At 36.0% G+C, this 144179-nt stretch overlaps 1 protein-coding gene and 1 pseudogene across 8 annotated transcripts; both read left to right on the top strand.

Moving 5' to 3' along the window:
- Positions 1-15340: 15340 nt before the first annotated feature.
- LOC129892913 (putative late blight resistance protein homolog R1A-10) lies at positions 15341-28623 on the top strand (annotated as a pseudogene).
- A 16571-nt stretch (positions 28624-45194) lies between these two features.
- LOC129880594 (uncharacterized) lies at positions 45195-99689 on the top strand. 8 transcript variants are annotated; one of them, XM_055955111.1, is made up of 4 exons: positions 45195-45308; positions 45538-45764; positions 47302-47421; positions 99605-99689. In XM_055955111.1, exons 2-3 carry the CDS (start codon positions 45540-45542, stop codon positions 47413-47415), a joined length of 339 nt encoding a protein of 112 aa, XP_055811086.1. In that variant the 5' UTR covers positions 45195-45308; positions 45538-45539; the 3' UTR covers positions 47416-47421; positions 99605-99689. The 8 variants fall into 8 exon arrangements, with proteins under 8 accessions (XP_055811086.1, XP_055811170.1, XP_055811246.1 ...); XM_055955195.1 differs by lacking the exon at positions 99605-99689 and adding an exon at positions 94446-94464; XM_055955271.1 differs by lacking the exon at positions 99605-99689 and adding an exon at positions 76424-76442.
- The last annotated feature ends 44490 nt before the right edge of the window (positions 99690-144179 follow it).

A 144179-nucleotide genomic window follows, 5' to 3' on the forward strand; every position in this document is an offset into this window, starting at 1 on the left:
AATAATGATAAAAAGTAATAAATTATATAAATAATTATATATAACTATATATATCATTCAAAAATTATAAAATGACGAAGTTATTTTAAAGTATTTAAAATATTTTTTTGGATTTTTAAAAGATTAATTATTTCAAATTGTTTAAAATTGGAGAAGCTCGATGATTAATTTGCATTGTGGAGGATCGATGTCAACATGGATAAGAATCCTATTATTTACGAAACTAAGAATGTTTATTCATAAATTATTAAAAAAAATGAGAAAACAAATTCATGAAAATGCTAAAAATAAGGATAATTATAAATAAAAAAATAAAACTAAAAAAATGTGTAAAATAAAATATTATATTTTGTGTTCTTTAACGATCAAGTAGCCTAAAGACGTTAATTTTGAATACAGAGAGCCAAAATTGGGTGTCAACATCTCCTCCTTATAGTGTACCTTCTCCTTCTGTTGTACCTCCTCCTTATAGTGTACCTTCTCCTTTTACTGTGCCTCTTCCTTCTATAATGCCTCCTTTGTTTTACCGATCCAAGTGATGATGAACTAGAAGATGTTTCAGAATCAGAAAAGGATACTTATGAAGATAGTGAGGTTGACAGTGATGTCCATCAAAAGTATGTTCATGTAAGGAAAAGTAAGAGGCATTTCAAAATATCACAAAGGAGAAGTAGAGGTACTACTTCAGAACAGATTCATGTTAATGAAAAGGGTCCAGATATAGAATATGATGAGACAAATATTGATATTAAGTAAAGCTTAGTTGGTAAGCTAGGAGATGATGAACCTTACTATCTAAGTGATGAAGTTCCTAGCTTTGAAATAGATGATAAAACAGGTTGGGGAGATGGTAAAAAGGTTGATCAAGTAGTGCATAAACCTGTTAGAAGGAAGAAAACCCCAAATAGAGTTGTGTTTGATGAAACATCTAAAACTATTGTTTGGGAATTAGGCCTAGTTTGTGGAAGTGTTGAAAAATTTAGGTTGGCACTAACAAAATATGCAGTCTAAGAAATGATCCAAATTGAAAAATATGTGAATGAGCTTGGCAGAGTTAGAGTGAGATATTGCAAAAAGACTTGTCCTTGGTTGTTGTGTGCAAGTAAGGATAAAAAGAGTGGAGATTTCATAGTTAAAAGATACAACCCTGTCCATAGATGTTTGACATCAATTTTTAACTATCTTTGCAACTCAAAATTTCTAGCCACTAAATATAAAGAGAGAATAACTCAACAACCAAACATTAGCATTGTGATGTTGCAGGAAATTATTAGAAAAGAGTTGGATATCCATGTTGGTAGGAAAACAGTGAGAAAAGCTGGGGCCAGAGTGTTACAAGAGATCATAGGTGATCACATTGTGGAGTATGGTAGAATTTTTTATTTCAAAGATGAGATTTTGAGGAGTAATCTAGGTAGTATTTGTATTGTGAAGGTTGGAGAAGAAGATGAATTTGGAAATAAAATATTTCAAGGATTTTATATTTGTTTTCATGCTTTAAAGAAAGCATTCTTTGGAGGTGCTAGGAGGTTGATTGGTTTGGATGGGTGTTTCCTCAAAGGTGTGTGCAAAGGCCAGTTGTTAGTGGCAGTTTGCAGAGATGGAAACAACTAAATATTGCCTTTTGATTGGGCAGTTGTTAAGATTGAGAATTAGTATACATGAACATGGTTTCTTGAACTAGTGAGGAGTGATCTTTATCTTGGAGAAGGGTATCAACTTATCATCATTACTGATATGCAAAAAATATTATCATATTTATTGTTTGATCTCTTACTATTTTATTATCTTTTTAAAAAAATTATTTTATATTTTAGTTATTATTTCTTCTATATTGCTTTGTTAGGGATTAAAAATTGTTGTTCAAGAGGTGTTGTCAATGGTTGAACACAGAAAATATTCAAGACATGTTCTTGTAAATTGGTGTAAAACTGAAATGGAGTAGAAAGAAGAAAATTGTTTTGGAGGATTGCTAAATCCACATTTGAAGCTGAGTTGAAGGACAATATACAGGAAATGAAGAAGTTGGGAAAGGCATGTTTGGATGATCTTTTATTGTACAACTTAGATACATGGTGTAAGAGATATTTTCAAGACCATAGCAAATGTAATGTTGTGGACAACAATATAGAAGAAATTTTTAATGCATGGATACTGCCTGCAAGATATAAAATAATCATTATAAAGCTTGAGGAGATTAGAGCGAAGATGATGAAAAGAATTGGTGATTTGAGACAGCTCTCTAACACTTGGATCACTGATATATCTCCTATGTCTTTGAAGATTTTGGAAGAAAATATTGACAAGTCTATGCAGTGCAGCTTGTCTTGGAATGGAGAAAGAGGTTTGGAGATTAAGCATTTTGATTTTACACATACAGTGGACATTGTTAGTAGGAGTTGTAGTTGCAGATCTTGGTAACTTAGGGGCATTCCTTGTCCTCATGGTGTAGCTACCCTGCATTATAAGAAATTGGAACCAATCAATTATGTGGATAGTTGTTATAGCAAGGACACCTACCTCAGCACATATACCCATTTTATTCAGCCAATGAATAACATAAAAATGTGGCCAACATCAAATAATCTAAGTGTAAAGCCAACAAAGATCAAAAAGCTGTCTGAAAGACCAAGTAAGGTTAGAAGAAAGGAGGCAAATGAAAGCAGAAAAACTGGAAAGCTTAGCAAATGTGGTGCTGTTATAATTTGCACCAAATGTGGCACACAAGGACATAATAAAAGAGGATGTCCTACAATAGACCAAGTTGGTCCAAGTCAATCAGCTGAATCTTCTTCTCAAACACAAGTACTTTTATTTGAGTGGTTCAAATGTAAGCTATATGCACATGTATCTCATTAATATGTGAACATACAAGGAAGAGGAAGAGCAAAAGGCAGACCAACAGGCAGTGGTCCAAGTCAACCAATTGAAACATCTTCTCCGACTCAAGTATTTTTTTATTTGTCTTTATTTGCTACTTTCAAATGTAAGCTAATGCACATGCACTGATATATATGTATGATATTGATAAAGCAAGAGGTAATGGTTTAACCCAGCCACCTGGAGCTTTTTCACAGGTAATATATTGATTTGTAAAATAAATAATTACAATATTAGTATTAATATACGTAAAATCAGGCCACCACAATCAATGAAAGTGGTAGAGGAAGATGTAGAGGAAGAGGTACTGTTTCAAGTCCTGCAGATGTTACAACTCAATCTGTAGTTGCTGCTACTACACACACAAAGGTAATACATATAATTATTCTATCATTTATAAAGAATATATATATACACACTTTAATATTAGAATGTTAATAAACAACATGAAACTGATAGAGGCAGAGGAATAGGTAGAGGAAGAGGTTGTTCAACTCTTGCAGTTATTACAACTCAGTCACAGGGAATTGCTACACACACAGAGGTAATACATATAATTATTATAATATTTATTTATAATATATATATATATACACACATATTCTAATATTTGAATTTTAATAAATAGCATGTAAGTGGTAGAGTGTCACGATCCAAGCCTAGGGCCTAGACATGACACGACGAATGAGGAACTCGAAAGTACCTCAAACAAGCCTCTTAGCATCCATTTAGCCTTTTATAGGTAATGATCAAAAAACAAGAGAAACCATAATAGTAAATCTTGAACTTACATATGTCTAACAATACCTCTAACCTTTAGATTTAACGGGACTAAGACAAGTCCCTAGTTCACCCTCAATCATAATAGAAAAAAATATCATAATAAGTGTCTAAAGATCTCAACATATCATGCACTAGAAAGTTAAATGAGTATTGTTCCCATAACATAGGAACTCACCAAAATTAGCCTTCAAATGAAATCTCAACTAGCCATGTGGAGGAGAATGAGGAGGAGCAATGATCCCTACATGGCGATATCATGTCGGCAAAAGAGTATGCGTTAGTACTTTGAATGCACTAAGTATGTAGGCATGCATGAACATTGAGGAAACATTAAAACATTTATGTAATATCAAATATAATGCAATGCATGCATAATCAATCGTATAGATATCCTTTAAAATATTTATTTTATGGGAAGATGACCATAACCGACATTTAAGACCATGCGAGTTATTACATAAAATCCAACATAACCCCCTACATTGGTCGGAGAGACTACTTGTCGGGTAGAACTCCGTCAACTTCATTCATTTATTTAACTTTAACTTTAAGGGCTATTTGTGGATCCATTAGCCTAAGCTTACAAGAGCTCCTATGTTGGCACATAGTTAATGAGAAAAAGGGTTGCTACTAGGATTCCCTTACCAAATCCCACCTCAATGACCCATTTGGTGCTAATTCAATCCCACAGAATAGTTTAATACTTCAAAATAGTTATAACATATAGCTTGAGAATTCAAAACATCATATTCGGTAGAATAGCTCATTAAAATCTCTAGTGATTCAAATATGCAAGAATTTTCCTTATTGTATAAAGAATCCATAATTCATATCATCTCATCATTCTTTTATTTCATAAGACTCCCTTTTAATAATAGACATTGCTTTCATAAATATTTATTTGGAGTCAAAGCTTTCAAGTCAAACTTCATTGAATAATAGTAAAACTAAGTGGGTTCAAATCTCTTTAACTTTCAAACATGTATGTAAATAAAATTATGCATAAATACTTTGAAGTTCATCAATAAAAATCATGCTTTAAACAACCCACCATAAATTTCAAGAACTTTTAAAGAGCTAAGTAGAGAAAATACTTGCAAACCATCAATTCATACATATAAAATTATTTTGCATCAAAATAGACCAATAATCATTATTTTAACCATGATTCATTTTACTAAGTAGAAATAAGAGTTACCTATAAGAAAATCTTATTTGAAATCAAGAGATTTAGTTGAAAGAATTTTGGACTCCATGGGTGGAAGAACCCATGGATAAACACCATATACCTTAGAGTAAAACTTAAAGAAAATAAATATAATTTATTATATAACCAAAATAATTTAGGCATGAGAGAACATATTTTATCATATAATCAAACTACTTTAGGCATGAGAGAATACAATTTATCATATAATTAAAATACTTTTAGGCATTAGAGTAATGGAATGCACCAATTTAAAACATACTTGAAATAACCCACCAATTCACTTTAAAACATTTTCATGCCTTCATATAAGGACCTTTGATAAATAAATAATTCAATACATTTAAGAGCCAACATAAGTTAATATAAGATAGGTAATTAAACTCCAAATACTTAATAATCTATGCATTTGGAATCATGATATGAAAACCCATAAAGTTTCATACTTGAATTATATAGAAGACTTTGATAATTTATTTAGGCTTCTATAAATCAATACCCACATACCTTAGATCCGAACCTTTACTCAGAATCAACGGACTTAATGAACACTCTTGAATCCTAGCCTTTTTACCTCACTGAAGTATTTTGTGTACTACCCGGAGTAGATGAATCACCGGAATAGTATTTCTACACTACTAAAAGTTAAAACTATATTTTGAGAATGAGTAAAGAAGTGTATAGAGAGAAGAGTTGCTTGAGAAAGCTTGATTAACAAAATGATGAAATAAGGTGGGTGATGTCAAATGAAAGACTATTGATGTCATGATTGAAGTCAAATGGATCTAGATCATCCATGGTTGGTGAGATGAATTTTCTTTTTTAGGAAATATCCTTTTACGGAACTCTGTTTGGATAAGATAATTCCTAATTAGGATTTGGTGTCTCATATGAATTGTAGCTCTAGAAATCTCCTTTCATGTCGATTAAGAATCAACTAATTTGGAGTAACCTATAGTGATATATGATTTTTCTTCTATAAATACTCCATTTCCTCACAGCACCAGGTCTTGCATAGATTAATTTATTTGACCTACCTAGCCTCCTAATATTAAGATATGATCTTCATAAAAGTTGTAGGTAATGATGTTGGAGTTATTTAAAAATTTGAATCACCATCTTATGAAAAGTTATGCCTAAAATACAAAAGCAGTATCATTTTTGTCGAGAATTGAAATACCATATACAACGTTTTTAGGGGGTGTACATAGAGGAAGAGGAATATGTCAAGAAAGAAATGTGAATGAAGGCATAGGTAGAGGAAGAAAAATGCCTCAACATAATCAAAATAGTTTCTAACGACTCGAGTGGAGGACAAACAAGACCTTTTAAAAGGACAAGGATAGTAGGGGTTGGAATATACAAGCTGAAGATGGCTTTACAACTCTTAATGTAAATAGTGACCTTATATATGCATAATTTAGATTTTATATGCAGCTTGAATGTCATCTTATTTAAATATCCTCTTTCTTACTTGACTATGCGGCCTGGTTTGTCAAGTAGAAGAGTAATCAATACTGGTACAAGAGTGACAAAGAGGACTGATGTTGTTACTAGTGATATTGACTACACACCAAGATGCGGCTTCAAAGAGAAAGGGAAGACAACTATTACTAGTAGCAATCTAGAAAGAATGAGGGCTAAAAAAGTTATCCAAACAGGTCTACAGCTGCTGCTACTAATCAAAGCCAAATCAGTTCAACTAGGAAGACCCATGTGCCATGGAAATAGGGCATTCTTATGTTCTGTTGTTAGTATTGACAAACAAATATTAATAGTGTATATTTTGGTGTTGTTTTTTTGTTGGAATTGCTTTTGTTAGGTACCAATCAAACACTAATTTTGTTAGGTACCTTTAGGTATCAAATTCTATTTTTGTTAGGTACCAAACAAACAAGATCAAGTTATTGGTTATAGTCCAAATTGAAACATTGGTTATGTTGGAATGAAGTCTTCATTTTGTACAATTGGTACAATAGTTTTGTTACTTTTAGTTATACGAACATCTTTATAAATTTGCTCAAATGGATACCCCAATAAGATAGAAAGAAAACATAGAAGGATTGGCCTATTTGAAAGTGATACAAATGTTGATTTTATAAAGCCTTGCACAACCAAATACACTTGCAACTTGTTCAAGTCGTAACTATTCCGACAACATAAAGCAAAAAAAATATAACCAAACTAAAGATGTAGGGTAAAACTATGGTAATTTCGATTGCGTACAACTACATCTTCCATCCTTCACATTCTTAGTAAGGCTAAGAAATAGAAAAAATACGACGACAATAACGATTATTAGCTTCCAGTTACAACATTTGCTCTTCTTCTTCTCCTTCATCAACCATTACTGTCAACATGACTTTCATAAAAGAGTAACGCTTCTTCCAATTCCTTAATTCTCTTCGCCAATTTCGGAAAAACGAACTTGGATCTATATCAACATCTTCACGATCCCTCCATCTAAAGAAGTTGCGCAAATTCTCCTAAAATAAATAAACAAATTAAACAAAAATAAAAACAACAAGAAACAAGATATCTCCAGAAATAGAGTATTTATTTACAAAACATACATGATAGCGTGGACAGGACCAAAATCTTCGAGCTGAATTATCGTCTGACCACGAAATTTGCATTGAAAGTAAGTCTCCATGTTTTCATCGAATTTTTATATGCAGCATTGGATCGTTCTTATCATTACATATACGATTCAAGATTGAATTTGACATTATAAGAAAATTTTCCTTCAATACCTAAACACAAAATATATCTTGATTTCTCAAAATTAAAAGAAATTAAGAAGAAATTATACCTTTTTAGACAATAAATTAAATTTTCAGACAATAAATTAAACCAAATTCTTACCTTTTGAGCTGATTTCATAAGAGAGTACAAAAATGGCCTCAACGGCTCTTTTTAGAATTTGGGGAAGAAGAAGGTGTAGTTAATAGAGAAAGGGATGAATATATGGCGATTTTTTATTTGTTTTGGGAAGAAAAAAAAGAACTTCACGCACACCAAGTGCATATTTACAGATGTCGGGCCAAAATGGTCCATTTACAAAGGTATTAAATAGTTTCGTGGGGTAATAGGACACATTCAAAGTTAAGATATCTTTTTGAAAAAATGGAACAACTTCAGTGGTGTGTTTATGTCCTTTCTATAAATTAAAATAACTAATTTTAATATGGGAGCCAAGTAATTTATAATTAGTCATCATGTCTGTTGGATAATTGATTTCATAAATTGGACAAGCTGTTGTCCACTAATATTCTAAAAAATAATTTTTTTATTACTTGTAACATTTAATAAATCAAGAAAAGAGAATTATCTTATTTTATGTTTTACTTTTAGTATTAATTACTTACTCTCTAATCATTTTTAATATAATACTAAATATCAATTAATATATATATTTGAGAAAAGGCCTTGATATACCCCTCAATTTTGTCATTTAGAATTGATATACCCCTCGTTATGAAAGTGACTTATATATACTATTACACAAATGACTCACATATATCCCCCACCATTACAAAAGTGGTTCACATATACCCTTTTATCTTAAGGAAGTGAAAAAAATTATTATTTTTTATTTTTAATTTTAAAAAAATTCATGTAGGTGTATTTATTTTTTGAGAAAGTGAAAAAATAAAATTAAAAAATATACACATACATGAATTTTTTTTCTAGCAAGTTTGGGGTATATTGAATCTTTTTCACACATGAATTATTTTTAACTTTTATAATTATTATTATTTGAGTTTCTTATTCTTATTTTATTTTTTTATTTTTTTGATGTAAAAATACAAAAAATAAAAAGAAAAAAGCATGAATGGGAAAAGGGAAAAGTAAGAAACAACTTAAAACTATTTTTTACAGTCATATTGTAATTTAAAACTATTTTTTTGCTGCTATATTGTAATTTAGTTTTTGTATGTATAATATACAATAATTTGGGGCATGTATATTAAAGTTTACAAGAAAAGTAGTGTGAAAAATAAATTAGCTGTTGAACAAAAAAATCAAAAAAATATTGTTTAAAAGGATCAAATATACCCCTATATGAATTACTTTTTTTTGAATAAAAAACTCTTAAAAATAAACTTAAAATTAATTTTTTTCACTTTCATTAGAAAAAAAAGATATAGGTGAGTCATTTGTGTATCTAAAGAGGTATATATGAGACCATTTTATAATAAGGGACTATATCAATTGTAAATAACAAAATTGAGGATATATCATATCCTTTTTACTAGATATTAGATAGAGTGAATTACCTATATCAATCATTATAAACAAGTAAATGTGATTGATGGGAGTAACTAGTATAAAGTCAAATACAATGGTTGTTGCACCAAACATGTTTTTTTTAAAAAAAAATATATTGTATTCTGGTGGTGTGCCCCAATGGTTGTCGTTTTAGTAAATTCAGTAAATTGGGGCCAGGTAATGTATTCTTCAATTAAAATAGTTCCTCAGTGTTGAGTATGTCATGTCAAAAGTTAGAATTAAAGAATTATCAAAAAAAGAATATATTATTCAGTGAATTAAAAAATAAAATAATATAAATAAATTAAAATGGAGCGTGGAGTTGATAAATAGCTTTCCCCAAATGCAACCACAGTCAAGTCTTTCATTCTTTACTTGGTAAGTAGATTGTTGTTAGATATCATTCAGCCAATTAATTAGAGGTATGCTATTTTCCTCTGCTACTTTCTAGTTTCTGTACCCTCCTATATCCCCCCCCCCTTTTCAAGTCTGCCTTGTCACTGGTAGCCTTTTAGATAATATATCCTTGCACAAGGGAGATTCAGATTTTAAAACAACTCAACCATAATAATAACCATATGCTTCTGAAGAAGGTTGATCTAATTTGTTATATCTCCTTGACCAATCTAAATTTAGGACACATCCAAACTTTGAGAGGATTCGATTGGAGATGTCCTAATAAGTAATATGAAGTTGTTGATAGGTAATAAAATGGAGAAACAATGGACATCCATTTGAGACATAATTAGTTGTTTGTTTTTCATATTTACCCTTAATCATAAATATGGAGAGATATTAAAAGAAAAAAAATATTCAATTAAGTGGAATAGTAAATAAGGATAATTTAGTCAAAATGTCCTCTACTTAATGCTTTTTTTGGGAGGTGTGCAAAGAAAAAAATATGACAAGTATTTAAGAACGGAGGGAGTACCAATCTAACTTTCAGACTTATCCAAACTTTAGGAAATGATAAAAGGAGATACTACAAGTTATATGATGTTAATAAAATGGAGAAACAATGGACTTCCTAACTAAGATTAGTTGTGGGATCTTGGAAGGATATTGGAACCGTTGGAGGACTAAAAGTGTCACCTAAAATTAATAATGCAAAATTTGTGATTGGTTCAACGAATTGAACACGGTCTTTTTTCATATGACCAAAGAAACGAACTCAAAAATAAAGAACAACAAATTTAACGATAAAAATCAGCTTTCAAATCGAAGATAAAAATCACGCGATTACAAAAATCAAAATAGCTCCATCATAACATAAGAGGGTTACAAAATTATCCAAAAGGCTACACAACAAATGTCAAACATGGAGAAGCAATAGCTACACCAACAAACTAAATTGAGAAAAATCACCTGAAACTATGATCTGCCATTGAAAGGTTAGTTTCACTTAATTACTCTGTCATTTGATTAAAGTTTTAGAGCAAAACAACACTTTAGTTGCTTATCGAAGTATAACTTAGCTCCTTGCCACCGATTGCGGGTTGGATCCTCCAAAAGTGTTGCATTTTTTAAGAATCTGACATGAATGTGACGATATTTTTAAAGAGTCTCAACAATATAGATATATAGTACAAGTCTATATTTATCAGTAGGTCCAAACATCATCCTAAGAAAACATTACCTAAATAAGCAACACAGAGCAATGATGTTAAGTGTATGGGTTTTGAACCACAATCTTTCTTGCTTAATGGGTTCTGCCGAACCATTAGCTTTAAGTAAGTTAGGACCATTTAGCGTTGGTTCGCCGCTGCAGACTGCAGTGCAACTTGTTGGGCTGCCCCAATATTTGCAAGTTGGTCAGCAATTAAGTTAGCCTCTCTGTGAAAATGATTAACAAGAATATTGCCTTACATGCTCATTTGTTGTACCTCTGTGATGTCTTCTTATATCTGCTAAAATTCTAATTCCCTTCTTGATCATTTATGTAATCAAAAGTGAATCAGATTTTACTGTGATAAAGAAATGGATCTTACATGAGGATTGCCTAAGACCATATAGACCAATTCTCCTTAACCCACCGATGTTGGATTCAACACACCGTTACCCTGTGATAACCATGATTAAGACTGCTAATAAATTACATGATCTTATATAATTTATTAAAGGAAGTGAATTACTTGCTTAATTTCATTGAACTTGGTCAATATATACAAATTACAAGATATGCTAAATACAAAGATTGATACTAATAGTTAAAACTAAGAAACCTAAATATATGCTTGCTATAAATACAAAAGTACAATATTAATTAGAATATATTCAAAATATATTATTAAAGGCATAATATATTTTAACATATTCTAACATATGCTTGCTATAAATACAAAAGTACAATATTAATTAGAATATATTTAAAATATATTATTAAAGGCATAATATATTTTAACATATTCTAACACACCTCCTAGTCGAAGAGGGAGGTTCTCATATGCTTAGACTGTCCCGGAAATCATTAAATAAAATGTGCGAAAGTTCTTTTGTGAAAATATCAGTAATTCGATAACAGGACGGTACATGTAGCACACGTACTTCGCCAAGAGCCACTTTCTCACGAATGAAGTGAATATCCATCTCAATGTGTTTAGTGCGTTGATGTTGAACTGGGTTGCCGGATAAGTATATCGCACTCACATTATCACAATAAACTAGGGTAGCCTTTTGAATGGGACAATGCAACTCTAGTAGTAGGTTTCGGATCTAGCATGAATCAGAAACAACATTAGCAACACCCTTGCACTCCGCCTCTGCACTACTACGGGAGAGAGTAGGTTGTCGTTTGGAAGACCAAGAGACCAGATTTTCCCCAAAAAAAAATACAATACCCAGAAGTGAAACGATGGGTGTCAGGACACCCACCCCAATCAGCATCTGTATAAGAGATAAGTCGATTAACTGAGAATTTGTACAAATGCAAATTGTGGGTTAAAGTACCCTGAAGATAGCGTATAATACGCTTGAGGGTACGCATGTGCTCATTAGTCAGAGCGTGCATATGAAGACATACCTGCTGCACGACATATGAAATGTCTAGCCGAGTGAATGTGAGATACTGAAGAGCACCTGCAAGACTATGATACTTAGTCGGATCATCATACGAAGTATCTGCGGTTGCACTAAGTTTGGACTTAGTATCAACAGGAGTAGGACAGGGACTGCAGTTAGACATTCTGGCACATTCAATAATTTTTATAGCATATTGTGTCTGAAATAAGAAGACACCGTGGGTGTTATGGGTGACAGCAATACCCAAAAATAAACTCAGATGACTAAGATCTTTCATAGCAAATTCAGAAGACAAGAGAGCCATAATATGCTTATGAAGATGGTCAGAAGAAGCTGTAAGAATAATGTCATCCACATATAATAGAATATAAGCAATAGCAGAACCATTTTTATAAACGAATAAAAAGTGATCTGACTTACTATGAGAGAACCCAATGGTAGCCACAAAATTAGCAAATTTTTTGTACCAAGTTCGAGGAGCTTGTTTTAACCCGTACAAAGACTTTTTCAGAAGGCAAACATAGTCTGGAAATTATTTGCTATGGAAACCTATGGGTTGATGCATATAAATTATTTCACTGAGATGACCATGTAAAAAAGCATTCTTGACATCCATTTGATGAATGGGCCAAGATTTAGAGAGAGCAATGCTGAGAACTGCTCTAATGGTAGCCGGTTTAACCACGGGGCTAAATGTTTCATCACAATCAATGCCCTGCTGTTGTGTATTTCCGTTACCAACAAGATGAGCTTTGTAATGCTCAAAAGAACCGTCAAAATTATGTTTATGAAGAAAAATCCATATAGACCGAATAACATTCACATTAGGTGCCCTAGGCACTAATTTCCAAGTCTTATTTTCAATTAAAGCATTAAATTCATCTAACATTACACTTTTCCAATTATGATCATGAAGTGCACTAACAGGATTTTTTGGAATAGGAGAAATATCAATAGTGATCGTAGTGTGGTAGTTGGAAGAGTATTTGGAGTTGGGCTTAAAAATGTCGTTAGATGCACGAGTGATCATACGGTGTGAAATAGGGTTAATAGTCCTAGAAGTGGTGTGAGGAGGGGCCAAGATAGCTGGGATGGGTGTAGGAGAAGTAGCATGAGGTGAGGTATGATCTGGGCCCGTGTGAGACTATGACCCAGATTGAGGAAGAGAGGCCGAATTTGTTTTGGGTTGCATAGGTTAGTCCGATTGATTAGGTGGGTTAGTTTGCAATGTAGGTTGAGTGGAATTTTGTGACAAATGATATATTAAATGGGAATTAATAGTGTCACTAAAAATATCATAATCCGAATATTTTATTTTATGAAGCTTGGAGAAAGGAAATTCAGTTTCAACAAAACAAACATGACAACAGATTATGATTTTACCACTCAACATGTCATAGCATTTTGAACCACGATGATTAGGAGCCGGACCTAAATAAGCACAAGGAGTGGACCTTTCTTGTAATTTATGAATAGTAGATGAGGGGAATAATGGGAAATATAAGCAACCAAAAATACGCAAACTCGAATTATCCGAATCACTTTGATATAAGATTTAAGCGGGTGATTGGTTATTCAATACCTTAGAAGGAAGGATGTTGAGAAGATATGTGGCCATGGAGAGTGCATGATGCCAAAAGGATAGTGGCATGGATGCATGAGCAAGAAGAGTTTGGATGATATTATTGATGGATTTTATGTGTCTTTCGGCCTAGCTGTTTTGAGGAGATGTATGAGGGCATGAAAGACGGAAAAGCATGCCATGTTTCTCAAAAAATTCCATAAAAGCTCCATTGATGTATTCCTTACCATTGTCACACTGAAACATCTTAATATTACATTCAAATTTAATTTTGACTAAAGCATGAAAAACTAAGAAAAGGTGTTTGACTTGAGATTTCTTGGAAATAGGAAATGTCCAAAGAAACTTACTATAGTCATCAAGAAAAATAACATAATAACAATGGCCGGAAGTACTAACAATGGGAGAAGTCCAAAGATCACTATGGCAGCGCTATCGGCCCAACTTCCGTACATACTATTTTTACGAACTTGGTGAGACTTTATGGTACGCTCAACCATTTTCAACCTGGAACGACAACTTTCAAAGAGGGGAAATGGCTCTTGATTTTGTATAAAATCCACCGTACCACTATACGCCTCCGATAAGGAGCCGACAAGACATAAAACCAAGCGACTATTAGTCACCGGAGCATCAACATTAGCCAACCTGTCCGCCAGAGATTGTGAATAATTACAATAACTGTCAATTGAGGTGAAACCTTCGAAAACAGCATTCATAAAGTCCTCCTCGAGATGGGTGGCTCGGGAGGCTTTGTTGTCTTGAAAAAGAGATTCAAGATGGTTCCACGCGCCCTCGATCGTGTCATTGCATTTGAGGATAGCTAGAAGAAGATCAGGAGCAATGGTAGTGTAAATCTATTGCAATATAACAGCGTCCAAACCCTTCTAAAGAGTCGAATCAGCCGACTTGGTCGTAGAGTAGGCAGCCAGAGCCAACGCTTTCATGGGTGGAACCAAATGATCGTAAAGATCATAAACCCTAGCAAGATTGATGAACAGAGTAGCCCAAGAATGATACAAGCCTTGCTCATTGTCTAATATTATGGGTACGAGAGACTTAATATTAGTGACGGTGAGAGCGGGATAAAATTTGGGCGAATCTTCCATGAGAAGAGATAAAAGGAGATAGAAAGAAGAAGAGATGAGGCTAGGATTAGTAGATCGTACTACTCTGATACCACGAAGGAAGTTAATTGCTTGCTTAATTTCATTGAACTTGGTCAATATATATAAATTACAAGATATGCTAAATACAAAGATTGATACTAATAGTTAAAACTAAGGAAACTAAATATATGTCTGCTATAAATACAAAAGTACAATATTAATTAGAATATATTCAAAATATATTATTAAATACATAATATATTTTAACATATTCTAACATATGTTTGCTATAAATACAATAGTACAATATTAATTAGAATATATTCAAAATATATTATTAAAGGCAAAATATATTTTAGCATATTCTAACATTTATGCCTCCTTTTTTTGCAACTTTGCAAATCATGTTATCTCTAATGCCATTGACCTCTTGCAACCTACAGCTTTCAGGTCATGATCACAAAGGACAAAAATCAAAATACAGTAGATATGGCTCATGCAAGTGTGGCTTCTCTTATGAGAACAATAGAATCTCTCTTGATATCCAATTTTCCAATGCAATCTCTAATCTGTGATCACAGAGAAGAGTTTTGCACTCTTCATGAAAACGTTAGTTTTGTGGAAGTATTTCTCAAGAACTTTGGGAAAAATAATGTTTCTGGGGAAATAACTAATTTGGAAGTACAGATAAAAGAAGTTGTAAATATTGTTGAACACACAATTCAACTAAGAGTGACTGAAGTTGTATTGGCAAATGATGAAAATCTGAGAGAAAAGGCACATGAGAGGCTTTCTGATATCCTGGAACAAGTAGCATAGGACATTGATCGTATCTGGAAAGAGTCGACAAAGATTCAAGATAAAGGCAAACAAGCATCGAAGGAATCATTGTTTCAGGATTTTTTGTCAAGATACGAGAGGGTACCCTAGGCGTGCCCAGCACTCAAAAACCATCTCTAGTCTCCGAGATAACCACTTGGTCTCACCACTCATCTCTTCATCAGTGGATACTTATGTGGCTCTCCATCATCAACATCAAAGGAAAGAAATAATCCTTAGAAGAAGTAGTTTCAATGGAAAACAACTCCAATTACATCATCAAACTCTGTCTATGAAGCTTTTAACACTATCAGGCGGTGCTAATGACATGTTCATTGCTATCTCAAAAGAAACATAATTCTCAATAATAAGGAAAGGATAAAGAGTTCCTCCGAATACAAGAAGGACTCACCAAATAGCTAGAAAGTAATGATCTTCAACGATGTGCCTGTTGAGGATCTCTAACACCTGTATTTGCATCATAAAATGATGCAAGCCGAATAACGTCAGTATATGAAATGTACGAGTATGTAAAATGGAAGGAAAGTAAGGACAGATATCAAGATACTTCTCTCAAGAAGACTCAGCTCAGAACTCAACATCATCTCAACATTAATATGCAATGCAAGTTTTTAAAAAAAAATAAGAAATGCTTACTCAGTTGAGAGCTTTTCTAACCGACAATCATCACTTATGAGCTAGTGATGATACAATGAAGAAATGTTGTTGCCACATCCATCCAATACCTTGCCAGGATAAAGGATATCATCATCTTGGATACATTCATCAAAGTCCTCTTTTTTGGGAATTAAGAGGCATAGCCTTAATCCTATGCTGGCTATATAGTTTGGGGGTTTGAGTCAATTAAACTTTTACCCAACTCGATGATCAATATTACTCCCAAAACATGTTCTCATATTAACCTCATCATCTAGTCTCATTGTACTTTAATTTAAAATACCAAACTCATCTCAATGCATCATCATCATTACACTTCAAAACATCACTTACATTTCATCAAAACATATTGCTCAAAGCATCATTTAACCCAAAGAACCAAGTTAATTTAAACTCAAGGCTTTTACTCTTTTAAATCTCAATAATATATATATATATATATATATATATATATATATATATTATTAATTCAAGCCACTCTTTTTGTTAATGTATTTTAAAAGTCAATATCTTTACTCAAAACATGCATAAAAATAATCATGAGCATTAAATCAATTGGGGTTCATGGAAAAATAGCCACTAACAACAATTTTAATAATATGAGAGATAAAAATAATAATAATCTTGATGCATAAATATATCTGACTCAATAGAAAAAAGATTAACTCATTTATAATTCAAGAATTAAGGTAAAACTCAACTATAACTCAATTACGATGAATTTAAATATTGGGCGTATAGACAACCTCAATCCAATGCTATGAATACCCTTACATACCTGGAATACGAAGCTTTACTCATAATCGAAGAACTCAATGAACACTCTTGAACCCTAGCCTTTTCTCCTCGCCAGAGCATTTTTTGTACTACCCGCAGTATTTGAATCATCAGAATAGTATTTCCACACTATTAAAAATAAAAACTATATTTAAGAATGAGTAAAGAAATGCACAAAAAGAAGAGTTACTCGAGAAAGTTTGATGAACAAAATGAAGAAATAAGGTCGGTATTTATAGTTGTGAAGGAGGGACCTAACAATAAATAAAATAATTATAAAGAATGATCTTAAAAATTCAGTAGAGGATTGTGATGTCATGGGTGATGTCAAATAAATCTAGATCTTCCATGGTGGGTGAGATGAATTTTCTTTTGAAGAAATACTCTTTTTGGAGCTACGTTTGAACAAGATAATTTCCTAATTAGGATTTGGTGTCTTCATATGGATTGTAACTCTAGAAGTCTCCTTTCATATCATTTAAGAATTAACAAATTGGATCATCCTATAGTGAGATATGATTTTTCTTCTACAAACACTTCATTTCATCACAGAATCAGGTCTTATAAAAATTAATTTATTTGACATACTTAGCCTCCAAATCTTAAAATATGGTCTCATGAAAATTGTAGAGAATGATGTTTGGGTTCTTTACAACTTGAATCACCTAATTTGGACCATCCTATGAAGAGTTATGCCCAAATTACCAAAGTAATATTATTTTCATCGAGAATTGGAACACCACATATAATATTTTAAGAGATATTATAATATCTCTCCCTTGGAATCATTCATCCCCGAATGAAGATGAAACTAGGAGACATCAAGCACAAATACCATCAAGACATCAATTACTCAGAATCTCTGTTACTCAAATGCTCAAACAACACATACTCAAATAGTCAATGACTAAAACTCAAGAATACACATCGACTTAAAAGTAGAAGTAAGGAATATTACCTTGAACATCATCATCGAAAGGCACGAGTAGATGGGGATCTTCTTCAGCTTCCCATGTGGCTTATTCAACCAACTGATTTCTCCATAAGACTTTAACTAATGTAACCTCTTTGGTTCTAAGCTTGCGAACCTGACGATCAAGAATTTAGACAGGAATCTCCTCATAGGACAAACTATCCTTTTCTCCAATACTCTTAATAGGGAAAACCAATGAAGGATCTCCCAAACACTTCTTAAGCATTGAAATGTAAAATACAGGATGAATAGCCGCTAACTCTGGTGGTAGCTCTAACTCATACATTATATTACCTACTCTCTTCACGATCTGATAAAGACCAATATATTGAGGACTTAACTTCCCCTTCTTTCCAAATCTCATCATACCCTTCATGGGTGAAACCTTCAAATATACCCAATCATTCACCTCAAATTCCAAATCTCTTCTTCTAATATCGGTGTAGGATTTCTGGCGATTCTGAGCAGTCCTTAACCCTTATTGGATGATTTCACTTTCTCCATGGCTTAGTGAAATAAGTTTGGTCCAATCAACTTAGCTTCACTTCAAACCAACCAATTGGTGAGCTACATCTCCTTCCATAAAGGGCCCCATAAGGAGTCATCTGAATACTCTAATAAAAATTGTTATTGTAAGAAAACTCAATAAGGGGTAAGTGATCATCCCAATTATCTTTGAAATCAATGACACATGCTCTCAGCATGTCCTTTAAAGTTTGAATAGTGCACTTTGTCTAGCCATCAGTTTGAGGATGGAATGCGGTGCTAAGGTTCACTCTTGAACCCAACCCTTTTTAAAAGGACTTCCAAAACTAAGCAGTGAACTGAGCTCCTCTATCTGAGATGATGGATATAGGGACTCCATGAAGTCTGACAATCTCTTGAATATACAGTCAGGCATAGTCCTTTGCGATGTCAGTAGTCTTAACAGGTAAGAAATGGGCTGATTTGGTCATCCTATCCACAATCACCCAAATCAAATCATGTTTTCTGTGAGACCTTGGTAAGCCTGTAACAAAGTCCATATTGATCATCTCCCACTTCCATTCTAGAAATTATATATTCTGAGCTACACCACATGGCCTTTGGTGCTCACCTTGACTTGTTGGCAATTTGCACATTTGGAGACATAGAGCCTATTTGGATGGACTTATTTTAAGTAATTTATAAGTTGAAAACTGCTTATAAGTTAAAAAAATAAGTAGGTGCAGCCCAACTTATTTTTTTTGACTTATAAGTTGTTTTCAACTTATAAATTGCTTTGAATAAGTCCATCCAAGCAAACTCAATTATTTATTGAAGTTTATTTTAAACACAAAATGACTTTAAGTTGGTTAGCCAAACACTCAAAAAAAATTAAAAATAACTTATAAACAGCTTATAAGTCAATCCAAACGGGCTCATAGTCTACAATGTCCCTCTTCATACCACTCCACCAGTAGACTTTCCTTAAATTATGAAACACTTTAGTAGACCCTAGATGGATAGAATACCTGGAGCTATGAGCCTCTACCATGATTCTATTTCGGATACCATCAACACTCGGAACACACAATCTGCCTTGGTACCTCAACACACAATCTCCCCATTTGGCGAAGACCATAACCTTCTGTTTATGTACATCTTCCTTTAACTGACATAAAATAGGATCTTGATCTTGTTTTTCCTTCACCTTCGCTACCAGAGATGACGTAGACCCATTCTGAACCATGACTCCACCTTCACTAGAATCAACAAGTTGAACTCCCAATAGCACAAGTTTATGCGTTTCCTTTGCCAACTCCTTCATTTCCTCTTCCACATGGGTCCTAATCCCCATGAATAACCTACTAAGAGCATTGCCAACTACGTTTGCTTTACCTGGGTGGTAAAGAATTCTTATGTCATAATCCTTGAGCAACTCTAGTCATATCCTCTTCCTCAAGTTCAGATCCTTCTAACTGAATACATACTGCAATCTCTTGTGGTCTGTGAATACATCCATATGTACACCATAAAGCTAGTGACGCCAGATCATAAGAGAAAATACCACAACTGCCAACTCACGGTCATGAGTGAGGTAGTTTCTCTCATGGGTCTTAAGCTATCTGGAGGCATAGGCAATGACCTTACCTTTCTGTATCAATACACATCCCAACCCAACTTTAGAAGCATCGCAATATATTACAAAGCCATTGGTTCCCATGGGTAGGGACACTACTGGAGCAGTAGTCAATGGTGAGGATATGGATGAAAATCCTTCAACAAACCTCTTGTAGTAACCAGCCAAACCTAAGAAACTCCTTATGTTAGTTAGAGAGATGGTTCTGGCCAGTTCTTAACCGCCTTGATCTTTAGAGTATCAACTCGAATACCATCACCAGATATAATATGGCCTAGGAACACTACAGACGCAAGACAAAACTCACATTTATAAAAACTTAGCATATAACTCTCTTTCCTTGATAGTTTGAAGGACAATCCTAAGGTGATTAGAATGCTCACCCTTACTTCTAGAGTAGACCAAAATATCGTCGATGAAGACAACCAAAAACATATCATGGTATAGCTTGAATACTCGGTTTATAAGATTCATGAAACCTGCAGGAGTGTTAGTCAATCCAAAGGATAAAATAAGAAACTTAAATTGACCATAACGGGTTCAAAAAGCCGTATTTTGGATGTCACATTCTCTCACTTTCAACTGGTGATAGCCTGATCTGAGGTCTATCTTAGAGAAACATGTGGCACCCTGGAGTTGATCAAACAAATCATATATCCTGGGGAGAGCATACTTGTTCTTTATGGTGACCTTGTTCATTTGTAGGTAATCAATGCACATTCTAAGGGACCCATTTTTCTTTCACACGAATAGGATAGAAGCGTCCCAAGGTGAAACATTTGGCCTAATAAATCTCTTATCTAGGAGATCTTTCAGCTGTTCTTTCAACTCAACGGGAGTTATCCTATAAGGAGAAATGGAGATAGGTTGTGTATCAGGAAGGACATCAATCCTAAAGTCTATCTCTCTATCAGGAGGGACTCCGGGTAGATCCTCGGGAAAGACTTCAGAAAACTCATTCACAACTGGAACTAACTCAAGAGATAGAGCCTCATTATTAACATTTTGACTCATACTATATGATAGATACATCCCTTGGAGATTTACTTTTTGGCCTTAAGGTAGGAAATAAATTTACCCCTAGGTACTACAGAACTCCCTTCCACTCTAAGATAAGATCAATCAAAAATTAAAACTTGATAATCCGAGTTCTACAATCATTGAGGCATAACAAGCATAAAGCCAGTCCATGCCAAGAATCACATCAAAATCAATCATGTCCAACTCAACTAAATCCTCCATGATATCCCTGTGATAGATTGACACAGTATAATCTCTATAGACCCTCTCAGCTAAAATTGACTCACCAACAGGAGTAGACACATCAAAAGTCTCAAGAAGATACTCAGGAAGGATATCAAACTTATTGGCCAAGTAAGGAGTCACAAAAAATAATGTCTCACTCGAATCTAATAATGCATATACATCCAATAAAAGGACTCGGAGCATACCAGTAACAACATCAGGTGCATTTTCTTGGTCTTGGCTATTACCCATAGCATACAGATGGTTTTTCCCTCCGCCTGCTCCTGAAGCGGCACCTCTTTGATTACCTCTATTTGATGGTGCTGTAGAAGAAGACTGAGCTCTACTACCTCCATCTCCCTATCTCCTAAAAGGACAGTTATTCTGAAAGCGGCTTGTCCATGCACATCGACAGCAACATCGGTGCCCTCGTGATACTCACCCAAATAGAGTTTTCCATATCTGGCACATGGTGGCTTTCCTCTAGAATTCTGAGCCACACTTTCTTAGGACTCAAAGCCTTGAGCTGGGAAGTTTTGGTGACTCTATGACTTTTGATCATACCTGGTAGTAGGTGAAGGTACACTCATTGTTGAAGGTGCATAATTAGAAGACTTCTTCTGAAAGAAGGACTTGTTACCCTTCCCTTGCTTCTTTTTATTCTCACGTCCATCAGACTTAGCCTTCTTGCTTAAGTGCTCCTCTCAGTACTTTTTTTGTAACCCTCAACCTGCTGAGCATACACCATCATTTTAGAAAAATCCATATAAAAAATCATTAGCATTGTGTAAGACCTTGGAAGTCAAAAAGTTGGAACCAAGGAGAAAAATTCTCAAAATTTTGAACTGACTCATGTTTACGAGTCACACTACAATCGTAGAGCTTTCTACGACTCATAAAAGTGAGTCATAGAGTGACCCCTTGAGCATTGTACAGTGTTACCCTCATGAGAGGTTCTATAATTCAACATAATGAGTCATAAGAACCACTCGTTCCAAAATATCTAAGGCCATGGATCAGAGGTTCCTCAAGGTCGAGTCTATGACTTGACAAGATGATTCATAGGAATTATTACGAGTCGTAGACACAACTCATAACCAAAGTCCATAGGACCTTAAGTTTGCAGGTTTTGAGACCTACAGGACGAGTACACTTTATGATTCGTCGTCATCATTTCTATGACTCATAGAGTCGGTTCATAGGGGCAGATTCAAAATTTTAATGCGGGGTATTTGTCATTTTTCAAGTTTGATTCAATGAACTTAGACACAATTATGGCTAAGTTCAACCCTATATCTACCAAATTCTTTAAAATTTCCCTAATTCTAAATCACTCTCCCAAATTATCTAAGGCGAGAACTAAATTCTCTCAAGCTAGGGTTTCAGATTTCACCAAAGTTTCTTCTTCAATTTTGAGTAATATCAACCAAGGTATGTGGATATTGATTCATGATTTTCTTTCACCCATGGAGTCCTGAATATTTCTCAAGTTTTCTTCAATTTTCAATTGATTTATGAATCTTAATTTTGATGAATTGCATTGGGCTGTTTCAATTTTATTTTGAATTGTTATCAATAATTATTATAAGCATGTTTCTACATAAAGTACATGATTTTAAGTTGAATTATGAATTCTCATGCATAAATCTATTTCCAAGTTATGATTATGAAGTTAAAGAAGATTCTCATGAGTTAATTATGAGTTCAATGATTTTCAAAGAAAGTTTTCATGATTAAAGTTGAGATTATGATTTTAATGATGAAGTTATGATGATGATCAAGCTATGATAAAAGATAGTTATTATGGCACACAATCATGTTTAAAGATAGTGATAAAGACAATTTTCACCGAAGTTATGGATTCTTATGAACCACTAAAGTTAATGAGTTACTCTTAATATGTTTTATAAAGATGGATTGATAGGTAGTTACTATCTTTTCCTATTATATCATGATCATATTTTATGAGTTTTCGTTGGGATATTGACTAAGAACTAAGAACTTTTAGGTGGGGTTCTGTCCGGTAACTCAGTTAGTTATCCTAGGGAATTCTAGTAGCAACTTAAATTCCTAAACTACGTTGCCCGTGTTGGATTTGCCTTCATGGCCTAACTAGTAGATCCACATATAGCACAGTTGAGTTGAGTACCATGAAAGAGTATACCCTGGTAAGGTATCCTCCCCCTTCTCGATGAGGGTTCCATCAATTTCACGTTATAGCTCACATGGTCTTAAGATGTCGGTTAAAGGTCTTATCCCACACAAGTTGAAAGTTCTATGATGAGTTTTATGATATGCATTGATCATGAGTTTTTATATGTATTCAAATACTTTTAAGCCTTACCCATGTTCATTATGATTAGTCATGCATCTTATGGAATATTGTTCACGTTCATTTACTTGTTCATGCATATCTTATATATTTAGTACCTCTCATGTACTAATCCATATTTTTCCTACATTAGCTCATAATGTAGGGAGGACGATACTCACGACCATCCTCTTCATAGCTAGATTTGCTTTAGATATCAGGGAGTTAGTGAGTCCTCATTCTATTGAGGACAACACTTTCATTCTCATTATTTACATAACTTTTCTTCTATTGTTTCGGGTGATCTATGAGCTTGTCCTAAGCCCCCACCAAAGACTATACTAGAGGCATGTTTAGATGATGATTGAAGTAGTCCACTCAAATGTCAAATTGAGTATGTCTATCCCTTATACCCATTCCCTTGAGCTTTTACTTCCACTTATATTATTATGTTTCATTATCTTATGTATGTGATGTACGCTAAGATGGCTTGATTTGGATCCCTCGCATCCCGAACATCGTATCACGACTTGGACCTAGTTTGAGTTGTGAAAAACTTGGTATCAGAGCACAAGGTTTATAAGAGTCCTAGGGAGTCTAACATCCATGTTATGTAGAGTTTTATTCATTAGTGAGAAGTGAGACACATCCATGAATAGGATCTCTGGTCTATGAGAGAACCACTTAGTCTCATCACTCATCTGTTCATCAGCAGAAGATTTAAGTGAAAATAAGTATACCTATGTGGGCTCTCCATCATCAACATCAAAGAAAAGAAATAATTACTCTAATTACATCATCAAACTCTGTCTATGAAGCCTTTAACACTATCAGACGATGAAAATGACATGTCAATGGCTACCTCAAAAGAAATAAAATCTCAACAATAAAGAAAGGATAAAGAGTTCCTCCGAATACAAAAAGGACTCACCAAATAGTTGGAAAGTAATGATCTTCAACAATGTGCCTGTTGAGGATCTCTAACACCTATATCTGCATCATAAAATGATATAGGTCGAATGACGTTAGTACATGAAATATACGAGTATGTAAAATAGTAGGAAAGTAAGGACATATATCAACATACTCCTCTTAGGAAGACTCAGCTCAGAACTCAACATCATCTCAACATCAATATGCAATGCAAGTTTTAAAAAAATAAGAAGAAGAAATGCTTACTCAGTTGGAAGTTATTCTAACTGACAACCATCACTTATGAGCTAGTGATGATACAACAAATCAATATCGTTGCACATCCATCCAATACCTTGCTAGGGTAAAAGACATCACTATCTTCGATATATTCATCAAAATCCTCTTTTTGGGAATTAAGAGGCATAGCCTTCATCCTACACTAGCTACGTAGTTCTTGGGTTTGAGTCAATTAAACTTTTATACAACTCGGTGCTCAATACTACTCCTAAAACATGTGCTCATATTAACCTCATCATCTAGTATCATTGGATTTTAATTTAAAATATCAAACTCATCTCAACGCATCATCATCATTACATTTCAAAATATTATTTACATCTCATCAAAACATGTTGCTCAAAACATCATTTAACTCAAAGAACCAAGTTCATTTAAACTTATTGCTTTTTCTCTTTCAAAATTCAATAAAATACATATATAGTATTAATTCAAATCACTATTTTTATCAATGCATATTAAAAACCAATATCTTTACTCAAAACACGCACAAAAAATAATCATAAACATCAAATCAATTGGGGTTCATAAAAAAGTAGCCACGAACAACAATTCCAATAATATGAGAGAAAAAAATAATAATAATCTCAATGCATAAATATATCTAACTCAATAGAAGAAGGATTAACTCATTTAGAATTCAAAAATTAGGGTAAAACTCAACTATAACTCAATTACGATGAATTTAAATATTGGGCGCGTAGACGAACTCAATCCAATGCTATGAATGATCTTACATACCTGAAATATGAAGCTTTAGGCAAAATCGAAGAACTCAATGAACACTCTTGAACCCTAACCTTTTCTCCTTATCGAAGCGTTTTGTGTACTACTCGGAGTATATGAATCACTGTAATAGTATTTCTACACTACTAAAAACTAAAACTATATTTGAGAATGAGTAAAAAAGTGCACAGAGAGAAGAGTTGCTTGAGAAAGCTTGATGAACAAAATGAGGAAATAAGGTAGGTATTTATAGGTGTGAAGGAGGGACCTAACAATAAATAAAATAATTATAAAGAATGATCTTGAAAATTCAATGAAGGATTGTGATGTCATGGGTGATGTCAAATGGATATAGATCTTCCATGGTTGGTAAGATGAATCTTCTTTTAACGGAATACCTTTTTTGGAGCTACGTTTGAACAACATACTTCCTAATTAGGATTTGATGTCTCATATGAATTGTAGTTCTAGAAGTCTCCTTTCATGTCGTTCAAGAATTAACTGAATTGGATCATCCTACAGTGAGATATATGATTTTTGTTCTACAAACACTCCATTTTATCACAACACCAGGTCTTGCAAAAATTAATTTATTTGACCTGCTTAACCTCCGAACTTAAGCTATGGTCTCATGAAAGCTGTAGAGAATGATGTCTGGGTTCTTCAGCAACTTGAATCGCCTAATATGGACCATCCTATGAAGAGTTATATCCAAAATACAGAAGCAGTATCATTTTTGTCGAGAATTGAAACATCACATACAACGTTTTAGGGAGTGTTATATTTCTCAAGTTCAACAAACGATATTCTGAATGTTAAGAACAATATTGTTGGACTTGACTATCAAAGGGAACGATTGGTATATCTGACTAGAAGCTACTCAGGTGAACCCAAAGTCATCCCGATTGTAGGGATGAGAGGCATAGGTAAAACAACCTTAGCTAATGAAGTTTACAGTGATGTGTCAATTCCTTCTCATTATGATGTTCGTGCCTGGGCTACTGTATCTCAGCAGCACAATGTAAAGGAAATCTTGTTGAGCCTTCTGCGTTGTATAAAGGATGGCACATTTGGCATGACCGATGAGGCAGAGCTAGCAGACATGCTGCAGAAAAGTTTAAAGGGCAAGAGGTACTTAATGGTCATGGATGACTTCTGGAGTAGTAAATGCTTTCCAAGTGAGAACAATGGGAGTCAAATACTGATGACTACACGTAACAATGAAGTGGCTTGCTATGCTGATACAGAGAATCTTTCTTTGCAGATGGACTTCATGGATCAAGATGAGAGTAGGATCCTTTTTAAAAGTGCAGCATATGCCAATGAAACATTACCATCTGATTTTGAGACTATTGGGAAACAAATTACAGAGAAATGTCACGGGTTACCACTAATTATTGTCGTGGTTGCAGGTCTTCTCAAATCTAAAAGGACAATAGAATTTTGGGAAAATGTTGCTAAAGATGTCAAATCATTTGTCACAAATGATCCTGATGAGCAATGTTCAGATGTGCTTGGGTTGAGTTACAATCACTTGACGAGCGATCTAAAAACATGTCTTCTGTATTTCGGAATATTTCCAGAAGACACTGAGATTCTAGCGAAGAATTTGATGAGATTATTAATGGCTGAGGGGTTCCTGAATTTGGATAATGACTTGGAAGGCAAGGCTGAAAAGTGTTTTCAAGATCTTATCAACAGGTGTGTTGTTCTCGTCAGCAAGAAAAGTGTAGATGAAACAAAGATTAGATCATGTAAGGTTCATGATCTAGTATATGACCCGTGCTTGAGAGAAATTCAAAGGGGAAACGTTTTCATTGCGAAGGACATTGTGTTTGAAATAACAGATGTAGTAAAGCGTCAATTTCTCAGTAGGAGTAAAATGCATCCCTTTAAGGGCTGGACTGTTGATGAAATTTATGACTTTCCGTATGGTCTTCTTACCCCTTCACAACATCAGTTGACAGATGATGACAAGAACCATCTTTTGAAACGAACTCGTTCTGTTTTCTTTTCGGGTAGTTTTGTTTCAGCTTTTATTCTCAAATCAGACCTTATTCATTTCAAATTCCTCAAAATCCTGGACTTGAGTCACGTAAGGGTTGATATTTTCCCTCTACAGATACTAAGCCTTATCTGGTTGAGGTACCTATCATTGTGCGTCTCTGAGTATTTTGACATACCTCCAGAACCATGCAGGTTATGGAATCTACAGACATTCATTATTGTTGAAGGGTATAATCGATCAGTTATAACTTTTCCTGAGCAAATTTGGGGACTAACGCAATTAAGGCATCTCAAACTGGCCAGATTTATTTTCCCAAATCCCCCAAGTGTATCTGTTGACAATGCTTTTCCAAATATACAAACTATTTCTTACTTGTCTCCAAGTTGTTGTAAGAAGGAGGTTATTTCGGGGATTCAGAATGTTAAGAAGTTAGGAATCAAAGGATGTTATCGAGGTTATGAATTTCTTAACAATCTGCATAAACTTGAAAGGTTGAGTTTAAAAGGATTTTGTCCAAGTGCAAAAGCTTTTACGGCAACGCTCAACAAGTTGAAGTTGGAAGAAACTTATATAAGTTGGTCCTACTTGGACATCATAGCTGAGTTGCCTAACCTTGAGGTGCTAAAGCTCATGTTTGGAGCTTGTTGTGGCAAAGAATGGTATCCAATTGTTACGGGATTTACTCGATTAAAGTTTTTGCTAATTAATGGTAATGATCTCAAATACTGGAAAGCTACAAATGACAATTTTCCTGTCCTTAAGCGCCTCGTGCTTACAGGTTGCTCTCATTTGAAAGAGATACCCATTGAGTTTGCAGATATATATCTACACACTTCATCTCATTGAGTTAAGAGGGTTTCAACAAGAACAACAAGACCTCGGAAACGAACCCGTCAATGTTCGTCTCATAAAATCACCCTGATGCGTATAACATTATATTCAACAATTGCTTATAACACTTAAGGTTATACTTTTCAATTCACACAACGTTTTGGATGACAGAATGCTTCATCTTGCTTGTGTAAACAAAACATACTGCAGATTAGTTAATAAAATCTAAGTTGCTCCCCTCCTATGCGGCTGTGGATCTACCGGTCGGATCCTTCATGATCTAAATTTTAAGATTCAGCTAAAAATACAGTTGTCTGAAGTATGAGATATTATTTGGAAAACTTACAAGGTATTCCGATGAGAAAATATTGAAATCCCAAAAGGAGATAAAAGAAAAAGACATAATACATAAATATGACTCTTAACTTGGTTTCTGCTGACAATTATGACCTCTAACTTTTCTAGTGCACAAGTAGACAGTTTAACTATCCAAAACTTGAACAAATAGACACATTCGTCCTACATGACATCGTACGTGGCAATTTTGTGCCCTACGTGGCGTCCGTAGGGCACGTGTATTGTGTCACATAGGACACGTGTTTCTACTTGTTCAATTTTATACAAGTTTAAGTGTTTATTTATGCACACCCAAAGTTGAAGGGAATAGATGTGGAATGAGGCCAAGTTAAATGGCATATTTATGTATTATGCCAAAGGAAAATCGCTAACTTAGAAGTTTTTGTATACAAGCTATATCCCATTTTCTTCAATTCCACCTTAACTTTTGTTTTGATTATAGAGGTCATAGGTATTTGTCCCAAATTTATCTGTTGTTTTAGTAAAAGTTGTAACACCCCTCAAAAATTTTCCTAAGATTCGGGCCTTCTTTGTACACGTGTGGGGCCCATCATATTTATTTCGAAGTACGTGCTTGAGTTAAGATGAGTCTCTGAGGAGTTTAAGAGCGTTGGAGGTGATGTGAAGTCATTGAGGACCCCTAGAACCGAGTTAAGTCCAAAAGATCCGTCGTGGCTAAGTTTAGGACGAGTTCACGTAAGGGTCGACTTTCAATGACCCTATCGTTTGAAAGACGTCAATCCGGGTGGCCCACGACCTATCAAATTAGAGGTCGTCGAGTCTTCTTTCCAACGCCACCAAGAACGTAGATTTTGGAGTTCGGGGCCAAAAGATATGGCGATCCAAAGATGAACTAGCACGACAGGGATTTCATTTTGGCCTGGGTTACCACTGCTGGGGAAATGGCCCTGGCGCTGTAAGGGCGCGACGCGCCACTATCGTGCCAGAAACATGCCTCAGTAGTTTGGTCCCTGGCGCGACGCGCCACTAAAAGTTGTGCAGGGTTTAGGCGTAATTGGCCTTGGCGCTGTAAGGGCGCGACGCGCCACTATCGCGCCAAGAGCATTTTTGCCTAATTTTCAGAATTTGGAGGAAGGGCAATTTGGGAAATTTCCCAAATTATATATACACAAACCTTGTACATTTTGGGACCATTTTTCTTCAGCCCCATTCTCTCTCTAGAAAAAGCCCTAGCTCCTCTCCCTTCTCTCTTCTCTCCTTCTCCATTTCCAACCAAAAAGGAGTCCAAGAGCTTCAAGACCTCAAGCTCCCATTGAAGACCCAACATTAAGGTTTCTTCAAAGTCTTCACTAAGGTATGTAAGGCTAACCAAAACATGGGTTGAGTCCACCCATGTGCCCTATTCTTGTGTTGAGGTTAGATATCCATGAAAAATGGAGTTTCTTGGTATGGTACATGTTTGAATGAGTTTTGTTTCCATCTTATTTAAGTATTTATGTGCCAATGTTGTTGAGCTAAGAGATTCCTAAAATGAGCCCTTATGTAAGTATGAGATGAGGAGGAGATGAGTTGCTAAATATGTTTTGTTGGTCTTGTTAATTATATAGATTCTATAAAGTATACTATTTTCTTAAAAATGTTGCCTATTATAAGAATGTCGATTTGAAGTCTTGGAGATGTGATGAGTCACAAAGATTTTTCTCAACTAGATGGAGGTAATGATTGATTTTATATCTAGATGATGTTATATATGTGCATTTAAAGCTTCCTTGAAGATATGATTGAGATTGAGCATTGAGATTGATATTTGATTGTGATAGAGTTGATGAGTCGACAAGGTTGTAATGAGACTTGTTGATATGAGTTGATTGAGTTGAGTTGATGGAGTTTTATGAGCATTGAGTCTTGGAAGGAGTATCAAGCACCGAATTGGGCAAGAGTATAGTCCATACTCGAACCCAATACCTGTGTTGCCAAACGTAGGGGGGATTGAACCGTTAAAGTCGGATGCTTCCCCGAGAGTTTTTGTCCTGACATTATAGGACCTGGTTGGATTGGATCCATGAGTGTTCGTCGTTCATGCCCTGGCAAGGTATGAACGGGCGTGGCAACGACGTCGTTTCGTTGTACCTTCACTGACTCATAAGTGTTGGTTGTCGGTTAAGAGAAACTCCCAAATAAGTTTTGATAGCACTCTGAGTCAGATTGAGTTGAATTATATATGATTGGTCCAGTCTAAATCATACTCTTGTTTAGACTTAGGACATTTGATTGAGTTGTCATTCATTTTGAGTTGAGCTCCCGAGTTGGTTGATTTATTCTTCCTTGATGTTCGTTGTATTCGGCCATTTTACATACTCGTACATTCCATGTACTGACGCCATTTGGCCTGCATCGTTTCATGATGCAGAGACAGGTACTAGAGATCATCAACCGGCGCTCCGTTGAAGATCCACTTACACTTCCAGCCAGTCGGTGAGTCCTCCTAGTTCCCGGAGGATATTGGGCCTTCCTGTACAGTTTTTGATTGTCTTTTCTTTATTTAGATTGTCGGTAGCCATGGGCTTGTCATTGGCACCTTTTAGACTTGAATAGAGGCTTCATAGACTGAGATGTGAGGAGGTCGAGCGGTCATCTTAAGGATTCCTATTTTGATTATCGTTCCGGTTGTAAATGTTTGGCCTTCGGCCCTTATGATATGAGAAGTATTTCTTAAATTGAGTTTTCTGCTAATAGAATGTGCTTGAATGAGTGAGTGGCTGTACCAAGTGGTTCGCTCGGAGGTCAGAGATGGCCTTCGGGTGCCGGTTACGTCTAGGGTACCCTCCCGGGGCGTGACAAAAGTACCCAAATCGGTTGACCAAATATGGTACAGATCCCACACTCACACTCAGGTTGTGTCGACATGGATGCGGCGTCTGAGAAACTCAAAATAAAGAGTTATCAAGTCGTAGTTGTACAAGAAGCTTTTTCGTTTTAAATGACCAAATGACAAATTTATTTAGTGAAATTGAGAATTAAATAAATAATGTTATATTTTGTGAATTGTCTTATATATTTTGAGTGGTTGCCTTATTTTGATTTGTAGGTGATGTGTTTTTCATTGAAGCATTGTGGCCTCAACAACAACATATTCAGTATAATCTCACAAGTTGGCTAGGTCTCTTGCAAAAGCATTTATTAAAATGTCTGGACATACCAAAATTTATAGATGCAAGGAAGTGATTATTGCACAAAGGCTTCTTTTTGTAGTCAAATACTTCATTATTAACGTTTTGGAGGCTTCCATTCTTGTTTTAAATAACTTAAGTAGTTCATGAATATTTTTTTTGTCACAAATACATTTATTTTCAAGATCCAAAGTTAAAAATTGTGTTTGGTACGAAGGAAAATGTTATTATGAAAAATAAGTTGGTTTCTTACTTATTTTCCCATGTTTAATAACTGAAGTTATTGATCAAAGTTACACCACCATCATGCAATAAAAAAAAAACAATTTCAAAAGTTTTATCATGAAGTGTATTTGAGTTGGTTGCAATTTTAAAGTAAGAAGAATAACCTAAAATGATTTGGAAAATTTAAACAATAACTTTTCGGTCAAGAACAAAGAATATTAATAATTGGTAGCGATCTTCTAGACATGAAAAGGAAAACTTATTCAATCATATCCTATGGAGGAATTGTTCAAGGACATTTCACAATCCAAAGTCAACTATATCAAATTATCTTTTGGAACTGAACATTGGTGGAAGATGACGACTTCGAAGTATTGCGTGAGAAGAAAAAATAAAAACTTCGAGTTTTACTTTCTTAATTCATAAGCATATATGTATTTCTATTTTAGGTGGTATAAATAATATTATAGACATTAATATATATGCCTTTGTATTCCACGTTTTTTATTTTTTCTAATGCATCTAACTTCATTTACGTTCTCTGTGTAGTACTATATGTATCTAAGATATTTCGCAATGTTTTAATATTTTACAGAGATGTATTGTCTGACTTCGAACATAGTTTATAGTATATCCTTGACAAGTTCATATTCTTTGGTGTTTTAATTTCATATATATGATTTTATATTGCATGTTGAAGCAACCAATTTGTTTTTGTAATTTAAATATGCCAATATATTCTTATGTACTGATTCTCTCCCAGCCTTCTTACGTCCACCCACGTTCCATATGCAAGATGAATCTCTTTATATGTTATTGATTTAAATAAAGTCAAAATAAGTAAAATAAAATTATGCTTCTAATCACATTTTGATTATTCATCTTAGTATGTTTAAAGGTTATCCAATCAGACTTACAAAGCAAACAAAAATATCATTTATAAAAACTATTAGGTGAGATACGTTGTATTAAAGAGTGTACGTAATTAGGTGAGATACATCATTACATTTGTACCAAATAAAATTAAACCAAGAAAAATAATTGAATGTATCTAATTCAATTTTGGTTATTCATGTTATTCATTAATAAATAAATTGTGCTACACCACTAGACATTCATTTGCAACACAAGTACCATAAAACTAGTTGTCTTAAAAGTGTCAAGTGGCCTAAGAATAGACTTCCACTTAACTTAAGGAGGAGGCTTTTCATGTTATTCATTAATAAATAAATTGTTCTACACCACTAGACATTCATTTGCAGCGCATGTACCATAAAACTAGTTGTCTTAAAAGTGTCAAGTGGCCTAAGAATAGACTTCCACTTAACTTAAGAGGAGGCTTTTTCCTCTCCTATTTAGGGATGTGCAAAAATCAAACTTATCAATAAATCAAATTGAAAAAATATTATTTATTTATTGCTATTGGGTTAACGTATTTTTAATGGTTTTATAATAAAATTTTATCGGTTTATTGGTTCGATTTTAATTTTTTAATATTGGATTGTCGGGTAGACCAATAACTCATTAATATTGTAGTAATTTACTACTTTACTCCTATATAAATATTAAATATTAATATCAGTATTTTATTGGTTACTATATTTGTCCTTTAGCCTTTAATTCATACTTCACAGTGACTTTGAGTTCACAAGAAACGAACTCTTTTATTTTGTTACATTTGTATAGTTCTTTTCATGTTAGTTACTATTGTTTCCATTTTATGAGCATTCTATAAAGTTACATTATTGTCATATCGCGCGAAATTGTTGGAGAAGTCATATATTTGTCTAATAAGCATTTTCTTATTGGTTAAATCAAAAATCGAATTGTTAAAAGCCTAAAATCAATAAACCGAAAATCAACAAAAAAAAATCTTATTGTTTTGGTTATTGGCTTAGTATATTTAAAAATCAAAAATCGATAAACTAATTAAATCAATAATACATAAAACCAAATCGATGCTCTCCTACTCCAATTAATTAATTATATATAGACATAGATGTGTAAAATTTTAACTCGTATTCGTCCAACATCTTTTTCTAGTTTTTTTTCCTTTTCACGTAACTCCTCTCTTTCTCTTTTTCTTTTTCTTTATCTTCATCTCAACAATTAGGGGGTGTTCAAGGGTTGATTTTGACCAATTATTAATCAAAATCAAAATAGAAATAGAAATCAAATCAATTTATGGATTTTAAAATTATTAAAATAAAATCAAGTCAAATATATATCGATTTTATTGTTATCGATTTTAATTCAGTTGTTCAGTTGTTAATCATACACGAAAATAAAATCAAAAAATAAGACGACGAATGATGACTCTACCATGGGATGATGAGGATGATTATCGACCTCCATATGTGAATAACATTGTTGATGCTTCTAAAGCAGTATGGGAACCCTTAGGTGTTCTAGAAGGTGATTGCAAAGACATTACATGCCTACATGCATGGTCTAATGCTTAGTGCATCATTGTAAGGTTATGGTATCATTCGAATATGATGATGGTGAGCATATGCAAATTATATGTAATATGTGGTGTCGATGCTGGTAAATCTTCACGTATATTATTGTAAAATTACAGTTAATGAAATTCTATTCATATATATAGACCTTTGACGTGGTAGTAATGTGAAACTCCAAGCCTATGAAAGAGACATGATTAACGAAATCTGTAACTAAAAACTTGGTTCAATGGCTAATCAAAACCTAAAATAGTTCAACCAAAAATCAATCAAAACTAAAAACTTATTTTAGGCTTTTTTTCTTTCATAAATAAATATTTTGATGAAAACATATACAAGATATTTAAAACTTTTCATAAAAAATATTATACCATTGTATATATAATTATAAAAAAATATGGATATAATTTGTCTGTTCAATTCGATTTGTTCTTCAGAGTTTTTGAACAAAACTAAACCAAATCAAATATTATCAATTTTTATAAATGTACACTCAAACCAAACCAAATCCAAATAAAATTAGTTTATTTAATTTTTGAATCAAATCGATTAAATAAACTAATTTTATTTGGATATGGTTTGGTTTGATTGTACATTTATAAAAATCGATAATATTTGATTTGGTTTAGTTTTGTTCAAAAATTCTGAAGAGTTTGGTTTGAATCAAATCGATTAAATAAACTAATTTTATTTAGATTTGGTTTGGTTTGAGTGTACATTTATAAAAATCGATAAAAATAGTTTTGAATCAAATCGATTTGATTCAATATTTCAATTTGAATTGCTTTTTATCCAAATCATAAACATCCTTTCTAACTTTTTTTGTCATTCTTCTCCAACACCACAACTCTCCTTTTTTGCCCAAACATGTAGGTGTCTGTTCTTCTATTTTCTCATCCGTATTTGATGAGTTTTCGTATTGAACATTACAACAATAACATATAGTAAAATCTCATACAGTGAAGATAGAGTGTACGCAAATCTTATTTTTATTTATTAGAGGTAGATAGATTGTTTTCGAATACCAACAGCTTCAGTGAAGCAAATCAAAATAATAATGAAAAGAAAAAAAATGATAATGAAAAAACATAATAATTAATATAAAAAAAAAAAAGCAGTGCAAAGCATATGCAAGAAGCCGTAGATTAACGTTGGGGTCAAAAAAAGTGAATCTAAAAGATCTTTTTCTAGCCTATAAGTTTTGATTCTCCATTCAATCTACTTTCGAATTATTATTAGTTATTTGAATATTTTATTATATTTTTAAGAATGTAGATTAAGCCTTGAAAATTCCACAAAAATGAAACACAAAAATCACATACGCCGAAAAATTAATCTTCCGATGGGTATGTGTGATAATTGCTTACTTTTAAATTTTACTTTTAGTCAAATAAATACAAACTCAATTTTTTTTTAAAAAAACTTATCCAACCTGATCATACTAAAACTCATATGCAAAAATTAAATATTAAAAGCGTGAATAAATTTGAAAAAAACATCACAAAATTATTAGGCCCATTTACTTAAATAATATAGTATATAACATTAATTATAAATTTTAGTACATATTTTACCATTACTAAAAATAGCAGTAGTTTTCTTACTCGAAAGCAAAAAAATAAAATATCTTTCTCTTTCTTTTTTACTCCACTACTATTCTCTCTCTCTTCTGTTTGTTTCCATTTCTTTTTCTCTTTCTCTTTTCTCTCTCTACTTCTTCTCTTCTTTTTTTGTCCATTTTTCCTTTTTTTTAAGTAATACATTTTGAATTCAATATACTATACTTATTATAGGCATGTTTCAATGCACATAGTGGATATGTAATTAAAATATTTTAAATATAAATGTATTATAAGTATTATGTGTAAATTTCAAACATTCTATCACTATTCAAATTAGTTTACGTTGTTAGAAATATATTATCTTTGTTGAAATAACAACAATTGAATTCATAACAATGTATAATATTGAATTCTAATTGAAATACATTTTGAATTTAATATATTATACTTATTATAGAGATGTTTCAATGCACGTGGTGAATATATAACTAAAATATTTTTAATACAACAATATATTCCGTTAATAAGAAAAAAATAAAAAATAATTATAATAGATTTTGAATTCAATATATTATAGGCATGTTTCAATGCACGTGGTGAGTATATAATTAAAATATTTTTAATACAATAATATATTTCGTTAATAAGAGAAAAAATAAAAAAATATTATAATAGATTTTGAATTCAATATATTATAGGCATGTTTCAATGTACGTGGTAAATATATAACTAAAATCTTTATAATACAATAATATATTTTAGCATCATTAATAAGAGAAAAAATAAATAATAATTAAAATACATTTTGAAATTAATTTATGATACATATTATAGGCATCTTTCAATAAATGTGGTGCAATAGAGTGATTTTAGTTATTAATAAAGATAAATATGTTATAAATTGTGATTAAAAAATACCTAAAAAAAGAGTAATTATTAATTTAAAATAGAAAAATTGTAAATTATTACTTCATGCAACTAGTAGTAACTATTAGCCCATTAAAGTTGAGTGACAGTTTGCCCTTCAAACATACAACTTCAAAATATGTCTTAAAATTAATTTATTAACTATTATAACTTCAACCTTTCGGATTTCTTATTGTAAATCAAATTATATATGCATGAACTGATTTTATATTTTTATTCCCGATTAAATACTTACATTAAAGTAAATAATAATTTAAAGAAGGGATATGAACTGCGATGGCTCGATCAAAGGGAACTTTGAAATCTCTAATTGAAAACAATAATAATATATCTTTATTCTTTTCAAATAAAGAGAGAATACAATTTTAATTTTTACTGACAAATATAATTGATATGGCAGATGATATGCTCCGTATATAGCAAAACTCTAAATAAGAAAGAGAGTATTTTAATTTTTGCATATGGATTTTGGTCGGATTGAATTGGATTAGTTCTTTTTAATTGAATTTGTTCAACCAAAAGTAGAAAATAAAAAAGAGTAAAAGATTATTTTCCAACAAATTTGGGTTTTGGATTGGATCAGCTATGATTAGTATTTTTTAATTGAATTTGTATTATAAAGATAAAAAATAAAACATATTTAAAAAGGGATTACCCACAAGAAGTTAGATTTTCCGACAAATGTGATCTTTGTTTTTGTAAGGACAATATTTTGTGATATTTATCTTTTAAAAAAATAGTTAAGTGAAAAGCTCAAAGTTAGATGACCATCTAATGAAATTTACCTGATGAAAACAGACAAACTAGAAATCTTGTTTGGTTGAAAAGACAATATGTGTAATAACTATGACACTTCCCCTGTTAACAATTTTAGCAGACTAGTTGCAATGCCACTCTTTTGTAATGATGTATATGAACCTGTTTGACTATAAAAATTGTGAAATTTGAAAATAGGAATTTTATTTTCAAAGTAAAAACTGATATTTGGAAATTGAAGTTGTGATTACTAAATTCTATTAATTTACTATTTTTTAAAAGAAGAAGAAGAAGAAGAAGAAGGAGGAGGAGGAGGAGGAGAAGAAGAAGTTGGCACATCGCTTTCGCTTTAAAAAAGAGCAGGCAGAGGTCCAGGATTCGAGTCTTACCGCCACTTATTAACAGTGGAGGTAGCTAATTCGCTGCCCTAGTCTTTTTCCCTGAAGTTGATAAATACGCTCGAACGAAGTGAGAGGGCTGAAAAGGAAGTTCGACCTACAGGGAGGAGGAGGAGGAGGAGGAGGAGGAGGAGGAGAAGGAGAAGAAGTAGAATGAGGAGGAGGAGGAGGGGGAGGAGGAGAAGAAGAAGAAGGAGAGGAGCATGATAACTAAATTGTGAAGAGGGAGTATATCTTTTTCACTTTCGAGTTTTAACAATCATGTTTAATTTTGGGTTTCGTCAATACTTATTGTTAGTTTTAGCATTTTAATATCAATATTGAGTGATATTAATTTGCATAAGTGGCATATGTTATAATTCTCTCTTTAGTGCATAAAAATGTCTTTCATTATCATCTTTAGTTAGTGCAATATTATTCATTTCATTATGTATTTTAACCTAATTATAACTAATAAGTGGTGCACTAAATCATAATGGTGCATTAAATGATAATGATGACATTCCATTATTTTTTTCATCTTTGAATGATTTCCTCTCTTATAAATAGAGAGGTCTTCTTTGTTTTGAATAAAAAGATAAGATAAGATTAAGTGCATTAAGTTTGTTAAAAAAAAGAGTTCTTATAAGTTGAAGGGATGTGTTCTTATTTGTGGAGCTTTAAACTTAACTCTTGTCCAGAGTTTGTTGAGTTACATTTTGTGATAAGGCTATTGTATCCTGGAGGGGACAAGTCAAAAGGACTGCTGCTGGACCGGTAAAAAGATTTATTGCAGTGGGCTTAAATCTCCTTAAAGAGAGCGAGATATCCGCGCCTCAGCCAAGAAGTGAATTTATTTTCTTCATTTTATTTTTTTAATTATAATTTGTAATCTTGTAATATCAACAACAATTTTAAGGAGATTCAATATGGCTACAATTGAAAAATCCGCGGACATCAAGATGGGAGATCTAAACAAGCCATTTCGGTTCAATGGTAATCATTTCAAGATATGGAAGGATAAAGTACTTTTCTACTTAAGTCTTCTCAATGTTTCATATATGTTAACTTAGAAAAATCCTAATAAAGTTGACATCCTCTCTATGGATAATGATGAACTTATTTCTTATCAAGAGAAAGTGGAAAAGTACAATAATGATTCCTACAAGTGTCGATATTATATTCTTAATTGTCTATTTAATAATTTTTATGATTATTATGATAGAACTTACTCTAGTGCAAAGAAAATATGGAAAGTATTGCAGAGTAAATATGATACCGAAGAAGCTGGAGCAAAAAAATATGTTGCTAGCTGATTTTTTCGTTTCCAAATGGTGGATGACAAATTAGTGATAGACCAAGCTCAAGATTTTATAATGATCGTTGGAGATCTCAGGTCCGAGGAAGTCAAAATTGGAGACAACCTTATTGTTTGTGGCATAATAGACAAACTTCCACCTTCATTGAAGGAGTTTCAAAAACCTATGCGCTACAAACAAAAGGAAACCTCTCTTGAAACTTTGATAATGAAAATTCGCATGTAAGAGGAGGCAAGGGGCCAAGATGCACTTTTACAAAATGAATAGAGCAATATCACAATGAAGGTAAATTTAGTTACTTCAAAAAATGCTACTTCTAAATCTAACAAAAATACCTCTTTGAAGCCTAAGAAGAAAAAGTTTAAGAAAAATAATGGTAGACTTCCCAAGAAAAATAATTGTGAAAATAGACAAGAACAAAATAAACAAGTTTATGACAAAGGACCGTGCTTTGTGGGCATATTGCTCGATTTTGCAGATACCAAAAACGTGGTCCTACACCTCAGGCAAACGTTACCGAAGAGCCTTTTGTGGTAAATGATTACAGACATAAACATAGTTGAAAATGTTGATAGATGGTGGGCTAATTCTGGTGCAAACCGTCATGTCTGTTATGACAAAGATTGGTTTAAAAATATACTCCTTTTGAAGAGCCCAAAATCATCATGCTCGGTGATTCTCATACTACTCAAGTGCTTGGAACGGGAGATGTCGAATTGTGTTTTACCTCTCGAAGGATATTAACTTTGAAAGATGTACTTTATACTCCTTTCATGAGAAAAAACTTGATGTCTAGTTTTCTTCTTAACAAAGCAGGTTTTAAACAGATTATTAAATCTGATCAATATTTAATTGTGAAAAAGGGTATTTTTGTGGGAAAGGGGTATACTTGTGATGGGATGTTTAAACTGAATGTTAAAATGAATAAAGTTTCTACTTCTGTTTACATGTTTCTTCTACTAATTTTTGGCATGCTCGTTTATGTCATATTAATGATCGTTATGTTGGAATCATGAGTAGTTTAGGATTAATCCAGTGATTAAAAATAATTTTGAAAAGTGTGAAGCTTGTAGTAAAGCCAAAATTACTAAAAGGTCTCATTTTCAAGTTGAAAGAAAAATGAATTTATTAGAATTAGTTCACATTGATATTTGTGAACTTGGAGGAATTTTAACTCGTGGAGAAAATAGATATTTTATCACTTTTATTGATGATTTTTCTAAGTTTACATATGTTTACTTGATGAAAAATAATGATGTTTTTGAAAATTTTAAATGTTTTCTCCATGAGGTTGAAAATCAGTTTGGAAAGAAAATAAAAAGAATTAGAAGTGATAGAGGCCGTGAATATGAGTCAAATGAGTTTAATTTTTTTGTTAGATCATTGAGAATAATTCATGAAAATACTCCTCCTTATTCTCCTTCATCTAATGGTGTAGCGGGAAAAAATAGAACTTTGGTTGAATTGACTAATGCCATGCTTATTGAGTCAAATGCACCTTTAAATTTTTGGGGTGAAGCTATTTTGACTGCGTGTTATGTGTTAAATCGAGTATCTCATAAAAAGACTAAACTAACACCTTTTGAATTGTGGAAATGCCACAAGCCAAGTTTGGGATATCTAAGAGTTTGGATTTGTCTAGTCTTTGTGAGGCTAATGGATCCCAATGTTACAAAATTGGGTAAGAAAGTTACTACTTGTGCTTTTCTTGGTTATGCTTCAAATAGTACAACCTACAGATTTTTTAATCTTGAAGATAATATTGTAATAGAATCAGGTGATGCTATTTTCCATGAAAATAAATTTCCTTTTGATTCTAAAAATAGTGGAGGTCAAAAGATTGAACAAAATATTTTATCACTACCTAGTTCTTCTTTTTCCATTTTAAAAAATAAAGAAATTGATGATTTTGAGTTAAGAAGAAGTAAAAGAGCTAGAGTAGAAAAAGATTTTGATCTTGATTTTTATGTTTTTAATGTTGGAGATGATCCTTTCACTTTACAAGAAGTTTTATCTTCACATGATTCTATTTTTTGGAAAGGGGCTGTAAATGATGAAATTGAATCATTAATTTCTAATAAAACTTGGAAGTTAGTTGATTTACCACTAGGTTGTAAAATAATTGGTTGCAAATGGGTCTTACGAAAAAAGTTAAAACCGGATGGATCTATCGATAAATATAAGGCTAGACTAGTTGCTAAAGGATTTAAGCAACTAGAAGGCCTAGAGTTTTTTGATACTTTTTTTCCGGATACTAAAATTACATCAATTAGACTTTTAATTGCTATGACTGCAATTTTTGATTTGCATATTCATCGAATGAATGTAAAAACTTATTTTTTAAATGGAGACCTTAATAAAGAAATTTATATGGAACAATCTGAGGGTTTTGTTGAAGCAGGCCAAAAAAATAAAGTATATAAACTTACTAAATCCCTATATGGCTTGAAACAGGCACCAAAGCAGTAGCATGAAAAGTTTAATTCCTGCATGATTGAAAATAATTTTAAAACAAATGAGTGTGATAAGTGCATATATCATAAGTCTTGGAATAATACACATGTTATTATTTGCCTATATATTAATGATTTATTGATATTTGGGTCGAATATGAATGTTATTGATGATACTAAGAACATTTTTAGAAGCCATTTTGATATGAAAGATCTTGGTGAGGCAAATGTTACTCTTGAAATAAAAATTACTAGAACATGTGATGGAATTTTCCTTGATCAGTCACATTATGTTGAGAAAAATTTGAAAAAATATAACTTTCTTGATTGCAAACATGTTTTAACTCATTTTGATTCAAGTGTACACTTATTTTCTGTTCAAAGTGAAAATGATGTAATAAATCAAAAGGAGTTGCTAGCTTAATTGGAAGTTTGAGATATGTGACTGATTGTACTAGGTCTGATATTGCATATGCAGTAGAAATACTTAGCAGGTTTACAAGCAAGCCAGGCAATGAACATTGGCATGCTATACCAAGAGTTATACGATATTTAATTGGAACAAAAACTTGTGGTCTGTTCTATAAAAAATATCCTACTATACTTGAAGGCTTTTCTGATGCAGATTGGAACACTCTAGTAGGTGATTCCTGTTCTATCACTAGTTACATTTTTACATTGGGTGGTGGTGCTGTTTGTTGGAAATAAAAAAAATAAACTATAATTGCTAACTCTACCATGGAAGCTGAATTAATTGCTTTAGCTTCAGCTAGTGTGGAAGCGAATTGGTTAAGAGATTTATTATTTCAAATACCTTATTTTGAAAAAATTAATTTCTCCAATTTTAATTCATTGTGATAGCACTGCAGCAATTGGTAGAGTTCAAAATCGTTATTACAACGGTAAATCCAGATCTATAAGGAGGAAACACAGTAATGTAAGATCGTATTTGACAAGTGGTACCATTAATGTTAATTATGTCAAATCTTGTGAAAATCTTGTAGATCCTCTTACTAAGGCCTTAACAAGAGAAAAGGTCTGGAACACATCGAGGGGGATGAGATTGAAGCCTATAAATTCATGAGTCATATATGAGAAAACCCAACCTGGAGACTAGATATCCTATAACCAGGTTCAATGAAAAAATGAATTATATGATGACTTATTGTGAAAAAAATGCACTATTTTTTATTTCCTCCCTATGATGTGAGTGCATTGTTTCCTGTAATAAATTGTGGAGGTTGAGTTTAAAAAACTCTTAATGAAAATCTGTAGCCCATATGGGTGGAATGTTAAATTTATAGGAGCACTCTCGACAAATTTCACTTATGTGAGTGTAGAAGTAGGCCGCTTCCTATGAGAATTGGGCTTATTCTCAAAAGCACTCATAAGACCGGGATAACACAAGGCCGTAATGTGCTGGCTTATAAAGCTCGTGACAACACCTTGGTTACTATGTGTGAGCAGTAATATTTTATATCCGTTAAGCAGTCGTAGTTCAAGTCTGAGACCACTACGACTTTGGTGTAAATGTTATTGTTTCTATAAGTGGAGGTTCAATGCAGAACACACCTTTATTATGTATAGTAGTCTTCCTTCAGCTGATAAACTCTCTTATATAATATTAAAATGAGTGGGGGATTGTTAGTTTTAACATTTTAATATCAATATTGAGTGATATTAATTTGCATAAGTGGCATATGTTATAATTCTCTCCTTAGTGCATAAAATGTCTTTCATTATCATCTTTAGTTAGTGCAATATTATTCATTTCATTATGTATTTTAACCTAATTATCACTAATAAGTGGTGCACTAAATCATAATGGTGCACTAAATGATAATGATGACATTCCATTATTTTTTTCATCTTTGAATGATTTTCTCTCTTATAAATAGAGAGGTCTTATTTGTTTTAAATAAAAAGATAAGATAAGATTAAGTGCATTAAGTTTGTTAAAAAAAGAGTTCTTATAAGTTGAAGGGAGGTGTTCTTATTTGTGGAGCTTTAAACTCAACTCTTGTCCAGAGTTTGTTGAGTTACATTTTGTGATAAGGCTATTGTATCCTAGAGGGGACAAGTCAAGAGGACTAATGCTGGACCGGTGAAAAGATTTCTTGCAGTGGGCTTAAATCTCCTTAAAGAGAGCGAGATATCCGCGCCTCAGCCAAAAAATGAATTTATTTTCTTCATTTTATATTTTTAATTATAATTTGTAATCTTGTAATATCAACAACACTTATTCACACTTCTCCATCAGGCAAAGCATCCAACAAGTCAAATGTAAGTTTTTCTCTTTTTGAATTCAATCTAAATTATCATATTTATAAAAAATTGGGTTAACAACTTGAGGTGGTTTAAATATGTGAAAAGAAAAGCACGGATGTTCTAGTGTAGAACTGTGAGAGATTGGCTATAGATGATTTCAGAAGGAATAGAAGTATGTCGAAGAGGTGTTGGGGAAGGATGATTAAATACGACATGACATAGCACAACTTACCAAAAACATGACTTTTGATAGAAGGTTGTGGAGACACGAATTAAGGTACAAAGTTAATAGGTAGCACAATATTTTTGTGCTTATCCTTCCTTATGTAGTGGTAATATTTCTCCTATAGTGCTTGCCCTTATATTTCTAGCAGTATCTACTATCTCTTTTACTTCGATTATCGAACTATATGTTATAGCTACTATTCTTTGTTCAAAATGCTTTTTTCTAGTATCTGTTTTGATATGCTCTTATTTAAGTCAGTGGTCTATTAGAAACAAGCTCTCTATCTCTCAAAGTAGAGATAAGGTCTGTATACATTCTACTCTTCTCAGATTCTATTTGTATAATTACACTAGGTATATTATTATTAATGTTGTTTGGCAATAAATATAAATTGGAGTTATTTTTGAATTTTTGTGCGTAATTTGGATGAAAAAATTAAAACAACTTTTTGGTGTGTTAAATTCCATTTTTTATGGCCAAATATGATTTATGATTTTTGAAATTTACGAATAAAAATAAAAAATATTCATGACTAAACATACACAGTTAATTTATTTAATAAAAAAAAAGTAGAGGAGAGGAACAAGATAACTAAAATGTGAAGAGGGAGTGAATATTTTTCACTTTCGAGTTTTAGCAATCTTGTTTAATTTTGGGTTTCGTCAATACTTTTTCACACTGCTTCGTCTGGCAAAACATCTAATGAGTCAAAGGTAAGTTTTTCTCTTTTCGAATTCGATCTGAATTATCATATTTATCAAAAATGGGGCTAACAATCTTCTAAATTCTTTTGTGCTAAAAATCATTGAAAACTATCCAAAAAATTCAATGTTTTTTTTCTTCCTTTTTTGGACCAATATTCTATATCGCAATGTTTGGATTTTTATTTTTTGAGTGCTGGTCAAATTTCTAAGCTAAGATGATTATTTGGGGATTTTGCAGAAATGGGTTCTTTTGAAGGTTTAAGAATGGTGTATAGAAATCTACTAAAAGCAGTGGAAAAGCATATAGGGAAGGAAGAACAGAAGGTTCATTTCACTGACTTTATAAGGGAAGAATTCAGGAAGAACAGAAATCTTGAATACCCAAAAGACTCTTGTTTTGTCCAGCAAAGAATTAAGCTTGCTCAAAATTATACTTACCTTCTCAGCAGTGTCCACCATCATAAGGTTAGCTTCACCTCTGTAGATATTTACAATTTTCATTGCTTTGTGTTTTTTGCGTTGTACTAGCCACTTTTTGTTATGTCAGATTATAGTCACCCTAAGCTGTGTGAAGCAAGGGTGTAGGATTAAATTGTTTACATGTCTTATGCTTTATATGGGTAAAGAATGTATCAAAAAAGTTCAGACATAGCAGCACACAAAGGTGTGGCCTAGAGGTTAATGAAGTGGTTGAGAGCCGTGAGGTCGAGACAAAAAATACTAGGTGATTCTTTCTATCTGTCCTAGCCTTCTTGGTGGATACAATTACCTGATACTACCTGTTGCTGGTGGGAGGTGGCAAGTATCTCGTGGAATTAGTCGAGGTGCGCGAAAGTTGGCTCGGACACCACGGTTATCATAAAAAAAAAGTTCGGACATAGCATTGTCCATTTCATTGCTAACTATGTTATTCCACAACAATCAAAAGCTTCTTATATGAAGGTGATGTAATATGAACTCTTCATCAATGTAAGTGTTGTTAAGGAGGTGCTCATGAGTTTTCTATTGTGGCATGATATTGATACCATCAGAAAAGCATTAATAGGGTCAACTCTGTCAATATATCAGTAGAGTATAAAATATTATTTTGTTTACAGTAAAAGAGATTAACTGAAAAGTAATGATATTACTATTTGTGAAACTTCTTTTAATATAGGGGGATTACATGATAAACTCTGTTGGGGGTAAACAAAAATCCTTAATTGGATCAAAATGTAGAGGTGTTTACTGTTTTAAGTGATAAAAAATAGAAGGGACAAGAAAAAGATTTTATTATGTTTTTCTTCCTTTTTCCCCCAAAAAAATAGGCCTTTCTTGCTTAAGCTTGATTTTAAGACATAGCAATCCAGCTGGGTCATTTTGTCAGACAACCATCTTACAAAGTCAATACCTTATCAACACGGATAGAGTTTTCAATGCATCAGAAATACAGATCTTTTTTTTCTCATCTTCCTTTTCTATATTCTCCAATTCTGAATGACACTCCTATGGTATTCATATTCCACTCATGGGCATAATCCTAACGCTTATCACTTACCAAATGTTTTGGCTTTGAATTTGAAATGAATTGTATTATCTGATTAATGCTGCATATTCATTCACATCACTGAAGTTTTGTTTTTCTAATAGAGCCTATGTATATCATGTGGTTTTATTCTTTATTAAATATTAGTTCACCATAAAGTTGAAACGAAATAAAGGGAGTCATAGGGATATTGAGTGGCGGATCCAGAATTTCACTAAGGGGGTTCGAAAATAAAAATGTAGTGCTTGGAATTTGTATTTGGAACCTCAAAGTAAATTTTAAACCTCCAAAACCACTGACTCAACCTATAGTCTTGTGTTCAGAGGATTCAAAATCTGTATATACACACTAAAAATAAAAGAAACACCTTGAATATACGGTGTAATTTTTTGCTGAGGGAGTTCGGGTGAACGCCCTCGCCCCTGGGGATATTACTATTGCAGTTTACGAATCACGTGTCTTTCTTTGTTTCTACAGGACCTATTATTTTCTTACAACATTGCAGTGGATAGATCCAATGAGATGACGAAAGTACTGGGTAAATCTGCTGCAAGTGTGGGTCTCCGCCTTCCTGATGTTTATCAGTCTTGAAAGTTGGTAAGTTTTCACTCTTTCCTTTTCCATTTACTTGTCTGTGAAAGTGGGGTAAATGATGGATTTATGCTATGAAGTTTGCATATTCCTTTCTAAAGCATATCTGTGCATGTGCTTCTGGTCTATGTTGAGGTTCATCCCTTGCTTTTTCTTTCTTAGAAATGAAAGGGTGGGGGGATCTAGGATAACAAATCCAATACCTGTTCAAGACTGAATTTGAGTCGGCATTATGCATGTTATATTGTATTAAAGAAAGGTGTTGTTGAAATCAAGGTCTATAGGCCTATTAGCATACTTAATGTTTATAAAATCATTGATAAGCTATTGACTGAAAGATTAAAGGTGATCAGCAAACTTGTATCAGGAAATCAAAATAAATTTATTAAGGGAAGAATTTTGGGGACAAGTAGATCAGGTGGATCACTACTTGCATTTCTACAGTTAGCTTCTCAGTGGTGATAAATGGGATTCTAGAAGTAGAAGGATTCTTCAAATCACAAAGGGGATCTAGGCAAGGAGATCCTTTAACTCCATGTTTATTTGTTATGGTGATTGAAATTTAATATGATGCTCAAAAGAGCAGAAATATTGGGGTGGATCAGTGGTTTTGAGATTGAAGGAAATGGTGACAAAAAGGTGGTTGTCTCTCATATTTTATATGTTGATGACACATTGTTATTGTGTGAGGCAAAGAAGGAGCAATTTCTTCATCTTAGAGGGATTTTATTAGCCTCTGAAGCTGTCACAGACCTGAAAAATAACCTTTCTAAGAGCAGCCTATTCAGTGTTAATGTTGATAGCAATGTTGAAGAGTTGGCTAATTTTATGGGATGTAAGGTTAAATAATTCCCTACTATATATTTGGGACTATAGGTGGAAAATGGGCAGGTTAGATGGGTAAAAATGGACCGAGTTAATAAATGAGTGGGTTATTGACCCGTCCAAAAGTAACTTTGGCTTAAATGTGCTAAAATGCGGGTCATAACCTAACCAGCCCAACTTTTACTAAATCTTAATTGCTTTATTTGCTCTTTTATAATTGTTTAGTACTTTATAAAATTTTTATTTCTCTTTATTATGATTATATATAACATATCTAATAAAATAAAATGTCTTTTTGAAAACATTATAAGCAAATTTCTCATGGATCAATTTGGGATAGATACCCAAACTTTGATGGGGTGAAATAGGCTCAGTCCATTTCAGCCCAACCCATTTTTGGAGTTGACTTGACTCAAGAAATGGGTTGGGCTGAAATGGATGCAGCTAATAAATGAGTGGGTTATGATTTCATAGGATGATTTTACCACCTCTATTTGGGACTTCCTTTGGGTGCTAAAAAGAATGATCAAATGATATGGTAGGGAGTGTTAGGCAGATGTGCCAAGAAATTGATCCCCCGGAAAAAAGCAGTACTTATCTTCAGATTGAATCCCCACATACTTGATGTCCCTCTTCCCCGTACCTGCAAATGTTGAAATAAAGATAATACTATGAGAAGTAGTTTTCTCTTGGGAAGGTAATGCAGAAAGAATGAAGATGCATTTATGAAAGATAAAAAGGTGGTGGATTGGGTGTAAAGAACCTAAAGTTGCACAATGAAAGTTTACTGTTTAAATGACTATGGAGGTTCAATAAGAGTGGAGATGAGCTTTGGAAAGATATCACTACTGCTAGATATTGGAGGAATGGATTTTGGAGCCCTTGCACAGTTACCATGCCCAAAAAAGTGGGTGTATAGAAACATATATTCAAATTATGGCCGGAATATCAACAATATGTAAAACTGGTGGTTGGGAATGGCAGAAAAATTAAGTTTTGGACTGATGTATTGCTGGAGGATGGTAAATTGATGGAGAAATTTCCCTTTCTGTATAGTTTTTCAATAAGCAAACAATGTACTGTAGCTGAACCTTATACTGGACATGGTTGACAGTTTAATTTCAGGAGGAATTTAATGATTGGGTGTTAGATGAAGCTGGTCAGTTATTACATTCTTTGGAGCATGTAAGTCTAGATGTCAACAGGGAGCGCACTCAGTTCTGGTCAGCAGGTATTGATGGAAAATTTGCAGTTAAAAGCTGTTATACTCTCTTGCGGAAGCAAAATGGAAGCTGGGATTTGATATGGACATGGAAAACTTTGTGGAAAACAAGAGAACCTACAAAGGTAGCTTGTTTTGGTTGGATTGCAATAAGGGAGACTGCTTAACTCAAGATATGTTACAAAAGAGAGGCTTCTGTCTTTGCAGCAGATGTTTCTTATGTCAAGACTCTCCAGAATCTGTAAATCACCTTTTTTTGCACTGCAGACAAACAAAGCAAATTTGAGAGTTATTTCTAAGCATTTGCAGGGTGTGCACTGGGTAATGCCACAAAATATCAAAGGTGTGATGGAATGCTGGCAGACTCAAAAAGTCAATGAAAGATGGAAAGGGATCAGGAATACAATTCCTCTTTGTATTATTTGGACTAGTTAGTTGGAGAGGAATAAGAGATGCTTTGAAGATCAAAAGCAACATACTTCTTTTGTAAAGAATAGTTGCCTACATAAATTATACTTTTGGTGCAGGAGTACGATGGTAGAGAATGTCTTCAGTATTTTTACTTAACTTTTTGGGAGTACGATTGGAACTTGTAATGTTGTAATCCTTTCTTTTTGAGGTACCTTCCTGGTACTCTATTAATGCAATTTATCCTACCTTATCAGAAAAAATGTTCTATGTATTCTTGACACACCTGAGAATGATAGTTGAAGGTCTTTTCTTCTTTGTTTCAACTCATCCTTTGTTGGTCTCTCTTGCCCTCTTTTTGCTGCAAAAATCCCAGATCTTGCAGTAAGTTGAGGGCAACTGATGTTCAGTTGAAAAATACTTTCTTCATGAAGCACATGTATTCTGGTATACTAAGAAAATCAGTTGTGGGTTTTGCTTATCTCATATTCATACTTGTACCAGATTACTCACTTAATCAACCAATATCTCAATCATCGGCACTAGCCCTTCATTTTTGAAACTGTCCTTCTAACTTAATTTGTGGATTTAGTTTCTAGTTGAAGTTCTATAACTCTTTCAAGTGGACATTTATGGTGCTGATAGTAAACTGTTGTACTAGAAAACAATACAGTTATTTCCTAAAGCAAAAAAAGAAGATTGTTTTCATTCTGTTTCCAACACACAATAAGACATGTTTGCTCCATTATTGTAGTTTTGAATATGTGGTGGTATATAAGTGTGGGATATTACTTTTGCTGAGCATCAGCCTAATGCACTATAGAACAGGTCACTGATATTCTTCTAGAGATTAAAAGTTGAAGTTCAGGATCTAATGCTGTATGGTTATGCCTCATTTAGAAATATAATATTATTGCTCTGCCAACAGCCATATTATACTACTTGGACCACCTATCCGTGCCAAATATTTTGTTGAGCAGCTTGATAAACACATTTGAACAGAAGATCTTCTAGAAATTTTAAGAAATTAAGGTCTTTGTGCCTTCTATCTGGCATTTTACCATCCTGTAGCCATGCCTTTATCTTTAAACATATAGGTTAACTTACTGCATTTCCGCCAGTTCTGTATTCTGGTATTGATGCTTCAATTGACTGTGTTTAGCTTCAAAACCACACGAAGGAGATTGCTTCCTCTCTAAGTAATAAAACATAAACGATGACTTGGATATTTCATTACAGTCATTCTTAACTGCCATATACAGGAATTGGTATTATATTGTTGGAACCAAAAAAATGAATTTTGCTGATTGAGTTAATGCCTAATTTAACACTTGATTTTTTTTGGGGGGGTGGGGTGGGGTGGGGGTGGGACAGCAGTTTCAAACCCAAGATTTTAGACAAGTGAGTTTAACATGTATTGGGTTACAGTGGCTCCCTAATTTTCCTTGTGGTTTGTCTAAAAGGACATTGTTTACTGTCAATTTTAATAGCTTGGAGACAAGCTGCTGCTGCTATTGTTTTTTATTAACAAAATTGTGAGAAATATAATAGAAAAATATTGTTGAATTGTGTATCTACATTATTACACATAGACCCTATTTATAGACACTACATTAGACTCCTTTTCCAACTAGAACACTACAATACAATCCTTTACCAAGTAAGATACTATTTACTATTTCTATTTCTAGTACCTCTTTATATTCCTATTCTATGTAGGATTGTATATGCCTATTCCTATTCTAACACTCCCCTCAAGTTAGTGCATACAAGTCATATGTATCTAGCTTGTTACAAATGTAATTAATACGAGGACCGCTAAGAGGCTTGGTGAGACATCTGCAAGTTGATCACTCGACTTCACAAAATTGATAGTCAATCTCAATTTGCTCAGTCTTCTCATTAAATACTGGATTTGATGCATAATGCCAGTCAATCTCAAGGTGCTTGATCTCCTCATGAAATACTAGATTTGATGCATAATGTGGATAAAACATAGAGTGATAAATTCCTGAATTGCAGTGTTGAACTTCCCAAACCAAGTTTCAGAAGACTGTTTCAGACCATAGAGTAACTTACGCAATCGACACAAGGCTACTAGACTCCCCCTGAGCAATAAAACTAGGTGGTTGCTCCATGTAAACTTCTTCACGGTGCAGTGGTCTCCAGAGAGTGCTCAAAATTTGGTATAAAATATATGGATCGTCTTGGAATCAATAGACGAGTCGACATTAAATATGAAAGTCATAGAAAAACTGATCGGAATATACTCATGCGTTGGAGTATTAGATTTGATGGCTGAAAGTGGTCACAATCTAGGAAATTAAATTATATGGATAGGATCGGAATGATTGCATGAACCTACACAAACAAGAAAGTAGTCACCGGAAAGATGACACAGTGCTACGCAAATTGGATATGAGAAAGTAGTCACAGGAAAGATGGCAAGGTGCTACATAAATAAAATATGAGAAAGTTGTCACAGGTAAGATGCACGGTGCTACGCAAATTGAATATAAGAAAGTAGTCACTAGAAAGATGGCATGGTGCTACACAAACACTGACGGATATGGGGTTGATGCAAAACAACCCTAGAAAGTCATCGAAAATTGACACACAATCACCTATTTGACTGAGTTTTCTTCCCTTGAATATGAGATTCTTACATATATCACTGAACCTATGGCCAGACGGGCGGCATATATGGGTAATAGCCGCCCGCCGACAACGGACGCTCTTTGATTCTCTACCAAGATCGTAGAGGCTCTGATCATGTGAGAAATATAAGAGAAAAATATTATTGAATTGTGTATTTACATTATTATGCAGAGACCCTATTTATAGACACTACATTAGACTCCTTTTACAACTAGGACACTACAATAAAATCCTTTACCAAGTAAGATACTATTTACTATTTTTATTTCTATTACTATTTATATTCCTATTCTATGTAGGATTGTATATACCTATTCCTATTCTAACAAAAATAATTTACATGCATATCCATCCTGTTTTATTTTTAATAAGCTATAGCCAAAAATTTAACTTTGAAATGGTTTCATTTGGTTGTTATTCTTCTTCTCTTACTCTTCATTTGATTATACCGTGATAGCATCTGTTGACTAAGGCAATGTTTCTTCTGTTGAGATTGTCCTGGGTCAGAGCTATTTCATTTAAAGCAATCCAGGTGAAGCAAGTGACCTTTGGAGGTGTTTTGATTTTCCAGACATACTTCCAAGGCCACTTGTCAAGCATACAATTTTGAGAGCACATGAGACTGTAGCTGTCCTTGACTCTGAACTTCCCATCTTTGGAATCCCCCCATACCATTTTGTCTTGTTGCTGCATTTCATTTGTGTGGTGTTCCAGAGTGGATAACAAAGTGAGGAGGTCATGGAGTTCCCAATCAAAAAGGTTCCTTCTGAATAGAGGGGTCCAAGAGTTATTGTCTCTGTATTGTTCGATAGATGACTCTTAGTTGTTTTCTATTAGGAATAGTCCAGTATATAAGGCTTTAAAAGCATTGTTGCCAAGCCATTTATCCTTCTAGAATTTAACTTGAAATCCATTGCCAACATTATAGGAGATATTCTCAAAGAAGTTTTCTTGGTGGCTACTAATGTGCTTCCAAATGCCAACTCCATGAGTTCATGAGCCTGGTTTAGAACACCATGTATGCGGGTTATAAAATTGGCATCAATTTCTGTCCTCCATAGTGCTATCTCCATAACCATTTCATTAGCATGCTTTTGTTGTATAGTCTCAAATTTCTGATTCCAAGGCCCCCTGGTGATTTTGGCTGAGTGACTTTGACCCACTTTACCAATTAGAACTTGTGAGTCTGACTATTACCCTCCCATAAGAAATTCCTCCTTAATTTATCTAGTTGCTTCAACACTGAACTAGGCATAGGGTACACTGATTTGAAGTATGTGGGCAGCTATCAAGGACACTGTTGATTAGTGTGAGCTCGCCACCCATATAAAGATACAATAAGTGCCAAGTTGCCAACTCGTTTCATCCTTTTATGTGATACCATTCCAAACTCTAGGGGATTTGAATTTTGTACCCTAAGGAAGACCAAGATAGCTAGTAGGGAATGAACAAGTTTTGCAACATAAAATCACTGCCATATCTTCAAGGTTCTGAATCTCATTTACTGGGTTAATGATGCTTTTTAGCATGGTGATGTTTAGTCCTGACAAGGCTTAAAAAATCAGTATAGTGAGGCTGAGGTGAGTGACTTGAGGCCTCCCTGCATTACAGAATATTAATGTATTATCTGCATAAAGCAGATGTATGGTGGTGGTAGAACTAGTGGGTTTCCTTCCAACCTGAAAACCTTGCATCTATTGTAGTTCTTTAGCCCTATCCATCTGCTGGGTAAGGCCCTCCCATAGCCCATATGATAGGAAAGGGAGATGGGATCACCCTACCTGAGGCCTTTTTGTGGTGAAACGAAGCAACAAGGTTTCTATTGATCAAGATTTAATATTCGACTGTTGAGATGCAGAATGGACCACCTTAGCCATCTATCTATCTCCAAAATCCATCTTCCTTATCATGTTAATTAGAAAGGACCAGTTCAACTGATCAAATGCTTTCTCAATATCAAGTTTGTACAGAATGCTTGTTTCTCCACTTTTGATTTTCTAACCTAGAACCTCATTGACTATTAGAGAGGTATCAATGGTCTGTCTGCCCTTTATGAATGCACTTTGTTGATCAGAAACCCGTTTGTTAATGACCCTCTTTAATATTTCTGCTAACACCTTAGCTGCTATATTGTAAACACTTCTTATTAGGCTGGTAGGTCTGTAGTCCCTTAGCTCTATTGCACCCTTCTTTTTTTGGGGTGCGTGCAATGAAAAAGGCATTGCAATATCTTACCATGCCATGTCGATGAAAATAACGTAAGGCTACCATAATGTCTGACTTAGGGAACTCCCAGGATTTTTGAAAGAAAGCTAGTCGCATCCAGGCCAAGGGCTTTATTAGCGGCACCAGAGTTTAATATGGCAACAACTTCTGTTTTCTGAAAAGGGGATTCAAGCACCTCCCTTTGCTCTGGATTGAGTGACTTCAGCCTCTCAAAATTTGCAGTGGGTCCCCAGGCTTCTCTTTCATGGTTAAGATACTGTAGTAATTTAGGATTTCATGTTCAATTTGTTCCTTGTCATTAGTCAAATTACCCCCACCTTATGTCTGTCTATGCAATTTTTTCTTTTGCGAGCATTGGCAATTCTGTGAATTTACTTTGTGATCTCCTTCCTTCAATCATAGACACCTAGACTTTTGCCTTCAAGATATCTCTTCTACTAAAGAAATCTGCTTTAATTCAAGTTGCAAATCAAAAGATTTTATCTTTTCTTCTGAGGTGGGTGTCCTCTGATCTGCAGCTCGATCAAGTTTAGCTAGTTCATTAAGTGCCATGCTCCTCTTGGTCTTAGTCTTGTGATAGACTTCATTGTTCCACTCTGTGATGTCTTTTTGAGTAGTCTTAGTTTCTGGATGAGAATAAAGCTACGGGTGCCTCTAACTGTGTAAGATTGCCACCAATGCTTGACCAACTCCAAGAAGACTTTTGATTGAAGCCACATGTTTTCAAACTTGAAAGCCTCCCAATTCCCACTTGCCAGTATAACGGGCTTATGATCTGAAACTACTCTGGCCAGTGCATATTGATTTACATCCTTGAAAATATCACTCCATTCAGGTGAGATCAAGTATCTATCAATTCTTGAGGCTTGAAATTATCCTCTTGACTGTGTGTTGGGCACCCTGGAGTGGAAAGGTCTATCAGATCAGGTCTAGGATTATGTCTGAGAAGTCCTTTCTCGCCTTGGATCTATCTTGTGCATAGGAGTCTCTCACTCTCATATCTATAAACATTAAAATCACCGCCAATCACTTGTCACGACCCGATTTATCAGGTCATGATGACACCTACTCCAACCCACCAGTAGGTAAGCCTAACCTATAGCGCGGAACCAGAGGCAATGGGCTATCAAGAGGAAGATAGTTAAAAGAAGCAAACGAGCAAAAGAAATGACAAGAAAGAGAAAGCAACAGAAATATTTATACAAGAACCGTCCCCAAGACCTGACATCAATCAGTAATTGAGCGTCTAATAGGAGTACAAAGCTTTTAAAAATACAAATATAAGTACAGGCTGTCTCGAAAAAAAAGTAAAGACTAGTCCTAGCCCAAAGTAGATGGAAATCGACAACTTTGAATGCCAAGAGCTCACCAAATCTCCAAATCAAAAGCTGTTTCGCACAAGTCCAAATCAACGGCGATAACTCGTACTATGATCTGCAAGGGGCCGAAGTGTAGTATGAGTACCAAACGAATGGTACTCTATAGACATAGGCCAATTGAGTTCCATAGATAAAACAAGTATAAATAACATATAAATAAGGTAAGAGCAGTACAAGTAACTAAATAGGAACTAACACAAGGTAAAGTAGGAAATAAGAGTGAAGAGCTAAAATACATGGAGAAAGGAAACAGAGTCAAAGAACGCACCTTTAGCCAACAACCTATTTACAAAAAGAGAGTACTATAAGAGTCGACTTGTTAGGGACATAACACCGACAACATCGCTAAGAAACATAAAAGCGTAGAACTAATCCAACTCAGCCTAGCAGGGCATGCCAACAACAAATCCAGACTAAGACCCCTTATTGATCAGCTACGAATACAACATAAGATAAGTACAATTATAATCAAACACTAACTGACCGGATGCCCATACCTTCGGAAGGTACAAACAATGACAAACATACCCACAACCCCCATAAAATCGGGGGACCACACCACAAACAAGTATATTGGTGATAAGCTATGCGAATGAATGCAAGTTTGAAGTAAAAACCAATAACATCATCGGTGGCTCTCAGAGATCATCAATAACCAAATGTATAGACCCACTTGGCCCTCGGTCTGCCAGGTGGGACCCATGTAGATCCCTCATCCGGTTTAGTGATGCACCGGCCAAAGGGGCCCATAGGGGACGCGGGAAGTCTGTATACACTGCTTGGGATTGAATCGGATCTTATACATAACACATAATATCCCTGTAGTGGTACCAGAGAGTGAGTAGCCAAGCCGATGAAGAAAAGGGCCACGCCGCACCGGATAGTCAAGTAAAGGCTAAGTGCATCCCGGATGCAGCCAATATACAAAAAGGGCGACGCCATGCCGAATGTCAATAAAAGAAGAGAGCATCCTCGATGCCTCTGATATTGCTAGTAGAAATGGAGTACGTCCTTGACGCATCATAAGTGTCAAAATCAGTTTATCAAAGTAGTTTAGGTGGTACGACTCCTGTTAAAACCAGTTTAGAATATAGTAAAAGTGTGAGAATATCCTCTTAAAATAGTAGTGATAATCCAATGAATGTACTGGGATCGTACCACAAAACATGTAAAAGTGCTCAATCAATGCAAGCATACCATCACCAGCATCTAAACAAGGTACACACAATTAGAAATGAATACCAAATCTTACCACACTACCAAGGCAAAGGAAATTGACCTGGGATCTAAACGCTCCTCGAACACAGCCTCGGGTCCAAAAATATAACACTAGTCAACAGGGCATCACAAGCCTACCGCTAATCATAAAGCAAAGTAATCGAGAAATGGCTCAAGATCAAATAGGGGGAGAAATATCTCTAGGATCGATGCCTTTACCCCAAATATGCCACCCTAGCTTGCAACTGAGCACCACTAAGCCAAACCTATGGCTACGACGAGCCACTAGGGTCTCAAGCTCTAGCACAAAGGCATGCCAATCGAAATAAGCCCTACCGGAGGCTATGCCTAGCTGTAAGGGCAATAAGGCACACGCTAAAACATCTAAGGCTCAAACCTAGCCTAAGGCCATCAACATCAATCCTAAGAAGGGTAACTTCACCAATCCACACCACAAGTAAGGAACAAGCCTAAACTAAGGATTTCAAGAGACTATGCTAGTCTAACGCTCATCCGAAGTTGAGAAAATGAGAATAGAAGGAGGTAAACCCTAAACTCGGCAAATACCAACCTATATCACATGTAATTTATACTAAACCACATCTAGTAAAGCTTAGTCAAAGTGGGAGACCGTAGCCTACCTCGAAGCCGAACATGTGCATTTTGAATCCACTGTACAAGAGATATTCGCTTCCAAAACACCTCCAAATGCTGCCACGCTAACAAAATATTGATCACGACGTCAATACAGATGTTTCGACACCAAAATCGCAATAATCAGAGCTGGACCCAATATTGGATCTAAAATGGGATTGTGGGACCTGCTCGGAAATTCCAAAATCGACTCCGCGAAAAGGTTCAATTGACTAAACTTGTGTCCCAAAATGGGACACAATTCAAGCTCGAAAACAGCCCCAACCACGATATGCCAGAAAAACTCCATTAAAGCTTACAAAGGAAAGTTGGGAAGCCCTTTTTGGAGCTAACATTACCTCGAATGACGAACTTCCAACACTCCGAGAAACTCCAATGAGTTGCCATAACTTTTCTTAACACACCGAACTTTGAATCACCCAGAATGAAGTTCTAAAACTAGAGTTATGGAGGTTTGAAGTTGGAGATGGGGGCTAAAATACGGGCCTGGTTTAATTTAAAAGACCAGAAAAAATACCCTTTGCGAACGCGGATCTTTTACCGCGAATGCAAGGGTCAACAGGGTCAGGTCAACCCTAAACCTTCTTCGCGAATGCGGAGACCCTCCTATGAACACGAAGGGTCAAGGCCACAACCCTTTGCGAACGCAGAGCCCGATCCGCGATCGCGATGACCAAGGAGGCTGGTCTCCGCGAACGCGGCTCCTAGCCCACGAATGCGAAGGACAAGACTTCAGGCCTCCACGAACGCGATGCCTAGGGCGCGAACGTGAAGGACAATGGTGCTTGCACCAGCTCAAACTTGAGCTTTGAAAAAGCTCTAATGGGGTGCTCGGGATTCGTTCGGAATCCCGTGCATGCAAACGAACTATGATACCCCACTAAATTTGACGTTTTAGAATCAACGACGAGTCAAAATTTTCAATTGAGGTCGTCTTGACAAAAAGTGAGTACCACACCCAAGCGCCATTTGTTAGCCAATCCCCAAGGGGGCTCGGAATGAGACCGTAAGCCTCAGAAATCGCACGAAAAGTCGTCCTAAATCAAAATCAACATTCTAGAGCTAACCACATTGATGGAATTTTTATCCAAGCACGTTTACCAAGAATGTTGATAAAGGTCAAACTTAGGCCAATTCGTAAAGGCTAAAACACCAATTGGTTCAAACTTGCACCAAAAGGCTTGGGACTCGAGCCGACCATACTACTAGCCTAAAATGACCATTCTGGAGCTGATGGAATCGTCAGAATTTCAGTCTGAGGCTATTTACCTGATGTTTGACCAAAGTCAACTATTCAAGTTTCAAAAGCTTCAAAACACAGAAACAGACATAAAACCCAAACGAACGACCAGTCGATCGAACTGTCAGTACCAGCAAATCATAGATGACTTGGGGTCACTATAGGAAAGCTCTAACCGCTGAAAAGATCGAAAAACGGAGGAAATGACCTGGAGGGTCATTACAATTACCCAATGACCAGACCGTAAACCCCTAATAGCAGCCAATTCATTCCATATGTCAGACCTTTTTGGATTAGTATGGGAGCCATAAACACTTGTGAATACCCATTTGAAGTCACCAAAAAGACTTTCAGATCTACATGAAATTGAAAAGGATCCAGTTTGGTTGTCCACACACTGCCAAGATCTTTTATCTCACATGGTAATGATACCCCCTCTACTGCCACAAGCTTTTGGGTCAACAAAAGAAATCCATCTCTTCCCCCAAATCTTTCTTATCCATGGAATGCACCAGTCTTCAATTTTGGTCTCTTGGAGACATAGAAATTAGAATATCCACCTTTATAAGCAAGAGAGATTCTAAAGTGCTTCTCTTATTCTTGTCATTTAACCTCTGTACATTCCAGTTTAAAATTTCTACTTTCATTTGGATCGCGCTCTGTGGTGCCTGTCCCTTTTTCTCTGGTTACTACCTTGTTATAGTCCCCATGATAACTTCTACAGTTCCAATTCCCCTTTGGACTTCTCGCTCCTCGAGCTCGGGGTGATTTTCCCTGCGGCTGCATCTTTGATTTCCTTCTCTCCTCCATTCTTAAAATAATTCCCAGAATATTGTGTTCAGAATAACGTTTATGTGGCTTTCCTCTTCTCTTTTCATTTATTATTTTCCTTTTTCTCTTTTTTTTTGGTTTTCTTGTTTCTGGTCCAAATTCATATGATGGAACTCTCTGCATGTATTCCTTTATGTCTAAAGTTATAAGCTCTAGCCATCGCAATTTGATTTTGTTCATAAGAATTAAAATTATAGATTGTCAAAAAGTTCCCTTCTCATAACAGGTGAAGCTTAGAAAGTCCATATGTGCACGGAACTAAGAATCCAGGAAATTAATCTTCACACTTGTTAATGTAAAGAGACATCATTTGACCACAGAAACTAGAGATATCATTTGACCACAGAAACTATGTCATACTTTCTTTCATTTTCTTGCACTAGGCCGTTATTTATCTAATGTCTAGCTTAGAGTTGGCCAAAATGATACAACTTCTCCACAACTGTCACCAACAGGTCCAAGATCAGTAGATAACAGTTAATTGTTGAGAATTCCATTTTCTGATTTATACTCAGTCTTCTTAATTTTGCAGTGATTCCAAATTCCTATTGGATGTCTCTTTTCCAGCAATGTGGTTGGGATCTGAAAATACTTTCCTTCTAAACCTCTAAGGAATAGTTCAACCCAGTACTACTATGGCAAATTGAGTTTAAGAGCACAGATTGCTAGTTGGCTCATTTAGATAGAATTTAATGTTTTGGAATCTGCAATGCTTGTAATCTTCTATTTCTACGACTCACATGCTTTTGTTTATACTTGGGTGGTTGTATTGGATGGTGAAGTGAAATTGAGTAATCCGGGTGGTTCATGGGGGTTTGGATCTATGATGTTACTGGACATTGTAATGGTTCTTGTTCTGCAAAGAGCTCGATGTATCTTGGTTTGAATGTGGACCTTTCTCTGATAATTAACCCTTGTGAAGTGTGAATAGTTTTCTTGAATGAGCTATGATCTTAGACACAAATGATGTAGTTACCTCTGTTAAGCATCACTGCTTTACTAATAGCAGTGGATCATTGGAAATGAAAGTGATCCTAACTCTGTCAACTTATGTACTCCAATTACTGTGCAAATTTTAGGGGCCAGTTGCGTTGGAGAAATTGTGTAAAAATTAACCTTCCATATTAATTCATTTGTCACTATTATTTCTATATCAGTCTCTATATACTTTGACATCTAATGGTCCTTGAAAAAAAAGAAAAAAAGAAAAGAAATTCAATCAGGTCAGTATTCAGTAATAATATAGAACAAGCTTTTAAATCCCTCTATGATACACATTTTCTCACATTCTTGGTAGCAACTTTTGTATCACGTCGTTTCCATCTATGTTACACAATTTCTCAAACTCTTTTTTGGTTTGCAGCACAGGTATCACGTCGAAGGTGGTTTCAGATAATTCTAAGAGGCTGAAAATAGAAATTAGTCCTATAGCCTAAGACAATAGCACCGACTTGAAAGAACCTCCTTCCCATATAGGGCTGAAATACTTGGCAAAAACATATGAATTGTGCGGTTTCGTTGGGAATTCTGATGTTACAGGGTTTAACTTTTGTTTTAAACTATAGTCTGGGGAAAAATAAACTTTTCCTAATGCTCTGAGTGGCTTATTTTGTTCCAATTGCACATGGCTCGACAAACTTACTTTTATAATCTCTTTAGCTTGTGCAAAAATTCATCCTGCAGCATATACTTTCATATATCAGTCCCATTCTATTTGTGGGAAGTAAAGGATACAATCACTTCCACATGGTGGTGTCTCATATGAACCTCAATTATTTCACTGGGTATTTGATACCTTGATGGTCAGTTCGGATTTTTGGTTTGTTCATTTTTTTAACCAAAATCGAACCATACTAATTTGGGTCATTCACACTAATGCCTCTATTTTGGAGTGATCTTTTGGGGGAGGGGGGGTTATTTTATTTTTGTCCTTCAATACTTTAAGCCAAAAAAAAGTGGATGAAAATATCCTTGATACTGAAATAGCAATTTACTTTTTTGCTTGGCATTAATTTATATTTTGTATCATAATATTTCACAAGTTAGACCGTAAGCCAAAACTAAACTCAGCATTTTAGATTATACAAAGAAAAATAAAGAAGAAGAAGATGATAAGTTGTGTAGTATATTTAGAATTTGTTTTAGTGTTGATGCTTTTTGAGCATATGTCTGCCTTTATCATCTTTTTTAGAGGGGAAAAAACATGAATTATTATAGGAACGTACAAATTGCCCTCAAGTCGTTTTTTTTTAAAAATACTTTTTCTCTTTTAGCAATTCTATTTATACCCAGTTGGATATAAGTCTTTAGAAATTGAAGTCACATGGGCATAACTTCAAAAATTTGTGGAAAAAAAAGGATGAAAAGACATGAATTGTGTAGTATTTTTAGAATTTATTGTAGTGCTTAGAAACTAAAGTTATGCTTTTTTGGGCACATGTTTTTTGAAAAGGTTATTGTGTTTTATCACAAATTTATACAATATTGGAATGTGTATGTAAGTGGGTTAAAGGTGCGGCTAGACTGAGAGTAGGTTCCTGGAACATTGGGACGTTAACGGGAAAATCATAGAGCTAGTTAAGATCCTAAAGAAGAGGAAGATTAATATAGCTTGTGTCCAAGAGATCAAATGAGTAGGTTCTAAAGCTAAGGAGGTAGAAGGGCATAAGCTCTGGTTCTCTGGTAGATCCAAGTATAGGAATGGGGTAGGCATTTTAGTAGACAGTGATTTAAGGGATCAGGTGGTGGAAGTTAGGAGAGTCATTGATAGGTTGATGTCGATTAAAGTGGTTGTTGAAGGGATTACATTGAATATTATTAGTGCTTATGCGCTTAAGCGAGGAGGATAAGAGGCGCTTTTGGGAGGATTTGTACGAGTTAGTGAGAGGCATACCCCCTACTAAGAAGCTTTTTGTGGGAGGGGGTTTCAATGGGCACATCAAGGCTATTTCAGGAGGGTATGATGATGTGCATGGAGACTTTGGCTTCGAGGACAGAAATGGAGGAGGAGTTTCACTTTTGGATTTCGCAAGAGCCTATGAGTTGGTGATAGCCAATTCGAGTTTTCCAAAGAAAGAGGACCACTTGGTAACCTTCTGTAGTTCGGTGGCTAAGACTTAGATAGATTTTCTAATCCTTAGGAAGGATGATAAAGGTCTGTGCAAAGATTTTAAGGTCATTCCGATTGACAATCTTACAACCCGACATAAGCTCTTGGTGATGGATTTAGGGATCAAGATGACTAGGAAGAAAAGGTTCGGGGATGACCGACCTAGAATCAGATGGGGGAGTTTGACCACGGCTAGTGCTCTGGAGATGGGAGAGAAATTGAAGGATATGGGATCCTGGGATAGTAGTGGGGATGCGAACAATATGTGGGATAGGACGGCTAGTTGTATTAGGGTTGTAGCAAGGGAAGTGTTGGGAGTCTCGACAGGTAGTTGTAGTCGGTATCGAGGGGACTGGTGGTGGAATGGAGAAGTGCAAGGGAAGGTGGAAGCAAAGAAGATGACGCATGCAAAGTTTATAGAAAGCAAGGATGAGGTGGAGAAGTGGACGAATAGGGAACTTTATAAGATAGCGAGGAAAGAGGCGAAGTCGGCAGTTTTGACGGCAAAAACGGCAACTTTTGAACGCTTTTATGCTGATCTAGAAGAGAAGGGCAGGGATAGGAAATTGTTCAAGCTAGCTAGGGCACAAGAGAGAAGGGCACGCGATGTGGACCGAGTGAAATGCATTAAGGACGAGAATGGAAAAGTATTGGTAGAGGAGAACCTCATTAAACAGAGATGGGAGTCATACTTCCATAAATTCTTGAATGAAGAAGGGGATAGAGAGATTGTGTTGGGAGATTTGGAACATATAGGGAGGCGTCACGATTTTGGGTGTTTCAAGAGTATTAAGGTCGAGGAGGTTAAGGGTGTTGTTCATCGGATGCGCTGGAGAAGAGCAACCAGACCTGACGAGATTCTTAAGGATTTTTTGAAGAGCGTGAGTTCGGTAGGTTTGAGTGACTGACTAGGTTATTCAATGTCATCTTTAAGATGGCAAAAATGCCCGAAGAATGGAGGTCGAACGTAATGATCCCCCTATACAAAAACAAGGGGGATATCCAGAGCTGCAATAACTATAGAGGTATCCAGATTTTAAGCCATACTATAAAAGTGTGGGAAAGAGTGGTGGAGATGAGGGTGAGGAGAGGCGTGTCTACTTTAGAGAACCAGTTCGGATTTATGCCAGGTCGCTCAACTATAGAAGCCATCCATCTTATGAGGAGACTGGTGGAGCAGTATAGGGAGAGGAAGAGGGACTTGCATATGGTATTCATTGACCTTGAAAAGGCTTACAATAAAGTTTTGTGAGAGATACTATGGAGATGTATGGAGGCTAAATGTGTACCTTTGGCATACATTAGGTTGATCAAGGACATGTACGAGGGTGACAAAACCAGGGTAAGGACAATAGGAGGGGACTCAAACCACTTTCCAGTTGTGATGGAGTTGCATCAAGGATCAACTCTCAGTCCATTTTTATTTTCCTTGGTGATGGATGGATTGACGCGACAAATTCAAGGTGAGGTGCCATGGTGTATTCTTTTCGCGGATGACATAGTCCTGATCGACGAGACTTGTAGTGGAGTTAACGCTACACTAGAGGTTTGGAGACATACCTTAGAGTCTAAAGGGTTTAAGTTGAGTAGGACCAAGACAGAGTACTTAGAGTGCAAGTTTAGTGAGACACCTCAGGAGGTTGGCGCGGAAGTTAGGCTTGGTGACCAAGCCATCCAAAAGAAAAGTAGTTTCAAGTTCCTTAGGTCTATCATGCAAGGCAGCGAGGAGATTGACGATGATGTCACATACTGTATTGGGGCAGGGTGGATGAAATAGAGGCTCGCTTCCGGTATGCTATGTGACAAGAAGGTGCCACCACAACTTAAGTGCAAGTTCTACAAAGTGGTGGTTAGACCGGCTATGTTATATGGGGCAGAGTGTTGGGCAGCTAAGGTCTCTCACGTTCAAAAGATGAAAGTTGCCGAGATGAGAATGTTGAGATGGATGTGTGGGCATATCAGGAGCGACAAGATTAGAAACGAGGCTATTCGGAACAAGGTAGGAGTGTCCTCGGTGGAAGACAAGATGCGGGAAATGCGACTGAAATGGTTTGGGCATGTGAAGAGGAGAGACACAGATGCCCAGTGCGGAGGTGTGAGAGGTTGTCCATGGATGGTTTTAGAAGAGGTAGGGGTAGGCGGAAGAAATATTGGGGAGAGGTGATTAGACAGGACATGGCGCAGTTACAGCTTACCTAGGACATGACCTTAGATAGGAGGGTGTGGATGACCCACATTAGGGTAGAAGGCTTATACATAGTCTCGTTATTCTTTTATTAGTAGGCGCATTAGCGCACTATAATTTCTTGTGCTCTGATTTCTCTTGTTATCTATTACTTTCTGTACTTTGATTACTCTATATGCGTCGCTCTCGTTATTTGCTTTCCCATATCGCTTTGAACTTCTTAGCCTTATCTAACTTCCTTTTATGCTTTTTTGAGCCGAGGGTCTTTCGAAAACAGCCGTCCTAACTTGGTAGGAGTAAGGTCTGCGTACAGTTTACCCTCCCCAGACCCCACGTTGTAGGATTTCACTGGGTTGTTGTTGTTGGAATGTGTATGTGGTGGAATAAGAATTTATGTTGCATTGCCATATCCACTTTCACGTACCGCGATATTATGTAATATCTGAATGCATACGTAATGGAATAAGGATTTATGTGTCATCGCCACCTCAATTCCATGTGAAAATGAAGATGAATAACAATTCCTAAAATTTATTTTTACTTCAATTTTTTCCCCTTAGCATACTACTTTTTTTCAATATATATATGTAGTAGGTATGATTAATGTATGTCGGCCAATATTTTTTCTAGTATATACGTATAGCAGCTCAATATATGATTAATTTTCATTCATTTTTTTCTCATGAAAAAAAAGCTACAAATATTTCTTACAATATGCTGCTATATATATTCTCATTCACGTTAAAGAGGATTTTTGTGAGGAAAATCAGCGAACGTGATATTTGATCATCGAATTTTTTTTATGATCTACATCATGTTGTTAAGTTTGAATTCAAGTTATATTAAGACTATTCTTTTTTTTTTGCATGGTTTCTTAAGATTTTGTGATTTTGAATCTAGCGTGCTATTGAAGAGTCATTTGGGTGACATCGATTCTGTGTCAAGATGGGACATATGAGATGGTTGTATATAATGTTATGATTATCGAATACTTGTGATGATCGGATTGATCGTGATATTATGATTGTGGTGCGTAGGAGATACGATTATATACGGGTTACTTGTGGAGTTGCTATTTTGCATACTTACATGTTCATGCTTTACTTGCTTAGATATCATGGTGATCTTGTCGGTCCAAATCAATTTACGTTCTTTTGAATATCACGGTGGTTGTGTCGATCGGCATAACAATTTATGTGTTTTGAATATCATGATAGTCTTGTTGGCTTGCATATCAATTTATGTATTTTAAGACATAATGATGGTCTTTTCGGTCCGTATAACAATTGACCTATTTCTATATAGAACTAGTGGATTAGCTGAGATTGTTGTTGTGACATGATTTGTTTATTGTTTGCTGACATACATACAGATGGTGCATATGCATTGCATTTCATCTTCTTGAGGTTGAAATTGAGATATTCTTCTACACCTTATGCATTTTATGTCTTTGAGTCCAGGGATCGGGGTGTTCCCCTACCCCACATGCATTTTATTTTTTGAGGCTAGAAATTGATGTGTTAGCCTACATCACATGCATCCCATTGCATTTCATATGATTGTGTATTGTGGTTTTGAATTGTTGTTATCAATTGTATGTGGATCCTCTGGGATAAGTGTGGTATTGGTATTATAGTGATAAAATGAATCGAGAGCAGATAAATTTGGTTGTGAATTGTCAGTAATAGGTTATTTATGTTGTAGTTTCTAAGGTTGAGGGATCTAAGGTAGAGACAAGTATGAGTGTCTTAAATTGGTTGTCTGTTCTGATTGTGTTGCATTTCATTGCATTCATTATCATGTGATTGTGGTTGACATCTGTCAAGCTTATTAGGGCCCGAATAGATTGTTGTTTGATGGTCAAACTTCTTATTATTTGTGTAATTTGCATCAGGGAAATAAGAAGTGGATATAAGCTGCACATGTGTTGTGGCTTGATGTGAAGTGAATATATGTCACTATCGACGCTCAAAAAACAAAGAATTATAGTGAGTTTCGGGCATATTTTTGTAAATATGATGTGTTTTTGTGTTAATGTACAGAAAATTAAGTCGCGACACTTGGAGAATAAGAGTTGAAGAACTGGACCCAAGTGGTAGCCGACGAGGCCTTATACATGCCGTTAAAATCTATACGGCCCGTGGACCTGCTCTTCTGAAGAATACTGAGAAGCTAAAGAAAAAAACTAAGGCAAGTGTCACGAGTCCCAATACGGATCGTGAAAGTTTTGACAACTCGTGATCTTTTTCGTGAAAGAGAGTGAAGTAAACAAGAAGGAGACCTATACGAGACCCTCCATGGGCCGTGAAGATCTATATGGTGCGTAAAGGTGCCCGTGGAAGGGAGAAGCCAAAGTCAAGTTTAAAGCCAAGTCAAAGTTCACGGGCACCTATATGGGCCGTGAAACTCAGTACGGTCCTTGATAGTCAAACGTGAATTAGTGTTGACTTAAGTTTTTCTATTTTGTTTAGGACTTGTTTTATGTTTATAAATAGTCCACGTTAGGGTTTTCTTTTTTACACATTCTGAACGACGACTGAGAGCATAGTGAACAATATTTTCAAGACTTTAACGTAATTAAGATTTTTGCTCTCTTCTTGATTCATTGTTTGTGCATTACATTCGAGATTGGTTGGTTTATTATCATAAGTATTCATTGCATGAATTCTACACAAATTCATGATATTATTCTTGCAAACCTGAGCAGCTAAACTCTACAACTACAATTATAAGAACCATGATGGAATAACGTCTTAAACTAAGTATACGTGATTCTCGATTAATGTATTAACATGCATTGGTGTTATCTTCGTCGTGATTGATTTTCAATGAGTGCATGCGTTAGAACTCACCTGAATTCAAGACTTGTTCGGGAGAGGGGTAGTGGTTAGGAAAATATAACTTCAATAGAGATTCGAAGGTACAAACCTCATGTAAGGACTTGAACCCAAAAGGGGATAATCTTTTGAGGTCAAAAGCAAGGGTTGGTTGGTTATACACACTGTGACTGAGAGGTGAAGAGTGAAATTCATATAATAGGGTCAGAAGATGTTTAGGTGTCATTAACTTGCTAGATTTTGCATGTTATGCATTGAGAAAGGGTTACAGATACAATATGCCAACTAGTTACATGTCATGAGGAACACAATCCTAGCTAATTCCACATATTGTTTACAACTCTAAGTCTGTTTCACTTTGCTATTGCGAACATTGTTACTAATTACTTAATTAAACCAAAACTCTCAGTTTACTTTATTCATTTTTACTTACGGAAAATACAGACTACAACTGAACATAAGTACTAGTAGACTTATTTCCTCCGTATTTTCTATGGGATCGACTGAACCACTACATGATTCTTGGTTAAAATTTAGGCAAAAGTTAAAGCAGTGACCGAGTCACAATCTAACAGATGACCATTTGATGGAGCTTTCCTATGGATCATGTAACTCTATGACCAAGCTTATTATTGATAAAGTACGTGGAGGATCTTTCATGTCTAAGACTTTTTCAGAAGCTGCGGCGATATTAGACATGGTTTCAAAGAATAACATGGCCTGGCATACTAGAGATTCTGAGGTTGGAGGTCTTGGTTATACATTTGAGATGTCAGTGGAGCAACAAAAGAGAGAAAAAGACATTAAGACTTAGATGGATTTTCTCACCAAGAACTTGCTAGTTGGAGGTGCTGAAAAGATAAATGTAGTTGGGGATGCGAGTCGCTATGATGGTTTGAACTTCGACTACAATGAAGAGGCAAAATATCTAAACAACTAGGGAGTTTTTCAGACTTGTAATTTCGGAAACTAAGGTTAGAACTGTCAGAAGGATGTATACTATGATAGGATAGTAAACCCCGATCAAGGGAATTGGCAAAGTAAGGACAACTTTAAGAATGATCGAAGTGGAGTGTATGTGCCTCATTGGAATAGAAATCGAGTTGGAAATGCGTTAGGTAGCTCAAGAATAGAAGAGATGCTGGCTAAGGTGCTACAGATGGTGGAATCTATTGAGGCTGGTATCAAAGATCTTAAAGATGACATGTCCAACATGAGTAAGTTGGTGGATTCACACTCCACTTCCATCAAATAGTTGGAGCATCAGATGGGACAATTATCAATGACTTTGAATTAGAGAAAGAACGACACACTTCCTAGTGGCACTGTGCAGAACCCAAGGAAGGATAAGTAATGTATGGCGATGATGACTAGGAGTGGAAAATGCTTTTGGGACCAGTCCTTGCAAGTATTGAACACGAAAAGGATGTCGAGTCTAAAATTGATGAGCATGCAAATAGTGGAGTCATGACGAGGTTCTTGTTGATAACAACGAGCCTAAGGAAGTAGAAGTGAACACACAAGTTGCTGACAAGGTAAAGAACAAAGGAAAGTCTAAAGCAGAGGTTTCGCAGCCATAACCACTAGTTCCCAAACCACCTCCTCCATTCCTTTATAGGCTGAAAAAGAAACCTGAGGATGGTAAGTTCTTGAAGTTCATAGTTATGCTTAAGGAACTTTCTGTGAATATTAAGTTTGTAGAAGCATTGTAGCAGATGCCAGGTGTCACGACCCGACTTAGGGCCTAGTAGTGACACGACGATTAGAATCTTAGAAGACTCGAACCAAGCCTCTTAGCATACCATACATGAACATAGATAAGGTATATGAAATAAATAAACAAGAATCAATGATATGAAAACATAGTCTCAATAGATCATAAGTCTCAAGAAGTACGGAAAAGAGACAACATAGACTCCAATGAACATCTAACATGCCTCTACTAGTCTAGATGGGGGCATAAGACAATCTTTGAGCTCCCCTAATATAAAAGATAAATAACTCAAAAATTTATAAGAACAATGTCTCATCCTCGGAATGTGAGGACTCACCAATAGTATGCAAGTACTAATTCTAGACACGAGTGGGAGGAGGATGAACTTGATCGACAGATCCTACATTATGATATAATATAGGTAAAAAATATGTGTTAGTACATAAAATGCACTAAGTATGTGATAATATGACTGAAAAATAAACATAGGACATAGGCAATATGAGTCATGGATGCAAGACCAAGATTATTAAAACATGAGTAAAGTCGTGAAAATATTAAAATATTTATCTCATTGGTCAATGCATCAAAACATCATAATCATCATAAGAACTTACATGTGTTGGATATAATCATAACCGGCATTAAGACCATGCGAGCTATTATATAGAATTCGATGATCCCCATATCGAGAAGGGGGGAGGCTACTTGCCAAGGTAGGCTCCGTCCAATTATTATCATCATGTGATATATGTGGATCTGCTAGCTAAGTCATATTGGAAAACCTACGGTGGCAACGTAGTTTAAGAGACTAGAGGTTGCTACTAGGGCTTTGGTCGACCCCCCACATCAAAGTCTTCTCGGTGCTAAGTAAATCATCCCACGAAATACATATCATGTCATAATCATAAATCATACTTGTAATAATCATAAGCCTTTCATAATCAAAATTCATAAACTTATTCATAGGAATAGCTCATTATCATGTGGTTCATGCAATGTGGGTGTAGATGTTCCATCATTATGAATTCCTTTTATAAAAACAATTATCATTAGAGTCTTAAGTCACCTTGTTCATCAAGGATCTTAAGTCACTCTTTCATTAGAGTCTTGAGTCACCTTCAAGGATCTCAAGTCACCCTTTCTCATAAACTTGCTTGAAACATCATTAAAATATTATTCATAATCTTTCATAAGGCATTCATAAACATCTTTGCATAAAGCATCTTTAATCTCATAAATAAAGCTTTTCATTGAAATAACCTGAAAATCATGATCATAGTTCATAAATCATATTTAAAACTAGCATATAACATGAGTCAATAAAATTCAACTTGAAATCATGCAATATGATGTGAATTATGCATAATTAGACTATAACATAGATACATATCATAATTAAGAAGACCCAATGCAAATCATGAAATTAGGGCTTTTAATTGAAGAAAACATAATATGAATTAAGAAGAAATCTTTGGGATTCCATGAGTGAAAGGTTCCCATGGATGAAGTCCCACATACCTTAACCTTAATTAGCCCTAAATTGTAGAGATTGAAAGCATGATCTTGAAGAACCCTTTTAAATTGCTTAAGGGAGAAGAAGACCTTGAGAGAAAACTTGGGAGAGAGGGTTTTGGATTTTGGGAGTTATATTTTGAGAATGAGAGGGTTAGAAGGCTTTAGGATAGTTAATAGTTAGGAATTTATTGCCTAAAACCATCCACATTCATTAATGAGATATAGGGAAAGAATGAAATAACCCTCATTAAAACTGAATCCGAAACTTAGGATGGACCATCACCTTAACTATCCGTGTTCCCCTTCGTGGTGAGGGAATTGAGATTTTTTTGAAAGGGTTTTGGGAAGGCTGCCCACCACGAGACCTACCACGACCCATTATGGGCACCATAGTTCGTGGTGGTCCTCCGTTGTGGTTGACTTGGTCTTCAAATTATAGGGTTTGCAGGGATTGTTATAGGACCTCCTCTACAGAGACCTTTACAGTCTGTGGATGTCAATACAGTCCGTTAACATGGGTCGTAAAAGTGACCCTGACAGGAGGCCTACAGAGGTGTCCACCATAGGAGCCATAACTATTTGTGGTTCGCACCATGGCTCGTGGTCCTCACCTCTAAAACCCAATTGACAGGGCATGGACCACGATGGCTCTTAACGGCCCATGGTGCTCTTCACGGCTTGTAGTGGGTCCTTTAAATACCACCTAGTGCCAAAAGTTGCATTTTTTTGGGAATTCATTTTTTTCATCATTTTCCAACTTTATAACTTTTGAGATCTTATACCAAGTTATGCCAAGTTAATAAGGACCTAGTTACAAAGAAGAGAATAGTCAATTTTGAGCTAATGAATAACTTACATCATTCTAGCAATATTGCTACAAGATCATTAGTGGAGAAAAAGGAAGACCCAGGTGCATTCACCATTCCAATGAACAATTGGTGCATTTGAATTTATGAGGGATTGTATCATCTGGGAGCTAGTATCAATCTCATGCCATTATCTATCTACAAGCAGTTGCACTTGGGAGCCCCTAAACATACTACGATGAGGTTGTTGATGGCTGACCAATCAGTAAAGAGGCCCTGTGGGAATTCTCTAGGATGTGTTGGTAAGAGTTGTTTATTTTATATTCTATGTTGACTTTGTCATCTTGGACTGTGAGGTATATTTTGAGGTTCCCATAATTTTGGGAAGACCATTTTTGGCCACATGCAGAGCACTAGTAGAAATGGAAAGTGGCGAGCTCACTTTCAAACTGAATAACGAAGAGGTCAAGTTTAATGTTTGCAAATCAATGAAGCAATCTAGAGACATGAATATGATGTCCGTGATCGACATAGCTGATGAAGGGGTTATTGAGGTGTCCTTCAAAGAAAGGTTTGCTGTTGAGACATAAGTTTTTGTGATTATAAATTTTGATGGGGTTGTCATAGAAGAGTATGATGAGATTGTAAATGCTTTACATGACATGGGTTCATATCCTTACACCCCTAAAAATATACCTTGATTTGAAGAATAGGCCAACTCCTCCTACTAAGACATCCATTGAAGAGCTTCCTGTGCTAGAGTTGAAAGAGTTGCCTTGTTAGTATGTGTTCTTAGGTGAAGATAACTTTTTACTAGTTATTGTGGTTGTAGATTTGAATGTGGAGCAGGTTAAAGCACTTGTGGAGGTATTGCAGAGGTTCAAGAAAGCAATCTAATGGACTATTGCTGACATTATAGGCATACCCCCTGGTATTTAAACTCATAAAATCTAGTTTGAAGAAGATTATATTCCAAGCATAGAGCAAATGGAAGCTGAAACCACCTATGTAAGAGCTGGTAAAAAAGGAAATCATCAAGTGGCTGGACGCATGTGTTGTATACCCAATCTCATACATCAATTGGGTCAGCCTAATATGTCCCTAAAAAGGGAGGTATGATAGTGGTGGTGAATGATAAGAATGAGTTGGTAACCCTCAGGCTAGTCACAGGCTGGCAAGTGTGCATGGATTACAAAATGCTAAACAAGTGGACCTTGAAAGACCATTTTCCAATGCCTTTCATGGACCAGATGCTAGACAGACTAGCGGGTAGAGGTTGGTATTATTTTATGGATAGGTATTCTGGATACAACTAGATTTCTATTGCTCCAAATAATCAAGAAAAAAATGACTTTTACATGTCCCTATGGAACCTTTGCGTTTAAGCGCATGCCATTCGCATTATGTAATGCACATGTCACATTCCAGAGATGTATGATGTCTATCTTCTCAGACATGGTTGAGGATACACTGGAGGTATTTATGGATGACTTCTTTGTAGTAGGTGATACTTTTGATGAATGTTTGTTAAATCTTAGCAGGGCATTACATAGATGTGAAGAAACCAACCTAGTTCTTAAATGGGAGAAGTGCCACTTCATGGTCAAAAAAAGTATAATGCTGGGCCACAAGATTTCTGAGAGAGGCATGAAGGTGGAAAAGTCAAAGATTGAGGTTATTGATAAGCTTCCCCTCCTATCTCTAGTTGCTGAGAAGCTTCCCCCTCCTATCTCTATGAAGGGTATTCAAAGCTTCTTGGAGTATGTATGATTTTATAAGTGATTTATCAAGGACTTCTCTAAAATTTCATATCCTTTGTGCAAATTATTAGAGAAGGAGGTAAAGTTCTACTTTGATGAGGCATGTATGGAGGTATTCGAGTGTTTGAAGAAGGAGCTAATTTCAGCTCCAGTTATCATTGCTCTAGACTGGTCTGAACTGTTTAAGGTGATGTATGATGCTAGTTGTGTTGCTTTGGGGGTTGTTCTAGGGAAAAAACATAACAAGATTTTTCATCCCATATACTATACAACTAAATTGTTGAATGCGACCCAGAATAACTATACTTTCACGAAGAAAGAACTGTTAGTTGTCGTGTATGCCTTTAAAAATTTCAGAGCATACCTTTTGGGTAAAAAAGTAATCATGCACACTGACAATGTAGCCTTGAGGTACTTAATGACAAAGAAATATGCAAGATTGAGATTGATCAAAAGGATTTTCTTGCTATAGAAATTTGGCTTTGAAGCCAAGGACAGGAAGGGGTGTGGAAACCAAGTAGCAGATCACTTATCGAGGTTAGAGGCATAGAAAAGAGATGGAGCTGAGCTTAAGATTGATGACACATTTATGGATGACCAGGTATTAGCCTGTACTCTTGACCTTATTCCTTGCTATGCTGACTTTACCAATAATCTTGGTAGTGATATGATGGCCGAGGACTTGAAATCCCAACAAAGTAAGAAGTTTTTGCATGATGTCAAAAAATACTTCTGGGATGAGCCATAATTGTTTAGGTTGTGTGCTAACAATTTGGTTAGGCGATTTGCCGGAAGCCGAAATGCTCTGTATATCAGAAGTTTGTCACTCTTCGCTAGTTGGTGGACATCATAGTGGGGATTTTACTAATCAAAAGGTACTTCAATGTGGTTACTAATGGCCTACCATTTATTGTGCTTATGATCCGGAAAAGAGTTGTGACAAGTGCCAAAGGCAAAGTGCAATATCAAGGCACTAGAAGTTTCCTATGACTCCAATCTTGGAGGTGGAGCTCTTTGATGTTTGGAGGATTGAATTCATGGGACCTTTCGTGATTTCTTATGGGAAGAAGTATATCGTGATGGCAGTCGACTACCTCTCCAAAAGGTTACCGTGGCTGATAATGAGGTTAAAGGTATTGCTGGATTTCTGAAGAAGAACATTTTCTCTAGGTTTGACACACCTAAAACAGTTATCATTGATGGGGAATCATATTTTTTCAATATGATATTCAAGAATTTCCTGGAAAAATACTACGTGAAGCAACATAAGGTGGCCACCCTATACCATCTTCAGTCTAGTGGGCAAGTTGAAATATCCAACAGGGAAATCAAGGAGATATTGGCAAAGTCTGTAAATGTCAACAGAAATGAGTGGTCAAGGAAGCTCAACGATGCATTATGGGCATACATACAACTTTCAAAAGACACATTAGTATTTCTCCATATCAATTAGTTTTTGAAAAGACATGTCATTTGCTTGTAGAGTTACAACAAATAACACTATGGACACTCAGAAAGTTGAATCTGAGTTGGAGTGATGCCGCAAACATAAGGTTAGATAAAATTAATGAGATGGATGAATTCTGGTTGAGGGTATATGAGAGAGCTGCTCTATACAAAGAAATAATGAAGCTGTATCATGATCGACGAATTCAAAAGAGAGAATTTAGCCAGAAGACAAAGTGTTGCTGCTCAACTCTAGACTCAGGTTGTTTTTGAGAAAGTTGAAGTCAAAATGGTTCAGACCCTTCACTATAGCAAGAGTATTTACACATGGTGCAAACGTGCTCAAAGAAAAAGTTGGTCATAAGTTCAAGGTGTACGAAGTTATACTTAGGAGCCCAAGAAGAGGTAAAGATAGCTGAAGAGATCCAGCTTGATGAAGTCTGAGTAATTAAGTAACATTCGTCGTGCCGCAATATTAAATCAGGAGCTACTTAGGAGGCAATTCATGGATTGTAAATGTAATAGGTAGTTTAAAATTTTTCTTTTCAGAATTTATAGTGTCAAGGTTTGTTTAATGATTGTAGGAATCAACAAGGTGAAAATAATGAAAACTGGGAGTAGTCAAGCAACCACGGGACCCTATAAGGGTAGTATAAGTATTCACAGTCTGTGGTAGGATCACGATACCTTTCACAGACCGTGAATGATACGTGAACCCATACTTAGGCAATATTTCAATATACCTATTCACTACACCTTTCATGGACCGTACAAAAAAAATATGAAAATAGAAAAAAGTTCAAAAAGATTTTTTCAAGTTTCTAGTTTAAGTGTGGGTTCCCAATGATATATTGAGTAGCGATATTCTTAGGGGAAATTGTCACTTTTATACTATATCACACCGGGGAAATCTGAGTACCTGTCTGTGTTGTCGCTTAATAATGTTTTCAATTCTAACTATCTCCTCCATAGGTACAATGGCTCCAAAGAGTAAATCAACACCACCCCGTGTTTCTCCAAAGTTCCGACTTCACGAATCTCCCTCCAACAATATAGGTGAAAAATATAATGATGATTCGGGAAGCGGATAAGAGGTACAGTGCACCACTGCCGTGCCTCCACACTTACCCCGCACCACTAGATCCAAAGCCGTAGTTGCAGCTTCTACCACTCTCTCCCAGTTTGAAGAATAGACAAATGGTTTGGGTGATGAGAAAGGTTCCAAAGATGATAAAGCAGAGTCCGGGTATCGTAACGGAGATGAGTATGGGGAGAAGTAGAAATTTTTGGGTAGTGATGATGAGGCAAAAAGCGGGGATAACATTGAGAAATTTTCTGCCGCAAAGGAAAGTGATTCGATTGCTCGTCGATAGTTGATTAATTTTATCTTATTTTTAGTAAGTTTATTTTAAAAGATTTAAAAATTTCAAAAATAGAGTCATATTTTATAGTAAGTTTTGTTTTTCAATTTACTTCAAAAGAAACGAAAATTTACAAAAATAATTATGTTTTGTTTTTAAGTTAAGAGTTTTATAAATAAACTAGTGTTTCTTAAGTATATTTTTAGATTAACTATTTTAATTTTCTTTTCTTTTATTAATTTCCTAATATTGCTATCATTATATTTTATTTTTATTTTTCTTTCAAAACAAAACCAGATAAAAAATAATTAATCTTTACTCCTTTCCATTAATCCTCACCTCACCTCATTACCCTTATATACACTCCACAATCATCCACTCTCACCCTCACATGCTCTGCCACTCCTACACCTATATACTTCAAACACACCCACACACAAAAAAAGGAAGACTCACAATCTGAAAAGAAGAAGAGAAAAAAGAGAACACAACACACAAAAAAAGAGAAAAGAAAGTAGAGAGAAAAAGAAAAATACTTTCGTAACTTTTCTTCTTTTCTCATCACTTTCATATAAACACAATACATATACCACTACATACAACCAACAAAAGATTTTGTGGGTGTGCTAATCGAGCTTCGGTCAAGATTTCGCGGTACTTAGTTTCTTCATTTGAGGTTCAACTTTGTCTTATCTCTTTAAATTATTTATGGAGTTTGATAAAATTATATGATAAGTTTTATTTTATTCTTAATTTGATTGAAATGAATATTGGGTTAAGTTTTATATTTCTATTTAATTAATTAAGATTGCTTTAATGGGTGATTATTTTTATTTATTTATTTTTACTCGTTAATTAGTTGTTATCTCTTAAAAATGAACGAATCATGGAGGCGTTCTTATTTTGATTTAGATGCCAATAATGATAAGTAGGGATTATTAGGTTCAAAGAAATTATTGTTATTTTTATTTTATCAAACAAAAATGAGACTTATTTTAGCAATTCGTCATTATTTTTTTGGGTTAGAAAAACATTGCGTGTATGCTTATTTTTGACTTAACCTTAAGAGTAATAAAAAATAAAAAGATATGGAAATGATCTAAATTTTATATTTTATCCTAGAGGTTTAGATTTATTTTACTTTATTTATAAAAAAAATATTTTCTTTTAACGTTAGAAGAACTTTTAGGCACATTAAAAATAATTTAATTTCGATAAAGAATGTGGTTGTACATTTTTTTGAGACATCTAAAAAGATTCAAGGATGCGGTGACGCACTTTGACCAAATGAGTTAAATAATTAACCCTTTTTTTTAAAAATAATTAATTAATTAAAATTTATAGACAGAGAATATAATATTAGGTGATGCATTAGAGAGAAAAAAGTAGTTATACTTCTAAGTTATTGTATGTCAAAACCAACAATGCAGTTATGCATCTGGGTTGAGACTAATAAAATTCAATAATATAATATGAGCAAGTCCGTAACCTATAAATAATACCAAAATAATTTAAGCTGAGTATAGATTAATAAAAGTGACCGTGCTAGAACCATGGGACTCGAGGGTTGCCTAATACCTTTTCTTCGGTCAAAAAATTCTTTACCTAGATTTCTAGTTTGTAGTCCAAAGAAAATAAAGAGTCAACTTTTATTTGATTAGGGATTTAAATAAGGTGACTTGGAATACCATAACTCAATTCCAAGTGGTGACTCTGAAATAAAAAAATCCCTTTTTAATACTGTCACTTAAATTGGAAAAACTCGATCGCAAAAAAGGGGTTTGAAAAGGGGTATTATGGTGAGCAACTCACCTAAGAGTTCTACACCGCGTATACTATGAAATTGTAAAACGCAATCAAGAGAGAGTCTCGTAGGAAGAAAAACAAAGAATTAGCAATGAAGTTGCCACCATTTGTTGTTAATTTTAACGATCTTTGAGGGGGCCAGGGGCTGAGCAACACCCCAGGCCTTAACATAGATATAAAAAAAATAAAAGTAAAAAGAGAGGGACATAAAGCTTACCTCCGATCCAATGGTGGTTCATAAGTCGGCCAACCTAGTAAGGTCGGCCAATTCATCCCCAATACTAAAAAAGAAAACCTACATACTAAACACCTTAAAAAAGAGGACTCTTCTCAAATAAATAGTATCTAGGAAATGTGTAAATGAGGGAGACTCTCCCCTTACATAGTAAGAAAAGAAAAAACTCCTAACCTAAGCCTATTCAAAATAGCTATATAAAAAGAGAAAATAGCCAAGTTGAAAAGTTTAAGATGAGCAAAACAGGATACAAATAACATCTATATCATACAAAATTATAAAACACCTAAAAATCAAGGTGGTTTCTTAATTCTTTTTAACCTTTTTCTTCTGAAATTTGCCATGCCAATTCTTTCCGAACTGTAGATTCCTTTTGCTACTGCTGGTAGTTGATGTTGAGTATAAAAATCCTGGATAATATCAACTCAATGGATCCACTTTGACAGATAATCAACACTACCATTAGCCTCCCTGTAGGTGTGTTTACATTGAAAGAATTCCAGCTCTCTGATATGTTGGTGTAGTTGCTGCATATATTGATGGACTTTGTAGGGTGGTGTAGCTTTGGGACTTAACCACTTAGTGAGTAAATATGAATCTACTTCCAAGATGATCTATTTGTATCCATGTTGAATGCACCAATATAAACCATAAACTGCTTCTTGAATCTCTGCCTGATTGTTGGTTCCAAATCCAAAAGGAATGGTGAAAGCATGGACCAGTTGACCTTGATAATCCCTCAATATCCACCTCCAACCCTTCCAGGGTTTTGAAAAGAACTTTCATCAGTGTTTAGTTTGTATTTACCGGTGGGGGTCTAGTCCATGTGACCATGATGATCCTCACTTCATGTTGGCACCTTTCAATTATGATGATTAGATCTCTCCATCTATTCGGCCATTCTAGGTAAAGAAAAAATGTTGAGGAGTTGAGTGGTGTTTCTAAGGATAAACAATTTGACTCTTGATACACTGGACTGCTTGTTACCATACGTTGCTGAGCACCTATTCTTCCAAAGATTCCAAAAAATGAGGATTGGAAGAGCATGATAGATGAGCTTTTGTATTTCATTTTTGAACTGCATACTCCACCGGAGTACTTTATGAGGGTATTTCTTAGGGGGATCTAGTCATGATCAATGCCTAGACATGCAGAGTAGAGTTTCCAAATATAAGTAGCTAAGTTTCCATTAACAAAAACATGTTCTATATTATCCAAACCAGTTTTTTACAACATGAACAAGAAATAGGATCCTTACCAAAGTTAATGATCTTGTCATTGGTTGGAATTTTTCATCTTAAAGTTCTCCACAAAAGAAAAGACATTTTGAATGGAATATGTTTGTGCCAAGTATAAGTGTTGATCAAGTCCCTTTCATGTTTCTTTTTGATGATATTCCAAGCTGAAGAACATGTGAAACTACCATCATCATTAGGTTTCTGTAATGCTTCATCAGGAGTCCCTTCTTGGTACTGAAATCTAGTGCTTAGACTCTTAGGAACCAATAGAGGAGGAGTATGCAATATCACCATAGTTTTATTCCATAAGTCATTAACTTGGAACTGAGAAACTCTTATAATATTTGGCATAGTATTGTCAGTTGTGTAATTGGCCAAAGCACCCATGTCCAACCAATCATCCCACCAAAAATGACAACTCCCAGAATAAAGTTTCCAGGTAATATGAGTTTCAATGTTGTGTTTATTCTTCATCATGTATTTCTACACAAGAGATTGGCTAGTATGCAATTTCTTAGCCACTAGTTAGCCCATGCCATTTCTTATACACTGGATTGGTCCTTTGGCAGTATTTGGCTCTTAGGAATTGACCCCAAAGAGAAGTTTAGGACCTAAAATTCCACCATTGCTTGTGTTGAAATGAAGTGCATACATCAGTTAGGTCTCTTACCCCAATACCTCCCTCTTCATAGGGATAACTAAGAGTTTCCCATGATGCCTAGTGATATTGCTTCTGTCTTTATCCCAACCCCAAAAGAAATCAGCTATCAATTTCTTAATATACTTGATACTGTTTTAGGAGGTGATATAGCTGAAAGGGTATGAATGGGAATGGACTAAAATACATGTTTTATTAGGGTAGCCCTACCCATAACTGAGCATCCTTGATTGCCATCCACTAATCCTTTTCACCACTTTTGCCACCAACTCAGAATAGTAAATGATCCTCTATCTTGCAATGTATAGGGGGCATCCCAGGTATGTGATTGGACTTTCTTTCTGAGTACAACCAGTCACTTCCCTAATCAGGTTAGCAATATCAGTAGATGTTTTAGGGGGATCATAAAATGGTTTTTCTCCTTATTGATAAGCTGATTAGAAACTGCTTCATAGGTTGACAAAATCTTCATAACCAATTGGAGGGAAGTTTTCATACTAGAAGTGAAGATAATAATGTCATCAACAAAGCTAAGGTGATTTATCTGTGGCCCTCTAGTCTCCTTGTGAAAACCTTAATAAAGATTGTTCTGATAAAGGTTGTTTAACATTCTAGCTAGAACTTCTGCTCCCAGAATAAACAAAGATGGAGATAAAGGATCTCCTTATTTGAGCCCTCTAGTGGAATGAAAGAAACTATGCCTTGTCCCATTGATTATAATTGAGTACCAGTTATTGCTTATGATTCTCAACACCATGTCTATGAACATTTCACCAAACCCCATTTTTCTTAAACGATGCAAGTGTATGACCAAGACACTCTATTATATGCCTTGTCATATCCAATTTAATCACAACATTATCACCTTCCTTTAGCTTTTTAATACCATGAGTTATTTCCTGAGCTAACATAATATTCTTAGAAATACTCACGCCTTTTACAAAACCAGACCGATTGTCTGAAATAAGACTTGGAAGGATGGGCGCCAACCTCAGACATAAAAGCTTGGTAATAACTTTATTTGTGAAATTACTAAGATCTATTGGTCTGAAATCAGTAAGCTTAGTAAGGTGATAGACTTTAGGGAGTAGGACCAAATATACATGTGACATGAATCTTGGCATGATGTGACAACAAAAGAAATCCTGACAGCAGCATAAAGGTCTACTTTGATAATGTCCCAACAAGTTTGTAAATATTGACCACTCATACCATCTGGACCAGCTGCTGAATTAGGATTCATTGACAACACCACCTGTCTTACTTCCTCTAAGGTAGGCATTCTTTGAAGTATCTGATTCTGCTCTTGAGTAACTATTTTGGGAATGTATTTTAGAATTCCCTCATTGATAGTGTTTTCATGACCTGTAAAGATTTGTTTAAAGTGATCACAAGCAACTCTAGCTATATTCTCATCCCCTTGAATGAAGTTGTCACCATTGGAGCATGTACTGTTGTGGGAGTTCATATTGATATTTTTGAGGCCAACATCCTTCAATTTTTATATGGATAGGACTATACTGCACCTTCGATTGGGTTGTATGAGCATTGACAATTTCTGGTCACAAACAAGGAGCTTATAGAGATCCTAGCTCCCAGTTAGATATTTTGAGATGGATAACACATATTATTGTTATTGAGGGAGATGACGTGCCATGGGTGATGAACCCAAGATAGCTAATCACTAAGGAATTCCTGACATTTGCAGTCAAATATTTTTGGGCCATTGTTCATGCTCATTTGAGGCCAAAGATAAATGGCAACACTCTCCACCATTCACAAGCATCACTAGTTACATGTATTATGTCCAGGTATGCACTTAATGTGGGTTGGTTGCTTGCGACCGAAATTAGGGACTGAGTACTTAATGAAAAGCAGAGCTCCTCTTTTCTTGCTTGATCTAGAGGTTATTTGAGCATGTTGGAGTCCCAATCAACCATTTTTTGATCACCGAACCACCATCACCAAGTCCACAAATATTGTTTTAATCAAATATATCGATAACCTATTATACAAAGTTAAGAAATATCGGTCTATAGTTCTAGTGACTATTACTCTGGGTTCACCGCCTACTATTATATCTTTGGAAGGGGATTTTATTACTCTACCAATAGATGAGGCTCCTGAGTAGCCCAAGGGAGAGAGCAGGTCACATCAATCGACATCTGCTGCCACAAGTATGTTGGTCATTGTGCCCGATGAGTTCCTCTAAAAGATGGTGACCAATCATCGTCAAAACCTTTTCATGTGCACATAAGCCGACAAGGCTGCCCTGACATAAAAAATTTTACAACGCATCGTATAGGCGTAATTGCAACAGACTTATAAATAATTCACATGCATATGTCTACAGAACTCTAAGAGTATTAAATATATCACATGGCGGGATAGAGCCCCCGCCATACCCCTGAATAAACAAATATATACACTCGAAAGGTAGTACCAAAAACTAAGCTCCGATACAATAGAGCTTTTCCCCAAAACCGCTGAGTGGAGTCCTAGACTGGTGGATCTCCAAAGTGCGCATCTATACCACGGGCATAAAAGGCAGCCCCCCCGAAAAGAGAGGTTCAGTACGACATATGTACTAAGTATGTAAAGTACAAAACATCATAAGGAGATCATAACTGATATAGGGATGCAGGGGGAAAGTATAACATCTAATAAAGTATTGTACCTGCATCTTACAAAATAAATTCATGTATACCATTGTCACATACCACACCTGGCCCGCTCGAGGACTCGATATTACAAATGCATCACTTTATCATCATAGGCATATGTATACTATTAGCGCTGTGGAATGTACAGCCCCGATCCATGCATATAGTAAGTTAGTGCCGAGGAACGTCTGGCCCGATCCCTATACACAAAACATGTTAGTGCCGAGGAACGTCCGGCCTGATCCTTATACATATAACACGTTAGTGATGAGGAACTTCCGACTCGATCCTTATACATATAACACGTTAGTGTCGAGGAATGTTCGGCCTGATCTTTATATAATATTATAATGCATATACCTGCACGTAAAACTTGGTAACATATCAAACATCCCTCAACACATTATCATAAATTATGTCCAAGCGCCTCTAGGTCTAGGAGCTTACACATCCAATCATTATTCAGTGTGCAGAAGGCTCGAGGATCGTAGTTCAACTACTTTAAGACCTTTACCATTCAAAGGTGAGTACAAGCCATGAGTTATGCCCGGAACCACAAAGGGAATTACCTCTAACTCATATCATATATCTCTTCACTTACATTAAACCATTTTAAGAGAGGGAAGGGATAGGCTTCACGCGCACTACTTTTCATCATGTCGACGACTTATAAGGCCATAACTCAACTATCACAAGAGTTCGAACATCAAGAAGTGAATAAGATTTATGAACCATACTCAGATTTCTATGAGTGGAATTATTCCCACATTACATATACAATCCACTTAAGACTAAGACATGCCAAAAGAAAAGAGAGACAGGCTTTACATACCTCTTATCGATTGCTTTTAACACGGCTTGTCTCGTCGTCCTATGGACCTATTTAACACGAAGGTAATACTAATATTAATAACCTTTAACTTTCCAGATTGTAGATTCACAACTAATCACCCATAGAAATCAATTCCTTATTCGCCTTTCTTGACTAGTCTCGACTAGTCTATTAGTTAGTTAGAAGTTAATGGAATTCGGCAGCATCTCCTCTATAACTTGCCCTATCCGAACTTCCCATTACACTTTCAATTAGTAAATCCAACCAAAAACAACAACCAGCATCCAATACACAATTATACCACCTCAACATCACACCAAACAAGTCCCAAACAGCCCGCTCAAAACTATGACTCCAAAATACGGTTTTCAATCTTTATTTCGTAAAATCTTAACCACACAAAATGGGGTGTCATGTGGATGAAACCAGAATAAATTATACCCATATTTAGACATGTTTTCATCCCTTCAACACCAAAAAACAATTCCCAATACGACACTACAATAACAACGACACTAGTTACATTTTAAGCCACTAGAATACGTCAAAATAGTCTCTACACGACCTGCAACGTCTTTCACCCATAACATCCATATATTCATGTTTCCTACTCATATTTATACACCCATAACATGCTTAAACACTTTCCCAAACGTGGTAAGAGAGAATCAAACCTTACCTTGCTGACAATTTCCCTTTGAAATCTCCTTAACGCGCTGAAAACTGATGGGCTGTTCGTCGCCCTATCTTGCTGCCCCAAAAATTTAATTTATGCTATTAAAAACTTTTATGTAACCGTAGGATACCTTAAATAATTAAATAACGGAACAAAATTGGAGGGCTTACCTTCTTTCTCCCTTGGCCGCCACTACTTTCTCTAGTTCCTAGGGTTTTCTTTTCTTTTCTCTTAAGTTTAAGATGCTGAAAAGTTATGTTGATAAGCAATACACATGTATATATATGTGTCTTTAAGAGGGGACATGTGGAATCCCCTAGGTGTGACATGTGGAATCCCCCTAGGGCATTACCTCATCCATGCACCCACTCACATGCTGCCACATGGGATCCACCCCAAGCAGGTGAGTCACCTACTTAGCCTAAGTAGGTGCGTCACCTACTTGTCACCTACTTGCCACCTGCTTGCTTCATTTTTGTGGGTTCGTAATCTCATCTTACTTTAAGAGCCTATGTATTCCTTGCTACTTAAACTCAACGTGTACTCAAGTAGCTTAATTACATAGGACATCCAAGTTGATAGCTTAAGAAAGTAAGTCGAGTCCTACGACTCATTTCTTGGCCTCCAACTCCTTTCTAATTCTTACAACCCTACTTCCAATCTTCCTTATTATAGGGTATCTCATTCTCCTTTCCTTAGAGTCATTTGGTAGCGTTGTATCTAATTTGGGTCACGTAGCAACTTTTAAGAAGTTTAAGAAGGCTTTCCAACTTACAAAAGTATGGGGCATAACATCCTTCCCCCCTTTAGAATATTCATCCTCGAATGTTAACTAGTGTCATAAGATCTTGCGAGGACTTTAGGAATTCTTCATAATAGTTGTCATCCATAGTCCTTTTATTCATCAACTCAACTAATCTAGGAGTTTAGACTTCCTGTGGATAGAGGGAACACGTATGTATATCTCTTCTCTATCTCCCTTTTGGCTTACCAGGTCATCTTTTCTTTATTCTTATTTTGTCACAAGACTTTGAAGGAAGCCACGTCCCTAGTTTGCAACCTTCTAATCTGTCGATCCATGATGGCGATAGGTTGATCCTCATAGGGTAACTCCTAGTTACGTGGATCTCCTCCATAGGAATTATTTTGGAAGGGTCACTTATACCTTTGCGAACCCTTGACATATGAGAGACTGGGTGTACCACTTCCAAATCTGATGGTAGGTCCAACTCATAGGCAGCTCTGCCTATCCTACAAATGATCTGATAGGGACCCACACATCCCGGGCCAAGTTTTCCTTTCTTGTCAATTTTGTTTACACCTATCTACCATAACCCATATGAACTCATTACACCTATCTACCATAACCCATATGAACTCATAATTTCATAGAATGCGAGGTCAGTTTGTACTATAATTCATATTAACTGCTTTCCATTTCCCAGTCGGGATTTCCATCTCCTATAATAGGCTATCAAGCTTCTATCCGTCCATTGCTGGCTTTTAGATCTTGCTGACTCATTCCAGCATGGGTTCTCACTTATCATTTAAGTGTTGACATTAACACATTGTAGTGCCAGTTGATTTCACCTCACACTTATATTTCTCATATCCACTTCCCCCCTTTAGGGCGTACCCATGTCATTGTCTATTTAGTTTCAACCTTTCAAATGCCTATGATTCTTTTCCAACACATTTGGTACACTACATCATATCCCTATCTTCCTTTAGATCATCTATACCTTAGATTATCCATGTACAAAACCTTAACACAATCGTGAGGTGCCTAGAATCCTCGGTATACAGTACCAAATCTAGTCTGAACACTGGTACTTGAGTAGTATCCTTAAGGTAGCAATGCATTCAAGCCACATCTTATTCATCCCAATCAGTAATTAGCCAGTGCTTATAATTTTCTCAAATTCCCCATTCAGGAGCATTTATACTCTGATGACCCGTGTTTCGATCTTTGTCATAACACTAGCCTTATGCCAATGGATACCACTTGTCCCCCTAATAAATTCGCAACATATCAGTTATTTTGTAAATCTACATCCCTTATCCTCAAGGGATCTCACTATTTTCCAAGGTGGATTCACATGTACATAATACTTCTTCATGCCTCATGAGCTTTCATCCTTATCGTGTACCTGATGCCAACTTCTAATTTTACTCAGAATCATACAACTTTATTTTAATAGCGGCCTTGTCCTATCCACTTTTCGTCATACCATACCTTCAGTTCATAGCTATCTATTTTCCTTTTTGTCTGATACTCATACTTAATTAATCATGTCTATTTTGAGTGCCTCCTGTAATAGTCCTTTTATTTCTTAGGAAAATTTGGGCAGAGTTTCCTCTGTATTTTTTACTATCTCAACACCTGCATGCAGAAAATGCCAACAATGCCTCATAGGGCTAACACATATATTCATATCATATCATATTGTATCCACACAGGGCATTCAGTATCAATAGTATGAAAATGGACTTACCTCGTATGTCCATTCGAACTGCACCTGTTACACTTTCCTATTTACTTTTCCTTTCAATTTCAACTTTACATGTCAATCATATTTCCACACCTTACCTGACATATCTCCTTCGTGCCTTTGCTTACCTGCGTACTCTGTAACTTCCAATATTGTCAGTTACTTTCTCCTATCGCTGTTTTCCTTCTGCTGATAGCACAGGTTAGTATGAGGAATTTCATTCCCTATGACTCAGCTCTATCGCACGATCTTAGATAAGAAAGAAAGGTAACATCCTGAATATCTTGTAGCCTCATGTTTATAGATGTGGTGCACAACACACCGATAAACAAAACTCTACTAGACATGGTCTGTAGATATTGCAAGGATGAACTGCTCTGATACCACTTCTTTCACGATCCAACCCTGTAGGTTGTGACTGGGTTTCGACTTAGACCCCCATATATATATCTATCAGCTATAGTTAAGTTGAAATCTGTATAATGTGATACTACACGTAAAAACCCCAATGGGTCAAAACCTTTTCATGTATATATAGCCTCTTTCCTTCGTATCATATCATGGAAGGGCACGCAAGCCAAAAAGGCTACCCTGACATAAAAATATTTACAATGCATCGCATAGGCATAATTGCAACAAACTTATAAATAATCCACATGCACATGTCTATAGACCTCTAAGAGTATTAACTGTATCACATGGCAGGATATGGCCTCCGCCATACCTCTGAATAAACAAATATATACACTGGAAGAGTAGTACCAAAAACTAAGCTTCGATACAATGGAGCTTTTCCCCAAAACCGTTGAGTAGAGTCCTAGGCTGGCAGATCCCCAAAGTATAACATCTAACAAAGTACTGTACCTGCATCTTACAAAATAAAGTCATGTATACCATTGTCACATACCACACCCGGCCCGCTTGAGGACTCGATGTTATAAATGCATCACTTTATCATCATAGGCATATGTATACTATTAGCGCTGTGGAATGTACAGCCCGATCTATGCATATAGTAAGTTAGTTTCGAGGAACATCTGGCCCAATCCCTATACATATAACACGTTATTGCCGAGGAACGTCCGACTTGATCCCTATATTATAACACGTTAGTGCCGAGGAACGTCCAGCCCAATCCCTATACATATAACATGTTAGTATCGAGGAATGTTCGGCCCGATCCCTATATAATATAATAATACATATACGTGCACATAAAACTTGGTAACATATCAAACATCCCTCAACACATTATCCTAAAGTTTGTCCAAGAGCCTCTAGGTCTAGAAGCTTACACATCCAATCATTATTCAGTGTGTAGAAGGCTCAAGGGTCGTAGTTCAACTACTTTAAGACCCTTACCATTCAAAGGTAACTACAAGTCATGAGTTATGCCCAAAACCTACAAAGGGAATTACCTATAACTCATATCATATATCGCTTTACTTACATTAAACCATTTCAAGAGAGGGAAAGGATAGGCTTCACGTGTACTACTTTTTGTCATATCGATGACTTACAAGGCCATAACTTAACTATCGCAGGAATTTGAACATCGAGAAGTGAATAAGATTTATGAACCATACTCGGGGTTCGATGAGTGGAATTATTCCCATATTACATATACAATCCACTTAAGACTAAGACATGCCAAAAGAAAAGAGAGACAGGCTTTACATACATCTTATTGATTGCTTTTAACCCGGCTTGTCTCGTCGTCCTCTGGACCTATTTAACATGAAAGTAATACTAATATTAATAACCTTTCACTTTCCAACTTCTAAATCCACAACTAAGCACCCATAGAAATCAATTCCTTATTCGCCTTTCTTGACTAGTCTCGACTAGTCTATTAGTTAGTTAGAAGTTAATGGAATTCGGCAGCATCTCCTCTATAACTTGCCCTATCCGAACTTCCCATTACACTTTCAATTAGTAAATCCAACCAAAAACAACAACCAGCATCCAATACACAATTATACCACCTCAACATCACACCAAACAAGTCCCAAACAGCCCGCTCAAAACTATGACTCCAAAATACGGTTTTCAATCTTTATTTCGTAAAATCTTAACCACACAAAATGGGGTGTCATGTGGATGAAACCAGAATAAATTATACCCATATTTAGACATGTTTTCATCCCTTCAACACCAAAAAACAATTCCCAATACGACACTACAATAACAACGACACTAGTTACATTTTAAGCCACTAGAATACGTCAAAATAGTCTCTACACGACCTGCAACATCTTTCACCCATAACGTCCATATATTCATGTTTCCTACTCATATTTATACACCCATAACATGCTTAAACACTTTCCCAAACGTGGTAAGAGAGAATCAAACCTTACCTTGCTGACAATTTCCCTTTGAAATCTCCTTAACGCGCTGAAAACTGATGGGCTGTTCGTCGCCCTATCTTGCTGCCCCAAAAATTTAATTTATGCTATTAAAAACTTTTATGTAACCATAGGATACCTTAAATAATTAAATAACGGAACAAAATTGGAGGGCTTACCTTCTTTCTCCCTTGGCCGCCACTACTTTCTCTAGTTCCTAGGGTTTTCTTTTCTTTTCTCTTAAGTTTAAGATGCTGAAAAGTTATGTTGATAAGCAATACACATGTATATATATGTGTCTTTAAGAGGGGACATGTGGAATCCCCTAGGTGTGACATGTGGAATCCCCCTAGGGCATTACCTCATCCATGCACCCACTCACATGTTGCCACATGGGATCCACCCCAAGCAGGTGAGTCACCTACTTAGCCTAAGCAGGTGAGTCACCTACTTAGCCTAAGTAGGTGCGTCACCTACTTGTCACCTACTTGCCACCTGCTTGCTTCATTTTTGTGGGTTCATAATCTCGTCTTACATTAAGAGCCTATGTATTCCTTGCTACTTAAAATCGACGTGTACTCAAGTAGCTTAATTACGTAGGACATCCAAGTTGATAGCTTAAGAAAGTAAGTCGAGTCCTATGACTCATTTCTTGGCCTCCAACTCCTTTCAGATTCTTACAACCCTACTTTCCATCTTCCTTATTATGGGGTATCTCATTCTCCTTTCCTTAGAGTCATTTGGTAGCGTTGTAGCTAATCTGGGTCACGTAGTAACTTTTAAGAAGTTTAAGAAGGCTTTCCGAAGTACAAAAGTATGGGGCATAATAGAAGGAAACAAAAAAGAGACCTATATGAGACCCTTCATGGGCGATGAAGATCTATACAATGCATGAAGGTGCCCGTGGAGGGGAGAAGCCAAAGTCTAGTTTGAATCCATGGCAAAGTTCATGGGCACCTATACGAGCCGTGAAAGTTTAACGTGAACCAATGCTAACTTAATTTTTCCTATTCTTTTAGACTTATTTTATATCTATAAATAGTCCACGTTAGCGTTTATTTTTTATACGTGATCTGAATGGCGACTGTGAGCATTGTGAACAATATTTCAAGACTTGAACGTAATTAAGATTTTTGATCTCTTCTTGATTCATTGTTTGTGCATTACATTTGAGATTGGCTGGTTGATTATCATAATTATTCATTGCATGAATTCTACACAAATTCATGATATTATTCTTGCAAAAATGAGAAGCTAAACTTCATAACCAGGGTTGTGGAAACCATGACAAATGCGAATGTGGGGAACATGTCTGTAAATGCGAAGGGAATACTTTCTCCTTCTCCTCGAACGCAAGGACCAGGTTCGCGAATGCGGAAGGAAAGCTTCCACTTCTCCTTGAACACGGGGACCTAGTCCACAAACGTGGAGACTAACCTAGCTGCACCAGTTAAACTTTGAGATTTGGAAAAGCTCTAACGGGGTTCTCAGAATTCATTCAAAAACTTGTGGGCACAAATCAACTATGCTACCCCACCAAATTTGGAATGTTGGACTCAATGGTGATGTCAAAATTTTCTACTGATGTCATTTCAAAGAAAAGTCGGGATGTCTAAGTATATTTTAAAGCCAAATTCCACAAGAGGGTTTGGAATGAGACAGAAAGCCTCAAAACCCACAGGAAAGGTTGTCCTAGACCAAATTTGATGTTTTAGAGATAATCACACTGACGAAATTCTCATTTGTGCATGTTTACCAAGAATATTAACTAGGGTCAAACTCATGCTAAAGGTTAAAAGCTAAAATGCCCAATAGCATAAACTCGTATCGAAAGCCTAAGAAAGCAAGGCGATCATACCACTAGCCTAAAATGACACTTCCGGAGCTAATGGATCCATCAGAATGCCTTTCTAAGGCCATTTTCTTAGAGTTTTTATTGAAGTCAACCATTCTAACTTTAAGAGCTCATAAAAAGGAGCATAAAACCCAAACAAATGAATAGGCGACCGAACTGTTAGTCCTGGAAAGTCATAAATAACTTGGGGTTGCTACAGGAAAACTTTAAATATTGAAAAGATCGGAAAATAGAGAACATGACCTAAAGGGTCATTACAACATCCATTACTAAAAAGAAATTTTATCCACAAAAGTGGAAGGACAGTTACAGATGAAGGTACAAAAAGATGGGGTTATTGGGCCGTATACTCCGCCAGACCCACAGAATACTCATGGAGTGAACAATGCCAACATAGATCATGGGCTAAGAGGTAAATTCTCAAGTCCACCCACAACATTTGCAAGGTATAATAGGAGAACATACTTTCCAAATCCTAACTAGCCATAGTCAGCACCAACACCATAAAAAAAAAGATTCATGGAGACCAAATGAGAAAATCATAACAAACGCCAAGTTTTCCATGAAGAGATGAAACAGATAGACTGAACGAGCGAACCACCACTACGCAACCTTAGGAGCTGAGAGTATACTGAAGGCAAGAGAGGGAAACAATAAATCCCATCAACCATGAAACCATAGAAGGCTATCTACCATTCTCAAATCTCTAATAACCATAAACTCCAAACCACTCATCCAAAAGGATGACATGAAACTAAAGCAACCTTCTAAGCTGACTTGGTTTATTTGCACCACAACTTTTAGAATAGAATAAGCTAGTCTAGCCACATATTTAACAATAATACACATCACAACAAAAACACAAAGTAAGGGAGACAAAAGGGAAAGCTAACCATCCCGGCCACAAACTCCTAACATAGCCACCAAGCCAAATGTACGGGGAGTTACTCAACCACCACTTCTTAACATAGAAACCCAACCTAGTTAATCAACTATTAAAATAAATCAACCATGAAGCTAAACACATATACATAAGTCCAAATAAATCTACCATGACATTTATGAGATAGAAAAACAAGTCAAATAGACATGTGTAAGGAATTGGAAAAAGTAGGAAAATTGAGTCCAAATGAAGTTTTTTCAAAACCTTTCAGCTTTTTGGCACAGGTGAACTTCACGGAGCCCTTCATGGGCTGTGAAGTGGACCATAGGACATAAAGAGATCACGTGGTCCAAAATTTCAAGTGGGCACTTAGGGGTGGAGGAAAACAAGATAGTTCATGGACCGTGGGATGCACCACGAGTCGTGGTAATGTCCTGTGGTCTTACCCTCTCAAGAGTACTGAGAAGTCCACATCATGTGTGATGACCACGACCCGTAGAGATCCCCTACGGACCATGGTGTTATCCACGGGGGAACCTATACTAACCCAACTAACCAAGAGTTCAAGTCCATCTCCATGATACCACCAAGGGCAGTGGTGTGATTCACGGACCGTAGTGGGTCCTCCGTCCAAGTGAAGTAGTAGTTAAGTTCAAGGGTGTTTTGGTCTTTTACCTAAGATGTCATTAATAAATGTAGATGGTTTTGGGGGTTTGTACTAACCTATTAACTACCCTAATCCCTTATAACCCTTTTACTCTCATCCAAATACTTAAAATACAAAATTCTCTCTCTAAAGTGTTCTCTCAAGAGTTTTCTTCTTCCTCAAGCAATTCAAAGGGAAATTCAAGTCAAGTCTCTAATAAAGAGTAGAGTTAGGGCTTCCTAGATCAAGGGTATGTGGGAATTCATCCATTGTCCCTTTCACCCTTGGAGTCCCAAGGTTCTTCTCAAATTCTCTTTATGATTTTGTATGAATTCTTCTAGTAAAGCCTTAATTTTAAGATTTTGCATTGGATCTTCTTACTCATGATATATATTATGATTATTGGTCAAATTATGCATAATTCACATCACATTGCATGATTTTAAGATAAATTTCAATGACCCATACTACATGTTAGTTTCAAGTATGTTTTAATGAATCGTGAATCTCAAAGAATTTCAATGAATATTTTAAGAATTCTTATCAAAGCTTATGAATGACTCATGAAATATTTGTAATGATCTTTAAAAAATGATTCAAGCAAGATTTTATGGTGTGATAAGTTAGTTCCTACAAAATCATGTTAATGAGGTGATAAGGTAGTTCTCACCAACTCGTGGATTCTTATGAATCAATCATGTTAATGAGATATTTCTGTGATTTTTTTATGATGAGGATTGATATATATTATTGTCTTTCCTAATGATATTAATGACTATATTTTTATGAAGTTCCGTTTGGATAATGACTAAGCAACACGATGACTTTAAGGTGCTGTTCAGTCCGCTAGACATTGTAGATACCCAAGGAAATCGTAGTAGCAACCTTTAGTCCATAACTACTTTGCTCGAGTAGGTTTATGATACCAATATGGCATAGCTAGTGGATTTATATATAGCATAGAGTTAGAAAAAGTACCATCACAAAGTCTACCCTGACAAGGTAGCATTCCCCTTCTCCATGTGGGGCACCTCAGATTCCATGTTATAGCTTGCATGGTCTTCTATGTCGGTTAAAGGTCCTATCCCACATCAAGGTTTATGAAAAGGTATGAAGTTATCATGATGATGTTTTGATGCATTGACCACATGATGATATGTTTTGAAGGTTTTCATGGTTTTACTCATGTTTTAAGTATTGTTCATGCATCTCATGGTTCATATTGATTTTTTCCTATATTCATTGTTCATGCATGTTTCTCACATACTTAGTGGATTCCATGTACTAACGCATTCTTTTAGATACATTATATCATAATATAGGGTGGGATGATCTTAGAGGACCTCCCATTCATGGCTAGAGTCGAGCTTTACTTTTCCCTTATTGGTGAGTCCTCATGCTTCGAGGATAAGACTTTTATCTTTTCATCATTTTTATAACTTTTTTATGTTGTCATGGATGAGCTAGGAGCTTGTATTATGCCCCCATCTAATTAGTAAAGGCATGTTAGATGATTCTATGCTGTCTTTCATTCAATTTAAAATTTATTCTCCTTTATCGAGACTTTAATGATGAGACATTACTTTTGCATATTTGTTGTTGCTTATTTTTGTTATTTACCTTATGTATGCTCATGAATGATATTCTAAGAGGCTTGGTTGAGATCCTTGAGTATTTTGATCATCGTGTTGCACCTAGGGTCTAGCTTGGTTGTGATAGTATGAAACCACAAAACCATATAATATAATCAACGAAGGACAAAACAAGGAAATCATACAAATATAATCGATACCTGAAGCCCCATTCTCTAGCTGGCCTATAGAAGTATTGGAGGGATCATGTCCAACCTTGAACTAAACACCTAAAACATCACCAGCAATATTTTGAGCACCATCTTCGACTGGATGTGATACAAACGCAAGACACTGACTACCTGAACAAACTACCTGGTGGTCCCATGCTGGGGATACTAGCTAGATCGATGGCCAAGCTCTCCACAAATGCGATAAGGTCCAACAACTCTGGCATGGATAGTAGAAGAAGTACACAATGTCTGGAAGATCAACTCCCACCTGGGGCACTCCCTTGACCAATGGTTGAACTCTTCACAATCATAGCAACCTCCAAGGGCTGAAGCCCGACATAAAGAATGCGATGAACTTTCCTGGCTCCCTCTGACAAACTGTGGATCACCTAACACCTTAGGGATCACCCCTGACTACATGTACTGGTCCCATGACCTGGACGTCTAAAATGCAAACCCTAAGAACCCAAACCTGAACTCTATCCACTTTGGGCACCATAACCTACCTCATGACCACCTAGAACCTGGGATGCTACCACCATAGGCCTGTCAGGTCAAGAAGGAAGATGACTCTCACTGAAATGATACCCATCTTGAGGTGGAAGGCTATCACTATTATACTAATAATGAGGCCTATCACTGCTATCTCTGTATGTCTCAAGCCATGCCACTCAACCAAACTCTGTCTCGAGAAGTATCTGCTCCACCAAAAACCACACTTGCCAGTGGAGTATCCTCAAAGGAGCTCGGGCCTCCTAACACTGAACCTCGAGGAGATAAGGTAGCCCATGACTCTGTCGGATTCTGAGATGCCCCCAGATTCTCTATCTATTAAAGTACATCATTGACCATAGGGTCTAGGATTAATAGAGGCCCTTTAGGTTGACTAAGTGCTGAGTCTCCAGTAAAATATGCTGATACTGTGACCACGTCCACCCGAAAACCTCGTGCTATCCATCTAAGAGAGAATGGATTCCAAATGGTCAGTTTTAAAGGTTAATTAAATAAAAATACATGAAAAGGAGTCAAGAAAATAATTTTCTATGGATATGGACGTCTACGCACTGATCCACATGACTCTACTAGGAATTTTCTCTTATACCAATAATGCCAATTAACCTAAAGCTGTAATAACAATTTATCACAACTCAATTTCTCAGGTCATAATGGAACCTACCACAACCCACTAGTAGGTTAGCCTAATCCATAGCTCAAAACCATAGGCAACATACTATCAATCGGAATATAACCAAAAGGAAGAAAAAGATCAACAATAATAAGAAGAAAGAGAGAGCAGGTAGAAATATATACAAGAACCATCTCCCTAGACCTAGCATCAGTTAGTATTCGAGCATCTAATCCAAATAACAGTAAAAAATTTTACAAATACAAATATAAGAGTAAGTACAAACTATTTAGAAACCAAAGTAAATACTAGTCCTAGTGAAAATTAGATGGAAATTGGCAACTCTAAATGCCAGGAGCTCAACAAATCTCCGAATTAAATGCTGATCCATAAAAGTCCAAATCAACAGTGGTGACCTATACTATGATCTGTAGGGTGCATAAGTGTATTATGAGTACCAAAAAATGGTACTCAGTAGGTATAGGCTGACTGAGCTCTAATGAAAAAGCAAGTATAAGCAATATGTAAATAAGGTAAGTACAACACAAGTAACCACACCTGAGATACAACTGATAGACAAGAAATATGAGTGAAGTAACAAAATACATGGAGTAAAGTGAAAGAGCAAAGGGGTACCAAACAACACCAATTATACTGGTGATAGGCGATGCATGTGAATGAATATTTGCAGTAAAACTATAGTATCAGGTGTAGCCATTAGTAACTAATGCCATTAATAACTGTGATCAGGGCCTTTAACCTAAAGCATATACACCCATTTTGGCCTGTGCCATGCCAGGTATGACCCATGTAGCTTTCTCATTTGGTATAGTGAGGGGATGATAGGGGATGCAGGAAGTCTTTATACACTGCATGGGCCCAAACTATATTTTACAACAAGCTATCTTCATCATAGTACCAGCGGAGTGAGTAGCCAAATCAAGTAAGAAAGAGCGATGATGTGTTGTCTAGTCAAGTAAAAATTTAGTACATCCTAGATGCCCCAAATATCTCAAGTAGAAAGGAGCAAGTCCTCAATGCCTCAAATATTTTAAAAATAAGCTTATCAAATGGTTCAGGTTGTACAACTCTCATGAAAATCATATTTTAATAGTAAAAAGAGTAAAATAGTCTTTGTCAAAAATTATGCTGAAAGTCCAATGCATGTTCTGGGATCATACCACAAAACACTTGAACATGCTCAAAAAATGTAGTACATGCCATCACCAGCATCCAAACAAGGCACACGAAGACAGTAATATCATACTAATCCTACCACGTTACTAAGGCGGAGGGACTATTCTAGGATCCAACTTCTCCATGACCTCGACCTTGGGCCCAACAATATAATAATAGCTCAATAGAGTACTGAAGGCCTACGGTTAAACATAAAGTGAAGAAAATAAGATGCAGCTCAAAATCAACAAAGGAGAAAACTCAAAGGATGACGCCTTACCCCAACATGTCACTCCAACTCTGAACCGAGCATAGCTAATCCAAAACTATGTCTACGATGAGTCACTAAGGTCTCAGGCACTAGAACAAGGTATACCATCCAAAATAAGCCTTACCGGAAAGAATGCCTAGCTATAAGGAAAATAAAGCACATGCTAAAGCATCTAAGGCTCAAACATAGTTGATGCTAAAAAGGATAATAATGCTAAGTCAATACCAAAAACATAGCCCAAAGCCTAAACTAAGGATATCACGAGACTGCTCTAGTCTAAGGCTCAACCTAGAAACAAGAAAATAGAATTGAATGGAGAAAACCTAATAATCGTCTATTACCAACCTATATCACATGTAATTCATACTTAAACATTAACTAATAAATCCCAATCAAGGAAAAAGACCGTAGCCTACCTCGAAATTGATCACGCACGCTTCAAATCCACTGCACAAGAGCTATCCATTTCCTAAACACCTCCAAATTTTGCCATGCTAACAAAATATCAATTACCATGTCAATATGGATTTTTTATCCCAAAATTGCATTTAATTGAAGATGAACCCAAAATTGGATCTAAAATAAAATTTTGGGACCCACATCGGGAATCTCAAAGTAGACTCCATAAAAAGGTTCATTTGAGCTTACTAAATTTGTGTCCCAAAATAAGACACAATTCAAGTTCAAAAATAGCCCCAACGTCAACATGCAAGAAACCCACTATTATAACATTAAAACCAAGCTTGGGCTGCCCCTTCAGGGTTGAAATTACCTCAAATGAGCAGTCTTCGATGATCTTTGAACACTTCAATGCATAGACACAACAAACACAAATGCACAACCCTTAAAATCAATCAATTTGGAGCTTCCTAGCTCCCAAAATTGCAAAATGACCAAAGGAGGTAGGGCTGAAATGGCTACTGGTCTTAATTAAAAGACTAGTCAGGAGACCTACATGAATGTGGGGCCAGATCCACGAACACGAAGGGAAAATATCACACTTCTCTACAAATGCAGGGACCAGGTCTGTAAACACGGAGACCAACCCAAGCTACACCAGTTGAACTTTGAGATATGAAAAAGCTCCAGCGAAATGCTCAAGATTTGTTCATAACACCATGTAGACTAAAAAACTATGCAACCCCATGACATTTTTGACTTAAAAGAAAATTTGAAATTTCAAACTGAGGTCGTCTCACTAAAAAGTCGATCCCACGTCCAAGCGTCGTTTTAAGCCAAATTTTATAAAAGGACTTGGAATGAGATCGAAAGCCTCAGGACCTACACGAAAGGTCATTCTAGACCAAACTTGACAATCCAGAGCAAACCACGCTGAATTTTTTTTAATTTAAGCATGTTTACCATGAATGTTGACCAGAGTCAAACTTAGGCTAAAGCTTAAAAGGTAAAACGCCTAATGGCATAAACTCATACGAAAAGCCTTAGAAAGTAAGCCGTCTTTGCCACTAGCCTAAAATGACCCTTCCAAAGTTGATGAAACTGTTAAAATTCCATTCTGAGGCCGATTCTACTAGAATTTTGACCGAAGTTAACCGTTTAAAACTTCAAGAGCTCCAAAACACAAAAACAAGCATAAACCCAAATGAACGATCAGATGACCAAGCTGTTAATCCTAGCAAGTCATAAATGATTTTCACTAGATAAAAGCTCTATACAGTGAAAATATTAAAAAATGGAGAAAATGACCTGACAGGTTCCATGGTGGTATTCATTGAAGAAAACGTAATTGAATGACATGGAGAATTTTTTTTCAAAATATGATATAGTAGTGTGATGGCATTAATGTGGCATGAGTGTAATACTCATGCCATTGTGAGAGTGGTGTTATACATTTCAAAAGGTAAGTAAATTCACTTTTGAGTAGTAAAAGTGTGTAATGAGTCGCCATGATCGTTCAAGCTTGTAACTGAATATTTGGGATAAGTTTAGGGGTGAATTTTATGCCTTTTATCTACTTCATTTGATATACTTGATATAATTAATGTATATCAGTTAATATTTTTCCTAATATTTAAATTTATATCATCTTAGCATATGATTCTTACATTAATTTTTATTTCAGGGAAAGCAAGCTGCAAATCTTTCTTACAATATGCTGCTATATATATTTTCATTCACTTTAAGAGGATTTTTGTAGAAATATTTATGGAAGGTAAAATATGATGAACGAAACAATTTAATTTTCTACATTAAGTTGTTTAAGCTCAAATTCAAGGTATGTAAAGGTTATTCTTTCGTTTTTTTGGCATGACTACTTGTTTTGTAATTTTTAAATCTAGCATTTTATTGAAGAGTCATTTGTAAATATCTAACTTGACGTTGGTACTACTTTTTGTCAAAAAGTCATATTCGGGTTATGTAAGCTCCGTGTTATAACACCTCCTAAAAATGTTGTATATGGTTTTCCAATTCTCGAGAAAAATAAAATAGTCTCTGTATTTTGGGCATAACTTTTCCTAGGTTGGTCCAAATTAGGTAATTTAAATGTTTGAATAATTCCAACATCATGACCTATAAATTTTGTGAAGACCATATCTTAATATTCGGAGGCTAAGTAGGTCAAATAAATTAATATTTGCAAGACATGGTGCTATGACGAAATTGAGTGTTTGTAGAAGAAAAAACATATCTCATTGTATGATTATCCAAAATGGTTGATTCTTAAACGATATGAAAGTAGACTTCTAGAGAAATAATTCATATGAGACACCAAATCCTAATGAGGAAGTTATCTTGTTCAAATGAAGCTCCAAAAAGGGTATTCTGTTAAAAGAAGGTTCATCTCACCAACCATGGAAAGATCTAGATCCATTTGACATCACCCATGACATCACAATCCTCAAATAAATTTTTAGATTTTTCTTTATAATTATTTTAATTATTGTTAGGTCCCTCCTTCACACCTATAAATACCACCTTATTTCATTATTTTATTCATCAAGATTTCTCAAGTTACTCTTCTCTCTATACACTTCTTTATTTATTCTCAAAATATAGTTTTAGTATTATTAGTGTAGAAATACTATTTTGGTGATTCATATAATTCTGATAGTATGCAAAATGCTCCGGCGAGGAGAAAATGCTAGTACTCAAGAGTGTTCATTAAGTAACTTCGATTCTGAGTAACGCTTCAGATTCCAGGTATGTAAGGTTTCAATGAGATTATGCCTTCCACTCTCATGCCTAAAGTATTTTGATTATATGATAATTTATGTTTATTTTCTTTAAGCTTTACTCTAAGGTATGTGGGTATTGATTTATGGATCCTTTCATCCATAAAGCCCAAATAAATTATCAAAGTCTTCTATTTAATTCAAGTATGAAACTTTATGAGTTTTCATACCATGATTCCAAATTCATAGATTATTAAGTATTTGAAGTTTAATTACTTATCTTATGTTAGCGTATGTAAGGCTTCAATGAGAGAATTCCTTCCACTTTCATGCGTAAAGTATTTTGATTATATAATAAATTATATTTATTTTCTTTAATCTTTAATCTTTACTCTAAGGTATGTAGGTGTTTATCCATGGGTTCTTCCACCCATGTAGTCTAAAAACTCTTTCAATTAAATCTCTTGATTTCAAGTAATATTTTCTTATGGGTAATTCTGTTTTCTACTTAATAGCATGAATCATGGTTAAACTAATCATTATTGGTCTATTTTGATGCAAAATGATTTCATATGTATGAATTAATGCTTTGCAAGTATTTTCTCTATTTAGCTTTTTAAATGTTTTTGAAATTCATAGTGGGTTATTTAAAGCATGATTTTTAATTGATGGATTTCAAAGTATTTATGCATAATTTCATTTACATTTATGTTTGAAAGTTGAAGTGATTTAAACCCACCTAGTTTTACTATATTTTCAATGAAGTATGACTTGAAAGCTTTGACTCCAAATGAATATTTATGAAAGCAATGTCTATGATCAAAAGGGAGTCTTATGAAATGAAAGAATGATGAAATGATATAAAAGATGGATTCTGTATGCAATAAGGACAATTATTGCATATTTGAATTACCAAAGGTTTTAATGAGCTATTCTACCGAATATGATGGTTTGAATTCTCAAGCTATATACTATGACTATTTTAAAGTATTAAACTATTTTATGGGATAGACTTAGCACCGAATGGGTCATTGAGGTGGGATTCGTTGTTACACCCCACACTCTGGAGTCCAGAATATCTCTTAAGCTTCTTAAAAGTTATCATGTGAGTCGGATAATCTACAACACTATCAAATAACTCTAAGGAATGGAGAATGTGATACCCCATAGTAGGGAAGGTTGGAAATAGGGTCATGAGAAGTCGGAAGGAGTTGGAGGCCAAGTTTGGAGGCCAAGTAATGATTCGTAGGACTCGACTCACCAACTTAAGCTATTAACTTAGAAGTTTTACATACTTGAGCTACTTGAGTATATACTAATCTTGCGTAGCCAAGATTACACGGGTTCTTAAGGTAAGACGAGATTATGAACCCACAAGGGAGAGAAGAGGACGACACATGGCAGCAAGAAGAGAGTGTCATATGGCAGTAGGAGGAAGTGCCACGTGGCAGCAACTCAAGAAAGGAGGTGACTCACCTGCCTGTTGGGAGTAGGGGTGGACCCCACTGCCATATGGCAGTGTGTGAATAGTTGCATGGGCTAAGGTGGCGCCCTAGGGGGCTGCCACGTATCAACCCTAGGGGGATGCCACATGTCACCTCCAAGGCAGACCATATATACATGTTTTATGACTCTTAAAGTTATTTCATATCCAAAAATACTTCAGCCAAGAACAAAGAAAAGGGAACCCTAAACCTAGAGAGAAAGAAGCGACGACCAAGAGAGAAAAAGGTAAGGTTCCCAATTTTATTCTGTTAATTAATTATTTAAGGTATACTACGATGATACAGCGGTGTTTAATAATGTAAAATTTCATTTTGGGGAAGCAAGGAGGATATACAAACTGTCCGCAAATTTCCAGCATGTTAAGAGAACTTCCGAGATGAGTTTTAGTAAGTTTTAGCAAGGTATGGCTTGGTTCTATTCTCCAACATTTTGTTAAGGGTTTGAAAATGTTATGAGGGTGTTAATGATGTAAATTTATGGTTTGTAGCATCAACAAATGGATAGCAAACAGCCACGACATTTCAGTCGCAACTAGAGAACTTCCGAGGCAAATTTTGGCAAGCTTTGGCCAATTTCGGATAAGGTAAGGTCTTTCCTTTAAATTTGGAGGTTATGGGGTGGTTATGGAGTGTATTATATGCCTTTTATGTGGCTTAAAGTATAAATATTTTATAGGGATGCTTGACGATTGAAATAAACTAAATTGGAGTCGCTATAGTTAAATTGTAGTCGAAGCAAGGTGTTGTGCTTGTGGTGTGCGGCTGCAGGTGTGTGGTGGTTTGTTTCAGGGATGGATAATGGTCTAAATAGGGGGTGGTTTCTTCTGGTTTCATCCACACGACCCTCCATTTTGTATAGCTAAAGGTTTTACAAAATAAAGATTAAAAACCCTCTTTTGGTATCGTAGTTTTGGGCGAATTGTTTGGAACTTATATTGCGTCGTATTGTGATATTTATGTGTTGTATATCTGCTGGTTGTTGTGTCTGCTAAGGTTTTAGGGTAAAACAGAATTGTTAATAGGGAAAGTTATAAGGAAGGTGCTGTCCGATTTCCGTTAACTCCATAACTAACTAATAGACTAGTCAAGAACAGTAAATAACGAAATGATTCCTACGGATGCTTGGTTTTGGATTAAGGGGATGGAGAGTTTAAATTTATTAATATCAGTATTACTTTAGTCTTAAATAGGTTCAGAGGATGATAAGACAAGCACGGTTAAGAAGAATCCATAAGAGATATGTGAAGCTTTCTCTTGGCATATTTTTGGCATAAGTATGTAAAGCTTATCTTTCCCTTCTTTTGGCATGTCTTAGTCTTAAGTGGATTGGGTATGTACTATGGGAATAATTCCATTCATAGAACCCCGGGTAAGGTTCGTCAATCTTATTCACTTCTCAATATTAGAACTCCTACGATAATTGAGTTGTGGACTTGTAAGTGTTCTACATGACGAAAAGTAGTACACGTGAAGCCTATCCCTTCCTTCTCTTAAAACAATTTAAGGTAAGGGAAGCAATATATGGTATGAGTTAGAGGTGATTCTATTTATAGGTTACGGATATAACTCGTGACTCGTATTCACTTCTTGAGGTTAGGATTCTTAAATTGGTTAAAATCCTATTCCTCGAGCCTTCTATATGCTGAATAATGATTAGATGTATAAGCTCCTATACCTAGAGGCTTCTTGACATATCTTATGATGATATTCGGGAGATGTTTGATATATTACCAAGGTTTACGTGCACGTATATGCATTATTATATGTATAGGGATCGGGTCGTACATTCCTCGGCACTAAGTATTATATGTATAAGGATCGAGCTGTATGTTCCTTGGCACTAACGTGTTATATATATGGATCGGGCCAAATGCTCCTCAGCACTAACCTGTTATATATATGGATCGGGCCGAACGCTCCTCGGCACTAACCTGTTATATATATGGATCGGGCTGTACGTTCCACAATGCTAATAGTATGCATATGTCTACGATGATAAAATAATACATTTGTAACACCGAGTCCCCAAGTAAGCCAGATACGGTATGTGATAATGATATACATGACTTTATTTTGTAAGGTGCATGTACAATACTCTGTTAAATTTTATACTTATCCCTTGCACCTGTATGGTAACTATAGTTTCCTTATGATGTTTTGTAGTTTACATACTCAGTACATATATTGTACTGACCCCGCTTTCTTTCGGGGGCTGCATTTATGCCCACAGGTACAGACATAGGTTTTGGGATTCCGCCAGCTTAGGATTCCGCTCAGCCAATTTGGAAGAAGCTCCATTATACCAGAGTCGAGTTCTTGGTACTTAGTATTGAATGTATATATTTGCTTATTCAGGGGTACGACGTGGGCCCTTTCCCGCCATGCGATATGGTTGCTATTCTTAGAGGTCTGTAGACATATGTATGTGGGTCATTTGTAAGTTGTTCCAATTGTGCCTATACGGCGTATTGTAATATTATTACGCTATGACAGCCTTGTCTTCTTGTACGCCCTTTCATATTTTGAGTAACGTAACTCCTCTGAAGAAAAATAAAAGTGGCTACATGTATGTAAAAATGTATGACCCATTGGGGTCCCCATGTATGAGTCTTATATTTGTTGTTACAATTGATAGTTATGTATACGGGGGTCCCGATTGGACCTCAGTCACGGCCTACGGGGATGGGTCGTAACATTCATTAAGGGAATCCTATTAGTAACCCTTTGTCTCATTAACTATGTGACAACATAGGAGCCCTTGTAGGCTTAGGCTAATGAATCCATGAAAGCCCTTAAGTTAAAGTTAAAGAAATAATGAAGTTAACGGAGTTCTACCCGACAAGTAGTCTCTCCGGCCAACGTAGAGGGTTATGTTGGATTCCATGTAATAGCTCGCATGGTCTTAAATGTCAGTTATGATCATCTTCCCATAAAATAAATGTTTAAAGGATATCTATACGATTGATTATGCATGTATTGCATTATGTTTCATATTACATAAATGTTTTAATATTTCATTAGTATTCATGCATGCCTACATACTTAGTACATTCAAAGTACTAACACATACTCTTTTGCCTACATGATATCACCATGTCGGGATCGGTGCTCCTCCTCGTTCTCCTCCACGTGGCTAATTGAGATTTCATTTGAAGGGTACTTTTGGTGAGTTCCCATGTTTTGGGAACAATACTCCTTTATCTTTCTAGCTTATGATATGTTGAGATCTTTAGACACTTACTATGACATTTCTTTCTATTATGAATGAGGGTGAGCTAGGAACTTGTCTTATCCCTGTTAAATCTAAAAGTTAGAGGTATGTAGGATATATGTAAGGTCAAGATTTACTATTATGATTTCCGTTTATTTATTTATTGTCATTACCTATGAAAGGCTAAAAAAATAATAAGAGGCTTGTTTAAGGTACTTTTGGATTCCTCATTCGCCATGTCACATCTAGACCCTAGGCTTGGATCGTGACACATGTCAAGTTGGACATTAGGCGGTGATTGTATATAATATTATGATTATCAATTTTTTGTAATGATCGAATTGATCATGGTATTTTGATATTTGTATAGAAGAGGTATGATTATATATGAGTTACTTGCGGGGTTGCTATTTGCATACTTACATATTTATGCTTTATTTACTATTATACATATCATGGTGATCTTGTCGGCCTACAAATGAATTTACATTTTTTAGATATCATGATGATCTTATCGGTGTACATAGAGATTTATGTACGTTTAGATATTATAGGAATTTAATCAGCCTGCATAGTAATTTATTTATGAATTGATGGGTTAGCTGATTATTGTTATGTCATAATTTATTTATTGTTTTCCCACATGCAAACTCATGATGTGTATTGGTCTCACCTATACCACATGCATTTTATGAATTTGAGGCTAGGGATTAGGGTGTTTGCCTACACACATGTATTTTATGCGGTTGAAGCTGTGGATCATAATGTTCAACCACAACAGATGCATTCATTCTTTTGAGCCTATTGATTGGAGTGTTCACTCAGTATGTTACCTTTTTTGTAGTTCTTTAATTTAGAACTTTATAATTTTAAGACAGCAGCTTTGATAGATAAGACAAACACTCATTTCATTCTTGCCTGTTTTCAATCTGTTATGAGAGAGAGCTGTTATATGCCTATTTTCTTTAGAAAAATGAATTTTTGTTAAAAAAGTACAGAGTAGAATTCAGCTGTGTGGTGAATGAAAGAACATCTATTAAATGAGTTGACGCTAAATCTCCTATTCTAAAAAAGGGATAAATGTTGTATACATTAACAAATTAATTCAAATTAATAGTAATAGAAATTAGGATTCATAAAGACTACTCTTAGGATGTATGCTAATCAATGATCTATTAATGTAGGTAATGTTACTAAAGCTTTTGGTAGATATGCTATTGGATTAACTGGCTCTAAACCCTCCTATTAGATAAAGAAATGAAATTTTAAGAACAAGTAGCCGTCTACACTTAAACGGTCTCTTGTCTTCATTGATCAAAATTTAGTTCAACCTAAAATTTTCTAAGTCTGGCGCATCACTTACCTTTCCTGTTTTGCAAGATGTTTTATTTATTTATAGAAATATATTCATTCAAGAAGGACTCCTAAAGATGTTGGTCGTAAATGAGAATATTGGTTTTAAGACTTATCTTCCTTCCTTCTTCAAGTTAGCTAGGTGATATGCCCCGAATCATCCACCAAAAATGTGGTTAGATGGGGTATCGATGAAAACCTATTCATTCATGCTCTTGAGGCTAAAAGTGGAGTGTTCTCATACACCTCATGCATTATATTGCATTTCATATGATTGTGTATTATGACTTTCAATTGTTGTTGTTAGTTGTGTTTGTGGTTTTTGAGCCCTGTGTATTATTCACACTACTGTGATATAAAACGAGATGAGAGCAAATAGATTTGGTTGCAATAAATTATCTGTCTAATAGTTAAAAGATTAGGAGATCTAAAATAAAGATATGTATAAGTGTTTGAGATTGTGTTTTGTTCTATTTTGATTGTGTTGCATTACATTCATTTTCATCTGATTGTAGTTAGCACCTATCAAACTTCTAGTGGCCTGGGCAAATTATTATTTGATACTTGAACTACTTGTTATTTGTGTAATTTGTGTTGGGAAATGGGGAAGTGGATACAAGCTATGCAGGTGGTATGTTTATAAGAGTTATTGATTTTGTGGAGAGTACGTTTGTCATATTGTGATTTTTGCTTCAAATTATTCAATTTAAATTACTATATCCCTTTACATGCTTAGTATATTATTTTGTATTAGTGTTCTCATTGTCTGGGGTGTTGCATTCATTACTATGTCCTTTTATATGCTCGGTACATTATTTTTGTATATATTTGCGTCTTGGGTTAGCTTTTGTGCAAATTGTGATTTAAAACAATCTCATCGGTCTGCTTTGTTATTCCTTTGTAGCCTTTTATATTATAGATGCTTAGTATTTTTCAGACCTTGTTGGCCTTGAATTTTCACATGTTGTGTTGTTTGATTTGATTTCAATTGATTCACCCGGACAAGTGAAACACCACTCCAAAATTGGGTGTGACACAAGACACTTGACAATTTTGTAAACCAACATCGTGAAACTTGTTTCAATCCGTATAAAAGTTTTGGAGCCTACATACCTTTCTCGGATAAATAATTCAAAATCATAGAAGAAATATTATATATACTTCTTCCTCAAATTCGCTATGTAAAAAGGCTTACACACATTTATTTTATGCAATTTTTAATTTTATGTTGTTTGAACAATCAAAGATGCTTGAACGGTGACCATTTTAGTAATCAGAGCAAACATATCATTATAATCAACTCCTTCCACCTGATGATTTTCAATGATAACCAAACCTTGCCTTGTATCACTCAATTAGACCGCTCAAGTGATATTTTATCTGGTAAACAAATTGATACCCAAGGGTCTTCTTATCTAGAGGCAATATCTCTGTTGCCTATGTTTCATTATTTTTCAACATTCAACTCATTTGTTGCATTAAATTTCTCCATTGTTCGTCTTTCATGACTTTTTAAAAAATCTTCAGTTCTCTCCCTATTGTAATAACTACAAAAAAATTTCATGTCACAAAAAAAATATTGCAAGTCACATAGTGAGCTGAAGGATATGCACCTAAAGTCTTTTGCAGAGAGGGTATATTATTGGATGAAATTTATTACCGTACTATTTTGATAACCATCACATAATTAATCGATTCTTGCTTTTGATATATGTCAGATCTGTCTTATTCTCTATCCAAATTTAATCTGAACTTTCTCTGTTCGGAGTTCTTCATTGTATTCATCTCTTGTACGGGATTTTGTTCGGTCTTTATTGTTAAGGACACCATCCACATGTTCTCTTTTTGTCTATTTTTTATCGACTTTATCAATCTCTATTATTTTGGCTTTTTTCGATTCTCCTTCTTCAACGTTCAAGTCCCTTTTCATATAGTTGCTATCTTTCAAGAATTTCACGTTTTCTCTCAATTTGAAGGCAAAGGGACGAATCCAACTTTTAAACTTGTCTCATATTCTTCTTATTTTGTGCAGATCTCACAATCATTCAACACTCTCAAGTGTTTGTATCGTAGTTTTCTGCTTTCAACACATTTTCCTCAGAATTGTATTAAAAATGACTTTGAAACCTTAACATTCATGTCATATTCAGAATATGATAATATTTTCTTTCTACTCTTCCATTTTTATGAGTTCTTGCGCAAGACATTGAAAAAAATTATATTCTTAAAAAAATAATTTCTAATACATGTATATTCTGTTTCATTATCACTTCTAACTATTTTTATTTGCTTGAAAATTTGTCGGCTTACTAATGTACCGGCATTAGACGACACATTTGATGGTTTAACTATAAATAAATTCGAGTTCTTAAATAATAATATTGTTTAATAATTTTTATACTATGTTAGATAGGAAATCACCTAAAATGGAAAAGAAAGAAAAATATAGTTAAGTGCTGCCAAAAGTGAACCCTAACTGCTGAACTGACAGACCATCACAGTCCTGATGGTTCTTCATCCCCAATGTCGGAGTCTAACAGAACTAATGTCAAAAGAGAGTTTATAATGGTCCACAAGATGGGCCATCACGCCTGTGAGTTACTATCGAGTAGACCGTCACTTAGGATCTTCCAAGATAGTTATTAATAGGGCATGATGGTACCAACTTGTGAGGGGCTGTCACGCGAGGCATCCGACATATTTCTTAGGGATAGATTTCTTATTTAAAATTTAAAATTTCTTGGAATCATAAATAATATTTTATAGGGTTTATTTTGTTATCTTGTTTATAGCGCAGAACATTGTAGGCTTGAATGAGTTGTCATTGCGAGTTTTCTTGATCTCTAAAATCAAAGTTTGTGTGATTGTCTTAACTTCTGTAAGTAAATACTTATTTAATGAAGGTAATTTCATACTTTACTTCAATTATGTAAGTGGCTAAACCTTACAACCAAGAATTGTGGAATCCATAACGACTTGACCTAAAAATGGTGTTTATGAATAAAACATATATGTGATGGTATGCCTAGTTATTTTTTTCATTTTCTTTGCTTTATAATGGTTGAAAATATTAGAACCTACCTAGGTTTGAATACTTTGAGTAAGAGGGTGTAAAGTTTAGGAAAAGAGCTAATAGCGAGGATTCGAGTTATAAAACTCGTCAAATGATTGATGTTGTAGTAAGATTAACCAACTCTGAGTAAATGTCATTAATTGAAGGAAAATACTTTTAGTTCGAGTATAAAAGTAAAATTCATTAAGTTTGGTTGAGAAACAATTAAATGTACCTTGAGATTGACAAATCGGTATACTAGCATTACAAGGTGAAGTTCTGTATTAACCCGAAATAAGTCAAACAGTCTTGGTGATTTTTTTTGATTTCTCTCTTTATAAATTCTCAGTTTAAGTTAATATTGTGGAAATATGCATGATACTAATTAATACTACGCAGCATTCCAATTCTTCCAATCTTTCTCTTTTCCTTTGGAAATAATTAACTAATAGTAAATAATCATATATAACTTAGTTCTCGCCTTATTTCCTGTGGGATTCGACCCCAACCTAGTTTGGTTTTATATTTGACAATGAACGTGTTATACTTCTTTAAGGAGGTGTAATTTGGGCATATCAAATTTTGGCGTCATTGTCATGAAATACAATTAACAATTAAGCCAACTGTGTATTATTTTACTCTTAGTCTTATTTCTTAAATGTCTTTTTGTTTTTTATTTTTGTTTCTTAAGGGTACGTGTTAGTTCATATCAAGTAACCACAGTAAGGGTGAACCGTTAATTACTTATGACCCTAAGCTTGAGAAATTTATTTGCAAGAAAATGAATGAGCAAAAGTGTGAAACATAGTGGTTGAGACAGATTGTTGAGTCTCGGACAAAGGAAAATGGTAACAATGGAAATAATCAATGCTAGGAATGAGCTTAGTGAGGAGAAAGACGATGTACATCCATTGAATCATTGTCCAGTTCGAAGAGGTAGAGGGCAATAGAGACAGGTTGACCCTATTGATTATGATCTGGATGAGGATTAAGCTGATATAGATGGAGTTGGAGTTGGAGCTACTAGGGCTATTTGTCTTCCACATATACTATCATGTAACATCCCTCAAAATACTCAAAAGTGCCTTAAGAATGTCTTGGAAATAGACTGCTCAAGTAATGCATCATCCTTAATCTTTTTAGAAAATTCGCGTTCAGAATATCGATCAGGGGGTCAAAACCTGTGGAAAAATAGTTTTGATGGATTTTAAGGACCCGTAGATCGAAAGATAGAGTTTTCAAGAAACTGCACAAAATAGAATGGTTTGCGACAAGTCTGCGTCGCGGACTTGGAAAGGGTTTTCTGGCCGAGTTGGATTTTTTGTAAGAGCGTTTTAGACTTTTTCCAAATTGTTAGCTAATGAACCTAGACGTTTTTAGGACCTAATTCAACTCTATAAATTAATCCAAACCTCTAATTCTATTCATTCTTCTACAATACTCAAATATTTCTCTCTCTACAAAAGACTCTCAAGGACTCCATTGAAGACGTCAAGTAAATTCACTCAAGCACTCCATCAAAACTCTCAAGTTCTTAAAAATTATTTGCTGTTCTCACTTAAGGTATGTGGGTATTGATTCATGGATTCTTTCATTCATGAAGCTCAATTAATTTCTCAAGTCTTCTATCAAATTAAAGTTTGGTATTTTATGGGTTTTATGATCTCTATTCCTGTTCCATGAATTTTGATTCAAAGTATGATCATGAGTCTATTTTGATATAAATTGATGGTTATTGCATTAAATTGAAGATTTTTTCCATGAATTCTCCTATTTTGATTTTTAGGGTTCATGATAAAAATTATGAGTATTTTCGATTATACTTCCTAATGATATTAACTATATGAATTATGTATGGGCTGAAAAAAAGTTTATGATCATGCATGTTTTCAAGTAAATTTCATGATTTTTAAGTCAATTGATCATGCATTCATGTCTTACCCTAATTTCAAGTACAAGCTATGGTCAGTCATGAATTTTCAAAGTATGAATTATGACTATGTATTTCAATAATGATATGTTTATCTATGTATGATTTATAATATGGAAGGTCAATACCTGCATTGCGCTTATGTTATGAAAATGAGCTATTCTATGATTTCAAACCTATGATAATGAATATGATATATGAAATTATGATTTTTATGCTATGTATGTATTTTGTGGGATTTGACTTAGCACCGAATGTGAACTTGAGGTTGGGCTCGAAGTACGGGGTCCTTATATAAAGTCTCTTGCCTCATAACTATGTGCCACCGTAGGTACAAAGGGATTAGAGGCGAATACCCAAACCTCTAAGAGGTGAGTACCCGAAATATCAAGGATTGAAGGTGGGTACCAGAGTCTAAGAACTAGGGGTGAGTACGCGGTTCACATAACCGCTTAGTGGATCCACTTAGGTATGTAGAAGTCTACCTTGTCAAGTAGTCTCCCCCTTTCCTCCGATGTAGGGGTAACATTGGGATTTCATGGTATAGCTCGCATAGTCTTATTGTCGGTTATGGTTTCTATCCCACATATGTATGGTCTTTTCATGTTCTAAATGACTAAACCTATCTTTTACGTTATATGATACTCTTATGATTTATTATGCATTGATCCTTCTTAAAGACTACTTATGATTTTTACTACTTCTCCTATCATGTTATTTAAAATGGTTTTTTGTACAAACATGGTTTTCTATGCGTTGCATTGCCTACATTCTTAGTACATTCCAATGTACTAATGCATACTTTTTGCCTACATTATCTCATAATATAGGGGTTGAGGTTGAAGATCATATTCGTCCACGTGGCTAGTTAAACTTTTCTATCCGGTAGTGTTTGTGGTGAGTCCTCATTTATCAGGGACTAGTCATTGAGCTGGTTATTATTTCATAGACTTTTGTTATATTTCATATTGAGGGTAAGCTAAGGACATGTATTATCCCCCGCCTATATTCATGAGTAGAGGTATCTAGTTGGACAAATATTTCGAGTTTATGTTGTTATGTGATGTTTTTAAATTTCTATTCATGGTTTAGACTCTTATGATGTTTCTGCTTTTACTTTACCTTATATATGCTTATGATATGTACAAGAGACTAGGTTGGAGCCCTTCGAGGTTTTGATCATCGTGTTACGACTAGGTCCTAGGTCGGGTCGTGATATATCAAGTGTAAAATTTACCATTATAGATACTATAATCTAGCTATTGAACTTGAAAGGATGGTTCAGAGGAGTTTCTGGGGATAATCCAAATATTCACCTGATGTAATATCAGTAGTACTTGTAAGTCTTCTGAGATCCCTGGAGTCAATCCAATGGCTATTCTTTTGAGGTTGTTATCGTTGTCTCTACGTAGGGAGGCAATAATGTGGTTGAATGAGTTGACACAAGAATCAATAACTGCTTGAAGAGAGTTGAAAGAGGCTTTCCTTGAGAAGTTCTTTCCACCATAAAAGAAGTTGAAGTTGAAAGATAAGATGAACAACTTCAGGCAACTACCTAATAAGGCATTGTATGAGAAATGGCTTAGGTTCAATAAGAAATAGAAGCAGTACCCAAATCATCAGTTGACTGATAACCACTTGATGAAGACTTTCTACAAATCATTGAATTCAATAACCAAACTCATAGTTGATGCAGTGGATGGTGGGTTGTTCATAGTTCAAACTTCTACAGATGCAACAATTATGCTAGATCAAGTATCAAAGAACAAAAAGGTGTGGCACAGTTGAGATTCTGAGGTTACAAGGACTAACTATGCAATTGGTTCATCGACTGAGCAACGTCAGCGAAAAGAGGAGGAGCGATATAAGGACATAGCTCATATGAAACTATAGATAGAATTATTGACCAAGCATCTGTTAGCAAGTGTCACTAAAAAGGTTAATACAGTAGTGGGGCTGCATCTATACATGATGAGATAAATTTTTACCATGACAAGGAGGCAAAGTATTTGAAAAATCAAGGGGTTTTCTGGAGCTATAGTTCAGGAAATCAAGGTCGAAACTATTAGAAAGATGAATACTATGATAGAGTTGGATACTATGATCATAATGGAGTTTATGTGCCTCCTGGAAATAGAGATATGGATGGTAATGAAATAGGTAGCTCCAGAATGAAAGATATGTTAGCCTAGGTACTGCAGATGGTGGACTCTATATATTTGAGCACTGCCTCACAACACTTATGATTCAAGATATAATTTTTAAGCATAGTCCCACTTATGACTTATGGTATAACTTTTGAGCTTAGTCTCACATATGATTCATATATATGGATAATTTTTATACTTATGAGCATTAATAAGTATTGATGCTATTTTGGAAGGACTATTGAGCACCAAGTGGACCTTAGGGAGGAAGGTTTCCATTAGTATCTGTGGACCTTTACTAGCAATCCCTAAGTCTAATAACTATGGGCCACTGTAGGACTTGAGTATACTGCTTTGTCGGACAAATACATATGGCCTTGAGAGGCACAAGCTAGTATATCCATATAGATATGATATGGTCTTATACCCTAGCAAGGTATAGAGCATCCCGTCTAACTGAGTTAGCTATTGGACATCATGAGCTCACATGGTATATGTCGGTTATAAGAAACTCCCTATTTTATGCATATTTTTACTATAGGTTCTTAACCTTTTATGGTTCATTTTAAGTATGCTATATTATGAATATGATTATGCAAGGCTACTGATTTAGACTTACCTTAATGTATATGCTTTTGAAATAAGTTTTCTTTTTAAACTGATTTTTATTCATAGACTATAACTGTTTCTTTCAGTTCCTTTATCATGATCATATTTTAGAAATCTTATTTCACTATTCCTCCATATGTTATTTATATTATTATGATAGTTTTCCCTTACATACTCAGTACATTCCACATACTGGCGCATACTTTCTCTGCGCGACATCATTTTATGATGTAGATTTTAGTATCCCTTCTAAGACTCGTGGCTAGTAAAGCTGCAACATTTCTAGTCAGCAGTTGATGAGTCCTCCTTATTCGGGGACTTCATGGAGTAGTTTTAGTTAGTTTGGGACATGTTCCTGAAAACTTATTTTTTTTGATTTAGCTATTAGAGGCTTGTTTCAGACATTAGTTTTCAGTCTTCATGGATATATTATCTTTCTAATAAGACCTTTTATTCATATGTTCAATCTTCCGCTTAGTTTTATTATAATATGCTTTGGTGTATTATGCTAAGGGTTAGCTTGGGACCACTCATGGTTTTAAGTACCATATCTCGGCTAGGGTGTAGAATCGAGTCATGACAGATCTGCACCATGAAAATATCATATTTGGACAGCTTTGTAAATTTGAGGGCATGCTCCCTCACACTCGTGTTACCTTGGCACAAATTGATGAACCATTATACCTTAGCCTCCCTTAACTCTAATGGAAAGAATCAATCAAGCAAAACACCTTTGAATTCTTCCAAATTAACGGGAGCATCATCTCTACCTCTTTCCTCTTTCCATTGGTCATACCAAACTTACAAAACACCTTTGAGTTGATACACCGCTAAGTCTACTTTTTCCATCGAGCTAACACCCATGATGTCAATAATCTTACCAATACGCTCCATGAACTTTTGTGGATCCTCATCTTTCTTAGAATCATGAAAATCGGTAGTGTTCATATGAGTGAAACCATAAACTCGGCTAGATGACATACCTACATTTGGATTCATAGGAGATACCACCTCTCGGTTAACTTTGGTCACCATGACTTTAGCAAGAATTTGGAAAATAGTTCAAAACTCTGCATAAGACAATTGATCATTCAAAGGGTCATTTGGAGCTTATTGCTACTCCTTAACATTCCTTCAAATGAGGTTCCTTCTTGGAGGCATATTTTTGAAATCGCAAAGAGAAAGCGTTAAAGAAAGAATCCTTAGAATTCAACTCTATTGCATGATGAGATCATGAAAGAAGTGATGTTTTTCTTAAGATGTCTTAATAGACTCCTATTCATAGATGTAGCGCCTTTCACACTTATGAACAAGATTCTACTCGATGCGGCATGTTAGACTCCCTAGGACATATTAAACCTTATGCTCTGATACCAAGTTTATCATGACCCAAGCTAGACCCTGGGTGTGACATGGAAATTAGAATCCCAAAGGACCCAACCAAGTCTCTTAGAATATCATACATGAGCATGTATAAGTTAAGTAAAGAAAATAAGCAACAACATAAGCGAAAGTAAAGTCTCAACATGAAAGACTTGATAAAGGTGAATGAATCTCAAACTCGAATGGAAGACAACATAGACTCATCTAACATTCCTCTACTAACTAGATAAGAGCATAAGAAAAGATCCTAGCTCACTCATGACAACATAAGAAAGTCATAAAACAATAAAGATGAAAGTCTTGTCCTCAAAACACAAGGACTCACCACCAGTATAATTATAATAAGCTCTAGCCACAAATAAATGGATGAGCATAATCGTAGGACCCTACATTATAATACAACATAGGTAAAAGCATGCATTAGTACTTGTAATACACTAAGAATGTGAGAAGTATGCATAATCAATGAATATAGAACATGATCAATATGAATTATGAGATGCAATACCAATATCTTAAAACATAAATAAAACTATGAAAACCTTAAAATATCATAATCATTGGTCAATGCATGCAACAACAGCTTCACAGCTGTGCAGTGCAGCAACTATCAACAAGAGGAGTTGCAACCAACCACAGCACCTTGGAATTCAGAAGCTACAGCAGCAACCATACAACTACAACAATCCAACACCAACAATATTCAACTTCCATCTACTTGCAATTGGGGAGCCCTCCAATGGGTACTACAGAACCCCCACACACTGGTTTGCTTCCTTGGCTACTTCCTTGTGCAGGTCCACAAAGAATCAAACAAAGGGAGACAATAACCATTCGTGTAGGGGCCTTCTTGCAGCAGCTCCAAGTTACTTTGAGCTCCTTATTGGTTTGTTTATGGGTATTGATCTGGAATCATGCAAAGTGCAAGGAAAAACACCCAAGCAACTGCTCATGCCATGGCTGCATCACCTACAAGTTACAATTTGCTGCTCTTCAGTCACTAGTTTTCTCAACAACAACTCCAACGTTGCTGGTTATTATAGCTCTATATACTTTTCATCCTCCTTAGCTGATAATCATGATTGCGATGCTGTTGCATACTTCCCTTGGACTTACTTGGTATGATAAGACGAAAAAGGGCAAAGATGAAAAGAGCTTCTTCACCCCATGCGAGATAGAAGGTTCATATACTTGTTCTTCCTCAATTTAGCTATGTATGGTACGTAGTATAGTTGAATAGGACTAGTGTAGGTTACTTTCTTGTCTTCTCATGGATGGGGAGAGTCTCCCTCATTTATGCTTTCTTAGTCGACTTGTATCGGGAGGAGTCCTCTCATAGGTTTACTGCTTTCTAGTTATAGATAGCTCCTTTTTCTATGGGGATGAGCTAGCTGACCTTAATAGGTTAGCCGACTTATGAACCAACATAGGATCGGAGGTAAGGTTTATGTCTCCCTCCTTGTATTTTTCTGTTTTATTTTATGTTAAGGCTTGGGGGTGATGCTCAACCCCTGACTGTGCACGAGAGGTGGGAGCCTCGTGTAGGGTCTGTTCCCATAAAAAAAAATAATAAAAAAAATTGGTCAATGCATCAAAACATCATCATGAGAACTTTAAACATTTTCTTTACCTTGATGTGGGATAGGGCCTTTAATCGATATATAAGACCATGCGAGCTATAAGATGAAATCTGATGATCCCCACATCGAGAAGAGGAGTCTACCTTTCTAAGGTAGACTTTGTGTTGGTACTTTCTCTAACCTTGTGCTATATGTGGATCCACTAGCTATGCCATATTGGCATCATAGGCCTATGTGGGCAATGTAGTTAGAGACTAATGGTTTCTACAAGGATTTCCTTAGGTATCTATAATGGCTACCGACCGAATCCCACTTTAAAGTCTTTTCGATTCTTAGCCGTTATCCCCACAAAAATTTATGAAAACATAGTCATTAAAATTATTAGGAAAGAAAATAGTTGATATCAATCCTCATCATAAGAAAATCACAGAATAGCTTATTAACATGATTAATTCATAAGAATTCATGAGTTGGTGAGAATTGTTCTTATCACCTCTTTAACATGATTATGCGAGAATTTGCATTATTACACTATAACTTCTTGCTTAAAGAATTATTGAAACATCATTCATAGTCTTTCATGAGGCATTCATAAACCTTGGATATCATTCATAAAACTGTCATTGAAATCACTTGAAATACATGATCATGATTCATTGAAAACATATTTGAAATTATTATATAGCATGGGCCATTGGAATTTATATTGAAATAATGCAATGTGATGTGAATTATGCATAATTTGATCAATAATCATAAGATATATCATAATTAAGAAGTCCCAATGCAAAATCATGAAACTAGGGCTTTTAGAAGAAGAATTCAAAAGAGATTTTGAGAGAAAACTTGGGATTCCATGGATGAAAGGACCCATGAATGAATTCCCACATACCTTTGATCTTAGGAGTCCTATATTGCAGGGAATTGATGCTTTGATCTTAAAGAAATCCTTTGAGTTGCTTTAGGAAGAAGAAGACTCTTGAGAGAACACTTTAGAGAGAGGATTTTGATTTTGGATGTTTGGGTGATAATGAGAGGGTTAGGAAGGCTTAGGGTAGTTAATAGGTTATAATTAACCCCCCAAAACTGTCCACATTTATTAATGAGATCATAGAGAAAGGACCAAAACACCCCTGAATACAAACTAAACTTTCACTTGGATGGGGGAACCACCATGGTCCATGAAACTCACTATAGGTCGTGGTCCTAAGGGTGAGTTGTACTTGGGAAAATTGGACACCACGGAGGGCACCACAACACGTGGTGATCACCACGTACCATGGTCTGTTTCGTGAACCTCCCCCCTAATTTTTCAAGTTCCAAGGCTTTACCACATGACCTAATATGGCCTATAGATATGTTCACAGCTTGTGAACTAGGCCTGTGGAGGGCATCTGGTGCAAAAACTGTAACTTTCATGAAAATACCCTTTAAACTCCATATTTCGACTCTTAAAACCTCTGTGGTGTTATAATTTATGGACCTCATTAATAGAGTGTTCAAAAATTATCTGGACATCTTCTTTATTATATTCATTAACAATATTTTGATCTACTCCAGAAGTGAGAAGGAGCATGCCAATGATCTCAAGATTGTCCTTTAGACTGTCAAGGAAAAAGAGTTGTATGTTAAATTTTTTAAGTGTGAATTTTGTCTTGCTTCTATGGCATTATTAGGACTTATTATTTCTGGTGAGGGTATCTGAGTGGATTCGCAAAAGATTGAGGCAATAAAGAATAAGCCCGAACCCACATCTTCGATAGACATAAGAAGCTTCTTGGGTTTGGTTGGCTATTATAGGAGATTTGTTGAGGCATTTTTATCTATATCATTCCCATTGACTAAGTTGACTCCAATAGTCTGATACCTTTGAGAAATGTTTTCAAGATTTGAAAATGAGACTGACTACTGCTCTAGTTTTGTCCCTACCATAGGGCACATCTGGTTTTGTTATCTACCGTGATGCTTCCAAAGTTGGATTAGATTGTATGTTGATGTAGAGAGGTAATGCTATAGAATATGCTTCTAGGCAGTGTAACACCCATGAGAGAAATTATTCGACACAAGAGCCTACAATATGTGTTTGGTCAAAAAGAGCTGAACTTGAGGCACATGAGGTGGCTTGAGTTTCTCAAAGACTATGACATAAGTATTTTCTATCACCTAGGTAAAGCTTGTGGTTTTTGATGCTCTTAGATGGTTATCCATGGAAAGTACCATTAATGTTGAGAAAGGAAATAAAGAGTTCGCTAAGGAAGTGCATAGGCTTCCATGTTTGAGGGTTGAACTTATTGACTCTAGTGAAGGTGCTGCAATTGTTAAAAATGGGGCTGAGTCTTCATTAGTTGTTGAACTGAAGGAAAATCAAGACCATGAACCCATTCTACTTAAGTTGGAAGAGGATGTTCATAAGAAGAAAGTCATGGCTTTTGCCAAAGGGGGAGATGGAGAGTTAAGGTACCAAGGAAGATTGTGTGTTCCAAATATTGACGGCATTCAAGAAAGAATCATGATAGAGGCATATAGCTCCAAGTATTTGATTTATTCGGGCTCTTGTAAATCATACCATAACTTGAGGGAGGTCTATTGGTGGAGTGGAATGGCAAGAGATATAGCAGAGTTGTTTCCAAGTGTCCAAATTGTGAACAAGTCAAAGTTGAGCATCAAAGGCCTTGTGGTGTAGCTCAGAATATAGATTTTTCAAAGTGGAAGTACGAGATGATCAATATGAACTTCTTACAAGTTTGCCACAATATAGCAGAAACATAACTCTATTTGGGTGATTGTGGATAGTATAACCAAGTTGGCCTACTTCTTGCCAGTTAAGACTATGGATTCAGTAGAGGACTATGTTAGATTGTACATTCATGAGGTTTTCAAACTTCATGGAGTTCCCTTGTCTATCATCTCAGAAAGGGGTACTCAATTCATTGATCAATTTTAGAAGTCATTTTAGAAAGGTTTGGGTTCAAAGGTGAATCTTAGTACCGCTTTTCATCCTCAGATAGATGGTCAGGCAAAACATACAATTCAAAATCTTGGGGATATGTTGAGGGCTTGTTTCATTGAGTTTAAAGTTAATTGGGATGACCACTTTCCCCTTATTGAGTTTGCTTATAATAATATCTTCTATTCGGGTATCCAAATGACTCCTTATGAGGATCTTTATGGAAGAAGATGTAGATTACCAATTGGTTGGTTTGAAGTTGGTAAAGCTAGTTGATAGGGCCAGACTTAGTTCATCAAGCCATGAAGAAGGTGAAACTTACTCAAGATAGGTTGAAAACTGCACAAAGTCCTCAAAAGTCCTACATTGATGTTAGGAGGAGAGACTTGGAGTTTGAGGTTAATGATTGGGTGTATTTGAAAGTTTTTCCCATTAAAAGGTATTATGAGATTTGGGAAGAAGGGGAAATTGAGTCCGCAATACATTGGTCCTCACAATATTATTAGGAGAGTTGGCAATATAGCTTATGATTTAGAGCTACCCCTGACTTAGCTACCGTTCATCCAGTGTTTCATATTTCTATGCTCAAGAAGTACTTGAGAGATCCTTCACCCATTGTTCCTATGGTGAGTATTGGGATAAAGGATAACTTATTTTATGAGGAGATTGCGGTTCAGATTCTTGATAGTCAGGTTCATAATCTAAGGACCAAAGCGGTTTCTTTAGTCAAAGTTTTAGGGAGAAATAGATTGTCACGACCCAATTTCTAAGGCCGTGATGGCACCTGCTAACACACACCACCAGGTAAGCCTAACCATTAACTCTTAGCCCGAAACCAGAGGCAATGGTGTATCAAGCAGAAGATGGATAAATAAAGTGGAAAGTAAGTGCTAATGAGAAGAGAAAGAACAACTAAAAAAAATATAAAAAACCACCCCAAGACTTGGTATCAACCAGTAATCGAGCACCTAAATCAAAAGAGGAGTACAAGGCTTTTAAAAATACAATATGATTACAGATAGTCTTCGAAAGCGAGTAAAGACTAGTTCTATTCTAGCATGGATGGAAATAGGCAACTCTAGACACCAGGAGCTCACCAAATCTTCAAATCAGCAGCTGCTCTGCACCAGTCCAAATCAATGGCGATAACCCATACTATGATCTGTAGGTGGAAGAAGTGTAGTACGAGTACCAAATGAATGGTACTCAGTATTCATAGGCTGACTGATCTCCATAGATAAAGAAAGTATAATTAACATATAATCAGGTAAATACTGCACAAGTAACTAATTAGGAATTATCACAATAATGAAAGAAAATAAGACAAAGAGACTAGAGACATAGATAAAGGAGCCGAGTCAAAGAATGTACCTGAAACGCAATCCAATAACCTATTAATATGAAGAATGCACTATAGGAGTCTACTAATAAAAATACAATGCTAACAAGCAGCGCTAAACCCGCAATTACCTAGGAACCATTCTGACTGAACCTAGTAGAGAGTATCACCCACAATCCAAATCAAATACCATGTAGGCCAACTACAAGTACAACCCAAAGTTACCAATTACAAGTAAAACCATAGATAAGAAGAAGTATGATCAGGAAATAACTGACCAGACGCCCATACACCTAGAAGGTACAAATAATGAAGAACATATCCTCGGCCCACATAAAATTAGGGGACCACACCATACAAGTATGCTAGTGATAGGCAATGCTAATAAATGCAAGTTAGTAGTAAAAATAGTGATATCACCAGTGGCTCTCAGAGATCAATATCAATAAGTATATACACCCACCTGGCCCCTAGCCTGCCAGGTGGGACCCATGCGACTCCCTCATCCAGTTCAGTGGTGCACCAGCCAGAAGGGCCCATAGGGGACATAGGAAGTCTAAATACACTGCCTATGCCCAAACCAGGTCTTACATAGACAAATAGTATCCCCGTAGTAGTATCGGAGAGTGAGTAGCCAAGCCAATGTAGAAAGGGAGACGTTGCGTCCAATATCAGTAAATGAGTAACCTCAACCATAAGCACCCTAAAAAGGGGCTACCCACCCAGCCAGTAAAAGTCCTAGGGACATGCCCCAGCTAGCAAAAGTTAACCCGGGGGCATTGATGGGACAAGAAAGGGCATCAACATACCGAATAGCCAAGTAAAACTGAGCGCAACCTAGATGCCTCTAATTCATCAAGTAGAAAAAGGAGCACATCCCTGACGTCTCATAAGTTTCAAAACCAATGACCAACTATCCAGGTGGTACAACTCCCATTAAAACCAGTTTTAAATAGTAAAAAATGCAATAAAGCCTTCTCAAAAGTAGTAGTGAAAATTCCAATGTCAATACCGGGATCAAACCACAAAATGAGTTAATATGCTCAAACAATGCAAGCGTTCTATCACCAATATCCAAACAAGATATACACAGCCATAAGGAAATACCAAGTCCTAGCACACAAATAAGTCATGGGACTAACTTGGGATCCAATCACTCTTGAGATACGGCCTCATCAATATGATGTTTTGATGCTGAAATTATCGAATTTGGAGAGGGGCTAATTTTAGAGTAAAAACTTGAGAATTGTGGGACCCACTTTATAACTTGTGGAATTGACTCTGAGAATAGGTACTAAATGCTAAACCTAGATTGTGTTCCAAAAGGAAGCACAATTCGCACACTAAAACAGGCTTAATATCGACAAGCATTTATATTCATAATTTTGGCCAAAAAAAACACGAAGGGATCACAAAAAAGTAGAAGAAATTACCTCCAACGAAGCTTATATAGTAACTTCTGAGCACATCACCTGATTCCCTTCGAAATACCCTTTTGAGTTGGCCAAAATGCCCCAATATTAGGAGAGATATCAAGCTGGCCTCTCTTAAGCGAGGAACCTATCGCTTTAGCGAGGGGTCTCTTTAGAGACCTCCTGTCACTTTAGCGACACCTACCCCAGAGGGCCTGGCCACTTTTACGATAGTCATTTTAGCGACCAGGGGTCACTTTAGCGAAGGCACCAAACTCAGCTGGTGCAAAATAGACTTGGCATATCAAAATTCTCCGACGGAGTGCTTGAGATTCGATGGAAAGTCCATGTGTGAAAATGAGATATGATACCCCATAAACTTTTGTGTTCTGGACTCAATAACGCATTCGAAATTCCCATATGAGGTCATTTTAACAAAAAGTGGGTCCCACAACCAAGTATTACTTTAAGCCAACTTCCACAATGGGCCTCAAGATTAGATCAGAAGCCTCGAGAAGTAAATAAAGGATTATTTTAGACCAAACTTGAAATTCCAAAGCTAACTGCATAGAGAAATTTCAATTCTAGTGCATTTTTCAAGAATGTTGATCAAAGTTAACCATAGGCCAAATTTTAAAGGTAAAATGCCAAATGATCCTGGTACCAATTTCCTCGATACTCATGACAAAAATACTATAGTAACTTCTGATCACACCACTCGATTCACCCCAAAAAACCATACAAAATAGCCTTTTGAATCACCCAAAATGACCGAATATTGAGAGAGATATCAAGTCTCAAAGATAGATAATACACTGAAAGTTTGAACATTAAAACGACCGTCAAGTGTCGCTTAAGTGGACCCCCAATGGTCACTTAAGTGACTACCTTAAAGAGGCGGGGCTCACTTAAGCGACGACCCTATCGCTTTAGCAACCTCCTATCACTTTAGCAACACCGGCCACGGAGGGCCTGGTTATTTTAGTGACCAGGGGTCACTTTAGTGATGGCAGCTGGCTCAGCTAGATTAAAATGGACTTGGCATGTCCAAATTCTCCAGTGAGGTGCTCGGGATTTATTTAGAAACTTGTGAGTTAAAATGATATATGTTACTCCACCAAATTTGATTTGCTAGACTCAATAACGTATTGAAAATTCCCATACGAGCTCATTTTAATGAAAAGTGGGTCCTATAACCAAGTGCCATTTTACGCAAACTTCTATAACGGGCCTTGGGATTAGACAAAAAGCCCCGAGAAGAAAACAAAGGGTTGTTCCAGACCAAACTTAACATTTCGAAGGTAACCGTGTTGGCAAAATTTCAATCTGAGTGCATTTTCAAAGAATGTTGACCAAAGTAAACCATGAGTCAAATTTTAAGGGCAAAAGCACCAAATGATCCCAAATTTGTACCGATTGCCTCAATACTCATGCCAACTATGCTACTAGCCTAATTTGGAAATTTTGGAGCTGATGGAACCAATCAAACTTTGTTCTGAGGTCGTTTACCTAATTTTATGATCGAAGTCAACTTTTTAAGTTATAAAATCTTTAAAACAAGGAAACGAGGATAAAACCCAAACGAATGACCAGACGATCGAATTATTAGTGAAAGCAAGTCATAAAAGACATGGGGCCGCTGCAGGAAGCTCTAAACACTAAAAATATTAGAGAATAAGGAAAATGACTGAGAGGGTCACTACAACATCCTCTACTAAAAGAACTTTCATCCGTGAAAGTAAAGTAAAGTCATAGCCCAAAGGCACAAAAAGATGAGGGTACCAAGCCTGCATGCTCTACCAGACCCTTGGACACCCTATTGGATTGAGTAATGCCATCATAGAACTCGACTGAGAGGAAAATCCTTAAATTCCATTCAAACTCCCAAAACTCCTTCAATTCCTTCTTGGGTTCCAACTCTCGCTCGCTTTACCTATACCTGACCACAAACACCGGGTTTCAACTGAGGACGACTAAACTAAACAAAAACCACTAAATAATCCATACAGGACCATGGCAGATACAACTTACTCAAAATTCCAAATAATTGTTTGATGCTTTAAAATCTATTTTTGTCTAGCCATCAAGGGTGTTTTGCCAATCCTTAGCTATCCTAAAAACCTTCAACGCCATCCGAATTTGCCTACCAAACCATACAACACCAACCTCAAAGGAGTTACATACTCCATCTGAACATCAGAGGATGAAAACAACCAAAACAATAAGACACCCCGACAAAGCCCCAAATCTCCAATCTCAGCTCCAAAACCCACAATTCAAGCGTGAAAACAAAATCTTTTGAAACTATATACTCCACTCCAAGGGACAGTTATCCCGTAAATGACCAGAATGCACTTAGTCCAGCTTTATTGACTTACTCCTGTCATAGTAAGTCCTAAAACATCAGCACCATATGCCCATAAAATACTCTACCACCTTAAATCTTAGCCAACTATCCCAGTCAAAGGAAAACCATGCCGATAGGTAATGCATAAACATGAACAACTAATTGGTAATGGTCCAAGAGCATAGCTCTAACTCTCAAGCACCATAGTCTACCGAATACGCCAAAAGCAAACCTTCTATCCTGAACAAATTCAAAATCCCACACTCCACGAATTACTTTGACCCCATACTATAGATAAAATTTCAAACCAACTTTCCAACCTCCAGCTTAGGCTATATCTGAAGCTACTAAAGAAAACTACTGCTCTAACTCTAGCTGACTGAAAAGCCTTGGGATCTACCAACACTACCATGGAGAACTAATTAAAGCAGTAACAAAATGCGATGGGAGGTCATATTTCCTAATTTCTCAACAAGCCATAAACGGCACTGAAACTCTTAAAGAGACAACTCCCAAAAGATTGAACGAATGGACCACAACTTAGCAACTGAGAACAAGACTAAGGAAAATAGGAAGTGACGGCAAACTAGGATTACTAAGAAGGATCTAACATGGTAGGATAATAGAGCGAACCTCAACCCATAACCTAGAACCAAACCAACCAATACCCAGCTACAAAGATAGCCATATAGGCCAAGAAACTAGAATGGATGGAAAGAAATACTAGCCAAGGCAACTCTAGCTATGCAAAAAGGATATGAGGAGCTATTCAACCACTAGCCCATGGGGCAACATGCAACTAAGGCGACACCTAACGCCAACTAGATCCTCTAGTATCATAACTTCAAAAACTAACACAACTGGTCTAACCACCTATCTAACAAGGGTTGGTACCACAGTAAAATCAAGGTAAGGGAAGAGAAAGGGAAGGCTAACTAGCCTGGCCACAATTCGAAGCAATATCACCTAGCCAAGGCACGGGGAGTTGCTCAATTGCCACTACTCCAACAAGAGATCGACCAAGTCGATCCACCACTAAAAGAAATAAACTACAAATCTAAAACACAAACATATAAATCTTAGGAGATAACTAACATGCAAAATAGACAAGTAAGGGGGTGAAAACTGATCTTGGGTACATTTAGTCCCAATAACAAATAAAACCCATAATTCATTGATCAAGTTGAGAGAAATTCCTAGAATTTAGTTCATATTATTGTATTTTTGTATTGTTGTAATCAACCAATGTGATTAGAAACTTTCAGAGATGATTGGGAAAGAATGAACATTCAAAACATGATCAGATAGAAAGTGGAGCTCAAAGGCGAAGTTGGGAACATAATGAGAAGAATATATAGTATAAATAAGTATGTCTGTGTCACGCACTTTGCTTCTGAAATTAGATTTCAAAACTTAGAATTTACCCGAAGAAGCAGTGTGGTGCGCCCCAGGTCTACATCGCGGACCTGATTTTGGATAGCACTACCAAGTCCCCATCACGGACTTCAGTGTGTCTACTTTAATTGCACGTTTTTGGTCCTATTAATAGCACCTTTATATATTTTATTAAAAAGTAGATCAGGTTGTCAGGTTGAAGTTGAAAAAGACAAAGGAAGAGCTACTATTGGTGATATTTTCTTCGTTTCTTTTATTAGAATTCAAGTTTTGATGTTATTAATGATTTATGTAAACATGTTATACACTATGAGTTACTTATTCTTGGGTTGTAGCCATAAGATAAAAGTTTAAATCATTCTTGCTGTGGTTGAAAATGGGTTTTGTATGTGATTACTCTTATATTCTTGTTCTTATTATTTTAATACTTGATCACCATTAGAACATATTTGTTTTCCACCCGAAACTAGTAAGACGAAAAGAGGATAGAACACTAGAATATAAGGAGCATGTTTATCCTAGAATTGCCTAGAATAATTCATGTATAGAATGACTGTGACACATATCTATATACCATGTTTGGTTATTAAACAGAATGATAGGATCTATGCATTTTTGTTGATTCATGCTTATCCCGCTCAACGATGTAGTTAAGCTGTCAACTAGAGTAGACAATTAAATATAAGAAGATTATAATTGTAAAATAAAACCTATAAATTAGTAATCAAAAAACCCATTGGATACCAAAGTAAAGGATTTTAGACCAGAAATCTATGAACGCTACAACCGAGGGACTCTTTTTTACATTGATAAAATATCTCTAATATTTTTGAATCATTTTCCCATATCGTATTGTTATAATTATTCTTATAGACATAAATGAACTCAACTCTTTGAAAACACACATGAATAATTTGATTAATTGAAAAGCTAAGTAATGCCTAATTGCATGTCCCTGTGGGTTCGATATATGGTTCTTAAAGGGTCAGTGTATTACTTTAAGACTGCATGCACTTGCGTGTGTGTTTGGACGCAAACATTTTTGGCGCCGTTGTCGGGGACATTGTTTAATTTGGCAATAGTTTTCTTTGGAAAGTTTCTTTATAATTTGAGCTTGTGTTAACAAATTATCTTAGTTGTTGTTTCTGATAGGAGAACTCAAAAAGGCATACCAGACATAAGTGGGAACATTTTAGAGCCTCTAGCTGAGCTTGAAAGGTTTCTGCATCAGCAAAGAAGGAGAGAAGCTACTTTATATCTCATACCATAAGTAAATCTGGTTGATACTGACAAAGTTCCTACAGAAGTGTCTGTTGAGATCCTTGTGGAGATGGCAGCAAGGACAGTACGTGATGTGGCAGTCCCACTCATAGAGAATGTCACCTCCAACATCCAGAAACTACCATCTGGGGGAAGATTTGAACTGAAACACAACATGGTGCAGTTGTTGCACTCTAATGGGCAGTTTACAAGTGCCTCATGAAGATCCTCATTTTCACATCCAAAACTTCTTGGAGATTAGCAATACTTATACACCTAATAAGGTATCTCCTAACTATGTGAGGTTACCATTGTTTCCCTTTTCTTTGTTGAAGAATTTAAGAGGTGGTTGAAGTCAAAACCACCAAATTCAATCACTTCATAGAATGATTTGGCTTATAAATTTCTTATCAGGTTCTTTCCTTCGGGGAAAACGGCTAAGCTGAGGGTTGAAATTTTGAGCTTTAAGCAAATATCTAGAGAAAATTTGTACCAATCTTGGGAAAGGTTTAAATCTTTACTCATTAGTTGTCCTCACCATCATCAAGCTAATGAGGTGTTGGTTCATACCCAATACCAAAATTCTTCTTGATTTTGCTTAGGTGGATAGGCATTGGAGAAAACCTATGATGATCTATATACATTACTTAATCGCATATCTTAGGGAAATCCTGAGTGGAATGGAGGAAATTCTAGAACTATGGTTGAAAAAAAAAGCAGGCATGTTGGAAGTTGATGCGGTGATAGGACGGCACAAATTACAACAATGAAAAATATGATGACAACACATGTCAACACTTTAGCAAAAGGAAAACAACAAGCTTCAGTGAATATGGTTCAACAACAACATATGTGGTGCGATGTATGTGGCGGTAGTAAACATGTGGTAGAATATTATGGAGATATTCATGAATCGGTAAATTTTGTGGGTAATGTATGTAAGGGTGGAGGTAATCAGAACTAAGGAAATACTTACAATCCAAATTGGAGAAACTATCCGAATTTCTCATAGGGTGAAAATCAGCAAAACCAACACCAAGGACAAACATAATTCAGACCACAAGGGAGTGGGCATCAATACAATAATCAAGGCCATGGTACATATAGTCCACAAGGAGGAGGCCATCACCATAACCAGTAAGACTAGAGTAACCAATAATTAAGCAGTGCAAGAAGCATGAGTGTGGAAGACATGCTTAAAAAACTCATGAATGACCAACCTAAGCTAGCAGCAGACATGCGTCAATACTAAATCACTACTCAAAATTTAGAAAAATAGCTTGGGAAATTGGTAAGTGCACAAAGTTCTTGCCAAAAAAGGTGTTTACTAGGAAACACTGGTCCAAATCCCAAACAGGTGAATGCAATGAGTACTCGCAGTGGTCTCCCCCTAATGAATTGGCTCCAAAAATTAAGCAGGCAGAGGTGAAAGCTAAAGATCGAGTTGGTGATAAAGGTGAATCCAGCAGACCAAGGGCAGTCGAAGAACCAAAAACAAAACCTCCTCCCTCTATTCCCATAAAATTTTAAGAAGAAGAAAGAAGAAGAGTGCTTTGCGAAGTTCATAGACTTGCTAAAACAAGTACAAATTAATTTATCTTTGATTAATATTTTGCAGGGAATACCTAAGTACGCCAAGTATGTCAAGGACATTGTAGACAACAAGAGCAAGTGGGATGAGTATGAAACAGTAGCAGTAACTGAGGAGTGTAGTTCAAGAATCTTAAATAAAGTTAATCTTCCAACCAAGCTAGAAAAATCAAAGGAGTTTCACGGTGCAGGTTACTATTAGGAAGTGTGTGAATGCAAGAAGACTATGTAACTTGGGTGGGAGTATAAAGTTGATGCCAACTTCTATGTTCAATAAATTAGTCTTAGGAAATCCTAAGCCTACCACCTGCTTGCTACAACTGGCAGATCGCTCTGTAGCTAAATCGGATGGAGTCATTGAGGATATCTTAGTCCAGGTGGGATCTCTCATTTTCCCTGTGGACTTTGTCATCCTAGATGTTGAGCCAGATCTGAAGATTCCCTTCATTTTGAGATGTCCATTCTTGGTAATAGAAGGGGCTTTGATAGATATAGCAGGCGGATGACTCACAATGAGAGCTTATGATAAGGTGGAAGTATTTGATGTGTACAACAAATTAAATTTGCCTACCATAAATGAAGAGTTATCTGCGATAACAGTAATTGATAAAGCAGGGGTAGAGAAATGTGTGGAATTAAGGAATCCACTAGAAAAAGTGTTAGTGGGTCAAGACATAAAAAGCGATGTAGCAGCACAAGAAATTGTTGGTGTGTTAGAGGCTCACAATGTGAGCATGTGGAAAAAAGAGGTAGAACCATTGAACAAAGTGTTGAGTCCTTCACCCAAACCCTCAACAGAAGAAACTCCTAAATTGGAGTTGAAACCATTGCTGTCCCATCTCAGGTACGCATTCCTTGGTCCCAATGACACATTACCGGTAATCCTCTCATCCTCTTTATCTAAAATGCAGGTTTGGGAAGCTCTAGAGGTGTTTAGATGAAGAAAGAAAGCTATGGGCTGGCAAAAGGTACTTTTTTTTAACTCTAGACTCAAACTTTTTCCAAGAAAGTTAAGATCCAAGTGGAGTTTCCCTTTTGAAGTGGTAAGTATGACGCCTCATGGAGCTGTGAAATTGTGGAATACATCAAAAATGTTTATATTTTTAGTTAATGGGCAAAGAGTTAAGCACTACTTTGGTAATGATGTGGACTGTTAAGAGGAAGCTCTAGAGCTAGAGGACGAAAAATGAAGGCAATAAGTCATGCCACGATGGTAAATAAGGCACTCCACGGGAGGCAACCCGTGAGGTAATGTAACATGTTTTAATTAGAAATTATAGTGAATTTTTTTTGGATTGCTAAAATTTCATTTTGTTTCAGTGTATAAGTTAGTTTATAAAATAAAAGAAAATAAAAAGAAAATTTGGATGAAGCCTGCACAAAGAGGTACGCGACAAGTCCGCATTACAGACCTGTTCCATTTTAACTCAAATTCTATTCAGGTATGTTTTCGAACCTTTTTTGAATAGTTCTTTTGAAACTAAGTTCCAAGTAAGATTCGCGATAAGTCTGCATCGTGGACCTAATTGATATCAGTACAAAATATAGTTTGGAATTTTTGGATGCTAAACAGTAAGGTCCGCAACAAGTTCACATCGCAAATCTGGGATAAATTTTGGGACTTTTCATTAAAAAATAGGTTTAACCCTTTTAAATGGGTATACCCGACAAAATCAGTCTTTAAACCCCAAAATTGACCCATTCAACTTCAGTTTTCAATTTTGAACCATTTCTTTCTCTCTTCAACTCTCAAAATTTCTTTCTTCTAAGGCAAACCCACAATGCACTCTTCTAATTCAAGTAAATTCTTTTGTTGAGTTTCTACATCACACCAACAAGGTATGTGTCTTGAACTACTTTTATGCTATAAAGGATTGAAATCTACATAAGTAAGTTCTTGGGCCTTGAGTTTTGACTCAATATGATTGATATTCATTGCTTTTTGATTTAAATACTTGTCGGGTGTGTGAAGTTTCTTGGGAATTGCTTGTTGTGGTGAAATGATTATGGGTTAAGTTCTTGTAACCTAACCCTACTTTTGATGACTAGGATAAATTAGATGTTGTGATTGTTATGATAATGTGTATTGAATTCTTGAGTAAACATACATAAAGTAATGTGTTGAAGTTGGTTTAAGTTTTGAAAATATTGTGAAGTGAAGTTTATATTGTTCAAATTCTTTGGATGCATATATGCGCATAGTACTCAAATGAAGGAAAGTATAAGTACCTTCATATTACTTGCATGCTAATGAAAGGCTTAAGTGTGGGGTTCAAGCCTGAAGTTCGAATGTACATTTAGATTCTTATATGTTGTTTTTGGGTGGCTTATTTGCAGAAAAAATGTCATCCAGCAGAAAGCCAGGAAAGGAACCTACAACTCTTGGAAGAAGGAAAAGAGAAAGAGGGGAGCCCTCTATACCACTTGCCTCACCCATGCCTAGAGGCCAATCTCGTCGATTTTTCATAAAAGAGGTGCATCCAACTTGAAAAAACTGGTACAAGCGATAAACTGAGTCTCGCTATCTCTTTGATATGCCAATAGATGAGGAAAATTAGCCAGAGACTACCCTCATATAATGCGAAGATTAGAGGAACTAAATATACATTTCTTGTTCACTGACCCAAAGCCATGCAATTTGCACGTGGTAAGGGAATTCTATGCAAACTATCAACCTGAACAACACACACATTACATTACAGTTCGAGGGGTTGATGTTCCTCTATCTCCCATGGAAATAAATGAGATACTGGGGATGCCAGAGCTACCAACCACCACCTTGATAGACTTGAACATTCAACCGCCATACAGGGATGTCTAACATACTTTGTGTGGACCTAGATCGACTGCAAAGTGGGTATGTCACGGTCTTTGGGGCTACCACAACACATTCCTATATGCGCATCTTAACAAAAAAGTGTTTGTGTGGGTGAAGATTGTCATGCACAGTCTCATTCTAGGCCTCTACTACACAAAATTAACATGAGACAGAGTATGCTTGGTTTATGCCCTTATGAATGGGATAGACTGAATGTTGGAGCAGTGATAAAATCTACTATCAGGAAATGCAGGGTTCATCGAGGCAGGGGTTTGCATTCAGAGGCTTCATCATGGATATATGTCGAAGGGCTCAGGTCCCTGAAGAACAACATGATTATATGGCCCCCCTCCCTCAAATTCTTATGATGTCATAAATATCAGGGGGGCCGACTACACTCACGGCCCAGTCCTCACTACCCAATACCACATAAGACATGATGATATGATAACAGCCCACATGTTTGGCTTGGAAATGCTTTGATACCTCACCATAGGGATTGCTTCAACTAAAGAGAAACTCCGTGAGGTTGTGAGATAATATCCGCTGAACGAGCATGCTATGGCTGTCCTCGGACAGGGACCTGACTTTTATGAGCCCACTAAAGACGACATCCCCATGGATGAGTCTAGAAGAAGGACCGGCTCAGATGTGGAGTCATATTTGGAGGCTACAGAGTTGGACCCCCTGGCGGTGGAAGATCAAGATGCTGGTAGAAAAATGGATGAGTAGACAAGGAACTCTACTAACTTATGCTACTAAGGACAATGCCTAACTAAGTGTGGGGTGAAGTCTATTTAATTAGACCATATATGTTAAGTTTGGTAGTTTATTTGATCTGAATTACTAATTGTAGAGTTGTGGTTTATTTGGATTGGTACTTGTTTATTCTGGGTTTATCTTAAATATTGGTTTTTTATCTTAATTTTTTGACGTCGTTTAAATTTTTTTCGACTTTGGGTTTCATGACATTTGTTTTCATTTCTTTGGCCATGGATAGTCCTCTTGGATCGTATATAAAAAATAAAAATAAAATTTCTTCCTTTTTAGATATTTGTAATATATATAAAGAATTTTGCCAAACTATAATATTGCATAGGTAGCATATGAAATGATTGAAAAATATGAAAAATTGACTAACTTGCGACACGTAAAACTTAGTGTTAGATTTTGAAATAATGCTGAATTCATGTGATTGTGGTTGAAATTTCTGAAAAAATTGTTGTTTTGAAATTAAACACGCGCAGTGTGAGTAAGGTTAATTGTATAATCTTGGTTGCTTTTGATTGCTAGAACTTGCCCTGTGTGTATTAGTAATAAAAACAAAGGAAGTTTAGAATTTAGGGAAAGGATCTAGACAATTCTTTGGTAACCTCTTTTTATAATCACTTGTTGTATCCACCTTAATGTAAATCCTTATTTATCCCTTTTGAGAGTTTGATTTGATTCTTTGGCAACCTAGTTTGAAGCCTTTTCCTATTTTTTTGACACCATAATTTTGATCTAAGAGGCCAAGCGCCTTGGAAGAGAAAAGGCAGAGAAATGGGAGGTTAACAACCTTGGGTTACTAAGAATAATACCATTGGTGCTATTAATCGAAATAAAATCTTGTGTTAAAGAAGGCAAACTTATGGAAAATGAAAAGAACGTCAAACACATTATGGTTGAAGTTCCTCTACACAGATAATGAAGTGAAAGGTTAAGATAAAGAAATAACAAACTGGTAATAATAAGGTTATGCAGTACTTGAAAGGAATTAAAAAATGTAATATGTTGAAAGTTCTTGGGAACCAAGTCACTATACATGTCTAGATTTCTACCTACCCATCCCCTAGCCCACATTACAACTTAAAAAAGTCCTAAGTGATCGTTAAGTGTTAGCTGCTTTAATAGATCTATTTTATACACTAAGGGCAAACCTATGGTTCATCTTGAGCAACTTATGATTTTATTTGAGAGAGTGAGCAAAATTTTGTCTAAATACCCATTAACGTAACTGTAAGAGTATGGGTAAATTCTTTCTTGGTGAGGGCACATGTTTAATTAAGAAATGGTAATTATGCATAAATTTTAATTTAACAAACCATGTGAGTTGTTTCATTATAGAGTCAAATATCGAGTCTATGTGGTGTTGAGTTAGTCAGTTGCCCAAAACAGAAAATTGACATGTGTTTGTAAGATAAGCTAGATGTGCAATTACTGTGGTTTGGTAGAATTTATTTGTATATAATTGATTTGTTATTTTAGGAATAAAACTGGGAGTTTGTTCGAGGGATAAAAAAGTTATAAGTGTGGGGTGGTGATCTTGGGTACATTTATGTGCCCAATAACAAATACAACCCATAATTCATTGATCAAGTTGAGAGCAAATTCCTAGAATTTAGTTCATATTATTGTATTTTTGTATTGTTGTAACCAACCAATTTGATTAGACGCTTTCATGGATGATTGGGAAAGAATGAACATTCAAAACATGATCGAATAGAAAGTGGACCTCAAAGGCTAAGTTGGGAACACAATGTGAAGAAACTACACTGGAAGTGTGTCCGCATCGCGCACTTGGCTTCTGAAATTAGATTTCAAAACTTGGAATTTACCTAACAAAGTAGTTTGGTGCAATCCAGGTCTGCGATGCGTACCTGGTTCTGGATAGCACAAATTCATGCCGACACAAGAAATGAAAAATTACACTAAACAAAACCAAGTCCGCATTGTGGACTTCAGTGCGTCTACTTTAATTCTGCATTTTTGGTGTTACAAATTGCACCTTTACATATTTTATTAAAAAGTAGATCAGATTGTCGGGTTTGAAGTTAAAGAAGACAAAGGAAGAGCTACTTTTGGTGATATTTTCTTCGTTTCTTTCATTAGAATTCATATTTTGATGTTATTAATGATTTATGTAAACATGTTATACACTATGAGTGGCTTGTTCTTGGGTTATTTCCACAAGATGAAAGTTTAAATCATTCTTGCTTTGGTTGAAAATGGATTTTGTATGTGATTACTCTTATATTCTTATTTTGATTATTTTAATGCTTGATCACCATTAGAACAAATTTGTTGTCCACCCGAAACTAGGAAGACAAAAAGGGGATAGAACACTAGAATATAAGGAGCATGTTTATCGTAGAATTGCCTAGAATAATTCGTGTATAGAATGACTGTGAAACATATCTATATACCATGTTTGGTTATTAAACAGGATGATAGGATCTATGAATTTTTGTTGGTTCATGATTATCCCCACTCAACAATATAGTTAAGATATCAACAAGAGTAGACAATAGAGATCGGAAGATCATAATTATAAAATCTACTCAGTAAATCAGTAATCGAAAAACCCATTGGATACCAAGTTAAAGGATTTTAGACCAAGACTCTATGAGCACTACAACCCATGGACTCTTCTTTACATTGATAAAATTTCTCTAATATCTTTGAATCATTTTCCCATATCGTATTGTTATAATATTTTTTTAGACATAAATGAACTCAACTCTTTGAAAACAAAAGTGAATAATTTAATTCATTGAAAAGCTAACTAACGCCTAATTGCATGTCCCTATGGGTTCAATATCCAGCTCTTAAAGAGGGTCACTATACTACCTTTGAGATTGCGTGAACTTGCGTGTGCATGTGGACGCAAGAAAAACCCCAAAATCAAACCAAATGAACAATATAAATCAAAACAAGGAAATCAAGCGAATATCCTCGATATCAAGATCCTTGGCCTTAGACTGACCTGAAGAAGCATGGAATAGATCGTGATTGACCTTGGCCTATGTCATGACCCAATCTCGTAGGCCGTGATGGGTGGCCGAACCGGATGCCCATGTTTACTCCTGCCAACCGTAAGTAACTCCGTCTCCTACTTGACTTGTAGTATACCAACAGATAAGAACGCATAAAAGCCGACAAGGCTGTTATATAATATAGGGTTGTTCCGTAATAGGTACACCTATGAGCCAACAAGGCTTTCATGACAAGGGAACACCCCAAAACACAATTCATGTAAGCACAACTGTACATACACATATACACAACCTATATACAACTCATATACAACCCATATACATCTCAAATACAACCCATATACATCTCATATATAGCCCATATACATCTCATATATAACCCATATACACCCCACGTACATATCCACAGACCTCTAGGAGTAAAAGAAAATAACAGTAACAAAAGGCGAGATAGGGCCCCCGTCGTACCCGTGAACAAAATGAATATATACATCAAGGTTTAGTACCCAAAATTAGGCTCTAACACAATGGAGCACCTCTGGACCGCTGAGTGGGACTCCTATGCTGATGGATCCCCAAATTGTGTATCTATACCTATGGGCATGAATGCAGCCCCCCAAAGAAAGAGAGTCAGTATGACATATGTACTGAGTATGAAAAACATAACATAGCATAACTAGAAAAACATCAGAAATAGAGAAGCAGGGGATAAAATGTCATATAAGGAACCTGCACCTGTACTATATGATTTATAAAAACATACATGCTCAATTTATTCAATGTAGCTGACCCTTTCAAGTATCCGATGAATCATACCTCTAGGATCATCATAGGTCTGCCATCATTACCACCTTATTACATCCCATCATCATATATATACATGCGTACCCTGGCCCTCTAATGAGGGACGCAGTGAATAATGCAGTGAACTGCGCACGAGAACATACCCTGGCCCAGGACTCAGTGATAGAAGGGTTATAGTATTCATAAGTAGAGTAATGAGTAACTATATGCAATTTAAATCGACATCAGAGACCCGATAGTACAAGAGGATTAAGCTATCGTCTGAGGACCTGAGTAGTAGTGTAGTCACCTTAGCTTCCCTCTAAATTCAATTAGGGGGCTATATAAATTAGCATCCTAGACGTATACTAAAGTAATGCTAACCTCTTAAGGACTCCAGATCACTTGCTTTCATATAATTCTACAACTAGGAGTCCGTAGATTCATTAAGTCCTCAACATATAAAAGGTTCAAGGAAAGTAGCTTAACTATCATAAAAGTTCAACATCCTGAACTGACTAAGAGAAACATAGGAATGGAATCACTTCAGAGATTGCATCACTTTTTACTTACCTCTACGACATGCCAAAAGAAGAGAAGGAATAGGCTTTACATACCTCTTACAGGTTACTCTTCATCCCATTCGTCTCATTGTCCTTTGAACCTAAGTAACATATAAGAAACATGAATATTAACAGCCCTTGGACTTTCAGCACCTTAGGTTACACAAAGTATTTGTAGAAATGATCCCCTCGCTTGCCTTCTCGACTAGTTCCTTAACTAGTTAACGAGTTAATAAACATCGGGCAGCATCTCCCCTATAATGTGCCCTATCCGAATTTCCAATTACACTCCTAACACCTACAGCCAACCAATAACAATAACCTGCAGCATACACATATCCAGTTCACATCAATAATATACAACATAAACTCCAAACGACTCGCTCGAAACTATGATACCAAAAGAGGGTTTCTAGTTTCAGTTTTATAAAACCCTTAAGTACACGAGACGGAGGGTCGGGTGGCTGAATCCAGAAGAAACCACACCTATTTTAACACATGTTCCATAACCTTAACACACCATCACACGACCAGCAGCATTCCCCACACGCATAACACCTCATTTCGACTATAATTTAACTATAACGATTCCAATTTAGTTTATTTTGAACGTCGAGCATTCCCATGAACTTCTTAAACTTCCAGCAGCCTAAAAGGTGTGTAAACACCCTAGAAAAACACCATTAAATTCAAATTATAAGGGAAGACCTTACCTTACCCGAAATTGGCCAAAATTCGCCAAAATTGCGCCTCGGAACTTCTCTACCGCGATTTAAACGTCGTGGCTGCTTTCTGTCCGATTTGTGCTTCACCAAGCCATGATTTTATACGAATAATACCTCCATATCATTGTGTTATACTCTATATAATTAATTTATGGAATGAAATCGGGACTTACCTTATTGTTTTTCCAAGCCGTCACGTTTTTCTCTCTAGGTTAGGGTTTGTTCTCTTCACTTGCCTTGGCTGATTTTTTTGAGACAAACTGAAGTATATGTTACATATACATATATATGGGTTTTTATAGGAGTTTATATGTGTCATCCCCTAAGGAGGACACGTGTCCAGCCCCTATTGGGCCACCGCATTCATGCTCTCAAAGAGGGGATGCCACATTGTAATGGGGCCCACCTACCTCCAAGCAGGTGGGTCACCTACTTGAATCCAAGAAGGTGGGTCACCTACTTGCTTGAGGTATTTCCACATGTCATTTTTTTCTTCCCTGTGGGTTCATAATCTCGTCTTATCTCAAGAACCTATGTTATCCGGGCCACGTAAGCTTGGTACATCCTCAAGTAGCTTAAGTATGTACGACTTCTAAGTTAGTGTCTTAGTAGGTAAATCGAGACCTACAACTCATTACTTGGCCTCCAATTCCTTTCGGATTCTTATGCCTCTATTTCCAACCTTTTCTACTATGGGGTATCACATTCTCCATTCCTTAGAGTTGTTTGATAGTGTCATAGCTTATCCAGCTCACATGATAATGTCTAAGGAACTTAAGAGACATTTTGAGTTTAAAAGTGTGGGGTGTAACATCCTTCCCCCTTTAGAATATTTGTCCCCAAATGTTAAATAAAACTTCTCTTAAGACTTTATACAAATTGTAGGGAGGTTCTTTTCTTTTGCGACAACACATATTTTCATCCACGTAATTAATATACAAGTTTTCAAGAGTTAGGGTTACCTATATATATCTGGAATAGGTACGGATACTTGTATTTCATGTCCTCTTCAGCTTCTCAGATCATTTCTTTATGATTCCTATTTCGCCATAACACCTTGACCGATGCTACATTCTTAGTCCGAAATCTTTTAATCTGCCGATCCAGGATGGCGATAGGTTGCTCTTCATAGGCTAGTTCCTCTGTGACCTAGATATCATCTACGGGATATACCCGGGATGGATCACCCACATACTTTCGAAGCATTGATACATGGAAGACTGGATGTACTGCTTCTAAGTTTGCTGGTAAATCTAGCTCGTAGGCTACTTTGCCTACTCGGCGAAGGATCAGGTAAGGGCCAATATATCTCAGACTCAGCTTCCCTTTCTTGCCGAACCTCATTACTCTTTTCATGGGTGACACTTTTAAGAATACCCAATCACCCACTTGAAATTCTAAAGGTCGACGTCGATTGTCTGCGTATGACTTTTGTCGACTCTAGGCAGCTAATAATCTCTCTCAAATAAGCTTCACCTTTTCTACAGCCTGTTGGACCATGTTGGGGCCTATTAGTTGTGTTTTGCTAACCTCAAACCAACCGATAGGTGACCTACACTTTTTTCCATATAAACCCTCATACAACACCATTTAGATGCTAGAGTGATAACTGTTATTATAAGCAAACTCAATAAGTGGTACATGATCATCCCAGCTACCTTTGAGGTCAATTATGCAGGCTCGTAACATATCCTTTAGTTTCTGAATAGTTCGCTTGGCCTGTCCATCAGTCTAGGGATAAAATGCCATGTTAAGTCTTACCTGTGTTCCTAAGCCTTCTTGGAATGACTTCCAAAAGTGGGCTGTGAACTGAGCTCCCCTGTCCAAAATAATAGATGTGGGAACTCTGTAAAGTCGCATTATCTCTTTTATATATAATTTTGCATAGTCCTCCGTTGAGTATGTGGTCCTGACTAGGAGAAAGTGGGTTAATTTTGTCTGCTTATCCACAATAACCTATATGGAATCCTATTTACGGAGAGTGCGAGGTAAGCCGGTAATAAAATCCATGTTAATTACTTCCCATTTCCAAGTTGGAATCTCCATCTCCTGTAGTAGCCCACCCATTTTCTGATGTTCAACTTTAACTTATTGGTAGTTCGGGCATTGGGCTATGAACTCGTCTATATATTTATCCATACCATCCCACCAATATAAACCCTTAAGGTCATGATACATCTTGGTTGACCCTGGATGAATAGAATAACGGGCATGGTGTGCCTCTCCCAGTACTTGTTGTCGTAGCCCTACAATTTTCCATAGACAGACTCTGCCTCAATATTGTAGTACTCCACCAGCCGTGATCTCAAATGGAGTCTTTCCCTCTTAGAGAGTCATATCCCTATACTGGATCAGAACAGGGTCCTGGTATTGACATTGCTTTACTTCTTCCATGAGCGAGGATTCAGCAACCCCTCGAACAGAAACCCCGCCATTATTTGAACTAGCTAAGAGGACTCCAAGACTAGCGAGCTGGCACATCTCATGGGTTATCTCTTTTTGCTCTGGTGGTACATCTGCTAGGCTACCTATTGATTTATGGCTAAGTGTATCTTCTACCACATTTGCTTTCCCTGGGTGGTATATTATGTCGACGTCATAGTCCTTCAGCAACTTCAACCATCTTCTTTGCTGTAGATTTAGCTCTTTCTGTTTAAAAATATACTGGAGTCTTTTGTGGTCCGTATAAATGTCAACATATACGCCATACAAGTAGTTTCTCTATATTTTTAAGGCATGAATCACCACTGCTAATTCCAGATCATGCATTGGGTAGTTCCTTTTGTGCTTTCTGAGTTGTCGGGAGGCGTAAGTTATAACTCTACCATGCTGCATCAGAACACATCCTATCCCAATACCAAAAGCATCACAATAAATAACAAAGCCATTTGGACCTTCTAGAAGAGTGAGAATAGGAGCCGTAGTCAGTTTATCCTTTAACCACTTGAAGCTCCATTCACAAGCATCAGTCTACTGGAACTTAGCCGCGTTTTGAGTCAGTTTCGTTAAAGGCGCCAAAATAGAAGCAAACCTTTCCACGAACCTCTGGTAGTATCTTGCTAACCCCAAAAATCTATGTATCTCCATAAGGGTTGTAGGTCTTGGCCAAGACTTCACGGCCTAAATCTTCTGCGTATCTACGCGAATACCATCAGTTCTAATATTATGTCCCAGAAAAGCCACTGAAGTTAACCAAAATTCACATTTAGAGAACTTAGCGTATAATTTTTGGTGTTGGAGTAACCCTAGTACCACCCGCAAATGATCCGCATGTTCCTTCTCTGATCGTGAATAAACCAGAATATCATCAATAAATACAATCACAAACAAATCTAGAAATGGTTTGAACACTTGGTTCATTAGATCCATAAATACCGCTAGAGCATTTGTCAGCCCAAAAAACATCACCTTGAACTCATAGTGCCTGTACCGGGTCCGGAACATGGTCTTTGGGATATCTGCCTCTCTTACTCACACTTGATGATAGCCTGACTGTAGGTCTATCTTCAAAAAACACTTAGCACCCTGCAGCTGGTCAAATAAATCATCAATCATGGGGAGGAGATATCTGTTCTTAATTGTTACTTTATTTAGTTGCCTGTAGTCAATGCACATCCATAGCGACCCATCTTTATTTTTCACAAACAGTACCGGTGCTCCCCAGGGTGATTTGGTAGGTCTAATGAAGCCCTTTTCCAGCAAGTCTTTCAGTTATTTCTTTAGTTCTTTTAACTCTGTGGGTGCCATTCTATATGGAGGGATAGAGATAGGCTGAGTATCTGGTAGCACATCTACTGTGAACTCTATCTCCCATTTAGGAGGAAGACTTGGGAGTTCATCTGGGAAGATATCTGGATATTCATTAACTACGGGCACCGACTGAAGAGTTGGCATCTCTGCTTCCAAATCGTGCACGTGGACTAAATGATAAATATTCCCCTTCCTGATCATTTTTCTTTCCTTAAGGTATGAAATAAATTTACCCTTCGGCGATGATGTGTTTCCTAACCACTCAACAATTGGTTCATCTGGGAACTAGAATCGAACAACTTTATTTCTATAGTCTACGTTAGCATGAAAATAAGCCAACCAATCCATACCCATAATAATATCAAAATCCACTATATCTAACTCTATCAAATTAGCCAAGGTACAGTGACTATACACACTTACCAGACAATTCCTATATACCTGCTTTACAATAATAGAGTCCCCTACTGGTGTAGCCACCTCAAATGATTCTATTAACTCAGGCTTAATTCCAATTTTACAAGCAACAAAAGGAGATATATATGATAAAGTAAAGCCTGGATCCATCAACACATATATGTTCCGAGAGAAGATTGACAATGTACCTATGACCACATTTGGTGATGCCTCCTAGTCCTGTCTACTAGCCAAGGAATATATACAGTTAGACTGCCAGAACTGTAAACTCCACCACGGCCTCTACCATGGCCTGTTGGTATCGACATACCCCGCCCCATCGGGTGCATAGCTACAGACGAAGAAGAACCCGTAACTGACCCAATTGGCTGGGCCACACCACCTGGAGTACCCTTAAATGGATATTCCCTTAAAATATGGCCTTAGTGGCCACAAAAAAAACAAGCACCTGTACTCCTGCGACATTCCCTAAAATGAAGTCTACTACAATAGGGACACTGGGGTGATAGCGATCTTGACTGTTGAGAACTCTGGTTCACCTGTGTACCTGAAGCTCTAGAGCTTTGGCCAACCCCTGAATACCCGATGCTCTCAAATCTCCCACCTGGAAACTGTAGAGCTGCACTCCGAGCTGGCTGAGAGGGATATCTACCAAACTGCTGGAACCGCTTGCTCTGAAATTCCCCCAGATAACCAATTGACCTAGCCCTCTTAGGTTGAGCTCTATCAAAACCTCTGTCAGGTTGACGCCTTCTATGTCGCTCCTCTACCACTTGGGCGTATGCCTGTACCCGGGCAATATCCATGCCTGGTTGAGAATCTATGGCCATACATTTATCAACCAAATAAAGGTCCAAGCCTATCACGTAATGATGTACCCTATCTGCCATATCAGCTATAACTGTGGGGGAATACCTCGCCAATGAGTCAAACTCGAGGCTATAGTCTCGAACACTCCTGCTGTTCTGCTTCAACTGTAAGAATTTATCAACCCTGGCTCATCTCATTTCTGGAGGCAGAAAGTGGCAAACAAAGGCTTCTGCATATTCATCCCATTCAGCTAGAGAAGCACCTTCTCCCCTCGATAATTCCCAAGACTCATGCCAGTTAGCGGCCACATCACGTAGCCGATAGAAGGCCAATTCAACCACCGTAGTCTCCGATGCCCTAATAATTCACAGTGTACGCTGCATCTATCGAGTGAACTATTATGGATCCTCTGTAGGTCTCGACCCATGAAATTGTAGAGGATTATAGACTAGGAAATCACGGACCCTCAATCTATCTTGTCTATTAACATTATTTAGGCCATGCCTCCGAGCCTGTCCTACCATTATTCCAGTCAGAAATTGTACTGCATCTCTCATAGCTCTATCTTCTGCCCCATGCTATGGGGATGAAGGCTCCTGTATTGGAGGTTCAGGATCTATATATGCTGCTTCCCAAAACTCTTCTGGGGGTGGCAGTGTAGTAGAGCTCGCTGACTGAAGTACAATCCTTGGCATAGACTGGGCAAGGGCTCTAGTAACTCTCGGGGTCTAACTGGTTTCCCCTGCTGCTGACTTGCCCTTTTAGGCAGTAGTTGCTTTCTTTGGAGGCATCACTATAAATATATAAGTGGGTTAGTAAAGGGTCATCCTAAAAGCATAGCTC

Source organism: Solanum dulcamara, chromosome 1, assembly GCF_947179165.1.
Source record: "Solanum dulcamara chromosome 1, daSolDulc1.2, whole genome shotgun sequence".
NCBI classification, from domain to species: Eukaryota; Viridiplantae; Streptophyta; class Magnoliopsida; order Solanales; family Solanaceae; genus Solanum; species Solanum dulcamara.

What these genes read in the sequence shown, in the direction of transcription:
- LOC129880594 (XM_055955111.1), top strand. Translation starts at nt 45,540, where the DNA reads ATGGGTTCTTTTGAAGGTTTAAGAATGGTGTATAGAAATCTACTAAAA. An exon ending in GCAGTGTCCACCATCATAAG is followed by an intron (nt 45,765 to 47,301) that starts GTTAGCTTCACC and finishes TTGTTTCTACAG; the next exon opens with GACCTATTATTTTCTTACAA.